This window comes from Bufo gargarizans, chromosome 2, assembly GCF_014858855.1.
Source record: "Bufo gargarizans isolate SCDJY-AF-19 chromosome 2, ASM1485885v1, whole genome shotgun sequence".
Lineage (NCBI taxonomy): Eukaryota > Metazoa > Chordata > Amphibia > Anura > Bufonidae > Bufo > Bufo gargarizans.
Genome location: NC_058081.1, coordinates 152,424,654 through 152,535,330, shown reverse-complemented (window position 1 = coordinate 152,535,330; position 110,677 = coordinate 152,424,654). Strand labels below are relative to the sequence as shown.

The 110,677-nt window shown below is 44.9% G+C and overlaps 1 protein-coding gene across 2 annotated transcripts; it reads left to right on the top strand.

Annotated features, from left to right (window-relative positions):
• The first annotated feature begins 41,149 nt into the window (after nucleotides 1–41,149).
• On the top strand, nucleotides 41,150–90,523 carry SPPL2A (signal peptide peptidase like 2A). Of its 2 annotated transcripts, XM_044279605.1 has the most exons (16): nucleotides 41,150–41,412; nucleotides 52,371–52,487; nucleotides 55,271–55,453; nucleotides 57,808–57,897; nucleotides 59,397–59,530; nucleotides 65,204–65,355; nucleotides 66,915–67,011; nucleotides 67,107–67,208; nucleotides 67,425–67,506; nucleotides 68,131–68,205; nucleotides 68,855–68,911; nucleotides 74,134–74,187; nucleotides 81,738–81,837; nucleotides 83,597–83,674; nucleotides 84,340–84,500; nucleotides 88,291–90,523. In XM_044279605.1, exons 1-16 carry the CDS (start codon nucleotides 41,350–41,352, stop codon nucleotides 88,360–88,362), a joined length of 1,617 nt encoding a protein of 538 aa, XP_044135540.1. In that variant the 5' UTR covers nucleotides 41,150–41,349; the 3' UTR covers nucleotides 88,363–90,523. The 2 variants fall into 2 exon arrangements, with proteins under 2 accessions (XP_044135540.1, XP_044135541.1); XM_044279606.1 differs by lacking the exon at nucleotides 74,134–74,187.
• The last annotated feature ends 20,154 nt before the right edge of the window (nucleotides 90,524–110,677 follow it).

Sequence of the window (110,677 nt, the reverse complement as noted above, 5' to 3'; positions counted from 1 at the left end):
GTAAAAACCATTTCAGGTGACTACCTCTTGAAGCTCAACAAGAGAATGCCAAGAGTGTGCAAAGCAGTAATCAAAGCAAAATGTGGCTACTTTGAAGAACCTAGAATATTACATATTTTCAGTTTTCACTTTTTTTTTTGTTATGTATATAATTCCACATGTGTTAATTCATAGTTTTGATGCCTTCAGTGTGAATCTACAATTTTCATAGTCATGAAAATAAAGAAAACTCTTTGAATGAGAAGGTGTGTCCAAACTTTTGGTCTGTACTGTATATATATATATATATATATAGGCAGCTATTTTAACATGTGCTTTCAGTGTTAATGGAAATGTTATAGTACAGTTTAGTATAGTTTAGGGAAATATCCCTTTTATCCTAGAATTGTTGGAATCCAAATTTTAAAAGGGATACAAGCTCAGGGAAACTGACTCATACATTGGATGCAGTTGTATCTGATTTCTCTTTATTTCAAAGACAAGCTCACAATATATAGGAAAAGACCATCACATGACATTTGTGGTTACAAGATATAAATCATAAGACTGTACTTATGTTTCCATTCCTCTCTCCTCTCCCCCCTCCCCCCCCCCACACTTCCTGAGGTACAGACTGATACCTCTGCTGGAAAGGAAATTGGAGGGAGGGGTGTGTGGGTGCAATCAACACACAAACTGACTTTTAGACCTTGTTTTTAGACATTATCTCCATATAACCTCTTCTATCTAACTCTGTAAGCTCAATTCAATACACTGACCTCCATCTCCCACTAATTCCCCATTTTGAGAGATCTTCAGTTCTGTAGCTGGTGCAGGACAGAAGATTTTCTCAATAGTCTCTATAATCTCTTCTCTCGGTACATACTTTGTTTGTGCACATAAAGTAGCCTAAGCAATACATATGCTATGAGGATAACTATGGCGACTTGGACAATCGTTTGAAGAATTCTAATGAACCACCCTCCCAAAGTTTTGAACCAGTTGGCAGGGTTGAGGAAGGAAAAGGTGCCTCCCCACCATAAGTCTGTCTGCACTATTTTCCTGTAACCATTTGTCTCTCATGGCTTTCACCTTTTCTATTTCAGCTTTTACCTGTAGGTTAACTTGGGGATCTATATAATGGCAACAAGCGGGTCCTACAACCTGACACATACCTCCTTCCTTTGCTGTCAGGTAGTCTAAAACCAAGGTGTTTTGATTGGTGACAATGATTATCTGGTTCTGGACATCGTTAGAGGTGTTCATGAGTCTTAACACCTCCCATATATGATCATCCAAATAATCAGTTGCCACCACTAGCTTGTCCCACATCTGCATTACCATGGGGTACAAGAACAAGGTACTGAAAATCTTATTGAAGATGCTCATCTCTTCTATGTGAGGTTTACCATTTGGTCTGGGTGTATTGTCCTTGGCCCTTCGATACAGAGTATGTTTAGGTACAGCGTTTATATCTATGTTGGATTTTCCTTCAACCTTTACAGCGGTGTGGGTGGTCAACAGTACTTGAAAGGGACCATCGAATTTTGGGTCTAGTCCTTTTCTTACATGCCTCTTTATCACCATGCAGTCTCCGGGCTGCAAGCTGTGAGTTCCTTCTACTGAGTCAGGATCTGGAAGTGAAGTAAACACTTGTTTGCGTATGTTCAAGCCATTTTGTGAGGGCCTGGACATACCCAGCGAGATTGTCATTGTTCACCTGTAACTGCTGAGAGAAGTACAACCCAAGCCTGGGAGTGCACCCAAACAAAATCTCAAAAGGAGACAGTACTGTTTTTCAGTTGTGAGTGGTCCTAACAGAATATAGGGCGAGGGGCAGGTATTCTGGCCAAGGTCTTTGGGTTTCCTGCATGGCTTTCTGGATCTTTAACTTCAATGTGCCGTTGAGGCGTTCAACTCGTCTGGTGCTTTGGGGATGGTAGACCGTATGAAACGCTTGAGTGACCCCTAGCACCTGCATGACCTCTCTCATTACTTCTCCTGTAAAATGGGACCCTCTATCTGACTCAATGGCTTCAGGAACACTGTACCTGCATATCAGTTTATTGACCAATTTCTTGGAGGTATTCTTTGCATTTGCCTTTGCTACTGGGAAGGCTTCCGGCCATCCTGAAGAGATCAACACACACAAGAACAAAGTCATACACACCTATCTTAGGTAGCTGTATATAGTCTATCTGCAATCTCTGAAATGGGTAAAATGGCCTCGGGGTGTGCTTGCTTGGAGTCTTTACCACTTGAACGGGATTAGTCTATGCACAAATCATGCACCCTTGTACAAACCGAGCTGCTACTGTGTAAAACCCTGGTGCAATCCAACCAGCATTTACAACACTTACCATAGCACCTTTAGACAGATGGGTAGGCCCATGGGCTTCCTGTGCCATAGCAGGATACATCGGAAGAGGTAAATAAGTCCGTTTTGTTTCTTCAGCTTCCTTGTTCATCAACCTTGGCCCCATGCTTTGCCCAAAGTTCTTTTTCCTCTGGAGGGGCTTGATCAGTCATTTTCTGGAGCATACTTAGACACTTCTTCAGGCTTCAGGATTTTTACCAAGGTGGGGACAGTCTTTAAGGGCTGTAGTGCGGCTTGTTTGGCCACTTTGTCAGCTCGATCGTTACCTTTTGCCTTCACTGTGGTGTGCCTTGACCTTGATGATGGCATCTTCCTCTGGTAACAGAGTTCATAAGTTCTAGTACAGAGTCCTTATTCTTTATTGGCTGGCCTGCAGATGTTAGGAAGTCCCCGGCCCACCAAATAGGTCCATAGTCATGTGCAATACCAAAAGCATACCTTGAATCTGTGTAGATGTTCACCTTCTTCCCCTTGGCCATTTTACACTCCTCAGTGAGTGCCTTCAACGCCACCTCTTGTGCTGATATGCCGAATGCTGCCATTTTACATCACAGTCTGCGATGCTGCAGCATCACAGACTGTGATGTATCGGAGGGGGAGGGAGGAGGGGCCGGTGTCATGCAAATGCAGCGGGGCCGGTGCGGTCACTGTACTCCGGCCCCACCGCTCACTCACTGCTTTATTGCCTAAAAATTTTATAATAGCTTTCATTGAAGTTCTGATCCCCAGCCCCATCTTTACTACTTACTAAATGTCCTGTAGTAGGCAGAGCAGGGTGGACGGCCGGCCGTAACTAGCTGACGTCACGTGCCTGCGCTGCCTACTTCATTCATAAAGTAGGCGGCGCAGGCACGTGACGTCAGTGAGTTCCGGCTGCCCGCCCTGCTCTGCCTGCTACAGGAAAGTAGTATTGCCTAAAAACGCTAAAAGGACCAGGGAGGAGGCGCCAAAATCCCTAAGGTCTAGGACTTGGATTGTAAAGATCCTAAAATAGTCTATGGAATTTAGAAATATTAGTAGAGTAGAGATTCTTACACACTTTTAGGATGTATACACCCTCAGAATAAAAACATATAAAATCAAATGATAGAAATAATCAAAATATTAGTGACTCACTTCACCCAGGAGGGTAATGTGGGATAAAGCTCAAGACACCCACATCACACCTCCTGCGCCTGGGTCGCCCGTAGAGATGTCTGAATCGACAATCGCCACTCAAGAGTCTTTTTCTTTTCCTTTTATTCCAAAGCCAGGGTAGGGGAGTGAAAGCTCAACGCGTTTCGGGGCCTCTTAATAGGTCCCCTTCATCAGGAGAAGATATAATCGCAATGAAAGGTAATAGTGTTTAAATAGCAGAAAAAAAACACCAAAATGCTTCCAGTGACATCGCTTCCGGTATTCAACATGCGTTCCACGATGGAACGCACCGAAAGCGACGCTCCACAAGCAGTCGGGTTACAAGGTTATAATCGAAATACATATACATTTAGCTTAGCTCTAGAGTCATGCATGATATCCGAGTTACCGTACGCAGCGGTCCTCGGGTGTCTCCACTAGTCTCAACTTGAGTCCGGAGCGCTCCCAGTGGAACGGGTCCAGGACTTCCGTGCGCTCCACCGTGGAAAGCACACCCCAACCGGAAGTGTGCTTGAAAGTGAACAACTCATTTTGTTCATATATAACACACCTAATGAGTGGCGGTCCCCGAAGAATAAGGTACCAAGTGGCCCAAAAAAGGGAGTTATAAGTAAAAGTATAGGGACGAGGCCATGTGATCAAGTATCAAGTCACATGATCAGGAGCCTATATCGCCGGTCAGAACCTATTAGGCACCAACAGGACAATGGCGGACCATAACACTATATATTTGATTAGTTTAAAACTAATTATAAAAACTCAGGGACTAGCCTATAATAAAAGATACATATGGACATATATATATATATCTATATATAATACCACGAATAGTGCAGCAGCACAGTCAGATGTTGTGCACTGGGTGCAAGATTCCTCAGAGAGGTTGGCTTCTCCTCCACGATATATATTCAACGAATGAAGAGGCAGCACTTCCAGTTTTTGGTGACAGGGTGACGACCCCAAACTTTATTCCCAGCAACGTTTCAGCCTTCTCAATGAGGCCTTTGTCAAGCTTGTCAGCTTGACAAAGGCCTCATTGAGAAGGCTGAAACGTTGCTGGGAATAAAGTTTGGGGTCGTCACCCTGTCACCAAAAACTGGAAGTGCTGCCTCTTCATTCGTTGACTATACATTATATATATATATATATATATATATATATATATATATATATATATATATATATATATATATATATATATATATATATACACACACACACACACACACACACACACACACACACACACACACACACACACACACACACACACACACACACACACACATATTAAATGGTTATGCAAATATTAATAAATGGTATTAAAAATAATTTCAGATGGGTATAAGAATCAAAAATAACACTGAAAGATAAAACATGGGTATAGCTAGAACAATACATACAAAAAAACTTATTATATGTGTACCGAAATAAAAATAAGAAATATATACAGTACAGACCAAAAGTTTGGACACACCTCATTCAAAAAGTTTTCTTTATTTTCATGACTATGAAAATTGTAGATTCACACTGAAGGCATCAAAACTATGAATTAACACATGTGGAATTATATACATAACAAAAAAGTGTGAAACAACTGAAAATATGTCATATTCTAGGTTCTTCAAAGTAGCCACCTTTTGCTTTGATTACTGCTTTGCACACTCTTGGCATTCTCTCGATGAGCTTCAAGAGGTAGTCACCTGAAATGGTCTCCCAACAGTCTTGAAGGAGTTCCCAGAGATGCTTAGCACTTGTTGGCCCTTTCGCCTTCACTCTGCGGTCCAGCTCACCCCAAATCATCTCGATTGGGTTCAGGTCGAGTGACTGTGGAGGCCAGGTCATCTGGCGCAGCACCCCATCACTCCCCTTCATGGTCAAATAGCCCTTACACAGCCTGGAGGTGTGTTTGGGGTCATTGTCCTGTTAAAAAATAATTGATGGTCCAACTAAACGCAAACCGGATGGAATAGCATGCTGCTGCAAGATGCTGTGGTAGCCATGCTGGTTCAGTATGCCTTCAATTTTGAATAAATCCCCAACAATGTCACCAGCAAAGCACCTCCCCACCATCACACCACCTCCTCCATGCTTCACAGTGGGAACCAGGCATGTAGAGTCCTCCCGTTCACCTTTTCTGCGTCGCACAAAGACACGGTGGTTGGAACCATAGATGTCAAATTTGGACTCATCAGACCAAAGCACAGATTTCCACTGGTCTAATGTCCATTCCTTGTGTTCTTTAACCCAAACAGGTCTCTTCTGCTTGTTGCCTGTCCTTAGCAGTGCTTTCCTAGCAGATATTCTACCATGAAGGCCTGATTCACACAGTCTCCTCTTAACAGTTGTTCTAGAGATGTGTCTGCTGCTAGAACTCTGTGTGGCATTGACCTGGTCTCTAATCTGAGCTGCTGTTAACCTGCGATTTCTGAGGCTGGTGACTCGGATGAACTTATCCTCTGCAGCAGAGGTGACTCTTGGTCTTCCTTTCCTGGGGCGGTCCGCATGTGAGCCAGTTTCTTTGTAGCGCTTGATGGTTTTTGTGACTGCACTTGGGGACACTTTCAAAGTTTTTCGGACTGACTGATCTTTTCTTAAAGTAATGATGGCCACTCATTTTTCTTTACTTAGCTGCTTTTTTCTTGCCATAATACAAATTCTAACAGTCTATTCAGTAGGACTATCAGCTGTGTATCCACCTGACTTCTCCACAAGGCAACTGATGGTCCCAACCCCATTTATAAGGCAAGAAATCCCACTTATTAAACTTGACAGAGCACACCTGTGAAGTGAAAACCATTTCAGGTGACTACCTCTTGAAGCTCATCAAGAGAATGCCAAGAGTGTGCAAAGCAGTAATCAAAGCAAAAGGTGGCTACTTTGAAGAACCTAGAATATAACATATTTTCAGTTGTTTCACACTTTTTTGTTATGTATATAATTCCACGTGTTAATTCATAGTTTTGATGCCTTCAGTGTGAATCTACAATTTTCATGAAAATAAAGAACTCTTTGAATGAGAAGGTGTGTCCAAACTTTTGGTCTGTACTGTATATAATATATGAAAAATATATATATAAATGATAGTGGAATGGATTAAACTGGGTGTACCATATATGATCGTATGTAGAAAACATCTTGGTAAGGTGACTCAGTGTGTTTTGAAAATATGGGGCTCGATGGAAAGTACCGTGTTCATACAGCTCAAATGTATATATGGGCCAGGGGGGACGTATACCCGATTATATTTGTACCATCCACATAGGTTATACAAACATTCAGGGTGTACCAACAGTTTTAGTAGTTTGAGTACTCCAAACTTTCGTTTAGGTTATACAAATATTTTGGGTGTACCAACAGTTCTCCTTCAGTAGTTTGAGTACTCCAAACTTTCGTTTAGGCCGAAAGGGGATAGAGTGTTCAGTGTAAATATCCAATACATCTCCTTCCGACATAACTGTTGGTAGGATGAAGTGATGGTTTCAAGAGGAGTAACTGTGAGACCAGTTACAGAGCCATCATGTCGTTCAGAAAAATGGTGCGATACGCTATGTGTTAAAACTTTGTCTCCCTTAAGCTTAAAGAGGACCTTTCACCAGAATTAAACTTCTAAAGTAACTATACAGGCATGTAGAGCGGCGCCCAGGGACCCCCCTGCACTTACTGTTATACCTGGGTGCCGCTCCGTTCTCCCGTAATTGCCTCCGGTATCTTTACAGTTAGGCTCCACCCAGGGGAACCTGCCGTCGGCTCATTCTCCCATGCTGTAGCGCTGGCCAATCGCAGCGCTCAGCTCATAGCCTGAGAGGCTTTTTTCTCTCTCAGGCTATGAGCTGAGCGCTGTGATTGGCCAGCGCTACAGCATGGGAGAATGAGCCGACGGCAGGTTCCCCTGGGTGGAGCCTAACTGTAAAGATACCGGAGGCAATTACGGGAGAACGGAGCGGCGCCCAGGTATAACAGTAAGTGCAGGGGGTCCCTGGACGCCGCTCTACATGCCTGTATAGTTACTTTAGAAGTTTAATTCTGGTGAAAGGTCCTCTTTAAACGCAAAGTTCTAACACATAGCGTATCGCACCATTTTTCTGAACGACATGATGGCTCTGTAACTGGTCTCACAGTTACTCCTCTTGAAACCATCACTTCATCCTACCAACAGTTATGTCGGAAGGAGATGTATTGGATATTTACACTGAACACTCTATCCCCTTTCGGCCTAAACGAAAGTTTGGAGTACTCAAACTACTGAAGGAATACTGTTGGTACACCCGGAATATTTGTATAACCTAAACGAAAGTTTTGGAGTACTCAAACTACAAAAACTGTTGGTACACCCTGAATGTTGGCATAACCTATATGGATGGTACACATATAATCAGGTATACGTCCCCCTAGGCCCATATATACATTTCAGCTGTATGAACACAGTACTTTCCATCGAGCCCCATATTTTCAAAACACACTGGGTCACCTTAGGCTAGTTTCACACTAGCGTTCGGCTGTCCGCTCGTGAGCTCCGTTTGAAGGGGCTCACGAGCGGACCCGAACGCTTCCGTCCAGCCCTGATGCAGTCTGAATGGATGCGGATCCGCTCAGACTGCATCAGTCTGGCGGCGTTCAGCCTCCGCTCCGCTCAGCAGGCGGACACCTGAACGCTGCTTGCAGCGTTCGGGTGTCCGCCTGGCCGTGCGGATCCGTCCAGACTTACAATGTAAGTCAATGGGGACGGATCCGTTTGAAGATGCCACAATATGGCTCAATCTTCAAGCGGATCCGTCCCCCATTGACTTTCAATGTAAAAGTCTGGACGGATCCGCTCAGGCTAATTTCACACTTAGCTTTTTTTTGCAAATATAATGCAGACGGATCCGTTCTGAACGGAGCCTCCGTCTGCATTATTATGATCGGATCCGTTCAGAACGGATCCGATCGAACGCTAGTGTGAAAGTAGCCTTACCAAGATGTTTATATATATATAGAATTTTTATTTTCCATATATTCTATAATATATATATATTTATTTTTTATTTCGGTACACATATAAATCAGTTTTTTTTGTGTATTGTTCTAGCTATACCCATGTTTTATCTTTCAGTGTTATTTTTGATTCTTATGCCCATCTGAAATTATTTTTAATACCATTTATTAATATTAATATTTGTATAACCATTTAATATTTGTTTATTTATATTTCATATATGTCCATATGTATCTTTTATGATAGGCTAGTCCCTGAGTTTTTATAATGAGTTTTAAACTAGTCAAATATATAGTGTTATGGTCCGCCATTGTCCTGTTGGTGCCGAATAGGTTCTGACCGGCGATATGGGCTCCTGATCATGTAACTTGATACTTGATCACGTGGCCTCGTCCCTATCATTCTCTGGTGGGGATACTTTTACTTATAACTTCCTTTTTTGGGCCACTTGGTACCTTATAGAGATGTCCCAAACTATTTGCCGGCGAACAGTTCCCGGCGAACATCGCTTTTTCGCGTTCGCCGCGGCGGGCGAACATATGCGATGTTCGGTCCGCCCCCTATACGTCATCATTGAGCAAACTTTGACCCTGTACCTCACAGTCAGCAGACACATTCCAGCCAATCAGCATACCCTCCCACCTCCTATCAAAAAGCAAGGACAGCATCCATCTTAGATTCATTCGGAAGCTGCAGTGTTAGTTAGAGCAGGGAGAGTGCTGCTGCTGCTGTATTAATAGGGAAATCGTTAGTTAGGCCAGTGTTCTGTGTCCACTCCAGTCCTCAAAGACTCATCTGCTGTAAGGACAGCGTTCTGACAGCACCCCAAAAAGTCCTTTTTAGGGCTAGTACATCAGTCTGCTTTATATATATATATATATATATATTGCAGTTGCCTGCCCGTGTGTGTCAGGTGCACAGACTGTACTGTGCCGACTGCCACTACCACCACTCGTATCTGGTGGCACAGTACCTTGCAGATAAAAAAGTAATACATTTTTGTCTCTGTAATATAATTGCAGTTGCCTGCCAGTGTCAGGCCCACAGACTGTACTGTGCCCGCTACTCATATCGGGTGGCACAGTACCTTGCACTAATCTAAAAAAAAATTACAGGCAGAGGCAGGCTACCCCGCAGGGGCCGTCGTGGTCGTGGTGCTGTGATTTCCTTTGGCCCTAGAATAATGCCCAGTGTTCAGAGGCCACGTACCCTGAACTCGAAAAGTTCTGAGGACATAGTTAACTGGCGTACACAGGACCCCCAATCTTCTCCAGCTTCCGCTCGGAACACTGACGCACCATCCTCCTCCAGCTCAGCTTCGGGCGCCCGCCTGCAGCCACCACCACCAACATTAGCACCACAGCAGCTTCACTTGATCTGTCAGAGGAGTTATTTACACATCAGTTGGAAGAAATGAGTGATGCGCAACCATTATTGCCAGAGGATGTAGATAACAGGGATATGTCTCAGTCATGCAGCATTACACTCATGGACGTACAGTGTGATGATGATGATGTTGTACCCGCTGCTGCTTCCTTTGCTGAGTTGTAAGATACAAGTGAAGCGGTTGATGATGACGATGTGTCCGTGGATGTCACATGGGTGCCCGCTCGAAGAGAAGAAGAACAGGGGAAAGTTCAGATGGGGAGACAGAGGAGGAGGAGACGAGTTGGAAGCAGGGGGAGGTCGTCGCAAGGAGCTAGTGGCACAGTCAGACAGCATGTATCGGCACCCGGGGTCAGCCAGACAGCACGCCAATCAACGCATGCTGTTGCCACCACCAGAATGCCATCATTGCAAAGCTTAGCATTGTGGCATTTTTTTTGTGTGTCTGCCTCTGATAACAGCGATGCCATTTGCAACCTGTGCCAAAAGAAACGGAGTCGCGGGAAGTCCAACACCCACCTAGGTACAACTGCTTTGCAAAGGCACATGATCTCACATCACAAATGATGAGTATAAGCAGCACACAAACTCAAAGCCACTATCCTCCTACTGGTCCAGCATCTTCAGCCACGTCAACCACTGCTATCCTCCTTGCCCCCTCTCAACCACCCGCCACTCCGCCTCTCACCTTCAGCAGTTCCTGCTCATCTGCCCACTGTCAGGTGTCTGTCAAGGAAATGTTTGAGCGTAAAAAGCCAAAGTCACAGAGTCACCCTCTTGCCCGGCGTCTGACAGCTGGCTTGTCGGAACTCTTAGCCCGCCAGCTTTTACAATACAAGCTGGTGGAGTCTGAGGCCTTAAAAAAATTTGTAGCTATTGGGACACCGCAGTGGAAGGTACCCGGACGAACCTGTACTCTATTGTGGAAAAGGAAGTCATGGCATGTCTGGCACACAGTGTTGGGGCAAGGGTCCATCTGACCACTGATACCTGGTCTGCAAAGCACGGTCAGGGCAGGTATATCACCTACACTGCGCATTGGGTAACCCTGCTGACGGCTGCCAAGCATGGAATGCATGGCTCTGCAGAGGAGTTGGTGACACCGCCACGACTTGCAGGCAGGCCTGCTGCCTCCTCCTATCCACATTCCGGATACGACAGTGTCACGCCGTCTTGGGGTTGACTTGCCTGAAAGCAGAGAGTCACACCGGACCAGCACTCCTGTCCGCCCTGAACGCACAGGTGGATCAGTGGCTGACCCCGCACTAACTGGAGATCGGCAAAGTGGTGTGTGACAACGGAAGCAATTTGTTGGCGGCATTGAATTTGGGCAAGTTGACACATGTGCCGTGCATGGCACATGTGTTGAATCTGATTGTACAACGCTTTGTGCATAAGTACCTAGGCTTACAGGACGTCCTCAAGCAGGCCAGGAAGGTGTGTGGCCATTTCAGATGTTCCTACACGGCCATAGCGCACTTTTCAGATATTCAGCGGCGAAACAACATGCCAGTGAGGCGCTTGATTTGCGACAGCTCGACACATTGGAATTCAACACTCCTAATGTTCGACCGCCTGCTCCAACAAGAAAAAGCTGTCAACGAGTATTTGTATGACCGGGGTGCTAGGACAGCCTCTGCAAAGCTGGGCATTTTTTTGCCACGTTACTGGACGTTTATGCGCAATGCCTGTAGGCTCATGCGTCCTTTTGAGGAGGTGACAAACCTAGTCAGTCGCACCGAAGGCACCATCAGCGACATCATCCCATTTGTTTTGTTCCTGGAGTGTGCCCTGCAAAGAGTGCTGGATCGGGCCGTAGATGAGCGTGAAGAGGAAGAGTTGTGGTCACCATCACCACCAGAAACAGCCTTATCAGCATCGCTTGCTGGACCTGCGGCAATTCTGGAAGAGATGTCTTAGGAAGAGGAGTCAGAGGAGGAATGTGCCTTTGAGGAGGAGGAAGACCACAGCAGGCATCCCAGGGTGCTCGTTGTCACCTATCTGCAGGGGTGTGGATTTTTTTTTTAAAAACTACTTGTCGAAGGACTAAAGCGGGGTCTCAATCTACTTGTCCCTCATGACAATCTACTTGTCCTGATACAAAAAGTAATTTTAAATCAAAACCATATTTACTGTATATGCTGGCGTATAAGACGACTGGACGTATAAGACGACCCCCAACTTTTACACTGAAAATATAGAGTTTGGGATGTACTCGCCGTATAAGACTACCCCTTTTTCAACACACAGCAGTACATTACTGCATCCCACCACCATCCCTGGGTTACCTCTGCCATCCCTGAATCCCACCACCATCCCTGGGTACCACTGCCATCCCTGCATCCCACCACCATCCCTGCATCCCACCACCATCCCTAGATACCACTGCCATCCCTGTATCCCACCGCCATCCCATGGTATCACCACCATCCCTGCATCCCACCACCTTCCTTGTCCTCCCTCCCTGCCTCCCAGACCCTAAACATGTGCCACCTATACCCTGAACATGTTTTTGTTATGTTATTCTTCATATTCACATTCACACATGCACATCTGCGCCTCAGATCCCGTGTATCCACGCTCGCTGCATGAAATCTCGCACATGCGTAGGAGCGAGATGCGAGCGGCCGGGAGGATGGCGGTACAAGGAGCATACAAGGTACAGAGCAGGGGGGAGGCATACAAGGTACAGAGCAGGGGGCGGTATACAAGGTACAGTGCAGGGGGGGCATATGCCGTGGGTTACATCGCAGCTCTCAGCTGCTGGGGATACAAGGCAATAGCCCGGGCTCTCTCTGTTGATAATTCGGGCGTCCCGGCACTGCAGCGCCCGCCATACCTGGCGTATAAGACGACCCCCCACTCTAGAAAATATTTTCTAGGGCTCAAAAGTAGTCTTATACGCCAGTATATACAGTAAGTGAATCCCTTTAATGTACATGCCATACTGGGCCAGTGAATCCCTTTAATATACATGCCATACTGGGGCAGTGAATCCCTTTAATGTACATGCCATACTGGGGCAGCGAATCCCTTTAATGTACATGCCATACTGGGCCAGTGAATCCCTTTAATATACATGCCATACTGGGCCAGTGAATCCCTTTAATGAACATGCCATACTGGGCCAGTGAATCCCTTTAATATACATGCCATACTGGGCCAGTGAATCCCTTTAACCCCTTAGGGACACAGCCTTTTTACACCTTAGGACCAGGCCATTTTTTGCAAATCTGACCAGTGTCACTTTAAGTGCTGATAACTTTAAAACGCTTTGACTTATCCAGGCCGTTCTGAGATTGTTTTTTCGTCACATATTGTACTTCATGACACTGGTAAAATGAAGTAAAAAAAATTATTTTTTTTGCACAAAATAATACCTAATTTACCCAAAAATCTCAAAAATTTGCAAATTTCAAAGTTTCAGTTTCTCTACTTCTGTAATACATAGTAATACCCCCAAAAATTGTGATGATTTTACATTCCCCATATGTCTACTTCATGTTTGTAGCATTTTGGGAATGATATTTTATTTTTTGGGGATGTTACAAGGCTTAGAAGTTTAGAAGCAAATTTTGAAAATTTTCAGAAATCGTCAAAATCCCACTTTTTATGGACCAGTTCAGGTTTGAAGTCATATTGTGAGGCTTAGATAATAGAAAACTCCCAAAAATGACCCCATCTAAGAAACTACACCCCTCAAGGTATTAAAAACTGATTTTACATACATCGTTAACCCTTTAGGTGTTGCACAAGAGTTATTGGCAAATGGGGATGAAATATGAAAATCTCATTTTTTTGCCTTATTTTCCATTTTAACCCATTTTTTCCACTAACAAAGCAAGGGTTAACAGCCAAACAAGACTGTATCTTTATTGCCCTGACTCTGCCGTTTACATAAACACCCAATATGTGGCCGTAAACTACTGTACGGCCACAAAGCGGGGCGTAGAGTGAAAGGTGCGCCGTATGGTTTTTGGAAGTCAGATTTTGCTGGACTGTTTTTTTGACACCATGTCCCATTTGAAGCCCCCTGATGCACCCCTAGAGTAGAAACTCCATAAAAGTGACCCCATCTAAGAAACTACACCCCTCAAGGTATTCAAAACTGATTTTACATACATTTTTAACCCTTTAGGTGTTGCACAAGATTTAATGGAAAATAGAGATACAATTTCCAAATTTCACTTTTTTGGCAGATTTTCCATTTTAATATTTTTTTTCCAGTTACAAAGAAAGGGTTAACAGCCAAACAAAACTCATTATTCATGGCCCTAATTCTGTAGTTTACAGAAACACCCCATATGTGGTCGTAAACCACTGTACGGGCACACGGCAGGGCGCAGAAGGAAAGGAATGCCATACGGTTTTTGGAAGGCAGATTTTGCTGGACTGGTTTTTTGACACCATGTCCCATTTGAAGCCCCCCTGATGCACCCCTAGAGTAGAAACTCAAAAAAAGTGACCCCATTTTAGAAACTACGGGATAGGGTGGCAGTTTTGTTGGTACTAGTTTAGGGTACATATGATTTTTGGTTGCTCTATATTACACTTTTTGTGCGGCAAGGTAACAAGAAATACCTTTTTGGCACAGTTTTTTTTTTTGTTATTTACAACATTCATCTGACAGGGTAGATCATGTGGTAATTTTATAGAGCAGGTTGTCACGGACGCGGCGATACATAATATGTATACAATTTTTTTTATTTATGTAAGTTTTACACAATGATTTCATTTTTAAAACAAAAAAAGTTTTAGTGTCTACATAGTCTAAGAGCCATAGTTGTTTCAGTTTTTGGGCGATTATGTTGAGTAGGGTCTCATTTTTTGCGGGATGAGATGACGGTTTGATTGGCACTATTTTGGGGGTGCATATGATTTTTTGATCGCTTGCTATTGCACTTTTTGTGATGTAAGATGACAAAAAATTGCTTTTTTTACACCGTTTTTTTTTAAATTTTTTTACGGTGGTCACCTGAGGGGTTAGGTCATGTGATATTTTTATAGAGCCGGTCCATACGGACGCGGCAATACCCAATATGTATACTTTTTTTTATTTATGTAAGTTTTACACAATGATTTCATTTTTGAAACAAAAAAAATGATGTTTTAGTGTTTTCATAGTCTAAGAGCCATAGTTTTTTCAGTTTTTGGGCGATTATCTTAAGTAGGGTCTCATTTTTTGCGGGATGAGATGACGGTTTGATTGTTACAATTTTGGCGTACATGCGACTTTTTTGATCACTTTTATTACCTTTTTTTGGGAAGTAAGGTGGGCAAAATTTCTATTTTATCATAGTTTTTAATTTTTTATTTTTATGGCGTTCACCGTTCGGGTAAAGTAACATTACCGTTTTATAGATCAGGTCGTTACGGACGCGGCGATACCAAACATGTGTAGGGAATTTTTTTTTTTTCATTTTTAATCAGTGATAAATGTGTTTTTTGATTTTTACTTTTTTTTCACTTTTTTTAACTTTTTTTTTTACCCAGACCCACTTGGTTCTTGAAGATCCAGTGGGTCTGATGTCTATATAATACAGTACTGTACTCTATATAGGGTACTGCACTGTATTTTACTTACACTGAACAGATCTATGCTTTCAGCATAGATCTGTTCAGCACCATGGACAGCAGGACGCCTGAGCAGGCGTCCTGTTGCCATGGGAACCTTCCCCGTCTGCCACAACTTCGCAGACGGGGAAGGGTAAGGACTGGGGTGTCGGGGGGCTGTCTGGGGGCTCTCTCCCTCTCCCATCGGGGGGCTGCAAAGGCACAGCAGCCCCCCGATCGGAGAGGGAGGGAGCTCCCTGTGCTGTTAACCTTTTCCATACAGCGGTCCGTACGGACCGCTGTATGGAAAGGGTTAAACGGCTGACATCGCATCAACGATGTCAGCCGTTTATACCAGGGTGCCAGCAATGTGCTGGCACCCTGGTATACCCACTAGAAACCAACGATTACGCAATGGGAGGCGGCGGGGATCCCCGCACCGCCCGCAACCCTCCCCCTGCACCACCCGCCCACATAATATCATTCAGGGGTGCAGGGGGAGGAATAACATATATATTCTGGGCATTGTATAGTTTCTGATCCCCGCGGTCAGGGACCGCGGGGATCAGAAACGGCAAAAAGCGCATCAAACCGCAGGTCTGAATTGACCTGCGGTTTGTTGCGATCGCCGACATGGGGGGGTCACGGGACCCCCCCGCGCATTTAGCCTAGGTGCCTGCTCAATGATTTGTGCAGGCACCTTGTTCCGATCACTGCCAGCTGGGCGGCAGTGATCGAAACAACACATGACGTACCGGTACGTCATGTGTCCTTAAGTACCAGGGCATCATGACGTATGTGTCCTGAAGAGGTTAATGTACATGCCATACTGGGCCAGTAAATCCCTTTAATATACATGCCATACTGGGGCAGTGAATCCCTTTAATGTACATGCCATACTGGGGCAGTGAATCCCTTTAATGTACATGCCATACATGTACATGCCATACTGGGGCAGTGAATCCCCTTGATGTACATGCCAGTATGGGGAAGTCCCTGTCCCCCCCCCCCCCCCCTATTCATGGAGGGTGAGTGGCTGGAAGTTGGAACCTGGCAGCACTCCTATTGACACTTCAATGCCAGGGAGAAGAAGCAGAGCGGCAGCCTGACAGCAGAGCATAGCTGACCCAGAGCAGTCACCACACACACTACCTGCTGGGCTATCTATCACGGCACGGGCTGCCACCATGTCAGGAGCTCCTACTACAGCCGCTGACTAACATGTGCCTCCGCTGGGAGCTGACTTCCAGCCCGTGGCGCCCGACTTCCGGCCTGCACAAGAGCGCTGATAACACTGCGGTAAGCAGCCCGGACTTGCTGCATCGGGCTGTGTATTAGAGGAAAACACGGCGCAACCCTAGCCCTGCTACTTGCCCGCAGGGCTAAGCTGCCTGCACAAACTACCTGCCCGGCGCCCGAAACTGCATGTCCCGGGCGTCGGGCGATAGGAATTCCACAGTCCTGTATCTGGTACCCATGGTGTTGTACGTGGCTGGGGGGAAGAACAGACCTTCAATGAGATCAGTGAGGACGAGGAACGGGACATGAGTAGCATGGCATCCAACCTTGTGCAAATGGGGTCTTTCATGCTGTCATGCCTGTTGAGGGACCCTCGTATAAAAAGGCTGAAGGAGAATTACCTGTACTGGGTGGCCACGCTACTAGACCCCCAGTATAAGCAGAAAGTGGCTGAAATGTTACCGAATTACCGGAAGTCGGAAAGGATGCAGCAGTTCCAAAACAAGTTAAAAAGTATGCTTTACACAGCGTATAAGGGTGATGTCACAGCACAACGGGAATCTAACAGGGGAAGAGGTGAAAGTAATCCTTCTCCTACCACGACCACGCTGGCAAGGACAGGACGCTTTACAGACGTGTTGTTGATGGAGGACATGCAGAGCTTTTTAAGTCCTACGCATCGCCACAGCCCTTCGGGGTCCACCCTCAGAGAACGACTCGACCGACAGGTAGCAGACTACCTCGCCTTAACTGCAGATATCGACACTCTGAGGAGCGATGAACCCCTTGACTACTGGGTGTGCAGGCTTGACCTGTGGCCTGAGCTATCCAAATTTGCGATAGAACTTCTGGCCTGCCCCGCTTCAAGTGTCCTGTCAGAAAGGACCTTCAGCGCAGCAGGAGGCATTGTCACTGAGAAGAGAAGTCGCCTCGGTCAAAAAAGTCTAGATTACCTCACCTTTATTAAGATGAATGAGGCATGGATCCCAAAGGGACTGACAGTGGGGGATGCATTTGACTAAAAAAGGCCTGATGAGATGCCTTGGGCTAAAAATGGTCCACACGCTGCTGTATTTAATCTCTGCATGCCGGATGACTTGCATGACTTCTCCGCCACCAACTAGGGTTAAAGCCGCAATGTTTTAGTGCACTTTCTGCCTGGAAAACATAAATTAACTACAGCAGCGGCTGCAACAATACCTAATTTTTCAGGCATGTGTACATGCCTAATTTTTCTGGCCTCTGGTGCTGCACTGTGGCTGCAAAAACAAAACAAAAAAAAGGCACATACGTGTCAATTCCCCTTCGTGATCGTTACCTTGTTGTGGTGAAGGGGCTTGCCTATCACAATGAAGCGATCACCTCTATGAGTGTGTTGGCACACCCCAGATGATAAGGTCGTTGCTTCATTGTGAACAGACCAAAAGCGATCGGCTGGATAATTTTGCATAGAAAAAACATTAATTTTCTTTGTGATCATCTAAGGTGATCATTAAAGCCTACTAGGCCAACAATGGGCCCACACTGCAGAATCATTGTTTTCTGGGTCACTTAACTGTCACTGAACTACCTCAGCACGACCATAGGCTTTGAAAAAACCCCATCGCCTGCAATCTCCCAAACGTGCGCACGAGCACAGTCATCACTACACCAAGATTGACGCATAGAGGAATAAAATTTATGTCATGAGTGTGTCAACTATTGACAACTCTTTGCGGTTGTCTAAAATCTATTCGATACACATCCCCTGATAGGGGACGTAACAGGGATTAAACTGATAAGAATAGTGCTACTTAACACACCACTCATATAGGGTGGCACAGTACGATGCACGGCACACGTGCTGTGCCCCAAATTGGAAGTAAGAGGACCGACCAACCATCTTTTTTCATCTCCTGGTTCCTAAAATCTATTCCATACACCGACCCCTGATAGGAATAGTACTACTTAACATACCACTCATATAGGGTAGCACAGTACTTTGCACGGCGCACGCGCTGTGCCCCCAAATTGGAAGTAAGAGGGCCGACCAACCATCTTTTTCCATCTCCCGGTTCCTAAAATCTATTCCATACACCAACCCCTGATAGGGGACAAAACAGAGATTAAACTGGTAAGAATGGATTTTTTTAATAAATGCGGAGCTGTGTATTTTATGGCCGCATTACTGAACGCTCATGGCTGTAGGCTCATGCGTCCTTTTGCGGAGGTGACAAACCTGGTCAGTCAAACCCAAGGCAACATCATCGGCCTCATCCCATATGCGTTTTTTCTGGAGCGTGCCCTGCGAAGAGTGCTGGATCAGGCCATAGATGAGCATGAAGAGGAAGAGTTGTGGTCACCATCACCACCAGAAGCAGCCTTGTCGTCGTCAATTGCTGGACCTGCGGCAACGCAGAGAGAGGAGTCTGAAGAAGAGGAGTCAGAGGAGGAAGGTGGCTTTGAGGAGGTGGAAGACCAACCACAGCAGGCGTCCCAGGGGGCTTATAATCACGAAGTAGAGGAAGAAGTAAACAGCGGCACTCACCAGTGTGTTGAAATAATGCGGTTTATTCCATAGATAAGGTATAGCCATGGTAAAGACTATCAGGTGTATGTTCGAAAGAGTGAGGGAGCATTTCAACTCTATCAAAACAGGTAAGGATTGCCCGAGATTGATAGATCACATATAAAAAGCCCATGGAGGTAATGTTGACTGTATCTCTTTCACCGGGCTGGAGACTGTATCCGCCCCTCTGCAGGGAGGGGATAGACACAGCCCCCTCCTGCAGAGAGAAGTCAGGTGGATCCTGTGGACGCCAGCCCTGGGTGAGCTTGGATTGAATGACAGGAACGATCTAAGCCCCTTTTTGTAGGCACATATCTATTGTCACACATAAGTATGTTGCTCAGTGCTTATAATTGTATTGTTACATGTACACATTTTGTATTTTATTCAACCCTTTGATGCAGACGCAATCTTGTTGTCTATCACCATGACAACTGACCGTGCCGACATTTAAAAAGGGTGACGCGAAAGCACGCAGTGACGCACAGCCCGAGGAAGCGCATGTAGCGCGAAACGGACGTCGCTGTTTGATGCGTGCATCAGAATTGTCTGCCCTCTGCTATACCTTATCTATGGAATAAACCGCATTATTTCAACACACTGGTGAGTGCCGCTGTTTACTTCTTCCTCTACTTCGTGATTATATGCACTCTACCTGCTTCATTCAGCTGTGCACCACCAGCAGTGTGTGTCCTCATCAGCCGTGGGAGTCGTGTTGGCTAGCAGTGCGATTTGTTTGTGTGGCTGTGCCGCCCCCTACCTCACTTATGTGTATGTCACAGGGGGCTTGTTGTCACCTTTCGGGGACCCTTGGTGTTGTACGTGGCTGGGTGGAGGAAGAGACCTTCAATGACGTCAGTGAGGACAAGGAACGGGGCATGGCTAGCTTGGTATCCAACCTTATGCAAATGGGGAGTTTGTGGTTGTGCAAATGGACTGTTTGCGGCTGTTTGCGGTGCGTTAAACGGGGAGTTTGGTCTGTCACTGTGAAGCGGGCGTAACCCTTACACTACCTGATCGATACATCATACCTGATCGTATACACACACTGGATGTTTTAAAGCACGTTATTCCAAACTATTTAGGAATGTTAGCTGATTTATGCCCTTATGGATTAAAATCCGATTTTCCATGGGAGTTTTGCCATGGATCCCCCTCCGGCATGCCACAGTCCAGGTGTTAGTCCCCTTGAAACAACTTTTCCATCACTATTGTTGCCAGAAAGAGTCCCTGTGGGTTTTAAAATTCGCCTGCCTATTGAAGTCTATGGCGGTTCACCCGGTTTGCCCGTTCGCAAACATTTGCGGAAATTCGCGTTCACCGACGGAAAATGTTATGTTCGCGACATCTTACCTTATTCTTCGGGGACCGCTTCTCCTTAGGTGTGTTATATATGAACAAAATGAGTTGTTCACTTTCAAGCACACTTCCGGTTCAGGTGTGCGTTCATCGGTGGAGCGCACCGGAAGTCCGGGATGCGTTCCACTGGGAGCACTCCGGACTCAAATTGAGACTAGTGGAGACACCCGAGGACCGCTGCGTACGGTAACTCGGATATCATGCATGCATCTAGATCCATCTAAGCTAAATCTACATATAAATGTATTTCGATTATAACCTTGTAACCTGACGGCTTGTGGAGCGTCGCTTCCGGTGCGTTCCATCGTGGAACGCATGTTGGATACCGGAAGTGACGTCACTGGAAGCATTTTGGTGTTTTTTTCTGCTATTTAAACACTATTACCTTTCATTGTAATTATATCTGCTCCTGATGAAGGGGGCAAACTCGTTGAGCTTTCGCTCCCCTACCCTGGCTTTGGAATAAAAGGAAAAGAAAAAGACTCTTGAGTGGTGATTGTCCGATTCTGACATCTCTACAGGCGACCCAGGCGCAGGAGGTGTGATGTGGGTGTCTTGAGCTTTATCCCACATTACCCTCCTGGGTGAAGTGAGTCACTAATATTTTGATTATTTATATCATCATTTGATTTTATATGGTTTTATTCTGAGGGTGTTTACATCCTAAAAGTGTGTAAGTATCGCTACTCTACTAATATTTATAAATTCTATAGACTCTATTTTAGGGATCTTTAAGATCATAAGTTTTTACGCAATACTACTTTCCTTCCCTATCACCTATCCTGAGGTTATCAAGGTTAGGTTGAGACCATTGGCAGCCTGCCCTCCTATGCTCTACCAATAATAGGCGCCCTGCAAAGTTATTCCCAGACCCTCCTCTTGAAAGTCCAGCGACTAACACTCTTTTTCCTCTTTTCCCGTCTCTGACTGCCTGCTACAGGACATTTAGTAAGTAGTACAGATGGGGCTGGGGATCGGAACTTCAATGAAAGCTATTATTATAAAATGTTTAGGCAATAAAGCAGTGAGTGAGCGGTGGGGCCGGAGTACAGTGACCGCACCGGCCCTGCCGCATTTGCATGACACCGGCCCCTCCCACAGGTTTAGCTCCTGTATATTAGGGCATCTGTGGATGCCACTATTATGGGGTGGGGGATTTGTGGATGGCACTGTTATGGGGGGGGATGTGTGGATGGCACTGTTATGGGGGGGTGATCTGTGGATGCCACTATTATGGGGTGGGGGATATGTGGATGGCAGCGCCGGAGTGGCCTAGGCGCGTCTTTTAAAATATAAATGTGATGGTGGGGGGAATCCAGCCAGCTGATGTAGCACACAGTGTTGTGCTGAAGTGGCTCTTTTTCCTGCAAAAATGTCGGAGCCGGTAGAAGGACGCGCCGAACCCCTGGAACCCTCAAGGCCCGCTAGTCCGGTACCAGTCCTGAGGAGTGGGGACAAAGATCAGTGGTGAGATGGATCTTTTTTCTTTATTAATGGGGTGTTGTTTGCTTGGTTTAGGTGGCAAAGACCCCCCAAAAAAGCGACTTCAAAAATGAAAGATAAGGAGTAAAGTCGCCCTGGCATTCTCCTATTCTAAACCGTTATGTACCCCGTGTATTGATAAGTTGGTGGCGGAGGAATCCCAAAGCCTCTCCAAAAATATGAGGTCCCTAATAAGATCTGAGGTCTAGGCCTCTTTAAAATCTTTAGGTAAAAGCCGCCCTAGGTCTCCGGAAAAGTCCCCGGACGTTAGGGATTCGGATATGGACCACTCTGACGTGGAGGAAAGAGAAGGAGGCCAGTTACTCTCTAATGACGCTACATCATCAACGGAGGAGGAAGCGGGGGGTTCCTTTTTTTCGCCTGAGGACACCCAAAACCTTCTTAAAGCTGTCAGAGCAACCATGCAACTAGAAGATGTGAAACAGGCTAAGTCTACAGCAGATCTAGCTTTTCAGGGGTTAGGCCCCAGGAAGCAGAGGGTTTTCACCATTCACGAGAATGTTCAAGCATTAATTAAGAAGGAATGGAAAAATCCTGATAGGAAGTTTTTTATCCCAAACTCAGTTAAAAGGAAGTATCCTTTTGACGAGAAAGTAGCAGCTAGTTCGGACAAGGCCCCTACTGTAGGTTGCAAAGATCGCCAAGAAGTCTGCTCTACCGTTTGATGACTTGGGTAGCCTGTCTGACCCTCTTGACAAGAAAGCGGATTTATATTTAAAGAAGGCGTGGGAATCGTCCTCTACCTGCTTGAGACCTGCTGTTACGGCGTCATGGGTTTCTAGATCACTACATATCTGGCTGGAACAGTCAGAACAGCATCTCAGTGAGAAAAAGCCAAGAGAAGAAGTTTTGGCCTCCCTTCCTACCTTTTTTAAGGCCGCCGACTTTTTAGCAGATGCCTCTACGGATATAATTAGGTTTTCAGCCAGATCATCTGCCATGTCCAATGCGGCTAGGAGAGCTATCTGGCTGAAATCCTGGATAGTGGATCAGGGCTCAAAGGCTAGATTGTGCTCCATCCCCTGAGAGGGTGACAGGCTTTTTGGGTCGTCTCTTGACGACATACTTGAAAAAGCCTCAGACAAAAAAAAGGTCTTTCCGGTTCCCCAACGCCCCCCCTTTTTTCGTAGATACCAGAATAAAAAACAAAGGGGTAGACAGTATGACAGAAGGGAAAAGGATAAATTTCCTAAAAAGTCAGGCGGTTTCCTTTTTAAGCCCCAAGACCAAAGACCTAAGGATAAGCAATGACACTGAATCCCAGGTAGGGGGAAGATTATCTCTTTATCTCCCAGCCTGGAAGACGGTAACCAAAAATAGTTGGATCCTGGGAGGGATTGGAGAGGGGTTCTGGCTAGAGTTTCTGACCCGTCCCCAGGATTCATTCATACAGACAGATTGCCCCAAGGACCAAACCAAAAGACAGGCCTTAGAGTCAGAGGTGTTGCTTCTCCTACGGAAAGGGGTAGTTGTCCCGGTTCCACAGGCAGAGAGGGGCAGGGGTTTTTACTCCCCCCTTTTTTTAGTGAAAAAACCCAATGGCTCCTTCCGGGTAATCCTGAACTTGAAGAAATTAAACAAATTCCTCAAATACAAGAAGTTTCGCATGGAGACCATAAGATCAGCCATAGATCTCCTATCAAGAGATTGCTGGATGGTGATTTTGGACTTAGAAGACGCATATTACCATGTGCCAATTCATGTGTCCTCCCCAAAAATTTTGAGGACAGCAGTCTGGGTTCAGGGAGAGTGTCTACACCTGCAATACAAAGCCCTAGCCTTTGGGGTTTCAGAAGCCCCCAGAATCTTCACAAAAGTGATTGCGGAGGTGGCTTCCTTTCTAAGATTGTCAGGGGTTCCGTTGCTGCCATATCTAGACGACTTCCTGTTTATTTCCCAGACCAAAGAAAAGTTGATTCAAAACATCGGTGTTTCCTGCGCCCTGTTAAAGAGCCTGGGCTGGAAAATAAATTGGAAAAAGTCTTGCCCATCAGGGAGCATGTTTGGGATCTTTTCAGGTCCTACCTCTGCTCGTTCAGAAGGGCAATGGCAGTACTGGGCCACCTGACAGCAACAATTCCGGCGGTCCTATATGCGCAGGCCCATACAAGGAAGCTACAGTCATGCATCCTGAACCAATGGGACGGCTGCAATCAGTCGTTAGACCGGTCCTTCCATTTATCCGCGGAAGCAAGAATGTCTCTTCTTTGGTGGACAGTGGCAGAGAATCTTTCAGCAGGGGTACCCTGGTCTTTTTTTTTTAGGATCCGATAATAATAACGACGGATGCCAGCCCATGGGGATGGGGGGCTTACTCGGAGAACAAAGGTTGGCAAGGGAGGTGGGATTTGAATACCAGGAAAGCCACATCAAACTTCAAAGAATTAAAAGCAGTAGAGATGGCGTTAAAAGCGATAGTTCCGAACGTATGCCACAAGAAGATAATTCTATACTCGGACAACTTGACAACAGTTGCATACATCAACCATCAAGGTGGAACAAGGGTACCTTCTCTGGCAATACTCTGTCACCAGATTTTTCAGCTAGCAGAACAGAAACATCTATCCCTGAGCCGCACCCAGCTAAAACAGGGAGATTGGTGCCTAAACCCAGAGGTTTTCTCCCAGTTACGGTAACTCAAAGATTCGGCCTCCCCACGGTAGACCTATTTGCCTCCAGGAAGAACAGGAAAGTAGAAAGATTCTTCTCCCTAAATCGTTTGGACGATCCAACAGCCCTAGACGGATTAGCACAGGACTGGTCTCAGGAGGAGGGTTACGACTTCCCTCCTTTTTCCCTAATTCCGCAAGTCCTAAAGAAAGTCTAGAGGGAGAAAGCGACAATTATCCTAGTTGCCCCAGTATGGCCGAAAAGGTCCTGGTACTCCTGCCTCCTAGACCTAGCGACAGCCCCCCCATGGATTCTACCTCCCCAGGAGGATCTATTGTATCAAGGCCCAATCCTGCATCCCAATCCCAAAATCTTGCACCTAGCAGTGTGGAAACTGAGAGGGGGATTTGGTTAGGTCGGGGTCTGTCCCAATCAGTAGTGACCACCATTCTGGGAAGTAGGAAAGCTACTACAGCTAGGAAATATAAGATCTGGGAGGTCTTCTCCTCCTTCTTAGGGATCAATCCTGACCCCTTCTCTCCTCCAAATGTCTCTAGGGTCCTAGACTTTTTACAAGCTGGCCTGGATAAGGGGCTTAGGACTTCCACCCTGAGAGTGCATGTGGCAGCTTTAAGTTACTTTTTTGATATGCAGCTGGCCCTTCATCCTTGGGTTAAAAGGTTTCTGTCAGTGGCTTCCAGGATCCACCCTTTGATAAGACCTTTGTCCCCTCCTTGGGACTTAAACACGGTCTTGACGGCCCTGTCACAGAAACCTTTTGAGCCCGTCAGAGATCCCCATAGATATGCTCTCCTTTAAGATGTCCTTTTTACTGGCCATTACTTCAGCTAGATTTCAGAGATTCAAGCCTTCTCGGCTTTTCCACCTTATACCCATATCTTAGACGACAAAGTTATTATTAGGCCTCTCCCGTCCTTCCAGCCAAAGGTGGTTATGGACTTCCACAGAGGTCAGGATGTTGTCCTTCCATCTTTTTGCACAAATCCTTCCAATGTTTTAGAAAGGGAGTATCACTGCCTGGACGTCAAAAGATGTTTGTTAACTTATTTGGAGTCTACCTCGCCCTGGAGGTTGGAAGAAAACCTCCTTATTCAGTTTTGGGGTAGAAATAAGGGGCGGAAAGTGTCCATGGCAGTCATTGCTAGATGGGTCAAAAGGGCCATTTCCGAAGCCTATTTAGCACAGGGTCTCTCGCCCCCTTCAGGGTTTGGAGCTCACTCCACCCGAGCGGTGGCTACGTCCTGGGCCGAGAAGGCGGATGCCTCTCTGGCTCAAATTTGTAGAGCAGCAACGTGGAGTTCTCAACATACTTTTTTAAAGCATTACAGGCTCCAACTCCACGCAGATTCCGCCTTTGATAGGAAGGTGCTTCAGGCGGTTGTCCCTCCCTAGTTTCCTCATTAATAGTCTATCTCGCATGGGGTGCCGTCATAGGTGAGGGCAAAACAACATTGCTTACCGGTAATTGTTTTTCTCGATACCCATGACGGCACCCCCAAAATTTTTCCCTCCCCCCCCAAAAAAAAGTCTTTATAGGTGTTATAGTTACCTTAATAGGTTATATACGGAGTAGCCTGCTACTCCTTGATAAGTTTCTTAGAAAAACTATCTAGAGTTCAGAAGAGAATACAAACTACAAATTAGCGTGGTATTAAAAAGCAGGAAGTGCTCAACCCCATATGCAGTGGTGCATCTATACTGGGGGGGCAGATCCTGCACTTGTGGCGCGTTGCTAATGGCAATCCCCAGCAAAAATGCATACAATGGAGGATGCCTGCAGCGGACCACAAGTACCACAATGGACATCCTACACAGGATAGCAATTGTGTGGATGTGATAAGCAGTCAAAATAACATAACAAAAACAAAGACAGGTGCACTATGCGGTCTTACTAACCCTCATACTGGTGTAAAATTGAGAATTAGCCAACATATCCTGCTTGGAGGACATGTCTGAGCCCGAGGTGTAGAAACTCCTAGTCTGAATGTGCCTTTATTTCCATCCACAGGCAGCATTCTGGTGCACATGTGAGGCCTGGGCTATATCAGCCAGTCTTGGGTGGGGCTCAGAGCTCTCTGCCTCCTCCCATTGTATGCATGGTCACATGCTGGAGGTTACTGGGAGTTTGCTTTGAGTCGGACCTTGCGCACCTGTAATTCGCCCACTGGCTCCTGGTATTGCCCATACGGCCCAGGAAGGTTTAGCGTTAGGTTCCCGAGCTACTTGAGAAACCTTGGCGTGGTGCTCGGGCTCAGACATGTCCTCAAAGCAGGATATGTTGGCTAATTCTCAATTTTACACCAGTATGAGGGTTAGTAAGACCGCATAGTGCACCTGTCTTTGTTTTTGTTATGTTATTTTGACTGCTTATCACATCCACACAATTGCTATCCTGTGTAGGATGTCCATTGTGGTACTTGTGGTCTGCTGCAGGCATCCTCCATTGTATGCATTTTTGCTGGGGATTGCCATTAGCAACTGGCCAAAAGTGCAGGATCTGCCCCCCCAGTATAGATGCACCACTGCATATGGGGTTGAGCACTTCCTGCTTTTTAACCTCCCTGACGGTATTCCCGAGCGTGACTCGGGGTTAATTTTCGCTGCCAGAAGCGGTAACCCCGAGTCACGCTCGGGGTACATTGCAGAGTACATTGCAGTCCTTACCTAATCCCGGCGATCCAGCGATGTTCCCCGCTGTGATCGCCGGTGAGAGCCCCGGCGGATGTCTCATCTCTCTTCCTGGTTCCGCCTCTGTGAGCCGCAGCGCCTCACAGAGGCGGAACTGGGCGGGAGATTCAAAAAAAATACATTGTATAAAAGTGAAACACACACATAAAGTTAGGTGATACAGTGGAATCCTGTCAGATTACACTATCACCTCAGATTTGACATTCTGATCATTCTACACTGCCCTGGCTGCCCTTTTAGCTGTTTTTTCTAAGCAAAAAAAATATATAAAAAAATATATATTTTTTACCATGGCATCAAAGCGTCACTTTAGCATCACCAAAGCGGGTTTGGATCAGATAAGTGACAGCGACAGCGACACAGAGCCCCTCGCAGAATTGAGCGACAGCGATAGCGATTCGTGGAAAGATTAGTCATCCGACTCTGACACTGACCAGAGAAGTGGCGACAGCGACGAATCTGCACTTGAGCTCAGTGAGGTGCGCTCTTGGTGCCCTATTGATTGCGGTATGGATGCAGTACCACCGCCAAGATTCCCGTTTACAGGATCGCCTGGGATGAAGGTAGACGTTGATCACAATGATCCTTTGGCGTACCTAAAATTATTTCTGACGGATGACGTCATTGAAAAGATTGTCACGGAGACAAACCGCTACAAAGAGCAGCAATCCACTACTCTGCACAGAAAGTTTTCCAGAACCAGAAAATGGGAACCGGTGAGTAAGGAGGACATATGGAAATTTCTGGGGCTAATACTTCTTCAGGGGGTGGTGGGGAAACCCCTGCAGAAATGGTACTGGACTACCAATAAATTGCTGGCAACCCAAATTTTTGGCACCATCATGTCCGAGTACCGATTTTCCCTCATAATGAAGAATTTACACTTCACCAACAATGAGGAATTTGACGAAGCCACACATCCAGCGCCAAAGCTGAAGAAGATCTGGGAAGTATTCCAAATGATCATAACCAATTTCCAGCAGGCCTATGTGCCAGACAGAGACATCAGCATTGATGAAAGTCTGATGGCTTACAAAGGACGCCTCAGCTGGATTCAATACATCGCATCCAAGAGAGCGCGGTTTGGAATAAAATCCTATATGCTCTGCGAGTCTACAACTGGCTATATATGGAATTCCATCATATACACCGGCAAAGGAACACAATTCAACCCCAGGTACAGCGGCTATGGGATGGCAACGTCATCAGTCCTTTCACTGCTTGAACCATTGCTCAATCAGGGGTATTGTGTGACAACAGACAACTTTTACACGTCGCCTGAGCTGTACGAGTTTCTACTAAAAAACAAGACTGACGGCATATGGAACCGTTAGGGCCAACCGACGTGGCCTGCCATGTATGTTTTCCAAGAAAAAACTGAAAACAGGAGAAATGGTGGCCTGGCAGAAAGGAAAGATGATGGCAATGCGTTGGCGTGACAAAAAAGACGTGTGCCTAATGAGTACAGTACATAACACCTCCACTACCACGGTCCACACAAGAGGTGGGAAAGATGTCATAAAGCCACAACTTGTGATCGACTATAATAACACCATGGGAGGAGTCGATAGAGCCGATCAGGCGATGACATTCTATCCAGCTATGCGGAAGCAACAAAAAAAATACTACAAAAAAATATTCAGGCATCTCCTGGAACAATGTCTGTGGAATGCCTATATACTGCACAAAGGAAAGAGTGACAAGCCTCTTGTTCACTCTGACTTCATCTGGAAGGTGGCGGAGCAGATTTTTGTGAACTACCAAACGCCATCAGTGGCCGTGAACAGATCTGGACGTCGCGCTGTTGACGTTGTAAACCCAGAGAGGCTGACTGGTCGTCACTTTATGGATTACATCCCGCCAAGCGCAAAAAAGGCAGCACCTACAAGGATGTGTGTAGTTTGCTGCTCAAAGCGAGATGGAAATGGAAAAAAAATCCGAAAGGAAACCAGGTTCCATTGCCCTGATTGTGACGTTGGTCTATGTGCAGTCCCATGTTTCAAAATTTACCACACCCAGGATGTTTACTGAATTTTCTTTTGTTTGACAAATTTCATTATTTATTACATTACTGAATAAAATTATATTATTTATTAGATTATAACTCATGATTTAATTTTTTCGAACTTTATCACATCTGAGAGGTCTACTAGAGTCTTCTTTGGTCAGGTTTAAGTAAGTAATTACTAAGAATTGCAGGCCTACAATACATAACACCAAATTTCCATGCAAAAAAATGGTACCGCTTTTGGAACAAAATTCCTGACATAATCATACTGCCAGGGAGGTTAATACCACGCTAATTTGTAGTTTGTATTTTGAATTTTTGGAGGTGTAGAAACTCCTAGTCTGAATGTGCCTTTATTTCCATCCACAGGCAGCATTCTGGTGCACATGTGAGGCCTGGGCTATATCAGCCAGTCTTGGGTGGGGCTCAGAGCTCTCTGCCTCCTCCCATGCATGGTCACATGCTGGAGGTTACTGGGAGCAGGGCCGATCCTAGGGTCACAGGCGCCTGGGTGCAGAAATATTTCTGGCGCCCCCACATGGGCGTGGTTATCTTACTAACTCCTCCCCTTTACAATGTTTCTATGGCAACAACTTCAGCCCCACCCCCTTGCAGTCTAGGGGCGGAGCCAAACCCGGAAGCACAATTGAGGGGCAGGGCCAGCCACCAGTAAGATAGGAAGGCTTCAGCCAACACACAAGCTTTGCAACAATATAGGAAGCTACAGAAAAGTCTTATAATATCCTCAGTGGATCTCAACCTCCCAATCCTCCACACCCTGTACAGGTCAGTGCCCCCGAAATTGCACTCACAGTTCTCCAGCAACTCTGGCAAATACCACCTATTCCGTACAGGGTGGGTTTACATCTGCGTTATGCCATTCCGTTATAGGTTCCGTTTCAAACGGAATATAACGGAATGGCCAGATGGAATGCAAAACGGAAACCTTTAAGGGTCCATTCACACGTCCGTTGTTTCTTTCCTGATCTGTTCCGTTTTTTGCGGAACAGATCTGGACCAGTTCTGTACCCATTCATTTTCAATGGGTCCTGAAAAAAAATCTGAAATTGAGCTGTCCGATTTTTTTCAGGACCCATTGAAAATGAATGGGTCCAGATCTGTTCCGCAAAAAACGTAACAGATCAGGAAAGAAACAACGGACGTGTGAATGGACCCTAAGAGGCATTCCGTTTTGCTCTGTCCTAATAGAAGTTTATGAGAAAGCATAACGGATCAGTCTGGGTCCCCTTATGCAAGACGGACTTTGTTTTCAGTCTTGCATAACAGGAACCAGATGGATCCGTTTTGATTCCCATAGACTTTTAAGAGGACGGAGAGCAAACGGAAAGCCTCTTGCAGAGTCCTGCACTGTACGAGAGAGAGATAGCAGTGGCTGTGAAGGGAAAAGTACCAGAGCACAATGACAGCCCCAGAGCCTCTCTGCTGCCTGACCAACCGTATGCTGCCACAGCGCCAGCCCAGCCTGCAGGACATCAGAGAGGCCTGGGGTCCACATTATAGCACCACTACATTTACTTATTATCAAAAAGCATCATACATAACCAAGCAAAAGCCAGAATATAATAAAAGACAAAAACATTAAACTACATTTATAATAAAACAATTTACTTACAAAAGAAGCGATTCAGTCGTCTGCTGTACCGTCCTCTGCTTGCTTCCACTGATTATGTGCCCTCCTTTCTGTCTCTCCTCAGTGCGCAGGCGCACTGTTATGGGGGATCTGTGGATGACAGTATGACACACTGTTATGGGGGATCTGTGGATGACAGTATGACGCACTGTTATGGGGGATCTGTGGATGACGCACTGTTAGGGGGCATCTGTGGATGACGCACTGCTATGGGGGATCTGTGGATGACACACTGTTATGGGCATCAGTGGATTACACACGGTTATGGGGGCATCTGTGGATGACACTGTTATGGAACTTATGGGGACATCTGTGGGTGACACACTGTTATGGGGCATCTGTGGATGACACTGTTATAGGTGGCCGGGGGGATCTGTGGATGACACACATATATGGCAGGCAGCGCAAGCATCTTGTGCTATATAAATGTGTCATCATCCACATATCACTTCTCCTCCCCCCCCCCCCCCCCATAACAGTGTCCCACCCTATTGTAAGACGTCCGTTCCTTTATGTAAGTGAGCTATTGAGCTTGTAAATAAACTTGTGCAAAGTATATGAGTAGTTAGTAACTACTCATATAGTTTGCAGTTTGCACAAGTTTATTTACAAGCTCAATAGCTCACTTAGGGCTCTTTCACACCTGCGTTATAGTCTTCCGGCATAGAGTTCCGTCGTCGGGGCTCTATGCCGGAAGAATACTGATCAGGATTTTCCTAATGCATTCTGAATGGACAGTCCGTCCTTCAGGATGCATCAGGATGTCTTCCGTTCCGGAACGGAACGTTTTTTGGCCGCAGCAAATAGTGCAGCATGCTGCGCTTTTTGCTCCGGCCAAAAATCCGGAACACTTGCCGCAAGGCCGGATCCGGAATGAATGCCCATTGAAAGGCATTGATCCGGATCCGGCCTTAAGCTAAACGTCGTTTCGGCGCATTGCCGGATGCGACGTTTAGCTTTTTCTCAATGGTTACCATGGCTGCCGGGACGCTAAAGTCCTGACAGCCATGGTAAAGTGTAGTGGGGAGCGGGGAGCAGCATACTTACCGTCCGTGCGGCTCCCGGGGCGCTCCAGAGTGACGTCAGGGCGCCCCAAGCGCATGGATCACGTGATCGCATGTACACGTCATCCGTGCGCCTGGGGCGCTCTGACGTCATTCTGGAGCGCCCCGGGAGCCGCACGGATGGTAAGTATGCCGCTCCCCCGCTCCCCACTACTACTATGGCAACCAGGACTTTAATAGCGTCCTGGGTGCCATAGTAACACTGAAAGCATTTTGAAGACGGATCCGTCTTCAAATGCTTTCAGTACACTTGCGTTTTTTCCGGATCCGGCGTGTAATTCCGGCAAGTGGAGTACACGCCGGATCCGGACAACGCAAGTGTGAAAGAGGCCTTACATAAGTTACTATCTTATCTAATATAATCTATCACTAATCATCACTATTCAGTATTCACTAACTTACTGCCTGGGACAGTCAGGAGTCAGGACTCAGTCAGGAGGACTCCAAATGTATTCTCATCACAACTTAGTACAAGCCAGTTGGCACTACTAGGGCGCAGGGGCGGGCACTGGCAGGCAGAAGCTGGTGGCGTGACTGGCGTGGCACTGGCAGCAGTGCTCCAGTCCCGCTCTTCAATATTCAAAATTGGCGGCCGGCGGCAGCGTAACTGTAACGTGACGTGACGTCACTCACTACGTTACGTCGCAGTGAGCGACGTTACGCTGCCGGCCGCCAGAAGATGGGAGGCAGTCAGGCAGAGCACGGAGGCGGAGCACAGGAGGCGGAGCACGGAGGCAGAGCACAGGAGGCAGAGCACAGGAGGCGGACTACAGGAGGCGGTCTCAGTCTCACACGTGAGTCACGTCAGTATATGTGTCGTGTGTCTGTGTCTGTTCTTTGTGTCACAGTGGGCTGGCAGGAGGCGGAGCGGAGCAGTCACAGACAGTGACAGGGGTGTGATGTGAATTGATTAGGCCATACCCCCGGCCCCACTCGAACCCTGAGGCTGAGGCGGCCCGGCCCACCGGGCGGTCCGGAGGTGGTTAAAAAAATAAAAAAGGCAAAAAAAAAAAAGTCAAAAAAAAAAAAAAGTCCCGGCGGCTCGCTCGGCGCCTTTCGGGTGACAGCGCTGGGGTGCGGGGCACCCACTGCACCCCGTGTAGGATCGGCCCTGACTGGGAGTTTGCTTTGAGGAGTTTGCTTTGAGTCGGACCTTGCGCACCTGTAATTCGCCCACTGGCTCCTGGTATTGCCCATACGGCCCAGGTAGGTTTAGCGTTAGGTTCCCGAGCTACTTGAGAAACCTTGGCGTGGTGCTCGGGCTCAGACATGTCCTCCAAGCAGGATATGTTGGCTAATTCTCAATTTTACACCAGTATGAGAGTTCAGAAGAGATATAATGTACCGCATTGGATCTCTCTCTCTCTCTTTTTCTTACATGTATTCACCTCCGGAGTACTGTTTATTACTATCACTGGTGCTTGGTGGGGGTGTGAACCTTTTATCTTCTCAGGTTTCCTGTCCTGGATGGGAGGTCCCTGGTTGCATGGGGTGCCGTCATGGGTATCGAGAAAAACAATTACCGGTAAGCAATGTTGTTTTCCTCCTCAAATACCTAGGTGCGTCTTATGGACCGATGCGTCTTATAGGGCGAAAAATACGGTACTCAGTCAGGATTAGAAAGAGGTTTTTCATGAACATGTTCAAAACCTGACGTTTCCTGCTGCATTAATTGTATGTAATCATGCATCATCAGTTAAAAGTTCTGATACACCTCCCTCCCTCCCTCATTTCTGAATCTGTAATCGGTAATAGAGTAGCAGGATTCAGAGTAGTACAATGTTTGAATGAGATGTTTGCAGGCATAAGGAGTGCACACTGTAGTCTCCGTTGTCTGGCCATGGAGATATGTTTTGGTTGCACTTGAGTGAGAATGCCTTGAATATCATGATGAGTTTTAACAGTTACAGGGTAGTCCAGAACAATTTCAGAAGCTTTTTCAATCATGGCTTGCACTGCCGCTACTGCCCTGACACAAGAGGGGGCGCCTCTGGCAACAGGATCGAGGCAAGCAGAAAAGTCACCTGTATCTGTTGAAGAGTCCTAGAAGTAGGCATAGGTCTCGTCAGAGGGTCGGGCAGTCGGGTCAAAAGTCCGAGTTGGTCTTTCAGACTCCAGGGGTGGTACTCAGTCACACTGGCGTGAAGAAATTCAGGTTCCTGATTCTGGCTGGTCGCTCCAATGACCTGTCCGGGTGGTCCTGAGGTTGTATCAGGTTCTCCTCCCATCGCCGCTTGTTGTCCTGTTGTGGGTCTGGGTAGGAGTCATGTCTTAGTCAGAACAGGGTAGAGTCCTACTTGTCTGTGGGGTCGGGTAGCACCACAGGCTCGGCACACATTGGCCCAGTCTGGATTCTGATTGCCACAGACATTACAAGTCCATCCCACCAGTCCATTCCCTCTTGGAGGTCTAGGGGCAGTTGGATATGGGGGAGGTCGTTCGTCAGCGTCATTGTCTTTTGATTTCTGACTATACAACAGTCTACCTCTGACTACTTCTCCTCGCCACCCCTCAGTTTCAACTTCCCCTGCCACTTTAACCCAGGTATTAACAACTTCTTCACATCCATGATCCTTTATCCAACCACAATGTGTCCTTCAGAATTTTTCCCCAGTATCCACATTCAAATTTCCATCCTTCATTCCTACCTTCTTCAACACCCTGCACTGCTGTGACAGGGACCCGATGGCAGGGAAGGCAGCCTGATGCCTTCCTTAGGCACCGTGGCTCCCTTCCTTAGGCACTGTGGCTGCCTTCCGTGACAGCTTGTGAGATCCAGACCCCCGGATCTCACAGGAAGCAGGCTGTAAGCGTATTACTCTGGTAATACACTTACAGCCAATGCATTACAATACAGAAGTATTGTAATGCATTGTAAAGGGGATCAGACCCCCAAAAGTTCAAGTCCCAGAGTGAGACAAAAAATTGTAAAAAAAGTTAAAAAAATAAAAGTTTTACAAAAAAAATTAAGTTTCAAGTAAAAAAAAAGGGGCCTTTTCACAAAATTTTGTAAAAAGAGAGAAAAAAAGAAAAGTAAACATATTAGGTATCGCCGCGTCCTTATCCATCGGCTTCATAAAAATATCACATGACCTAACCCCTCAGGTGAACACCGTCAAAAAAAAAAAAATACGAACTGTGCTAAAAAAAACACTTTTTTGTCACCTTACATCACTAAAAGTGCAACACCAAGCGATCAAAAAGGTGTATGCCCCCCAAAATAGAACCAATCTTATATTATTGTGTAAAATAAAAAAAGAATACATATTAGGTATTTCCACATCCGTAACAACCTGCTCTATAAAAATATCACATGACCTAACCCCTCAGGTGAACACCATAAAAAAAACGGGGTAAAAAAAAGCAATTTTTTTTAAAACTTTACATCACAAACAGTGTAATAGCAAGCAATCAAAAAGTCAAATGCACCCTAAAATCATACCAATCAAACCGGCATCTCATCCTGCAAAAAATGAGACTCTACCTAAGACAATCGCCCAAAAAATAAAAAAAACTCTCAATATGGAGACACTATTACATGATTTTTTTTTGTTTAAAAAATGCTGTTATTGTGTTAAACTTAAATAAAAAAAAGTATACATATTAGGTATCGCCACGTCTGTAAGTACCTGCTGTATAAAAATATCACATGACCTAACCCCTCAGGTGAACAACGTAAAAAAAAATGTAAATAAAAAGTGTGTTAAAAAAGCAATTTTTTGTCACCTTACATCACAAAAAGTGTAATACCAAGCGATCAAAAAGTCATGCACCCTAAGATAATACCACTAAAACCATCATCTCATACAGAAGAAAATGAGCCCCTACATAAGACAGTCGCCCATAAAAAATTAAATAAAAGCTGTGTCAAAAAAATAGATTTTTGTCACCATACATCCCAAAAAGTGCAATACCAAGTGATCAAAAAGGTGTATGTCCAACAAAATGGTAGCAATAAAACTCTCTCTTCATCCTGCAAAAAATGAGCCCCTACATAATAAAATCGCTAAAAAAAATAAAAACTATGGCTTTCAGAATATGGAGACAAAAAAATATTATTTTTTTTTTAAAAGCTCTATTATGTAAAACTGAAACAAACAACCCAAAAAAGTTGTAATATTTGGCATTGTCATGTCTGTAACAACCTGCTCTATAAAAATACCACATGCTCTAAACTGTCAGATGAAAACAGGTCCTTAAAGGGACACTGACAGGCAAATTCAGCATATTTAGTTATATTTCTGACATTACAGGTCTTATACAGTCTATTAAAAGCATCTAAGTATCCCCCCTGTCCACCTTTTAAATACCGAAAAATAAAGTTTTATAACCTGCCTGTCTCCTCACCAATCTGCCCAAGGGGCGGCGTTTCATCTCAAAATGCGCCCAGCCAGCCGCTCCCAACTGCTGTTCTGAAGCCCCGCCCAGCTCATCAATATTCACTTCGCTGGGCGGCGGCTACAACTCTCCCCAGTCACGATCCTGCGCATGGGCAATAGAATCCTCCTGGCATCGTGTCACCATTATCGCATGCGCATGAGGCAGAGGCTGCAGCGGCCTCGGGGACGCAGGCAGGGTGTGTACGCAGGCACAATCTAACCACGGCGGGGCGCAGGCGCAGAAGATTAGACGATGCTAGGAGGATTCTTTTGCCCATGCGCAGGATCGTGACTGGGGAGAGTTGTAGCCGCCGCCCAGCGAAGTGAATATTAATGAGCTGGGCGGGGCTTCAGAACGGCAGTTGGGAGCGGCTGGCTGGGCGCATTTTGAGATGAAACGCCGCCTTGGGCAGATTGGTGAGGAGACAGGCAGGTTATAAAACTTTATTTTTCGGTATTTAAAAAGGTGGACGGGGGGTACTTAGATGCTTTTAATAGACTGTATAAGACCTGTAATGTCAGATATATAACTAAATATGCTGAATTTGCCTGTCAGTGTCCCTTTAAAAAGTGGGTTTTGGGCATTTTCTGAAAAATTTCAAGATTTGCTTCTAAGCCTTCTAACATCCCCAAAAAATAAAATGGCATTCACAAAATGATCCAAACATGAAGTAGACATATGGGAAATGTAAAGTAATAACTATTATATAAGGTATCACTATCTGTTTTAAAAGCAGAGAAATAGAAATTTTAAAAATTGTGAATTTTTCCTAATTTTTGTTAAATTGTATATATATTTTTTAAATAAAAATGAAATATTTTGACTTAAATTTACCACTGTCATGAAGTACAATATGTGACGAGAAAACAATCTCAGAATGGCTTAAGTAAAAGTGTTTTATAGGTATCGCCAAATAAAGTGACACATGTCAGATTTGCAAAAAATTGCCTGGTCCTTAAAGGGGTTTTCTCATCTCAGACAATGGGGGTGTATCGCTAGGATATTCCCCTATTGTCTTATAGGTGCGGGTCCCACCGCTGGGACCCGCACCTATATCGAGAACAGAGCCCTAAAAAGTGAAGGAGAGCGCACTGTGCATGCACAGCGGCCCTCTATTCATTTCTATGGGGCCATCGAAAATAGCCGGCTGGCTCGGCTATTGCCGTCTGCCCCATAGAAATGAATGGGAGCATGGGCCGCGCATGCGGACCCTAGTACTGTGGACTGCCTGTGCCTGCGCGATGTAGAAGCTCCTGAGGGCAATAGCTTCAAATTTGTCAGTGGGCTCGGCGCATGCACAGTGACACATTTGAAGCTGTTGCCCTCAGGAGCTTCTACATCGCGCAGGCAGTCCATGGTACTGCGCCTGCCTGAGATTTCACATAGCGGAGGGGGGTGGCGGCAAAGAGTTCGGGTGTGGGCAGTTACTTATTCTGGAAGAGGCGTGCTTGGGCTCTAAAGGAAGGCGGGCTGGGCACTGTACGTGAGTTACTGGGCTCCAGATTAGGATAATAACGCCCCCCTGGGCACCTGGGACACTCATTTACATAACATAAAAAGTGGGTTTTATCGCTAATGAAACCATGAAACAAAACATGAAGACTACAGCAAGAAATAAGGTATTTTATTGTACATGGCAGTAGTAACACCTTAATATGCTCAAACCAGGTGACAGATTCCCTTTAAGGGGATAGTCTGCAACCTGGTTTATTTTACTCACTTATATCGCGCTACTGAAGCCTACTCAAAGATAAGGTATCCAAGGACTCCTGCATACGACCGTATCCGTTTTTGTGGTCCGCAAATCACAGATCCTCAAAACACGGATACCAGCCACGGGCGTAGCTAGAAATGCATGGGTCCCATAGCAAAAAAATGTCATGGGCCCCCCCCCCCCCCATCTCCCACCTCCACATATCTATCGGGCCTCCCACCACCCCTTCCAGAGCTCCCACCCGAACACCCATCCTAGATCTCCCACCGCCATGAGCTGCGCCGGAGCTCCGCCCCCATCCCCATTATAGTCAATGGGGACGGAGCAGCGGTCCAGCGAAATAGCGGCAGGACGGATCCAACAGGCTGAACAGCCTGCCGGATCCCTCCTGCCGCAAGTGTAAAAGTACCCTTATTCTGTCATATAAAAACGGGGGGGGGGGGGGGGGAGAAACCCCAGAACTAGAGTGTGCCCCCCAAAAGAAGGAAGGGGTGCCCTCCTTATCACTGCTGGCATCTCTTTTTAACTTCAGATCATCAGACTCTCACTAATTACAGCACACACCCCTGTAGTGTCCACCATCAGACAGGGTAGGGAAGAAAATAAACCTCAGAAATAGTGTCAGTGTGCCCCCAACACTCTAGTTCTGGGGTTTCTTCCCTCCCCTGTCTGATGGTGGACACTACAGGCCAGGGCGCAGGGTGTGTGCTGTAATTAGTAATTAGTGAGAGTCTGATGATCTGAATTATGAAGTTAAAAAGAGCTGCCTACAGACCTGCAAGGATAAGGCTACTTTAACACTTGCGGCAGTGTGATCTGGCGGGCAGTTCCGTCGTCTGATCTTTGCCGCCGGATCCGCCCATCTGCCGCTGACTGAAAGCATTTGTGAGACGGATCCGGATGCGGATCTGTCTCACAAATGCATTGCAAGGACGGATCCGTCTCTCCGCTTGTCATGCGGACCGACGGATCCGTCTTGTACATTTTTTCTCATTTTTACCGATCTGCGCATGCGCATGCCGGAACGACGGATCCGGCATTCTGGTATTCTGAATGCCAGATCCGGCGCTAATACATTCCTATGGGAAAAAATGCCGGATCCGGCGTTCAGGCAAGTCTTCAGTTTTTTTTCTCCGGAGAGAAAACCGTAGCATGCTGCGGTTTTCTCTTTTGCCTGATCAGTCTAAACGACTGAACTGAAGACATCCTGATACAAACTGAACGGATCACTCTCAATGCAGAATGCATGGGGATAAAGCTGATCAGTTATTTTCCGGTATAGAACCCCTGTGACGGAACTCTATGCCGGAAAAGAAAAACACAAGTGTGAAAGTACCCTAAGGAGGGCGCCCCTTGCTTCTCTTGGGCCCCAAGAGAATCCTGACGACTTGGGGGCCCCACTCTGAGTCTGCAGGCAGCTCTTTTTAACTTAAGAATTTAGATTATCTCAGAAATCATAAATTCTCAATAATCTCACTTCCTTAAATTCAAATGAATCACATATTGACATCACTTACTTTTACAGTCACTGTAGTCACACAGACAGCAGGTGCCAGCCAGGCACAGACTGGAGTGGCACGACCGACGGCAGGACTGTCACTGGAGACTGGAGACCAGGCACTGACTCCACTGAGGACTGGAGTCACTGTGAGTTTCCTCTCTCTGAGCTGCGCCTGCTCTGCTCAGCCTCAGACTGGTTTCGGGCAGTCAGAATCAGATAGATAGCGATAGCATAGCGCCGAATCTGACTGGCGCCAGTGCGGCCGACGGGACCACTCCCTCCCTAGTCCCTCCACAACAGGTACCCCCCCAACCCCGCCCCCTCCACCGCCTGAGTCTGCCTCCTGAGTCCTCCCTCTATTTCTAGGAGCCGGAGGAAATCTTTCCTGCACTGTGGCGCTGGTGCCAGTCTGGCTACGCCCCCGTTCCGGCCCCCTCCACCGCCTACCTCATGTTCTCCTTGTGCAGCAGTGCGCCCCGGGCCCGCCTGCTCCAGGCCTACAGTACTCCTCCTTCCTTGGCTTCCCCCCAGCCAGGCCCGAGCCGCGGACTGGGCCTGGCTGCCTGTGTGTATTAATAAAAAAAATATATATAAATTATGCGGTCCGGACGGGCCCCCAGTGGCGTAGGGCCCCATAGCCACTGCTATGGTTGCTATGGCGATCCCGACGCCACTGATACCAGCTGACCGCATGCTGCCATGGGTTTTTTCTCCTGCAGAAATGCCCTATCCGTGTCCACAAAACAGACAAGAATAGGACATGTTCTATTATTTTTTTGGCAGGGCCGCAGATCGGGCATACGCATGTGGACAGTACACAGTGTGCTGTCTGCATCTTTTGCAGCCCCATTTAGATGAGTGGTTACGCATCCGATCTGCAAAAAACGCGGATCGGATGCAGACCGAACCTACAGTCGTTTGTATGCGCCCTAATGGAACGATTTCCTCCTGTTCTGTGTTTTTGACCCGAACCTGGTTAGGGCTCACAATAACGGATGAAAATAACTGAGGCGTTCAGCACTTCCGTTATTTCTGTTCTTCTGCTTCTATAACGGAGCTGAAGAATGGCGTTCGATACTGCAGATGTGAACAAAGATGCACTTTAGAATTCTGTTTACTCAGTTATATAGTCTATGGATGCTACTATAGATCTTTCATTATACAATTGTCCGTGGTTAATGAAATCTGCATGTGTGAACCCTGCCTAACAGCTTATCTACGTGACCATGGCCACGTCAGCGGATAATTGCTCATTAGAACCTGAGGGCCTAGTATAATAATGTCGCAGGACAGAATGAGACTTGGCACCGACGTGGAAATAACACTCATGACCGAAACTGCAATAGTCAAAAACTTCATGTGAGAGATTTGCGCATGCGCCTCGGAAAAAAAAAAAAAGAAAAAGAAATCCGGCTGAGCGTCGACTGTGGAAGCGTCACTTGTTGCTAGGCAGACGTTGGTAGGAGGATCCGGGAATTGATCCGACACCTCCAGTCAGTGCGCTTTCCTTGCCCCGGGCTGAGCGGAGCAGTGAGGGGATCAGGAAGCAGCAGGCCTCTCCTTCTTCTGTTGACAGGAAGTGAAGATCCCAGAAAGCAGCCATTCTGACACATGAGACCCCGCGCCGGCCGCTTGTCTGGCTGACTGTCCTGAATGACAGCTGAAATGGAGCTGTCCGGTCTGCTGGGCCTCCTGTTACTGCTGCACGTACCACAGGTAATGGGACCGACAACCGGGAGCTGCCCTACACTCTCCATATGCTGGGGGAGGGGCTGTGACTACCTGCAGAAGTGGGGCTATAAGGATAGAGAATAGGAGGTCACTGTCTACATGTCTAACCAGTTATGAGAGCTGTGCTGGGACTTGTAGTTCCACAGACAGATCTGTCCATGTGTACAGTGCTTACATCTATCATACCTGTAATTCTGCCCTACTGGGGGCCAGTTGTCAGGTGTACCACCCATTACACTAGTGTCACCTCCGGCCTAACGAGGCTCTGATATCTACTGGATGAGGGATTACGTGAAGATGATGGGAGTTATACATTATCATATCGCTGATGATTTATCCACATCAATTGACACAGTTTTCTTAACCCGCTGACCCCTCAGAATGAAGACGCCCCAATTTCCGCAGGTTTAGTTTCTCTGGCCCCCCGTAGTCAGCTCTCTGGGCTGTAGAAGGACCGATGCCCCCGGCGCTGGCAGCAGGGGTATGAGAGCAGCTGCTGCCTTTTACTCACCTCAGGGGCACCACTGAGATAAATGTCCGACACCAAGGCGTCCGATAAAAATTGAGTTTATGAAAGCATATTTAAAATGGCATCCAGCAAATAATTGTATCTTCTCTGCTGTTTTAAAGGGGTTCTCCAACTTCAGGATCCCCTTATCATATGTGGAGGCAGGGTGCTGGGGTTTCTCCCCTCACTGGTGCTCCCAGCTCCCTTCTCCTCCACTTTTGGTCCCCACTGGACCAGAAGTGTGACGTGCCATCTACATGTATGTCGTGCCAATCAGTGGCCTCAGCAGTGGCACTTTACTACGGATTGGCTGGCAGTGGTGACATGTGTAGATGGCATGTCGCACTTCTGGCCCAGCGAGGACTGAAGCGAAGGACAAGGGATCTCTGTGCCGGAACCAGAGCACCAGATATGGGGGAGCTACACCCAGACTGCAAATATGAAAAGAGACCCCTTTAAATATGCTTCAATAAATTCCGTTTTTCTGGGACGCTGCAGTGCTGGAAGTTTTTGGGATGTGTATCTCGCTGGTAGCCATGGGTTGTCAATAATCATCTGTGGAGCTGTTTACCTACACAAAGAAATGCTGTAATATCTTCTTACTACCATGTTTATTCCCTGTGGACGGCGAAAATGCTGCAGGACTGCCACGGGAATCCTCAGCCAACCACAAGCTGTGTTTTTGTTTTTATTTTTAATAATTTTTTTTTATTGGTGTCTATGTTTTGTGGAGAACTTAAAGGGAACCTGTCACCAGGAAAAGCAATGTAATCTGCAGGCAGGCTGTCGTAAAGCAGGATTGGGGTACTTTCACGCTTGCGGCAGAGGATTCCGGCAGGCAGTGCCGTCGCCGAAACTGCCTGCCGCATCCGTCAAAACTCACGCAAACTGATGGCATTTGTCATACGGATCAGGATCCTGATCTGTAGGACAAATGCATTGAAATGCCGGATCCGTCTCCGGTGTCATCCGGAAAAATGGATCAGGCGTTTATTTTTTTTCACATTTTTTACATGCGCAGACCACAATGCCGGATCCATTTTGCCGGAACACTCTGGGCCGGATCCGGCATTAATGCATGTGAATGGGTAAAAATGCCATAGGAATTTTTGTCCGGAGATAAAACAGTAGCATGCTGCGGTATTATCTCAGTCCAGAAAAGGCAAAAGGACTGAACTGCAGACATCCTGATGCATCCTGAACGGATTACTCTCCATTCAGAATGTATTGGGATAAAACTGATCAGTATCCGGTATTGAGCCCCTAGGACGGAACTCAATACCGGAAAAGAATAACGCTAGTGTGAAAGTACCCTTAGCAGATTGATATACAGTAAAATTTGTAATTTATACATGTAAATCTCGCCAAATGGGAGCTATGCGAACAGCTGCCGGGAGTCACGGAAGCAGCATAGGTTGTTCTGCTACGCCGGTTGCCGGCTCTGCTGCTTCTATAAGGGCTCATGCACACAACCGTATGTATTTTGCGGTCCGCAAAAAATACGGATGATGTCCGCGTGCATTACGTATTTTGTGGAAAGCAACAGCTTGTCCCTAATAGAACAGTCCTATCCTTGTCCGTAATGCGGACAATAATACATATTCTTTGTTTTTTTTCTGCTGAACGCACATACGGAAACGGAATGCACACGGAGTCTCTTCCTTTTTTTTGAACACCGATTGAAATGAATGGTTCTGCATATGGTCCGCCCAAAAACACACAGACACGGAAAGAAAGTACGTTTGTGTGCATGAGCCCTAAGGCAGAAGTGCTTCCGGGTCTGCGCCTCCCCGCCGCAAAAGACGGGACCTGTCCTATCTTTCGCCGCATCTTGCAGATCGTGGACCTATCGAAGTCAATGGGTCTGCACCACGACACGGAGGGCACACTTCTCATGCCCGTGTTTTGCTGCTCCAAGGTTTGTGGTCTGCAACACAGGTACAGCCAACATACGTTCGTAGGCTAATTTCAGGCCAGCGTATCCAGTGCAGGAAAACTGCGTCGGAGCACGATTTCCCTTTATGGACACTGCTCCTTTCACACAACTGCACAGCATTATAATGCTGCGTGTCTCTGCTTGACCTATTTGGGCCAATTCCATTTTTTGGGACAAACCGTGTGCCGACTAATGTTTTCCCCATGCCATTTTTTTCCCCCTGTAGAGAAGGTGTTGTGAAACTGAATGGAAAAAACTGGCAAGTGCTACAGCATGCTGCGTCTTTGAAAAGTAGTCTGAATCGCTACCTAACGAACAAAAGCGATAGCAAAAATATTTACAAAATACTTGTGTGTCTTGCGTTTCATATTTCTCATAGACCTTCAGCTAACATCTGAGGGTGGACTTTTTACAGTAAAAAAAAGCACAAAAAGTGCCTGCAAAAACCTTCCAGAGTAGAAAGCGACTGATAAAGAACATTATGAGAAAATTAGATTGTGGACACGAGGGACTGTGGAATACACTGCTGAACATTACTATATTATGTGCAGTAATGACATAATGTAATGAACCAGTGTAAAAAAATTGTCAGCAAAAAAATACTGATAGTTCATCCGTTTGTGTTTCACGCCCGTTGTCCGTGTTTCCCTTCAGCAAAAAAAAATTGTGCATGTCCTTCTTTTTTCACATTTGCGGACAAGGATAGACATTTATTACAAGGGATCTGTGGAAAAAAAACGGATCCTTCCAAAAAAAAGGATGCCGCATCCTTTTTTTTTTTTTTTTTTTTTTGCGGATGCACAATTTGTGGTCTCAAAAAACAACTGTTGTGGCATGAGGCCTTACATTGATTACTTGCCATGTAGAAGTACCTGGTCCCTGAGGATATGTGATGTTGTTTCATCCTGGTTTGGCCTCATACACACGGCCGTTGTTTTGGTCCGCATCCGAACCGCCGTTTTGGTGGCTCAGATGCGGACCCATTCACTTCAGTGGCGCCGCAAAAGATGCAGACAGCACTCCGTGTGCTGTCCGCATCGGTTGCTCCGTTCCGTGGCCCCGCAATTTTTTTTTTTTAACATGTCCTATTCTTGTCTGTGCTTTGCGGACAAGAATATGCATTTATATTAAAAGCTGTCCGTGCTGTTCCACAAATTGCGTAACGCGCACGGATGCCACCCGTGTTTTGCGGATCGGCAATTTGCGGACCGCAAAACACACCACGGTCGTGTGCATGAGGCCTTTTACATGGCGGCATTGTCAGAAGCCAGTTGTTCTTTGTCCTGGACTGACTTCTAGTACTAGAAAACTAATTGGTGTTTTCTTTTTGGGCCCCAGGGCTGTAGATAAGTACAAGAACCAGGCATGGCTGCCCTAGCTAAGGCTGGTTTCACACGGCGTATTCAGTGTGTGAAATGCGCTCCATTTCGGAACACTGCTTCTGAGACAGGCATTCGCGGCATTATAATGATTTATAAAGCTGTGGGTTCCTGGCCAGCCTTGGCTGTAGTGGATTGTAATTGCATAATGCCATCAGTACAGTTCAGTACAGCCGAGGACACGCAGGAATACACAGCATTATAATTTTTTGTTAGCCAAAACCAGGAGTGGGACCTTCACACATGGCAGATTCTGTTGCCGAAATTTTTGGAACTGAAAATGACTTCCATTCATTTAAACGGGTCTGTTTTGGCGGCATGCACATGGACTTCTGCAGGCCCCTTTTCAGTCGCACAAATCTCTTGACTAAAATCTGCCGTGTGTGAAGACCCCTTTAGAGTAATCAAGGGAAACCAAATTTTCCATCCCTGGATGTTAAAACAGCTTATACTCCACAGATGGATGTCTCTGGTTTGGCCGATGTCCATCCCTGCTCATGTTTCAAGGGACTTAAATAGGTCAGCCATCGTCTTAAAGGGCTTCTCCAGGCTTTTAATATGGATGACCTATCCTCAGGGTGTCGGACCCCCACCGAAACACTGCACGCATCAAAAAAAAAATTTTGAAAGCCCAAGACTCCCAAGTGTGCTACCTGGTAGTGATTAGGGGGGTATCATAGCGGATCCTCTGGATAATCTCCACCGGTTATTTCTAGTACACCAGTCTACCATCTGTATTACACTTAAGAGGCTTAACAGCAAACCAATGGAAGGATGGCAGCATTAATTAACGCAGTGTCAGAATTAACAAGTCAGGCATCAGGAATCGTGTATTCCTGGATTATATACTCACATTACCTCCCTTTACAATCCAGTAGTTATGTTGCCCTCTCAGTGAATTTTCAACCATTTTATTAGTCAAGAAATGTTCTTGTCCTGCTGGGCAACAGCATCAGATTTAGTCCACATGCACACGTGGTGTTGGCTACATCATCATGTGAGTACAGTACAATAGACCTGCAGTCAGAGCAGCATTGTAAATCACTATGCTGCCGTGAGTCAGTCTGGGAAATGCTGCTGACACACAAGCAGTGTTTCCTGGGGGGCACTTTTTTTTTTTTTTTTTTTTTCATTTTAGTTAAAGGGGTTGTCCCAAGAAAAATATTCTACGGTTTTCAAACCAGCACCTGGCTCCGAATACTTTTGTAATCGGAAGGAATTAAAAATTTAGCATAGCCAGTGAGTTACTCAATAAAATATATCTGTATAGCGCCACTGGCTGTTTTTTTTTTTTCTTATTTGTTTGTCCGGCTCGCTGACATGGCCGCACATGCTCAGTTTCATCCTTCAACTGCCTCCTGAGCTGTGATAGGGAGAGCTGAGACACACCCCCTGAGCTGCTAGCTTGATATAAATCTAGCAGAGCAATGAATGTGGAGATCTCTGGATCCATGTGTTTTTTTTTTTTGTTTTGTTTTTACATTAGTCATGGGATAACCCCTTTAATAAAAGGGTTTTTAAGGATTTTTATACTGATGACCTGTCCTCTGGACCAGTAATACAATATATCAATCGGCACTGCGGTTTGAAGGGGAGTAGCGGTGCACGTGTCTCAGGGCCGGCATCCCATGTAGATAAGAAGAAAAGAGAACGGCACTCGCTTGTTTAGAGAATCTTGCTGTGATTTATGGTCACATTCCAGTGACGCGTTTCGGCATACAAACTGCCTTTGTCAAATTGTCAGTTTGACAAAGGCAGATTGAATGCTGAAACGCGTCACTGGAATGTGACCATAAATCACAGCAAGATTCTCTAAACAAGCGAGTGCCGTTCTCTTTTCTTCTTACCTGTCCTCTGGATCAGTCATCAGTATGTGATTGGTGGGGGTCTGACACCTGAGACCTCTGATCAGCTATTTGAGAAGGCATCGGTGCTCCTGTGAGCTCTGCGGCCTTCTTTGTGCTCACCAAGCACGGTGCCATACATTGTATAGCGGCTGTGCTTGGTATCGCCCCATTCAGTCGACTGGGGTTGAGCTGCGCCTAGGCATAAACGTTTTGTCACTCGGCCTTGGAAAAGCAGATAGAAAGCGACGGTGCTCACAGGACCCTGACCAATGAGATACTGATGACCTATAGGGGATAGGTAATCAGTAGGGATCGACCGATTATCGGTTTTACCAATATTAATCGTCCGATATTAAGGATTTTGAACGTTATCGGCATCTATTTTGCCGATATACCGATAACGTATGGGGAACAAGGATCGCGCTGCTGTAAGCGCTCTGTGTTCCCTCAGCAGCACAGGGGAGAAGGAAGCAGTGTCTCCCTCCCCCTGTGCCGCTGCTGCCACCAATGAGAGAAGAGAGGACAAGAGGAGGGGAGGGGCTGTGGTCACTGCGCCACCAATGAAGATAACTCTCTCATTAATTCATATACAGGAGGCGGGAGCTGGCTGCAGAATCACATAGCCGGCTCCCCCCCCCAACCCCAGTATTAGGCTGGGTTCACACGGGGCGTGGTGGATTTGTTCCGCCCCGGGTGTATTGCGGCAAACCCGCGCAAGTAGGTACGCAATTGCAGTCAGTTTTGACTGCGATTGCGTCCCGTTGTTCAATTTTTATCGTTATCAATGTGTTTTGCACGCACGTGATAAAAAAAATGAATGTGCTACCCAGACCCGAACTTCTTCACAGAAGTTCAGGTTTGGGTTAGGTGTTGTGTAGATTGTATTATTTTCCCTTATAACATGGTTATAAGAGAAAATAATAGCATTCTGAATACAGAATGCTAAGTAAAATAGGGCTGGAGGGGTTAAAAAATAAATTAACTCGCCTTAATCCACTTGTTCACGCAGCCGGCATCTCTTCTGTCTTCATCTGTGAGGTAAAGGACCTGTGGTGACATCACTGCGCTCAACACATGGTCCGTCACATGATCCATCTCCATGGTAAAAGATCATGTGATGGACCATGTGATGAGCGCAGTGACGTCATCACAGGTCCTTAACCTCACAGATGAAGACAGAAGAGATGCCGGCTGCGTTAACAAGTGAATTAGAGGGATTCTGTCACCTCCCCTAACCCAAAATCCGATTTTAAAGCAGTCATGCAGCACAGCTTACCTTGATTAGGCTGTGCTCTTCTATCTTGTAATCCGTCCAGTAGTTTCTGTAAAAAACGACTTTTATGGTTATGCAAATTAGCCCTGAAGGTGCCCAGAGGGGCGTTTTGTTCCCCTTAGTGAGCCCAGTAATGCCCCTCTTACAGTGCCCAGCCCGCCTTCTCTGCGACTGTCAGTGCCCCCAGCCTCCCACAGCCTCTCCTCCCCCTCCCTCACGGCCGAACGAACTCTCGCACAGGCGCAGTACCCACCGAGGGCTGCGCCGGTGCGATCTGCAGGAGACTGAGGGCAGGAGCTTCATCCTCGTCACTGGGCATGCGCCGAGCCCAGTGACGTCCGATGCTTGCTCTTCCCTCAGTCAGCAGGGAAGAGCGAGCATCGGACGTCACTGGACTCGGCGCATGCCCAGTGACGAGGATGAAGCTCCTGCCCTCAGTCTCCTGCAGATTGCACCGGCGCAGCCCTCGGTGGGTACTGCGAGAGTTCGTTCGGCCGTGAGCGAGGGGGAGGAGAGGGATGGGAGGCTGTGGGAGGCTGAGGGTGGTTAGACAGTCGCAGAGAAGGCGGGCTGGGCACTGTAAGAGGGGCGTTACTGGGCTCACTAAGGGGAACAAAACGCCCCTCTGGGCACCTTCAGGGCTCATTTGCATAACCATAAAAGTCGTTTTTTACAGAAACTACTGGACGGATTACAAGATAGAAGAGCACAGCCTAATCAAGGTAAGCTGTGCTGCATGACTGTTTTAAAATCGGATTTTGGGTTAGGGGAGGTGACAGAATCCCTTTAAGGTGAGTGAAATTATTTTTAATTTATTTTTTTTTTTAACCCCGCCAGCCCTATTTTACTTAGCATTCTGTATTCAGAATGCTATTATTTTCCCTTATAACAAAAATAATAATGATCGGGTCCCCATCCTGATCGTCTCCTAGCAACCGTGCGTGAAAATCGCACTGCATCTGCACTTGCTTGCTGATGCTTGATGAAGGCTCTCACAAGCGGCCCCGAACGGATCCGTACATCCCCAATGCATTCTGAGTGGATTAGGATCCGCTCGGAATGCATCAGTATTGCTCAGTTTCGCCTCCGTTCGGCTCAGGAGGCGGACACCCGAACGCTGCTTGCAGCGTTTTGGTGTCCGCCTGGCCATGCAGAGCCAAACGGATCCGTCCAGACTTACAATGTAAGTCAATGGGGACGGATCCGTTTGACATTGACACAATATGGTGCAATTTCTAACGGATCCGTCCCCCATTGACTTTCAATGCAAAGTCAGGACGGATCCGTATGACTAACAATTAGACTTGGATATTTTTTCAGAAATATAATGCAGACGGATCCATTCTGAACAGATACCATCGTTTGCATTATAGGTGCGGATCCGTCTGTGCAGATACCAGACGGATCCGCTCCGAACGCAAGTGTGAAAGTAGCCTTAGGCATTACTATCCGTGTTCAGCGTCCTGTTACCTCCAGAACAAAACTGGAGATAGATGGGCGAGAGGCAACTTGACCCCAGGTATTCAGCATTAAAGGGATATTGTGGTTGTAAGAATGGATAGGGGATAATGAGGACCACCACCAATCATATCCTGAAATGAATGCTGGAGTACAGTAATTGGATAGAGGATAACTTGTTATAACCAGAATCGCCATTTAACCCTCCAACCTCTAAACTATGGAATCTTAAAATTAACAATTTCAATTACGTAGACCACCAGGGATTTATACATTAACCCCATCACTGCCCTAAACCACCAGATTTAAGTAAGCAATCTCTTCACTGCTCTAGACCACCCAGAATCCTTACATTAAGGCCCCATGCACACAAACATATTTTCTTTCTGTGTCCGTTAAGTTTCTTTTTTTTTTTTTTCGGACCGTATGCGGAACTATTCATTTCAATGGGTCCGCAAAAAAAGGAAGGTACTCGGTGTGCATTCCGTTTCCATATTTGTTTTGCAAAAACATAGAACATGTCCTATTATTGTCCACACACGGATCAGTTTTTTGCGGACAGCAAAATACATACGGTTGTGTGCTTGAGGCCTAGTAACCTGTCAACATTTTTATGCCACATGAACTATAAGCAGCATGAAATATTGGTTTGTGTGTGGTGACCAATATGCCAGGCATACCAACCCAAGTGGACACTTCCAACCATGCCCAGCGAGTTTTAAAACTGAGGGAGATTTACTATAACACTTCTGTATTGAGATGTTACTCCACTTTCTACAACACCCCTTTTATTGGAATAAAATTTGTTGCTAATCTGCTGATAAATGTGTTTTAGATCCGCTCGACAGGCTAACCACACTTACTTTGCCACCCACTTTTGAAAACTGGCTTGAGTGGAGTAAGAGTCCAAAAAGTCACACAGCCCTATTTTGTGACTCTTTGAAGCCAGAATTCAGGGACCCCTGTGTTTTCTCTGATATACGGCATTATTCCAGAGTAAGGCCTCATGCAAACGGAAGCCGCCCGTGTTGCCTTCCGCAATTTGCGGAACGGGCGCCGGCAATATAAATGCCTATTCTTGTCCGCAAAGCGGGGCCGCAGGAACGGAGCCACGGATGCGGACAGCACACGGAGTGCTGTCTGCATCTATTGCAGGCCCCATTGAAGTGAATGGGTCCGCATCTGAGCCACCAAAACGGCAACTCGGATGCGGACCCAAACAACGGTCGTGTGCATGAGGCCTAAAGCATATTTATTTGTAAAGGGGGAGCCTATCAGTATTTCATACTGCCTGTTGTTCAGAAACTGCTGACAGGTTCTCTTTAACCTCCTTACTGCAAAAGACCACCATAGATACTTCGGATAACACCTGGTTAACCCTCCTCCTGAAGAAACCTGTAACCCTGGGTTCACACCTGAGCGTTTTACAGCGTGTTCCTACGCGCTGTAAAACGCTCAACAAGGAGAAACCAATGCTTCCCTATGGGAATGGTTCTCACCTGGGCGTTTTACAGCGCGTACGATCGTGCTGTAAAACGCCCGACGCTCAAAAAAGTTCTTGAGCTTCTTTGGGGCGTTTTGTCGCGCGTTCCCGTACATAGACTTTCGGGAACGCGCGACAATGGGTGTTCGCTTGTCTCTGTATGCGCGATTGTAAACGCCGGTACAATCGCGCATACAGAGCGCTCCATCGCAAACGCTCAGGTGTGAACCCAGCGTGAAAGGTAGAATACTTACCTGCTCTATGGCATCGACTGCCTTGCGTGGGTCCCCCGCTGCCAATATCTGCTTTGACACCGCTGCAGCCAAATCGCTGTCTGCAGTCAGTGACCTGTCTTGCTGATTGGCCGTGTGATGCAAGGCGGGGGGGGGGGGGGGGGGGGCAGGTCACCCCTGCGGCCAGCGATTGGCTGCAGTGGTGTCAAAGCAGATATTGACAGCAGGGGACCCTAGCGAAGCAGCTGAGGTTGGGGTGCAGGTAAGTTTGTTTCCCTTGCAGATCCCTTAAAAGGTGGCCAACCTCTTTAATGCCTTAGATCGGCAGGCATACAGATATTAACCCCTTCACAATAACTTTCACTGTCCTAGACCTAGATGCTGATGTCTAGGAGTGAACAAACCCATTTCAAAGGTTAGGTCTCTTGTATACAGCCATGTTACAGGCCCATGTTGTATGAATCATATGGTGCATATTGTGCATTTTCACTGCATGTAACATAAGAGAGACGTTCCCTTCCTGGAATCAAAGCTTTTGGTCTAATGGCGGCACCATACGGTTGCACGTTGAGTGTCTTCAGGCGCAGTGCACTCTACTATGTTTATTTCATAGGAAATGTGATGACAGGTTCTCCTTGTGTTAGTTTTTGCATATAGAATGGAAGACATTTTCCTTTGCGTCTTCCTCTATTTGCTTTGTTGAGAAAATACTTCAAGGTAAGTCTCAGAATTTGCCTTTCCTTTGTCAAATAAAGTGAGAACGTGAGGGAAGCCTGCGGCGTATTTGTTTAATACGGTCTCATACAAAGCTGTATTTATTTTACAGATCCGTGCAACTCAAGGTATTTTACATGCAGTTGACGGGGGATCGAATTCTGCGAAAGATTATTGCATCACATACAATTCTTCATGGACGTCACTCCCAACATCCTACACCAATGCTGTGAGTTTACTGCACTAGATGTGCACATGTATGTCTCTCCTGAGAAATTACTGTAGTGACATAATGGGACAGATTTACTATTAAACTTTTTTAGTTATTTATTTTTTATGCATTTATGAAGAGTTTTACATTTTTTAGACTATGTCCAACAAGGAGTGAGACTTGGCGGAAATGGGGATGGCTTTGTGGGAAAGGGGGTGTGGCTTAAAAAGCGCCAGAAGTTTGTTGTAAAACTATGGCAACAAATAGGTGGTGAAAAGTTACATTAGACAATCTAAAGGTGGACCAGATAGATCATCCAGCATCAGTCACTGTGATTAATTTGGCACAGTTTAACAGTCCAGTCACACGTCCGTGGTGTGTTGCGGATCCGCAACACACCCGGCCGGCAGCCGCTATAGAAATGCCTATTCTTGTCCGCAGCTGCGGACAAGAATAGGACATGTTCTATCTTTTGCGGAGCTGCGGACCGGAAGTTCGGGGACGAAACACAGAAGTTTGGGGCCGCGCTCTGTGGCCCATAGAGAATTTATGGGTCCGCACCCGTTCCTGCAAAATTGCGGAACAGGTGCGGACGTGTGAATGGACCCTAAGACTGTCTGTCTTAGTTTATACTGCCTTACCATTAGACGGTATTTGTAAATCTGCCCCAATGTCTCCTATATTTCCATGCGCGCATAGTAACTATTCCTTCTGAGCAGTATCCATTGTTTAGTTGGGAAAAACGGCCACAACTTTTAGGGGCCGTTCACCTAGCATTTTTTAATGGTAGAATTTAGGCGTGGACACCGTGCCAAAATTTAGCCAGCGGCTGCATTGTTTCTGACTCCCATTCTTTTCAATGGGAGACAGTGCTGAAGATCGTGGACTGACCGTGACCTTGCTGAGAAGGGAAATGTCCCTTCTTGGAACGGTCGTGGCTTTAAACCGCCACTCGGTGAACAGCCCCTTAAAGGGGTTATCCAACATTACATCAGAATGGCTGATCCCCTGTGATCATACTTACCTGGTCCCTCCCCTGAGTTTGGTCTGTACTACTCTGCATCTGGGTTTTCCAGCTATGCTGCCCTTGTGTCACATGACCATTTGAAATTAGTTTTGGGTCTGATTCAATGAATTTTACCAAAAATTCCATTTTGACCCAAATGAATTCTACATCGATCAAATATGCACCAGTTGCTCTGAAAATTGGTATATAACTTACTATGATCTTGCAGAATAAATGCAGTATGAGTCCTAGATAGAGATGGAGAGGACTATTAAGAGAATATATGCGATTCGTCTGGTGGGTACTCTTTCTCAGAATGGAGAGTGGCTAGTATGCATGAGGAGTATTGTTGGGCAGGCACTGCTGCTATTGGTTTCCGGGCAAAAATATGTGAAAATTAGCATATCTTACTTCTGCTGGAAAGGTAATTAGCTTATCTTTGGATTTCTGGGAAATACATTTAAAATACCTTTCCTGAGCAAACAGAATTTGAGAAGTTTTGTGTAGCCCATAATACACATATAGTAGGCAGCCTCCTTAATAAAAATAGTACTAGCGCAGAGGCCCCTAAGGCCTCTTGGGTAAAAACAAAAACAAAAAAAAACATTGCTCTGTCTTGGTCTGATAAAGGGAAATCTCTTGGAAAGAGAAATTTGCAGGTGGCTTAGCTATTTTTCTAGTTATGCTTGAAGGCCTGTTTAAAAGGTCAGTCAATGATTTGGTTTGGCCACGCTACATCAGCTGATGTGAGACAATCTGATTTCTTTTCCACTTGGAAAGAAGGCTGCATTGTGTGTGTGTTTTTCATATGTTCGCTAGCTTTGTCTTCTTTTCTTGCAACATGAAAGTGCATCCTCATGCTTTGGTGTCAGTCTGAAAGAAACTGTAGGAAAATGACTTGTTTTTAGGATTCATGCACTCAACTGTATCCATTTTGCTCTCAGGAAACCACAGATCCACAAATACCTTCTGTGTGCAATCCGCAGTCCCAATATGGAAATTGTTATTCTTGTTCGCAAAACAGACAAAAATCAGAAGAATAGCAATTTCTATAATGGGACTGCAGATTGCTCACGGAAGCTATGTGGATTTTTCAGACCACTGTTTCCTAAGCGCAGAGTGGATACAATTGTATGCATGTAGACTATAAACAATTGATTTTCTATGAATTTTTTCAGACAGACCTAGGCCAACCCAGATAGATGTAGTTACACATGTCAGAAAACAAAATTATAACTAGGATAACAGTTAAGTCATCTACAAATATCTCTTTCCAGACAAATGCCCTTGATCAGACTAGACAAGGTTGTTTGTTTTTTTTATTTTTTATTTTAACTGAGAGGTCCTTGGGGGGGCCGTGGGTAATATTTTTTTTTTATGGTGACCGCATGGTATATGTGAGGTGTATTGTAGGCTAGGCAACGCTTCTCTTGGTTTCTGTGAAAAATATGTACAAATTAGCATGTGTAACATCTGGTGGCATTAGAAAACCTCAACTTTTGAATATCTTTCCTGCAAACACAAAGATATGCAAATTACTTTTACAGCAGATGTAAGACATGCCTTATTTAGTTTTCTCTGTCTCTCTCTCGATTCACCCGAAATGAATGGCGCAAGAAATTCAAGTTCATTAGAATCCAAATTTTGGAAAATTAGGGATGATTTGTGAATCAATAGAATCAATTCGCTCATCTCTACCTTGTTCTAATAGCACATCCTTCTTGACTGTAGGATTTGATTCTATTTTTTATTAAAAATAGCAAGGTTTGAAAACAAATTAAATTTTTTCTTTTAGCTTTACTTCAAGCTAGAAAATCTAACATCTGTCTGGCTGTGCAGCGAGTCGGAAGTACCCGTCGTGAGTCTGAAGGATAAAGCCGTGGTGGTGATGTTGGGCAATTGCTCGATTTTGGACAAAGCTGTGATCGCTCAGAGCCGCAATGCAAAAATGTTGCTTGTGGCAAGTAAGGAAGGTCTGGTAGGTGTCTGGATTATAATGCTGAGTTTTATGGCTTTGAAGCTAAATTCCATTGGGTTGTTAAACGCTTATGGATTAGTTCAGATTACACAGATTGAGTATTTTTTTTACTGGACTTTGTTAAAAGTTGTGTCAGTTTTTTACTATTATACATACTTTAAATAATCTGCTCCCATACCTTACTTATATGACCCTGTCTAGAAAAAAAATGGTATAATCCAAAGATTAGTCCAAAACAGTGCATTCCATGCTATAACTGAATGGACTAAACTTGGTGTCAGTCATGTATCCCTGGTATTGCATCCAGATATCTCTTATCGTATTCAGTTAGCCCACGGATACGTAACACAGGACCAATCTGTGGGCTATACCATTATACTGTGCAGACAGGGGCTAAGGCATCAGTCTAAGAAAGGTATCTGAGCAGAACTTTAGAGGACTGTATAATTTCTTGTTCTATAAATAAGTACATGGGAACAGTAAAAACCTGACAACCCTTTTAATGCCTGTAAGAAAGCGGAAAAGGTGACAGCTGTTACTGTACATTACAAAGCAATGCCATAAAACGGTTGGCTCAATGCCACAAATCAGCTGGCGCCATGCTACAAAAAAGCAGGTGCAATGCCACAAAAACAAACGGGGTCTCAAATTTTGACCTTCCATAGCAGTACAGCAAGTCAACACAGAGAGATTCTGAAATAGTAGCTAAGACCATAACATTGGTGCCTTGTGCAGTACCTTAGATGGTGCCCCTGCACCTAATATGGTGTAATGTCTTACAGTGTATAAATAACCATACCGATCAGTGCCTGATTATATGTTCCATACAGTGTTACATAACTTACCTAACTATGTTTTATAGCGCTGCCATGACCATATACCGCAAAAATAATATACAGTTCTTACATTAAAGGGATTCTGTCACCAGTTTTTGACCCCCACATTCAAAAATATGGTTATGTGCATGGTGCCCTTGTGATTCCTAATGTGGTCTTATAAGCTAAATCTGTGTGCTCATTTAGTGTAAAAAACGTTTTATCTAACCTGTCATTCATCAGATTAAGGTGCCCAGGAGGACGCTCATGTCTCCAAGATGCCGCCCGCCGCCGTTCGTGCCCAGCTCCTCCTTTGCTTTCATCAGCGATGTGCCCAGCTCCTCCTTTGCTTTCATCAGCGATGTGCCCAGCTCCTCCTTTGCAGTCCTGCTCCAACGGTCTTCAATCTGCCCAAGGGGCGGCGTTTCACCTCTCTTGCGCCCAGCCAGCCTCCCCCAACTGCCGCTTTGAAGCGCCGCCCAGCTCATGAATATTCAGTTTGCTGGGCGGCTTCTGCGGTCCCCGCTCTGAAGCGCTGCGCTGAACAGTGCCCTGCGCATACGCCAGATCTTGTGAAGTCGGGGACAGTAAGCGCCGCCCAGCGAAGTGAATATTGATGAGCTGGGCGGCGCTTACTGTACCGGACTTCACAAGATCCGGCGCATGCGCCGGGCACTGTTCAGCGCAGCGCTTCAGAGCGGGGACCGCAGAAACCGCCCAGCAAACTGAATATTCATGAGCTGGGCGGCGCTTCAAAGCGGCAGTTGGGGGAGGCTGGCTGGGCGCAAGAGGGGTGAAACGCCGCCCCTTGGGCAGATTGAAGACCGTTGGAGCAGGACTGCAAAGGAGGAGCTGGGCACATCGCTGATGAAAGCAAAGGAGGAGCTGGGCACGAACGGCGGCGGGCGGCATCTTGGAGACATGAGCGTCATCCTGGGCACCTTAATCTGATGAATGACAGGTTAAATAAAACGTTTTTTACACTAAATGAGCACACAGATTTAGCTTATAAGACCACATTGGGAATCACAAGGGCACCATGCACATAACCATATTTTTGAATGTGGGGGTCAAAAACTGGTGACAGAATCCCTTTAATATCACTCAACTCAAAGCAAACACCACCATACAGTGACCAGCTAGAAGCAATGTACACAAAGTAATGTGCTTACAGTGCTATACACTGCCAAATGATATACTATACAACTAATATTAACCATTTCATTACTGGAGTGTTTACCCCCTTTCCTTACCAGGCCAGTTTAGCAGTTCTAGCAATGACCCTATTTAACCACAAATAACTATTTAATTTCTGAGCCAACCTACATGTATTTAATATTATTTTTCACGGTACACCTTTAGATGTTTCTTTTGTGTCATTAGATGATTTTATTTTATTTTTCTTTGTCATCAAATTTATTTTTCTAACTGTTAAAAAAGATTTAAGGACAAAACATTTCTAAAACCATTACCGTATGTTTGTATTGTGAAAATGGATGATATTTGTGTAATTTATTGACTTTTTTTTGTTTATTACAGCCTCGTCCAACAGACAACAGGAGTGGATATGAAAGCCTTACAATACCTATTGCTTATGTGAAATATGGAGATATCGTTGACATGGCGCAGGTATGTGTCACTTGTACATGCTGGCATGGAATGTCCTCCAACTAAATGCTGCTAGAGCATGCATCCCACTTATCTGGAGAACCAATAATCCTCCATTCCTGAGCCTGAGGTTTAGCCTTCAACCTGCACTAAAAAAACGTTGTAGCATATAGGAGCGGACTGGGTACTTAAAAGTGGCCCTGGAAAAAAACTAAAATTGGCCCCATGTTGTATGCGGATCCAAACTTGCCGAAGGCAGGATAACACAAGTAGGCAGGAACAACAGAACTCGTCGAGGCCTGCAATACTGTAGTGCAGCACAAATGACTTCGGAACCAAATACCACACTGCAGCATGAAAGTGCATCAATACCGTTGAATACAGGAGGGCACCTGCAGCCACTGGCCAGGTGCATAAGTACCTTATACTCCTACATTAATTAATGCTTAGAGCATCAGATCTTTACATACCTGTTGGCAGCCATGAGGAGGCCTTGGGTGGCCCCCAGTGCATCGGCCTCCTGGGAAATTTGGCGGTAGGGTCTATGGCCAGTCCGCCCCATAGGCTAAAATTTACTTGATTAGAATCTAGAATGCTCTTGTACCGACACCTCAGCTCCAAATTTCCTTCTATATTGTTGCCTCCACCTATTTCTTCCCTTTACCCCAGTTTTAATCTATTTTTGGCCATTGATCTGGCAGGGATGCTTACTTCACTTTCAGTCATGTTTTTCCTTGTACGTCTTGTCTTCAATCTAGATGGCTTGTAATGTCTTGTCCCAATCCTCTTACTAATAAAGTGAAATGTCAAGTAATCTGTGTGTCCTGTTGTGGTCCACAATATTAAATAGCATAATAGAAATTGATCAGCTTTTAAGAGAAAAGTTTTAAAGGGATTGTCAAGACTAATAAAGACCTCCCAGAGTGGTCGACCCACGGTGGAGATTATACTTGCTTGTTCCCCCGGCTGGGTTTGGTGTTTGTTGCTCCTGGACCAGCTGTTTCTCTCCCTGCAGCGCTGAAATATCGCTTGATGGAAGGACACATCGCCTCTGCAATCAGTCAGAGGTGACCTGCTCTCCTTCCGTCATGCAACCAATTTTCTTGACACAAGGGGAGAAGGTCACTGCTGTGGTCTCTGATTGGCTGCAGCAGTCACATGTATCCCCATTGACGGATGTTGCTTTCAGCGCTGAAGGGAGAGCAAAACCAGCCCGGGAGCAGCAGACACCAAACCCAGTGGAGGGGACCAGGTAAGCATAATCTCCACCTCGGGTTGGTCACTGTGGGAGGTCTGTATTAATCTTGGATAACTCCTTTTATAGGGTATTCCAGCTATACTATTCCATAGGGATCCAGCACCCCCACCGATCAGTTGTTTTCGACAGCTGGACGCCCACTGATCTGATATTGATGACCTATCCAGAGTACCCCTTTCAAATCTTTGTGTAGGCATTTATTGAAATTTTAAACCAGAATGTTATAATCTATAAAGTGGTTTTTTTTTCTCTACCTTCTTAGGATGTTGGAAGGAATATTAATGTGACAATGTATTCCCCAGCACCTCCATTGTTTGATTACAGCATGTTGGTCATATTCCTTATCTCTGTGTTCACCGTGGCACTCGGTGGCTACTGGAGTGGAGTATCAGAGCTGTAAGTGTGCCGAAAAATGTCTTTTACTATGTATTTTGCATATGAAGAAAGGAACCTATACTCTTATCTCAAGTGCTTATGTCTAGAATATATAGTACTGCGCTTCTCATTCTCTGTAATGAAACTTCACTTTCACCTTTGGAAAATGTACGGCTTGTCTACACCCATTTTTTATGGCTCTGCATAAGCAACAGTACCTTTCTACATGTCTGTAATGGCCTTACTGTAGGTCCAGAGTATCACAATACAGCTTAGCATACCACCAAATGTCCAGTATATCTCTATGGCCTTACAAAAGACTATAGACCCATAGTATTTCTATATAGCTTTTCAGGCCAACATATGTTCAGCATGCAGCTAGTATACAGCCAGTACGACTCCATAAAACGTCACACACTGGCATACAGCTTAAATGCCTCCATATAACCCCCCATATAAGCATTATCTACCTATACAACAACTTGTCAACAGTATTTTTCTAGTCAACCATGTATATTACTTTCAGAAACACTAACATAGACATCACTATCTATTCTTTATGGGGGTCATTTATCAACACCACAAAACTGCCATCCTAAATTTGCAATGTTTGGCGTACACTTTGCTTGCACAAAATGTTGTGGCTTTTGGGGGGTTTGCTCCCCACTTGCCATTCTTTCCAAACAGTGAGCGGGGTGGGAATGTGCGAGGCCGGGCATAGCCAGGAAACTCAGTAGATTATACCTGAAATCTACATGAGATCTGTCTCTGGCATAGATTTCTGGAACATGGACCTGCACAGATGCACAATAATTATTAAGAGGGTGTGCTTCTTAATAATTGTGCCACATCTAATGCAATTGGGGATAGATTAAGACCAATTTGTAAATCTTTTCTCTTAATAAATGTCCCTCTTTATCTCTAGACAACTTCATAGACCACAGTAGCAATATACAAATAACTGCTAATAGACCTTTACTATAATGATAGATGCTGTGGGACACCTTACCATGCACCATTGCTATTACATTGTCAGCGGATCATGAAAGCTCTATTAGGTACATCAAATATCCATGTTCTTTGCTTAAAATTTATTGAGCTGCGCTAGTGTTAGCCCCTTCCCGGCATATCTCACAAACGGAAAGCCTAAATGCAAGTGTGAAAGTAGCCTAAGATATTGCTGCGTCCGTAACAACCTGCTCTATAAAAATATCACATGACCTAACACCTCAGGTGAACACCTAAAAAATTAAATAAAAACAGTGCAAAAAAAGCTATTTTTTTTGTCATCTAACATCACATAAAGTGCAATACCAATCGATCAAAAAGGCGTATGCCCAAAATAGTACCAATCAGTCACCTCATCCTGCAAAAAATTAGACCCTACCTAAGTCAATTGGTCAAAAAAATAAAAAAGCTACGGCTCTCAGACTATGGAGACACTAAAACATCATTTTTTGTTTCAGAAATGCTATTATTGTGTAAAACTTAAATAAGAAAAAGTATACATATTAGGTATTGCCACGTCCGTAACGATCTGCTCTATAAAAATGTCACATGACCTAACCCCTCAAGTGAACGCTGTAAAAATAAATAAAAACTGTGCCAAAACAACCAATTTTTTTGGTCACCTTGCCCCATAAAGTGCCATAATGAATGATCAAAAAATCATATGTACTCAAAAATGGTACCAATAAAAACGTCAACTCTTCCTGCAAAAAAAGAGCCCCTGCACAAGATGATCTGTAGAAAAATAAAAAATATGGCGTTACAAAATGTAGACACAGAAACATTTTTTATTATTATTTTTTAAATGCTTTATTAGGTAAAACTGAAACAAACAAAAAAAGTAGACATATTTGATATCATTGCGTCCGTAACAACCTGCTCTATAAAAATAGCACATGATCTACCCTGTCAGATGAATGTTCTAAAAAATTAAAATGGTGCCAAAACTTAACCCCTTCCCGACCGTAATCCGTATATATATGTGATAGCTGCACATACCACGTATATAAACATTCTGGCAGCTCTTTAATCCAAGCGCTGCAAAGCAGTAATGCCGGCAAGGGACCAATCAGAGTGACCCCTTGCTGGCAATCGATCCGATTGGTTAGTCTGTGCAGACTAACCAATCGGATCGAGGCAGTGAAAAAATGCCGGTTTCAGGCTCTGATCTGCGCTCTGCAGATCAGAGCCTGAAATCGCAGTGTCCTCGTGCCCACCGCCCCCCATCTGTGCCCGCTCGGTCTGCGCCCCACCTTGTGTCCACCTGTCTCCACTGTGCCCTGATGTCCGCCCCTCCTTGAGTCCGCCCCCTCCCCGCCCCATACATTCCTCCTGCTGCCCCACCTCCCTCAATGCTGGCCGTGACACCCTCCCCCCCCCCCCCCCTTCCAGCGCTGCCCCCCGCTCAGTCCGCCTGCTGTGTTTGATGGCGGCGGCTCCATTCCTGAGCCGCCGCCATCAGCAGAGAGTGTCAGCTGTAACCCCATAGATGCAGCGGCATCCATGGGGTTAATAGAGGGGGGGGGGGGCTTTGCAAAAGCGTCCGCTGTTGCCACCTACAGGGCATCTGATTGTATTAAACTTTACAATGCAAGAGCATTGCAAAGTATAGTACAGCCATCAGCCCCACTGGATCTTCAAGATCCAAGAGGGACTTGATAAAAAAAAAAAAGTAAACATAAATAAAAATGTAAAATTAAAATAAATTGCCTTTTACTATAAAAAATAATAAAAAACTACACATATTGGGTATCACCGCGTCCGTAACAACCGTCTCTATGAAGATATCACATGTTAGACCCCGTCCGTTAAACACCATAAAAAAAAAAGCTATTTTTGTCACCTTACATCACAAAAAGTGCAACAGCAAGCGATCAAAAAGGCGTATGACCCCCAAAATAGTACAATGATGACATTTAAAACCAGTTTAGCAAAATCTGCCTTCCAAAAACCATATGGCGTTCCTTTGCTTCTGCTCCCTGCCACATGTGGGGTGTTTCTGTAAACCGCAGAATCTGGGTAATAAATGTTGAGTTTTGTTTGGCTGTTAACCCTCAATGTGTTAAAGAAAAAAAATGTTATAAAATGGAAAATCTGCCAAAAAAGTGAAATTTAGAAATTTCATCTCCATTTTCCTTTAATTCTTGTGGCACACCTAAAGGGTTAACAAAGTTTGTAAAATCAGTTTGGAGTAACTTGAGGGGTGTAGTTTCTACAATTGGGTCATTTATGGGCGGTTTCCACTATGTAAGCCTCACAAAGTGACTTCAGAACTGAACTGGTCCTTTTAAAAAGTGGGATTTGGAAATTTTCTTAAAAATTTTAAGAATTGCTTCTAAACTTCTAAGCCTTCTAACATCTAAAAAAATAAAATTTACATTTCCAAAATGATGCCAACATAAAGTAGACATATGGGAAATGTTAAGTAATAAATATTTTATTAGGTATGACTTTCTGTTTTAGAAGCAGAGAAATAGAAGTTTTGAAAATTGTGAATTTTTCTTTTTTTTTATAAATTTGGGATTTTTTCATAAATAAAGGTGAAATATATATTGACTCAAATTTATGACCATCATGAAGTACAATGTGTCACAAGAAAACAATCTCAGAATGGCTTGGACAAATAAAAGTGTTCCAAAGCTATTACCACATAAAGTGACGCATGTCAGATTTGTAAATTTTGACCTGGACACTGGGGCATCGCTGACCCTTGGTCATGAAAGGGTTAAAGGGAATCTGTCCACTGGGATTTTGTGTATAGAGCGGAGGACATGGGTTGCTAGATGACCGCTAGCACATCCGTAATACCCAGTCGCCATAGCTCTGTGTGCTTTTATTGTGTCAAAAAACTATTTAATACATATATATATATATATATATATATTTAATTCATCTCGCATACAGGACTCATCTCAGGTTAATTTGCATATGTATCAAATCGGGTTTTTTACACAATAAAAGCACACATAGCTATGGGGACTGGGTATTGCGGATGTGCTAGCGGCCATCTAGCAACCCATGTCCTCAGCTGTATACACAAAATCCCGATGACAAGTTCCCTTTAATGTAGAGCAATAAAAAAAATCATATGTACCCCAAAATAGTACTAATAAAACTGGCACCTTTTCCCGTAGTTTCCAAAATAGGGTCACTTTTTGGGAGTTTCTACTGTAAGGGTGCATCAGGAAGGGCTTCAAATGGGATATGGCATCTAAAAATGAGTCTAGCAAAATTTGCCTTGCAAAAACCATATGGCGCTTTTCTTCTGCACCCTACCGTGTGCCCTTTCATCAGTTTACAACCACATGTGGGGTGCTTCTGTAAACTTCAGAATCGGGGTAATAAATATTGAGTATTGTTTGGCTGTTAAGCCTCGATGTGTTAAAAAAAAATGGATTAAAATGGAAAAATCTGCCAAAAAAGTGAAATTTAGAAATTTCATCTTGATTTTCCTTTAATTCTTGTGAAACACCTAAAGGGTTAACAAAGTTTGTAAAATCAGTTTTGAGTAACTTGTAACTTGAAGGGTTTAGTTTCCACAATGGGGTCATTTATGGGGGTTTTCCACTATGTTAGCCCCACAAAGTGACTTCAGACCTGAACTGGTCCTTTAAAAAGTGGGTTTTGGAAATTTTCTTAAAAATTTTAAGAATTAATTTTAAAATTCTAAGCCTTCTAACGTCCTAAAATAAAGTATAATGTATCACGAGAAAACAGTCTCAGAATGGCTTGGATAAGTAAGACCCCTTGCAGATGAGGGTTCCTCCCACAGCGAGTCCGCAACGCAGCTCCTAGCTTGACCTTCCAGCGTGTGTGTGTGTGTGTGTGTGTGTGTGTGTGTGTGTGTGTGTGTGTGTGTGTGTGTGTGGGGGGGGGGGGGGGGGGGGGTCACACAGCATTTTCTTGATTTATGATGCTATGTAACCCCTACAGTTCTGGAATGTATTTGATAACACTGGCATAATGCTGTCAGAACATTCCAGAACTGTAAGGGTTACATAGCATGATAATTCAATATAATGCTATGTGACTCCCGGCAGCGATGAGAGGTCAGGCCGGGTGTTGCAATGTGGACTCGCTGTGGGAGGAATGCTCGTCTGCAAGGGGCCTAAAAGTGTTCCAAAGTTATTATTACATAAAGTGACACATGTCAGATTTGCAAAAAAATGGCCTTGACAGGATGGCGAAAACTGGCCCGTCTTGGTTTTATAACTACAACACTAATGTGCATATTGTGTGACTGGAAATCCATGCACAATTTAGGCCTCATTCACACCAGCGTTCAGCCTTTCCGTTCTCCTGCTCAGTTATAGGAGCAGGAGAACGGAAAGGACGAATTGGGCACATAACTGAGACGAGCGGAGCCTACGGACCCCATAGACTATAATGGGGTCCGTTAGGTTTACGCTCAGAAGATGATTTTGGAGCGGAGACGGAAAGGCTGAACGCTGGTGTGAACGAGGCCTTAGATATATGTCGGTTAATCCCACAACAAGTCTTGTGTGTATGTGGGTGTCCAATTGTCACATGATGTCTGCTTTGGGGTAAAAAACATTTATGTAGTCGGCATTAAAGGGAAATGCATAATTTAGGCAGATGACTGAAGCCGCATCCAGGGAAACTTATTACAGATGACTGTACAATGTAGACAGAAATGTAATTAAAAATATTAACTTCTTATTGCAGGGAAGACTTGCGACCCTCCCAGAATACAGGGGAAAATGAAGGCGGAAAGAAGAAAGATGACAATGTGACATTCACTTCTTTTACTGTTATCCTGTTTGTTGTCATATGCTGTGTCATGTTACTTCTTCTCTACTTCTTCTATAAGTGGTTGGGTAAGTAACACTCGGTTAGTTCTCGTGTTCTACCTGTTTGTGCTTGACGTTAGGCCCCATTCACACGACCATGGGACGGCCGTGCCCGTGCTGTGGACCGCAAACAGCGGAGCTTCAAAATGTGCACCTTGCATCGCAGTACGGACCCATTGGTTCACTATCTGAAAAATAGGACATGTCCTGTCTTTTGCGGGGTGAAGGCACGGAGCCAGAAGCACATGTGCTTCCAGTTCTGTGTCTCCACGCCTTTCCTAGCTTTCGCCACATCTTGTAAATTGCGGACCCATTGAAGTCAAGGTGCAGAGTGCACACGCCAATGCCCGTGGTTTGCAGTCTGTAACATGGCCATATTCGTCCCACAGTCTTGTGGTTTCGGCCTTAAAGACTACCTGTCCCCAGGCCTAGCTCAGCTGAATGTAGTGATACATTTCACTTAGTGATCTATCACTTTATTCTGGAGAAAAAGTACTTATAATCCATATGCAAATGAGCCAGTAAGTGCACAAGGGTGGGCACAAGCTACTCTGCAACATTTTTCCGCCTGCTTCCTCTGCCAGCTCCTCCCTCTCCTGATTGATTGACATGGCCAGGTTCCTGCATCGTCATCTTGCCTGCTATTTCAATCAAGAAGTAGAGGAAGGCACTGGCAGAGGAACCAGGAGGAGCAAGCGTGTAGAGTGGCTTGGGTCTGCTCTTTGGTGCACTTACCTACTCATTTTCATATGGATTAAAAGTACTTTTTCTCCAGAAAGAAACAATGGATTACAAGTTAAATATATCATTACATTCTTCTGAGCTACTGTAATCATACAAGGTATTGTGCCTGGTAGACTGATTCCTTTAGATTGATGACAAATTGAAAACCTAGAACTGAAAAGTATATCCATTACTCTACTACATCTGCTAAAACGTCACCTTAGTTGCACACCAATGTCGATGGTTACTCTTTGACAGGAGGAAATCCATTGTACATTAAAGGGGTTGTCTCATCATAGACAATGGGAGAATATTGTTAGGATATGCTCCCATTGTCATATAGCCGCAGGTCCCACCGATGGGACCCGCACCTGTATGAAGAACGGAGCCCCGCAAGGTGGTGGTTGGAGGACTCCGGTCCGGCCACCACCAAGCCGGCCCCCCATAGAAGTGAATGGGAGCGCACCGCGCATGACCGGCCACCGCTCACATTCACTTCTGTGGGCTCGACAGAAATAGTCGAGCTAGCGCTCAGCTGTTTTCACCAGCCCCATAGAAAATGAATAGAGGGTGGCTGCGCTTGCGCAGTGAGCCCTCCTTCACTTTTGGGGCTTCGTTCTCCCCAGCGGTGGGTGCCGCTGCTCCGCCAAAAAATAGAACATGTTCTATTCTTGTGGAAAAGTATAGGCAGTTCTATGGGGGTTGCCGGCTGGGTGTATTGCGTATCCGCAATACACTACAGACGTATGAATGGACCCTAAGAGGTGAAACTTTTTGTCTGGCATGTTCTTTCACATTTTAACAGATGCATAGTGGATTTTATAGTCTATGTACGAATTAACTGACTGTTCTTTTGTTTCCAGTGTATGTTATCATTTGCGTCTTTTGTTTGGCATCTGCCTTGAGTATGTTCAACTGTCTCTCTGCATTGATCCAATACATCCCATATGGAAGATGCAGGTATGTGATGGGGATGATTTCATTTTATTCTTTTTATTTTTATTTTTTTATCCAGGCATCATGTCTAATTTTTTATTATTATTTACCTTCCACAGAGTTTCTTGTTTTAGTAAAAGCGCAGAAGTGCGACTAGTCTTCCTGGCTGCTTTTTGTGTAGCTGTGTCTGTGACTTGGGCAGTATTTCGGAATGAAGACAGGTACTGTGTGTGATGATACAAACTGAACAATATTCTTAGATGCACGTGGCACATTTTTCACTGTCCTATTAATAGCCTGTAAGTGGTGGAGATAAGCATGTGAGTGCAAGCATGTAAGCGGACACGTAGTGGGCATAGATACACTGTGGTCCAGATTTGATATGCTTGTTACATTTATTGCTGTGAGATAAAATCCCCTTTATTTTATTTTTTTAGATGGATTTGGATACTTCAGGATATTCTTGGAATTGCATTCTGCCTTAATTTTATTAAAACTTTAAGAATGCCAAATTTCAAGGTAAGAAAAGTACCTGAAATCTATTTTATTCTTTCCACGGCAGCTCTGCATCATCATTTCTTATAATGCTGATAAATTAAGTGTACAGGTCTGATCTCCTATCTGGTGAAGAAAATGGTCCAAGCTACTTGCAGATAGTAGCAGAGGCGGAGGCTTGTACCATAGAACCATAGAATCTCGAATTATACATCATAAAAATGCAGTGTACAAACAATTTGAAAATGATGCCAGGCTATAATGGCAATATATATAATGAACTGGTCTTAATATAAGAACATAGGAAATCATATAAAAGCCATACCACAAAGGGAATAATTACAAAGCAGTTGCTGGTAACTGGTACTAACTGATAACAGAAAAAAAATGGGCAAATGGGTACAAGCCTCTATCTCAGACCTCTACCTGCATTTCATCCTCTGGCATCTCCCTGGGGTAAGCCATGCCTTTCACCAACAAAACAATATCTAGGCTTACCACAATTAGTGATTATTGCATTAATAAATCTCACCAACTGTGTTTTATATGGATACTAACTGCATTCACCTTTCTTCTTTTAAATACTCTAAATGTTGTTTATATTATATTTTGTTCCATGTCCACTTATGCTGCTTTATCTTATTACAGGCGTGTGTCATACTCCTAGGTCTCTTGCTTTTGTATGATGTATTTTTTGTCTTTATAACGCCATTCATCACAAAGGTATGTAAAAAAAAAAAAAAAAAAATTATATATATATATATATATATATATACCTAGAAAGTGTTAAAGTGTACAACTGATTATAAACAACTTTCCATATATCAATAGTACAAGTGAATATAAGAAACTTTTGTAATATATCTTGAGGAAGAATTCCTCTTACTCCACTTATGGACTTCTTCTCCCCCATTTCTTCGCAAAAAAATGCCATATGGATCATCATCGTATGTGTTTTGCGGTCCCAAAAAAAACGGGTAGTGTGAATGTAGCCTAGGGCACATTCACATTTGTACAAAACCTCTTTAATTCTTTGATATATCGCTGAGAGAAAGACAACTGCGTCCCAAAGATTTCTGTATATCTGAATTACGTTCTGAGATCTCTGATTTAATTAAATGTGACTTTATTACACATGAACGCAAATTGCTAGAAAAAAAACCAAAACATTGAAGTGACTTCAAGGGTACAAACAGGAAAACCGATTTTACTTTGTAACTTGTTTTATGTGGAAAGATGTCAGTAAGAAATGTTGGAAACCTGGAGCTTTCTATGAGAATTGGACATGTGGAGGCTAAGCATTACAGTCATTGGTCAGTATTCTTGTATTCATCTGACTAATATTTCATTCTGTTTTAATGGATATTTTCAGAATGGCCAGAGCATCATGATTGAAGTGGCAGCTGGACCGTCAGGAAGTACAGAAAAGGTATGTACTCTAATCACAGAAATGAATTATACATGTTTAAACGGAGTCTGTCACCTAATCTGAGCCTTTTAGACCGCCCAGATCAGGTTATAGACTCTTGTGCCCACATTACAATGGTACCTTTATTTGTGCTGTCCCTCGACGAGATCTTCCTAAAAAGACTTTTAAAACGTATGCTAATGAGGTTCGGCAAGTGCCCAGGGGCAGCGTTACTGCAGCAAGTGCCCAGGCCCCTTGGCAATGTGCCCAGAAAACCACACCGATTTCACCTCTCTGGCCCGCCCTCCTTTCCTATTATTACCTCCTCCTCTCCCTCACAAATCTCGCGCCTGCTAGAGGAAAGACTCTGCTGCGCCAACCCGCCCCTTCTTTGGCTTCATTGCAGTCCTCTGCAGCGGCTGGTTACTTCCGCCTGTTGATTTTCGAGCTACAGACTGGCGCATGCGCTGTCCAACTCCCTGTTCCTCTGCCCATAATGGGCACAGCGGTGTGCAGGACAAGTGTGGAGCGGCGCAGGAGTGAGATTTGTGAGGGAGAGGAGGAGGTAATAATAGGAAAGGAGGGCGGGCCAGAGGGGTGAAATAGGTGTGGTTTTCTGGGCACTTGCTGCAGTAACGCCGCCCCTGGGCACTTGCCGAAGCTCATTAGCATAAGTTGTAAAAGTCTCTTTTTTTTTGGACGATTTTGGCAAGGGACAGCACAAATTAAGGTACCGTTGTAATGTGGGCAAGGGAGTCTATAACCTGATCTGAGCGGTCTAAAAGGCTCAGATTAGGTGACAGATTCCCTTTAAAATACATTGTATTCATAACAGTTATTTCATTAGTTTGATACAGTGATTAAAGTAGCATTCCCACAAAAAAAATATTCTCTAACCTGTTAGAAAGGTACATGATGTAAACTAGTCAAGGTAATTTTCTTTCCAGAGAGTGCATTTGTAAGTTATTCCCTCCCTTCTGATCCTCAGCTGTGTCATGTGACCAACGCTTTGACTCTCCAAATAACACAGCATCTTGTGTGTGGATAGGAAGCCAGTTTCTCTATGTATTTCCATGAAAGCCTTAATGTCAGTCTCATAGAATAGAGAAGTAACTGACTTCCTGTCATGTGTCAGTTGGAAATCGGTGTTTGTCACATGACACAGCTGAGGATCAGAAGGGAAGATGGAACTCATAAATACAGTCACTGGTGAAAATTTTTGTGGGAGTGCTTCTTTAAAATTCAGAGCTGGGGCTTACTTCTGTTTTGAGCAACACTGCTAGTTTAGCATTGGTTCCCCTCAGTCTTTTAGAAAATGCTTCCCTTTTAAAAGGGGGTCCAGGCATACTCTGCTGCTGAGTCTGACATTGGGTATCGAGAGACGCAACTGCATGCTGTGCAGTACAGGGGCAGATGCAGCAAGCATCACGCAGATTCATATACTAATTAATGGGACCTGTGCATTATACAGTCATATCAGATGGTTGCCTTTGTATCTGTGCGCCCCTTCTGAAGTTGCATCTCTACATGCTCACTGTTAAGTTGGACAGGAGAGTTTGCCTCCACAAACCTTGGGACTACAGGACTGGGTGCTACAGACTACTAAAAGTCAAATATCTTTGCTTGCTATCTCCCTGCCCATTCTTATCTGCTGCCACACTTGACCTATATATGGCAGCTTAAAGGGGTTTTCCAAGATTCTGATATTGATGGCCTATCCTCAGGAAAGGTCTTCAGTGACTGGGGGGGGGTCTGACTCCCGACACCCCCACTGATTAGCATTGAGCACCACTGCCTCTTCCTAGACCACGGTCATCAATCACATTCAAGTGGACGGAACTGATTTGCAATACTGGAGCGCTGCTGTCTTCTCAAACAGATGATTGACCAGGGTGCCAGGATTCGTACCCCGCCGATCGGATATTGATGACCTATCCTGAGGGTAGGTCATCAATATCAGAATCTCAGAAAGCCCCTTTTAAGTACAGCTAGGCTACAGACAGTAAGAGACTGACAATAGACTGCTTGGACAGGAAGGGTATATCAGTAGGGATTGCAAGTGAAAGACTAGAGCTGTTCGACAGTCAGAATGTCCCCATGCATTGTCTGCTTTAGAGGTCACACAGAGTACATATGTTGGAAAATCATACCAAATCGTATTAACCTTTAACAGCCGTTCTCAGAATATTTATTCAGAAGATGTGTGTTATGTAGCAAATAGTATTCGGCAAAGAGTGCTGAGGATCAACTACCATTAGGCCTCTTTCACACGGGCGTCATTTTTTTTGCCCGGATAAGAGCCGGGTGCGTTGCGGGAAAATGCGCGATTTTTTTCTGCGCAAGTGCAAAACATTGTCATGCGTTGCACTCGCGTGAGAAAAATCGCGCATGTTTGGTACCCAAACCCGAACTTCTTCATAGAAGTTCGGGCTTGGGATTGATGTTCTGAAGACTGTATTATTTTCCCTTATAACATGGTTATAAGGGAAAATAATAGCATTCTGAATACAGAATGCATAGTAAACCAGCGCTAGAGGGGTTAAAAAAAATAAAAAAAAATTTAACTCACCTTAGTCCACTTGCTCGCGAAGCCCGGCATCTCCTTGTGTCTCCGCTGCTGATGAACAGGACCTGGGGTGAGCTGCTCCATTAAATACAGGTTAAGGACCTTCGATGACGTCACTCCGGTCATCACATGGTACGTCACATGATCTTTTACCATGGTGATTCACCATGGTAAAAGATCATGTGATGACCGGAGTGACGTCATCGAAGGTCCTTAAGCTCTATTTAATGGAGTAGCTCACCCCAGGTCCTGTTCATCAGCAGCGGAGACACAAGGAGATGCCAGCTTCGCGAGCAAGTGGACTAAGGTGAGTTAAATTATTTTTTATTTTTTTTAACCCCTCTAGCGCTGGTTTACTATGCATTCTGTATTCAGAATGCTATTATTTTCCCTTATAACCATGTTATAAGGGAAAATAATAATGATCGGGTCTCCATCCCGATGGTCTCCTAGCAACCATGCGTGCAAATCGCACGGCATCCGTACTTGCTTGCGGATGCCATCCGATTTTCACACACCCCATTCACTTCTATGGGGCCTGCGTCACGTCAAAATCGGAAAATATAGAGCATGCTGCGATTTCAACTGAACGCACAAGTGATGCGTTAAAAACATCGCTCATGTGCACAGCCCCATAGAAATGAATGGGTCAGGATTTAGTGCGGGTGCCATACGTTCGCCACACGGATCGCACCCGCACGGAAAACTCGCCCGTGTGAAAGGGGCCTTAGAATCAACGTGGGACCAGCTTGCTCGTTCTGCAAAACACAGGCATTGGCCGTGTGAACCATGCATCAAGATGCAGACCCATTAACTTCAGTGGGTCCACGATCCGCAAGATGTGACGAAAGATAGGACATGTCCTATCTTTTGCTGTGGGGAGGCATGGACCTAGAAGCTCATGGAAGCCTTTCGTGTCTCTGCGCTACAAAAGACAGAACATGTCATGCCTTTCACCGCACCGTGCGGATTGCGGACCCACTGTGGTCCCACAGTTGTGTGAATCGGGCCCAAGAGAGATAGAGATAGATATATAGATTATATATATATATATATATATATATATATATATATATATATATATATATATATAGATTATATATATATATATATATATATATATATATATATATATATATCTTATCTATCTATCTATCTAAAAAAAAAAAAAAAAACGAAGAAATCCAGCGGGAGCATCAACCTGAATGTGGGTGCACTATCCAGCACGAGGTAGCGGCAATACCTCAAGTATTATAGAAGCAAAAAAGAATCCGGAATGCACTCCAAAGTAGACGTGAAATAAGTGATTTATTCACCCATAAAAAGGCACAACTTGCGACGTTTCGGCTCACAGAGCCTTCCTCAAGCATGGAAACAGTGAAAGTGCAGGTTTATAAAAGACATTTCATTAATGTGGAACCAATCAAATGGATGTTAATTGCAACCTCTATTTGATTGGTTCCACATTAATGAAATGTCTTTTATAAACCTGCACTTTCACTGTTTCCATGCTTGAGGAAGGCTCTGTGAGCCGAAACGTCGCAAGTTGTGCCTTTTTATGGGTGAATAAATCACTTATTTCACGTCTACTTTGGAGTGCATTCCGGATTCTTTTTTGCTTATATATATATATATATATATATATATATATATATATATATATATATATATATATATATATATATATATATATATATATATATATATATATAATATTTTTTTTTTTTTACTGCTGCTACAAACAGTCATAGATCTTACAAGCTTTGTCCTGACTGCATTCCCAGACTCCTGAATGGCAGATTGAGCAGTAATATATCCCCTGTTTGTTGTAATGGCAGCCACCATGGCTATCACCATGCTTTTCTGGAAACAGATGGATCAGACATTGTTGGATAGAATTATACTAGAATGAGAGCAGAGCTGCAGTAACCTGGCATAACTCTGCTTCCTGATGCATTTAAAGTCCTAGTTCCAGCACCGGGGGCCACAGTAGACAGCTGATCAGTGGGGGCTGAGTGTCGAACCCCCAACAAGCGGGTGCTGATGACCTCTCCTGAGGATAGGTCAACTATGTCAGGAGCCCAGAAAACCTATTTAAACTGTGTGATTGGAAAGCCTGAGTCATGAGCATCCAAGGCAAATGGGTATAAATGAGTCCTTATTTCATTACATCGCTTACAAGTATAAAGGGATTATTCACAAGGTGTTTCTCTTCCTTAATACTTAACATGACTGCATAGTATGATTACACGATAGCCATGCTGAAATAAAAGGTTTATACACATCAACATACAAAAATCCTCATCTCTGCAAAATTCATGGTTAATCTATGTGCAAGCAGAGTGAAATTGATACCACGCGGATGTAAACCTCCATGTGAATGAACTTCTTGCAGCGGCACATACTGCCAGATATAATTTTAGCATGGGATTATTTTACGTTCAGATTTTTAACCCTTTGATGGCTAGCCAAAAATCTTCACCTTTTTCTAATTCCTATACCAGTCTATACTATTTAGTTGGAACCCATAAAAACCCAAAGGCATGACATGTGAAGTGGCCTGCGGGCAGTCCTGTGATTGCTTAAGAGATACAGATATACTTAGTGTATCAAATCTGGCCTGTGTTTGGCTGATCCATTTGGATATTAAATGTCTTTGACTTGGATTTGATCCTAGAATGGTGAGAACTATGTGGAGGTCCCTGCTGACTCTCAAGCCACCTACGAGAAAGTAAGGATTGTCTTTAAGATAACTTGAATGGAATTATTTTTATCACATTCTCGCGGAGATCTGTACCGTGTCTATCCCATGTTTGTATGTCATGTTTTTTTTTCCATATGATCTGTTGCTTTCATGATACATATGTCTTGGTTGCCATTTCTATGAAATGTAAATGAGGATCTTAATTGTACATTTATAATTATATGTTCCATGTCTGTATTCATAGCCTCCTAATCCGGTACACAGGAGGATGCAACATTCAGACTATAAATAAGTTCAAACGATTTTACAAAAGTTTACCAAATATTGCTTGCTCCAGTTTGAACGTTACATGTGCATTAAAGGGGTTGTCCCATGGAAAATATTCAACAGTTTTCAAACCAGCACCTGTATCTGAATACTTTTGACATTGCATGTCCTTAAAAATGTAGCATAGCCACTGAGTTATTCAATAAAATGTATCTGTATAGCTCTGCTTCTCATTTTTCAAATTTCTCTGTCCGGCTTACTGAGAAGGCCGCACATGCTCAGTTTCTTCCTTCAACTGCCTCCTGAGCTGTGATAGGGAGAGCTGAGACACGCCCCCTTAGCTGCAGCAGAAAAGACACTCCCCTGAGCTGCCAGCTTGATATTATAAATCTAGCAGAGCAGTGAATGAGGAGATCTCTGGATCCATGTGAGGTATAGGACTGGTTTTAGCTTTGTTAGAAAGAGGTTCTCATGTACTATGTATAATTTTTATTTGTCATAGGATAACCCCTTTAATTATCTTGTCCCTGAGGAGCAGTCATGGTTTTGAACATGGTTAAGCTGCCCGTACACATGAGACAAAAGTTGTGGAATGGCCGACATCAGTCTCTTGTCTGACTAAAATGTAATCGGCCATGCTGAAATTGAGTGTTTATGGCATGATCGGTTGAATATGGCAGATGATTTGCCATTATGTTCAAGGACCAGGCAGTTAGTGTAGTCTGGTGGAATCATTCATACGAATGGTCCCATAGATGACTGATCAGACCTAATGCAGCTGATCATTGTCTCAAGTGTATGGCCAGTTGATAGCCACCTCGTGTCTCCATCGTATGGTTGTGCATTGATATATGAAAATGACTTCATTCCATGGTAACAGTCCACAAGACCTCTGCTTGAAAACCAAATTTTTACATTTTTGCTAATAATTCGGAGCTGGAGGTTTACCTCTGCTACAGTCTCCTTGTGGCTGATCCCATACAGTATAACATCTCCTTGTGGCTGCCCCATACACTATAATTTCTCCTTGTGGCTGCCCCCACACAGTATAAAGTCACCTTGTGATTGCCCCCATACAGTATAACGTCGTCTTGTGGCTGCCCCATACAGTATAAAATCTCCTTGTGGCTGCCCCATACAGTATAAAATCTCCTTGTGGCTGCCCCCATACAGTATAAAATCTCCCTGTGGCTGCCCCCATACAGTATAAAATCTCCCTGTGGCTGCCCCCATACAGTATAAAATCTCCCTGTGGCTGCCCCCATACAGTATAAAATCTCCCTGTGGCTGCCCCCATACAGTATAAAATCTCCCTGTGGCTGCCCCCATACAGTATAAAATCTCCTTGTGGCTGCCCCCATACAGTATAAAATCTCCTTGTGGCTGCCCCCATACAGTATAAAATCTCCTTGTGGCTGCCCCCATACAGTATTACATCTCCTTGTGGCTGCCCCCATACAGTATTACGTCTCCTTGTGGCTGCCCCCATACAGTATTACGTCTCCTTGTGGCTGCCCCCATACAGTATTACGTCTCCTTGTGGCTGCCCCCATACAGTATTACGTCTCCTTGTGGCTGCCCCCATACAGTATTACGTCTCCTTGTGGCTGCCCCCATACAGTATTACGTCTCCTTGTGGCTGCCCCCATACAGTATTACGTCTCCTTGTGGCTGCCCCCATACAGTATAATGTCACCTTGTGTTTTTTTTTCTTTTAAATTGGTATTTATCGCAATAAATTTCTTAATATCGTTATTGTCTGAATATTTTTGATATCGCCCAACCCTAGGTCAGGGGAGCTTTATAACTCTGCAGTTAATCATTATATTGCTGGACATATTGCTCAGCTAAGCATGCACACTATTGCTGGTCAGCTCATCACGCATGTGTATGGAGGAGTCGGGAGAAAGAGCTCTTTGACCGAAAGCTGTCTAATGTGTTTGTCCACCTGTAGATATAGCTTTTACTTTGTGACCCTACACTGGTATATGAGGAATTACATGAATAGGTATTCCCTAATATATAACTATTACCAGAATATCTTCCTTTAAGAGCTGGACCATCTCCTTAATAGAGCAGGGATGCTGTAGGGAATTAACATTCCCATGCACATTATTTTACAACAGCTGAAATGTCATCATTGTTAAAAGGGACCTAAACCTTTTCTGAAACCACAAAGGTGCAGCGGTGCTTTTCAGAGTGCTCTGCACCTTTGGGTTTCCTTGGCTGTTCCAACGTGCGGAGTACAGATCCCTTATACTTTCTATAGATCCCTACTCCACATGATGGAACAGTCAAACAGCCAATGAAAACCGATGATGTGGAGTGCTCTAAGAAGTGCTGCTGCACTTTTGTGGTTTCACCTAAGGTTTTAGGTCCTGTCATGGTCTTACCTTGTCCTCATGGTGGCGCTATTTTGGACATGTGCAGACTGCATTCTCTTATAACCTCTGAGTGCATCATCACTTGCCTGCTGCCTGGGCGTTGTACAGTGATGATGTGGCAACACCTGACTAGATCAGTCTGCTCAGGCTTTAGGTTCATTGCCCTTGCGTTTGTTCTCCAAGGTGCATATCTGGCAGTCTGAGCTCCTTGTGTGTTCCTGTGTATGATCTGGCCTGGCGGACATTTCCTCTGGCCCCGCATCGGCAGACGTACCCGCTTTGGACCTGACCCCGGCTTGGACAACTACCCGCTTTTGGACCTGATTCCGGCTTGGACGACTACCTGCATTGGACTTGACCGGCTTCTTCCTAACCTCGCTTTCCCTGATGAATGTTTATTTATGTTCCTTTAAATAAACGACCTTATTTTACCTGCGTTTGCATGTGGTCTGGTTTCCTGGCTCCCGTGACATTGTGACATTGCGCAAGGGCCATGAATCCTGCTGATACTCCCACGCTCCCTATGCTAGTCTCCAGGCTCGATCAACAAGATCACCTTTTGGGTCAGTTCGCACAGGCGTTGCAGACGTTGCTTGCACGCACTGCACACCTTCCTCCTAGTGCTACTGGGACGGTGGTTCCTCCTGCTGTTGCTCCCATTGCCACTCTTGCTCCTGCAGTTACAGCTGAGGTCCCTGTTTCCAGAGGGATGACTGGTTCAGCCCCCCTGCCGCAGCGATAAAACCAAGTAGGCATATATTTTGAGATGGTCCCTCAGGTGTTTCCTTCTAATCGGTCCAACGTTGGCTTCCTGATTTCATTGCTCTCGGACAAGGCCTTGGCCTGGGCGAATCCCTTATGGGAGAACGCTAAACGTATGATACGCGATTTCCCGAGTTTTGTTGCCTACTTTCGTAGTGTATTCGATGTACCTGCTCGTTCTGCCTCTGCCGTAGCTAAATATGCCTCTGAATTTCGTACCCTGGCTGCAGAGGTGGGTTGGAATAATGAGGTACTGGTGGCTGCCTTCACGCATGGTCTCTCTGATGCATTGAAGGACGAGGTTGCGGCTAAGGATTTCCCTGTTGAGCTCGAGGCTCTCGTTTCCTTCCTGATTTTGATCAATACCAGGCTCAGGGAGAGGCCTTCGTTTAAGGAGCACCTGCGGAGACCTCCTACAAGATTGGCTCCTACATTTTCTTTCCCACCCATTCCTCCCACACCTCCCTCACCTCCCACACCTCCTGGGGATGGTGCGTCTGGCAGTGAATCTATGCAGCTGGAATTCATTTGCCTTTCTGAGGCTGAGCGGGCCTTTAGGAAGAGGGAGGGCCGGTGCCTGTATTACGGTCTGTGTGCATTTCCTGAAGTCATGCCCGACCCGTCCGGGAAACGCTCGCACCCAAGGTCCTGTCGGGGGCAGATTTTGGGTGGAATCTCCTTGTCCCCGGCAACCACTGATCAGTTGTCCTCTCCTGGACAAGGGGCACAGCAGTTACTCAAGCATTGGTGGACTCCGGTGCTGGCTGTTATTTTAATGACTGTACATTTGTTGCTTCAAACTCCATACCCCTGCAGCCTCGTGTCACTTCACTGGCCATCGAGGCCATTGATGGGAGACCTCTGCGACCGGCGCATGTTACCCACGAGACTGTTTTGTCTATATGGCGATTGGGGTTGTTCACAGGGAATCTGCCTGTTTTCAGGTTATTTCGTTCCCGTACTACTCCGTGGTTTTGGGGTTCCCTTGGCTTCAGTGGCACAATCTTTGATTGGCAGTCGGCCAAGATCCTCTCTTGGTCTCCACAGTGTGACGCTGTTTGCATAAATGGGCCTGTTGAGGTACTTTGTACCTCCTTAGATTCTGTGTTGCCTCCTGAATATCTTGAGTAAATGGATGTATTTGACAAGATGCACGCTGTTGCCCTTCCTCTCATCGTCCCTATGATTGTGTTGTAGATCCGCAACCCGATGCCATTTCCCCTCGTGGCAGGGTTTATCGTCTTTCCGTTGTGGAGAATAAGGCGATAAGAGAGTACTTTTTCCAGGGACACATTCGCTAGTCCACTTCTCCAGCGGGTGCTGGCTTTTTCTTCATAAAGAAGACTATAGGGTTGACTGTAGGGTTCTCAATCATATCACTGTCAAGAATGCATACTCTATTCCGTTGATTACTGAATTGTTCAACCGCCTCAAGGGAGCAACGGTCTTTACCAAGCTTGACCTAAGGGCAGCATATAACCTTGTTGGTATCAAGGAGGGTGACTAGTGGAAGACCAAGTTTAACACCAGAACTGGTCATTATGAATATCTGGTCATGCCTTTTGGCTTGTGCAATGTGCCTGCTGTCTTCCAGGAGTTCATTAATGATGTATTTCGTGATATGTTGCAACAATGTGTGGTGGTCTATTTGGATGACATCTTGGTTTATTCGGACTCCATTGAATCACACTACCTGTATGTCAGACAGGTGCTTCAACGGTTACATAGGAATGGGCTTTTCTGTAAGCTTGAGAAATGTGAATTTCACCTGTCTCTGGTTGCTTTCTTCGGCTATATCATTTCTGCTGAAGAGTTCTCCATAGACCTTCAGAAGGTTTCGTCAGTTCTGCAATGGCCTCGCCCCAGTGGTCTCCGTTCCATTCAGCGTTTCGTTGGCCAAACCCATCTTAGATCTGACTAAGAAGGGCAGCGATCCCCACAATTGGACGCCTGCTGCTTCCCAGGCTTTTGAGGGCCTCAAGTCTGCTTTTGTTTCGGCTCCGATTCTGTCTCATCCCAATCCTGGTTTGCCCTTTGTCCTAGAGGAGGATGCGTCTGAGACAGGAGTAGGGGCCCTCCTGTCGCAGCGTCGGACATCTAATGGACCCCAGCTTCCTTGTGGGTTCTACTCTAAAAAGATGTCTCCAGCAGAATGCAATTACGAGATTGGAGACAAACAGCTCTTGGTTATCATCCTGGCTCTCAAAGAGTGGAGATACTTGCTCGAAGGTTATGCGGTTCCACTTCTCATTCTTACCAACCATAAGAATCTGATGTATCTCTCGGAGGCCAAGAGGCTTACACCCATTCTTGTCTCGTTTTAACTATGTGGTCTCCTATTTGCCCGGCTCCAAGGCACGTACCACAATTAAAGGACTGCCGGTCATCCTGGTAAGAACCAGATGTCCTGGGCTGTTTCCCGTCTGTACTGGTGGCCGTCGCTCCGCACTGATGTTTCTGCGTATGTGGCTGCATGTTCTGTCTGTGCACAGAACAAATCTTCCCGCTGCCTACCCTTGGGTCTACTGCATACCATTTACAATGGGGAGAGTCCCTGGTCTCACCTGGCCATGGATTTTATTGTGGAACTTCCTGCATCCCGAGGTTACACGGTTATCCTCATGGTTGTCGATCGGTTCTCCAAGATGTGCCACTGTGTTCCGTTTAAGAAGCTGCCTACCACTCAGGAGCTGGCCTCGGTGTTTGCCAGGGAGGTCTTCCATTTTACACGTGCTGCCTAAAGAAGATGGTCTCAGACCGCGGGAGCCAGTTTGTCTCTAGGTTCTGGCATGCCTTTTGTTCTCAGTTGGGTGTTCACCTCTCCTTCTCCTCAGCCTACCATCCGCAGTCTAATGGTGCCACTGAGCATTCCAACCAAGCCCTGAAGCAATTTATCCGCTGCTATATCTCTCACCATCATGACAATTGGGTGGATCTGCTGCCCTGGGCGGAGTTTGCCAGGAACCCTGCCATTAACTCCTCCTCCGGAATGTCTGTTTATGGCGAATTTTTGTTTCCAACCCTCTGTGTTGCCTGAGTCATTCTTGCCACAGGACATTCCGGCTGTGGAGGATCATCTTCGTGCCCTCCGTTCCTCTTCCTCGTTACGGGTTTCTCCTCAGGGTCAGAAGCTCCAGGCTGACGGTAGGCGTTTGCCTGCTCCTTCGTACCGAGTTGGGGAGAGGGTGTGGTCATCGACGCGTAATCTCAACCTCAAGGTGCCTGCTCCGAAACTGGTCCCACGTTTTGTTGGACCTTTTCGCATCCTCCGTAAGGTGAACCCGGTTGCCTATGCCCTTGACCTTCTTCCTGGCATGTGTATCTGCAACGTCTTCCACGTGTCTCTTTTGAAGCCACTGGTTTGCAATCGCTATGCCGCTTCACTTCCTCGTCCCATTCCTGTGGGCAATCTTATGTTTGGGCGCCCTCCCCTTCTCCGTGCTTTCCATACTCTTTCCGCAGAAACCGTTTTTTGCTCCGCTGAGGAGGGGCCATTGAGGGGAGGGTACTGTCAAGGTCTTACCTTGTCCTCAAGGTGGCGCCATTTTGGACATGTGCAGACTGCAGTCTCTTATAACCTCTGAGTGCATTATCACTTGCCTGCTGCCTGGGCGTCGTGCAGTCATGATGTGGCAACACCTGACTAGATCAGTCTGCTCAGGCTTCAGGTTCATTGTGTTCCTGTGTATGATCCGGTCTTGCTGACGTTTCCTCTGGCTCTCGACCCCGCATCGGCAGGCGTACCTGCTTTGGATCTGACCCCGGCTTGGACGACAGCCCACTTTGGCCCTAACCTCGGCTTGGACGACTACCCGCTTTGGACCTTGTTCTGACTTGGACGACTACCTGCATTGGACTTGACTGACTTCTTCCTAACCTCTCTGTCCCTGATGAATGTTTATTTATGTTCCTTTAAATAAACGACCTTATTTTACCTGCGTTTGCATGTGGTCTGTTTTCCTGGCTCCCGTGACAGGTCCCCTTTTAAACACCTCAGATTTTCAATAACTATAGCCGTTCCATCTGATGATATTCCCCACACTACACATGATTTTCTGTTAATGCCCCTTCACGAGAAGGAATGCTTGTTTTTAGGAGGAAATCTTTGTCTATGGCCAGCTTTGATGTTCCACTTTAAAATATGTTTATTTTTTTGTCTTTCAGTTACCAGTAGTTATTAGGGTACCTAGGCTGGAGTATTCTGCTGTTAAATTATGTGTGATGCCTTTTTCATTATTGGGCTTTGGAGATATAATCGTACCTGGTAAGTAAAAAATGAATAAAAATAATTACATTTTTATTTTCATTATGTAATACCGGTATTCTGCTTAATGTGTTACAAGAAACCTGCTGCATTCTTGCTGCAATTCTTATTTTGGCAACCAGATGGCAGGCCAACATAAAAAATTAGCAATATACAGTAATAAACTCATTTTAAAAATCCCTGATTGTTCAAAATGAAAAATAAATAAACAAATTTTATAGGCTGATATGAGCTTCAAAGTCATTACAATTTTTTTTAAAATATATAAAAAATAAATAAAAAAAGTTTCTGTATAATAAAAAAACAAATACCTAAATAACAAAAAATATAAACATCATGGGTATCACTGCAACCAAAAATGCCCTTTTTTCCAATATGGCAAATGGTGTAATGGGAGAAAGGGGTCAAAATGTCCAAAACTACAAATTGTCTCACAAAAAATGAGCCCCCACAAAGCTCAGTAGATATAACTATAAAAAAGTTATGGGGGTCAGAATATGGTGACAGTTTTTAAATTTCTTTTTACACTATTTAGACATAAAAAATATATAGGTAAGATTATGAGATGGCTCACCCCTTGGACAACAATTGGGAAGGGTGCACCTACAAGGAAGGTTACACCCAATCTTCAAGGAATAGTATATAAATAGGAAAATAGTAGGGCACACCTACACTTGGATACACATAGGAGATTTGTTAATTTTTTTTTATTCAAGCACACATATAAAATATGCATAAAACTGGATTAAACATATATTCGCATGCTATACATTTAGTAATATTGGTAAAATAAATAAAATGGTGGAATCCACACTATGATACAACTCATACGTATAGTCCTGGAGTAGGAGGGATAAAGAAGGATAACATCTTCCTAAGGCTCTATTTGTCCGTAATGCAGTGCTCACAGAAACAAGTCTAAATATTCAGCTCTTTTTGTATAGTTCGTATATCCCTCCTACTCCAGGACTATACGTATGAGTTGTATCATAGTGTGCATTCCACCATTTTATTTATTTTACCAATATTACTAAATGTATAGCATGCAAATATTTGTTTAATCCAGTTTTATGCATATTTTATATGTTTGCTTGAATAAAAAATTTAACAAATCTCCTATGTGTATCCAAGTGTAGGTGTGCCCTACTATTTTCCTATTTATAAAAAATATATACATCTGGTGTATCGTTGTAATTATAGTGACCCAGAGAATGAAGGGCATGGGTCAGTTTAGCCGCAAACGAAACGCCGTTGGAACAAAACCTGTAAAACGGTGGAGGAATTGCGTTTTGTTTTTCCAATTCCACCCCATTTGGAATTTTTTACAGCTTCCCACTACATTTTATGCCATAATTAATGGCAGAATTAGAATGTACAAGTTGTCCTGCAAAAATAAGCCCCATACAGCTATATAAAAAGGTTATGGCTCAAGGAAGATAGGGAAGAAAAATGAAAACGCAAAATCGAAAAAAACCTCTGGTATCCTAAGGGTTAAAAGTAGATTTTTAGTCAATGCCATTTGCTTTTTTTTTTTTTTTTTTTTTTTTTAACTTTAGATGCATTGCAGCAATAAATGGTTGTCAGGGTGTTCATGGTCTTTTTGGGTTTCTAGACATGGGCCTGTTGCTAAAGTATATTAGTTGTTCCTTTCACTTGTACTTGATCCCATAAATGAGTGTTTGTAGAAGGTTTAATGTAGAGTTATGTGGATAAATCTTGCGTGCTGTAATTAAGCCCCAGCTTTGTGTTTGCATTGTAGGCCTGTTGGTAGCATATTGCAGAAGATTTGACGTACGATTTACCTCTACTAGTACATATTACATATCCTGCACTATAGGTATGTAAGATATTGGTATAGTGTGAACTTCTGATTTGTGAGCAAGGATAAGGCTACTTTCACACTCGCGTTTTGGCTTTCCATTTGTGAGATCCGTTCAGGGCTCTCACATGTGGTCCAAAACGGATCAGTTTACATTCTAATGCATTCTGAATGGACAAGGATCCGCTCAGAATGCATCAGTTCAGTCTCCATTCATTCCGCTTTGGAGAGGGACACCAAAACGCTGCTTGCAGCGTTTTGGTGTCTGTCTGGTGAAACTGAGCCAATCGGTTCTGACACACAATGTAAGTCAATGGGGACGGATCCGTTTTCACTGACACAATCTGGCACAATAGAAAACTGATCCGTCTCCCATTGACTTTCAATGGTGTTCAAGACAGATCTGTCTTGGCTATGTTAAAGATAATACAAACGGATCCGTTCTGAATGGATGCAGTCGGTTGTATTATCTGAACGGATCCGTCCCTGATGGATCCGCACAAAACGCTAGTGTGAAAGTAGCCTTATTTGCATGGTGGATTCATTTGCAGTCCACATATTTGGGGATGGTTTATTAGATCAATAGGCATTAGATGCGGTTTTCTACAATACTGTATAGTGTGATCATGTAGAGCTCCTCCCGTTGCCATCTGTCGGCTGATAATGTTAATATTCTCTTGTAGGTTATGCTGTGGGGATGATTTTGACTTTAGTAATTCTGATTGTAATGAACATGGGGCAGCCAGCCCTGCTGTATCTCGTGCCTTGCACCCTTCTCGCCAGTTCTCTCGTTGCCTGGAGAAGAAAGGAAATGAAAAAGTTCTGGAATGGCGGCTGCTATGAGGTATTAACCACTAAAGTCCTGTGCTGTCAGTGCACAATTCATGAAGCGTACCTACAAACCGCAGGGGATCCAGAAACCATTTCCAGATTTAATTTATTACATAAGGAGGATAAATATTTTGTTGGTCCTTGAGATATCCCTAGGAGAAAAGACACTAACACGTTGCAAATCCGTCCATCTTCCGGATTTCCTGATGTCACTATACTAGCGGCTGATAGTGATCTCCAGCCTGTGGTTCTCCAGCCGCTGTGAAACTGTAACTCCCACCATGCTATGCTAGGGGTTGTAAGTTCATAAGAGCTGGAGACCCACTGGCCCAGACAGATCAATTTGATTTTGCATTTGTTCTTTAAAAATACAACTACCGTACTTATTGTGTCCTGTGCTCGTCTGTGCGCTGCTCAGTCTCTGAGAGCAGTCACTGCAGGGAGAGAAGATAATACGTCGGACCACATTCTGCTGTAGGTGTATTGGTTGATATATTGGAGAATTGAACAGACGTCTGCCGTTGTGACAGTTTCTCAGATTAAAAGGGTATTCCCATCTAGACATTTATAGTATAATAATATTAATCTGAAGTGTTTATTTCCCCAACACAGGGGACATTTTGGTCAATTGGAGCAGCAGTTCAGTCATGCACCCTGCCTATCTGATTGGGGGAACAGGACCCCTGTCTCAGCAGTCTGACCCCCTGTGATCAGTTAGTTATCTTCTACACTGTGGATAGAGGATAACATCAAGTTAGATGTTAGAGCAGCGTAAACTGGTGACTGCTGTATTTTTCATGAATTCACTGGTGATCATCTCCAGTGGGATTGAAAATCACTGTTGTGTATCACCTACCCCATTGGGAATTCTTGTATATCCCTCACCATGACTAATTGGCGTCTTTCTTCCTATACACAGTATATAGTAAGGAATGACACTCGGATATTTACTTATTCTACTTATCTTATTTGCCCCTTACCGACAACCGTATTCACAGCAATGCAGATTCCCATTGGAATACACTGGGACGCAGATGTGCTTTTGTTTTTTTTTTCTCATGGATTGCAGCATGGAATATAAGTCAACATTTCATGACATCTAAAGGGGTTGTCTCACTTCAGCAAATGGCATTTATTATGTAGATAAAGTTAATACAAGGCACTTACTAATGTATTGTGATTGTCCATATTGCCCCAATGCATTCTGAGTGGATGCGGATCCGCTCAGAATGCCTCAGTCTGGCACCGTTTGGCCTCCGCTCAGCAGGCGGACACCCGAACGCTGCTTGCAGTGTTCGGGTGTCCGCCTGGCCGTGCGGAGCCAAACGGATCCGTCCAGACTTACAATATAAGTCAATGGGGACGGATCCGTTTGAAGTTGACACAATATGGTTCAATTTCAAACAGATCCGTCCCCGATTGACTTTCAATGTAAAGTCTGGACGGATCTGTCTGACTAACTTTCAGACTTAGAATTTTTTCTGAAATATAATGCAGACGTATCCGTTCTGAACGGATCGCATCGTCTGCATTATAGGAGCGGATCCGTCTGTTCAGACACCAGACGGATCCGCTCCGAACGCAAGTGTGAAAGTAGCCTAAGCTTTGTGAACTTACGGAAAGAGAAGCACAGAGGAAGGACTTATTTTTGTGCTCTGTTTTGGAATCTTATCTCTGCTGTTACACATGTCCATTCAGATTGATCCAAGTCCTATGGTTTGAAGTCACCAGGTGGCAGCATACATTCTGCCAGCACTGGCCTACATTTACTGATACTGTCTAGATCAGGGGTGTGCAACCTTTTTTGTCTGGGGGCCGCATTGTCATATCGCTCTATTTCAAAGGGCCGCAAAAAAGTTAATTAGCACTTGTTTGCATTAGCCTATTACACAGGCTAATGCAAAGTGACTAGGGAGGAATGATCACTACCACAGTCATTCCTCCCTCATTCACTTCTATTGATTATCGGTGACACATTCCTGATTACACAGTGAGATGTGCTGACGATAATTGTATATCTTTCATCCAGAAAAAAAAATGCTAATCAGCCGACAAACAAGTGATTCCTTGTTTATGGGCTGATCAGCAGCACGATTATACCGGCCAGATATCAGGAATGAGCGCTCCTACGAACTCTTGTTCCCAGTAGTTGTCCTGAATATCGTGCCGTGTAACAGGAGCTTAGAGATTTCATGGTAAAAAATTATTTTTAACATATTTCTGCAGCCTGGGCCTGAAACAGAAGATTCATACGTTCCTGCTCCATGCCGCTCCCGCTATCTACATCTTCTGGTTCCGACCCTGTTTACATCCGGTTGGATATGGGCATAGTCACTTGTATCTCTCCAGCCCATGACTGGCCTCAGTGGTGATGTGGCCACAAGCAGCGTTTCACTGCTGAAGCCAGTCATTTGCTAGAGAGGTGCTCTGGGACCGGAGGATGGAGACAGCGAGAGCAGCACGGAGCAGGAAAGTAGGAATCTTCTGTGTCAGGGGCTATGCTGCAAGAACTTGTTAAAAATCATTTTAACTAGGAAACTCCTTTTTAGTGGCGATGTTTCCTTCCTGCCTCCTATTTACAAATGAGCGCTTTACTTCACTGCAGAGGACAGCGCTCACTGGTTTTTACCGCCTCCTGTGCCACCAGGTGCCCTGCAATAATCAGTAAGCATTTTCCCTGAAGGCTCACGCACACGGCCATTGTTTTAGTCCGCATCTGAGACGCATTTTTTTTATTATTCACTTCAACGGGGCCGCAAAAGATGTGGACAGCACTCCATGTGTCCGTCTGACGAAACTGAGCCAAATGGATCTGTCCTGACTTACAATGTAAGTCAATCGGGACGGATCCGTTTTTACTGACACAATATGGTGCAATTGAAAACTGATCCGCCTCCCATTGACTTTCAATGTAAGTCAAAACTGATCCGTTTGCATTTTTTTGTTCATGGTAATGCAAACGGATCCGTTCTGAACGGATACAAGCGTTGGCATTATAGGTGCGGATCAGTCTGCAGATACCAGACGGATCCGCACCTAAACGCAGGTGTGACAGTAGCCTAACCTTAGTCTTAAACTGTGCCCTTGTCAGGGTAACAAAAAAACTTCTTAATACCGATGTAGTAGCGTTACCCCTCATGCTTTCTGAGATGTGTTATCTAAACTAAGCAAACGCCTTCAAATTGCTTTTCAATGGCTTTTGTTTCAAGATAACGCGATGATTTAAGAAATTTGAGTTAAGCGTTTGAGTGCTAACCCTGCTACATCATGTAAATGTGTTGCAAAGCATGTACAACAGATTTATTTGTGCAAATTTCTCCAGAATTCTGTGGCGCCTCAACATAACTACAGCAGATCCACCTCCAGCTATAGGGCTTATTAAGACCAGTGTCTAAAACGCTGGTGTTAATAAATGTGCCCCATAGTCTGAATGTTTTGCACAGCATGAATGTGCCTAGATGTACTTAATTTTCTTAGTGCAAAGCCCATTGGAGCAAAAATTGTTGAAAATGGGCATGAAAAACTGAAAGTGTGAATGTAGCCTAAACCGTCTCTAATAAATTACTTGCTAATTAGCCATTGTAAAAGACATATAATGGGTTTGTGGTTGTACTTGACATCTTGATGTTAAATGGCTAAGAAATTTGCCCGTTGAAAATTAAGAAACTTATGCTAACACTGGTCAATCTTCTTATGTGGGGCTGCTTGCAAATTTTGGTTTTTGTTACTTTTATAACCTGTTATTTTTCTGTTCTCCACATTCAGTGTACAATAATAATTTTTTTCTCTCCTGTGTGATATAGATAATGGATCAAACAGATAACACTGTCAGTGAAGAAAATATTATACGAGACGAAGAACAAGAAGAACCATGATGTAACCGTTATGCTGTGCAGTTATTTTATACTGAAATCCAATATTTCTGCTTGGTTTTAGAATGTTTTCCTGATTTTATCCCATTACAAAATGTAATCTAAAGCATTTTCTAGAATTTTTTTGTATCCTATATAAATCTGAGGGAGGATTGTAATACTGTGAGAGATTTTTTTCCATTTAATTGTGCCTTATTTGACTTGGGAAAGGTCTTAAGATCTATGCACGCTGAAAGAAAATGGTATTGTATTTCTTGCCTCTTCATCTCTAGCATTGGACCTGGAGTTCTTAAAGTGTACCGCCTGATCAGTATACAAATAGCGTAAACTGACTCAGTGATGTAATGCATACAGATCTTTAAAGGGGTTATCTGGCAAATAAATGTTGCTAACCTGTTCTCAGGATACGTCATCAATGTCTGATCGGTGGATGTCCAAATCCTAGCACCCCTGCTGTAAGCTTTTTAAAGGGGCTGCAAGGCTCTAAGCAGCGCTGCAGCCTCTTCATAGTTTACATTGTACAGCGGTTGTGCTTGGTATTGCAGCTCAAAAGCATTCATTTGAATGGGACTGAGATACACAAAAGCCAGGTGAACGACGGAAGGTTGGACTCCAAACAATCAGATATTAATAGCATACACTGAGTATAGGTGATCATGTATTTTAAATCCTGGAAACCCCCTTTTATTCTGTTGACTTTTAGTAAATATTGTGTTGTGTGTGTGAACTGCAAAAATCTAGACGTAGCGTGCCCACTGTCTTCGTTATTCAGTAAATGGGGCTTGCCAGAAAGCAATTATTGACTCCTACTGAAAAAATGATTATGATGCCTTGATAGCGCACACTGTTTCTAGATTTCTGCCGCAGCACTGAGCACAGGAGATCAGTGATACAGGAGCATTTAACAGCAGAATGAAAAAGTTATGGAGAATTAAACTTTTTAGTTGTCTTATTTTTTTGCACACTTTAAAGGGGTTGTCCAGGATTAGTAAAACATAGATGTCTTCTTCAAAAAGCAGCACCACACCTGTCCATAGCTTATGTGTGGTATTGCAAATAAGCCCCATTTGCTTCAATGGAGCGAAGATGCAGTGCCAGACACAACCGGTTTCTGGAAGAAAGCAGCCATGTTTTTGTAATCCTGGACAAATTGTCTAAGCCTGCACTATAATGTACTTGTATGTGTGTACCTTCTGCTTAAATAGTTGTGCCATGATGAACTTCTTTCCATCAAGCAGACGGTTTTTACATTATCCTTGCTGTGATTCTGTTTATCTGATTTGTATTTTGGATGCTGTATGTTGTGCGCTGCAATACTTCACGACTATCGCTGTTCATGGAAAGTTAAAGGCAACGTGTTGGCATATTTATGCTGCCCTCTGAGTAATATGAAGTAGTGTCAGGCATGCTGATTTCAGCAGTGTGCCCCTTAGTGTTGTCTGTGCTGGAAACATGCAGATTATTAGTTGGAGCACAATGCCAGCGTGAGCTATGGGCTTCCCTCTCGCCCATCTGCCACCGATTGGCATCTTTTTCAGGCTTCATACACACAACCGTGTACATTTTGCGGTCATGTGCATGAGGCGTCACTATTCACAATAATTGGAAGAAAGCGGTCAATTCATGTCAGGGGAGTTCACAGCTCATGAAGTTTTCATGTTGGCGTTTGTACCCCTGCAGTTGACTGCTGTTCCCTAAGATAAGCTAGGCTCTCTTCCTTGTCACCTCAGTACAGTCTCCGTAGACCTACCTACTACTTCCTGGGCTGTCTTCTTGAGTCTTGCCTATAGATGGTGTCCTTGGTTGACAAGATGTTGTTTGGGACTATTGTACTAGTTATACAGGAATGTGGGCATGTTTCCATTGCAGCAAATGGACCATGGCTCTAAAGCCTGGAAGAACTGCCGGCAGATGTCAAGAGGCAAATGATCAGCAATGTAGTAATGAGTCCTCCTACTGTTAAAAGGCTTCTGTGCATTCTCTGCTTGAAGATGTTTAGATCAAAATTTTGAACTTCAGTTTAAAGGTGATTTATGCTTAGGATAAGTCATAAATATCAGGTAGGTGGGGATCTAAAGCCTCATTCACAGGTCAGTATTTTGGTCAGTGATTGTGAGCCAAAACCAGGATTGGAGGCTACACAGAGATAAGGTATAACCCTGGGTTCACACCTGAGCGTTTTACAGCGCGTTCAAACGCGCTGTAAAACGCTCAACACATGAAAACCAATGCTTCCCTATGGCCCTGGTTCACACTTGAGCGTTTTACAGCGCGTTTGAACGCGCTGTAAAACGCCCTACGCTCAAACAAGTTCTTGAACTTTTTTTGGGGCGTTTGTCGCGCGTTTTGGCCCATAGACTCATTGGACAACACTGCAGTCAAGCACACAAACGCGCGTCAAAAACGCGCATAAAAAAGCGCGACAAATACGCGCGTAAAACGCGCGTCTCAGAAACGCTCAGGTGTGAACCCAGGGTAAGAGAAAGATGTGCTCCTGTTCTGTGTTTAGAGCCGCACCTGGTTTTGGCTCAAAATCCCTGATGGAAATCACTGACCAAACACTGACGTGTGAGTGAGGCATAATTCCCAGCACCCTCACTATCAACTAATACAGGGATCCACAGTGTGCAGGAAACAACACTTCTCTGTTCAGCCTGTAGTTGCTGGGACAGCTCTGTACACTGTGTACTGAGAAGGAATATATGGCAAGTTCAGTCCCATTCATTTGAAAAGAAATGAGCTTGCAGTACATCCTGGTTACTCCTCAGTCTATGATGCTGTGCCAGGTTTGGCATACTTTGGCTCCTTTTATTAGCCAATCAGTGGTTGCGCAGGCACACTACCACCAATCTGATATTGATGACCTATCCTAAGGATAGGTCATCAATATTTGAGTCCTACAATTACCCCTTAAACATTGCTTACATAGAGGAGCACTTTAATATGTCAGGTTGGTTACAGGCCTATGGCTTTGCATTGATGATTGACAAAGTAACTGTGAACTTGATAAGTAAGGGTGTCATCCTTTATCCTGACACGTAGAGCATTGGCAGTATCACGTCTTCATCAGGATAATTTCAATATTCACCTGCAGGAATAGTTGCGTTTCACCTGGTCTTCTATGTAAACTATATTTTTCCTTGTCCTTACTGGGATTACTGTATTTCACATGACCAGCTAAACAAGGCTCGGGAGCCAGGTACCCTATGAGCATAAAATGTGTCTGAATGCACACAACTTAGGCTACTTTCACACTGCGTTTGGTGCGAATCTGTCATGGATCTGCACAGACGGATCCGTTCAGATAATACAAACGTCTGCCTCCATTCAGAACGGCTCCGTTTGTATTATCTTTAACATAGCCAAGACGGATCCGTCTTAAACACCATTGAAAGTCAATGGAGGACTGATCCGTTTTCTATTGTTCCAGATTGTGTCATAGAAAACTGATCCGTCCCCATTGACTTACATTGTGTGTCAGAACGGATCCGTTTGGCTCAGTTTCATCAGACTGACACCAAAACACAGCGTTTTGGTGTCCACCTCCAAAGCAGAATAGAGATGGAACTGAGGCAAACTGAGTGGATCCTTTTCCATTGAGAATGCACTAGGGCAAAACTGATCCGTTTTGGACCGCTTGTGAGAGCCCTGAACGGCTGTCTCAAACGGAAAACCAAAATGCGAGTGTGAAAGTAACCTTAAAGAGATTGGCCACCTTTTTTGTTTGTTTTTTTGCATCCCCCCCCCCCCGAGCTGAAAAGGGAAGCACACTTAACTTAACCAAGGGGAGAAGATCACCACTGCGGCCAGCACCAGGTATTGGCTCCATTGGTGTCAAAGCGGATGTTGACGGCAGGGAACCTGAGCAAAGCAGCCGAGTTTGGGGAGCAAAGGAACAGGGAGCAAGTAAGTGTGCTTCCCTTTGCAGGTCTTTCTAGGAAGGGCCCCACCCCCCGAAAGATGGACAATATACAGAACTCTTTAAAACCTCTTAATCTGTTGAAAACACATTTTGTTAATTGAATGGAATGTTGTCATTAACTATTAAAGCCAATCCTTTTTTTAGTTATATATTTCTATAAAAGTCATATTTTTATAACGTTTGAACAAAAATGAGCAAAAAAAATGTAGGTTTAATTAGTTTTTCCATCAGCGTCTTGATTTTCTTTTATATTTTATTTTTGCTTTCGTGCTGCTAACAGCTATATCTGTAAATGTTAGAGAGTCAGTCTCTAGTTGACTGAATCCCGTTCCATACACTATCCTTGAAAAACTATTTTTCACTGTGACCAGTTCAGTCACCTGTAGAACAGACAATACACAATTTAGGTTTAAGGTGGCCTGCGGTCAAGTTGCAGTTAACACGTGAAGACTATAGGGGAACCCTCTGTATGGCAGTTGCCCAATATCGACATTGTCTGAAGTTGTCATTTGTAAAGCAATCGTGTCAAGTTGCTAAAAGGGATATTGATATTCCTGTCTGTACATTTATGGCGTATTCCTGAGTTTCAGTTCCAAAAATAGCCAAGATTCCTAATGGCAGGTGTTAGAACCTGTGCCTCCACCTCCTGTGGATATGCCGTAAATATCAGATGGGAGCAGTCCCTTGAAACTGGAGAATATAGTTTATATATTTGTGAAGAATAATTATGAGAATATTGCCATACAAATAGTATAGCATTTAGTTTTAGCTTGAAATAGGTGTCAAACCTCCCCACTGCCCTATATATTGAGTCATTACTTGAGTGCATTGACGTTTTTCCTATCCACTGTAGCTACTGAAAGAACATTGTCCCAGTTTTACATTTTGGCATAAGCAGTTGCATATTTGCATATATTAGTCAGCAAGCTTTCATCCTCCCATGTTCTACAGTGCTAAAGTACATCAGATGTTGTGAATTCTAAATAGGATACATCGTGTAGCACTAACAAAACATTTGGGGGGGGGGGTATACAAAATATCACCAGGAGATGACCATCGCAATCTGTCCATGAACGCTTCAACCTGTTTGGTTCCTATGTATATGTACACGTCAGTACAGTATGGTGTAAATACAAGACTTTAACATGCTCCGAAAAGGCTTTTTTCAGAACATTTTTATACCTTTTGGTACAAACATATGACTTGTGAAAGTACTTTTGATAATCTATGGTAATCAGTTGTCTTGCATTTTATAACTGTTTCTGGTTTCTGTACTAACTAGTCAAATAAAACTGGTATTTGGAATATTTTTAAACTAAAGTTGTGATTTAATAAATGCATAATTTAAATAATCAATTGTGTGAATCATAAGTGTTTATAAATGGATCATCTGTGTGATGAGAACTTTGCAGCTTAATGCTGTAATTGCAGATGGAGAATGTTATATTTTTTTTTTTTAAATGACTAAATCCGAAGTTTCTTAAAGTGAATGTGTCATCAGAAACAAACTCATTGTTTTTATCTTGCCCTGTTCCAGACACAACCAGTTTGACACAGGCTAATTTTGCAAATCTGATGTGTGTCCCTTTTAAGTGGTAATGTCACGGATGTAGTAGGGGAGAACACCAAAAGACAACAAGAAGGAAGGGGAAGGGGAAGGAAAAGGGTCACCACCTATAAAACCCTGCTCCCGGCCCTAACTCCTATCCGTATGGGCACCTCTCGATGGTAGAGATGCCCATACACAGGAACCTAGAAAACACTGGTGACCCTTGGATGCCCTAAAGATATTGACAGGGCAGAGACCACTCGTTCCTTCCCTGGTGAAGGAACTAGTGTCTCACTGAGGCCTAGTAAACAACCAGGGGGGTGGGAATACAAAACACAAGCGGAACACTTAACTTCTGAGGATGATGGATGAACAGGACTCCAACAAGAACCACACTCCAGCTCTTCCAAAACCAAATGAAGCTATCCCAAGCAAGGAGTGATGGGTAAAGTCAGACTAAATAGGGCAAGGTAAAGGTCACATGATCCACACCTGAACAGGAGGTGTGGACATACCAGCAACACAGAGACAAAGTGAAACCAAATGGCACATTGCTATTCATGTTAGTAGTAAATTTGGGTTGATATGGTTTAGCCTTACTGCATTTATAAAAAAAAAAAATCCTAAATTTACAGAAAATTGTGAAAAATTCAGAATTTTCTAAATTTAAATTTCTTTCCCTTTTTAAGACGGATAGTGACACCTCACAAAATAGTTATTAGTTAACAGTCACCATAAGTCTACTTTATGTTGGCACCATTTCGTAAATGTCATTTTATTTTTTAGTACGCTAGAAGGCTTAGGATTTTAGAAGCAATATTTTTTTTTAAAATTTTCAACAAAATGTCTATGACGTATTCAGTTCTGGAATGACATAATAGAAACTACCCATAAATTACCATTTTAGAAACTACACCCCTCATATTATTCAAAACTGATTTTAGAAACTTTGCAATCCTTTAGAGGTTCCACAGGAATTAATGTCCGCCAACACCCCCCAGCTACGTCATAGTCATGCTATAACCCAGCCTGTCCTTTCCCTGTCGCAAAGCGTCTAAATCTCACAGGCCGAACACGTCACTGGGCTCGGCACATGCCCAGTTGCAGTTTTGAGGCTGATGCCCTCTGGGACACACAGTGCGCAGACAGCATTAGGCACTGCACATGCACAAGATTTTGAAAAACAACCATGTGGTTGTAAACTGCAGTATTAATATTATTTTTTTGTTCTACTTGAACGTTTATTTTTTATTCTTGTAAAATACTTTTTTTTTTTTACTCTTTAGTTTTGTCCTACAATGGAACTTCAACTTTTGAGGGTCTGATACTGTACTGTAAAACCAAACGTTTTTATTTCATTCCATTAAAATATACAGTATTGCCCTATGCGTTGCAGATGAATCCAATCATCCTACAAAACACCGTTGAGCCTTTCAGTGAGCACATAATGGTGAGCTGTATGATATTTTTGCTTTTGTGTACTGTACTTCACCTATTAGACCCTGACTTTGTCTGGGCCTTATAGGCTTCAGTAGCTGGCAGACCCAGAGACCTTTGTAAGACCTCCAGCTGCAATAGGAACCATTGGCACCCTGCAATCACATTGCGATCACAGATTAAGGGAGGAAGCCCTTCCCGCTGTAAACTACTTAGATGCAGAGCTCAGCATTGACTGCTTCATTTAAGGGGTTACATTTCCAGTATCTGAGTTAATTCCAATGCCAGCAGTTACAGCAGGAGGCTGTCTGTCAGTAAAAATTATCAAAAGGTTGCATATATCCCAAAATGGTTTCAATAAAAACTACAGATTGCTCTGCAAAAAGTCAATCACCCAGCTGTGTCAGTAGAAAATATAAAAAAGTTATGGGTGTCAGAATATGGTGACACAAAGGAATCTTCTATTTTTCTAAAAGGAAGCTTTTTAATAAGTAGTAAAGCATAACAAAAAACAATTAAATGTGGTATCTCTAACTGTATTGATGGAATAAAGTTACCATTTGATTTTTTTACCGTGCAGTTAGTGCTGTAAAAATGAAACCCTAAAAAAATGATAAAATTGCTTTCTTTCACAATTGTACCCCCAAAAAATGTGTAAAGTGATACAACACTAGAGGTACCCCAAAATGATGGTTTTAAAAACACAACCTGTTGTGGCATAACCCCTTAAATACCAAACTAGAATGCATTCTTAAGGGGGTTAAAGGAAATGTCCATCTCTTCTATAAAGTAGATCATCCTCTGGATGCTTTGTTTCCTCTGAACTTATATTAGAAACTAAAGACAACTACTGTAGGTATCAAAATAAGTAAATTGGCACATTGCGTCCTTTTACAGAGGCATATATGCCCATAATGGGCTCCAATCAACAATATAACAAGTCACTCAGTACTAGTTTACTTTTATATCATGCAATTATCGTGAGGAGTTTGTACAAATGATTGTTTGTGCAATCCTTTGCCCCCCCCCCCCCCATACAGTTTATATTATTGTCAGCAGCACACCCCCTCTTTACACAAGGAGAAGTGTGCATCAATGATAATTCTTATGTCTACATCAAAGATGTGATCAATGACAAACAAGCTTTTTATTGTTTGTCGTTTGCCCAGTGATCAATGACCAGGAACGAACATTTGTATGAACGATCATCACCCCATGTTAAAAGGTCAGTCCTTATCAGTTCACTTCCCACAGGTAAGCTTCTATGGACATATGCACACATACATTTTTGTTGTGTATTAGAACCCATTGTCTATGATGCCATGAAGGCTAAAATAATCTTGTTTCTATAAGAGCTGCTGAACCAGATTCAGTTGTCCACAGACAAGTGCTTAAAGGGGCTCTCCGTGAGTAGGTAGTTTGTACCTAATGCCAGCAGTCTTCCTCAGTAAGCAAAGATTCATTCATACTTACACCACTGAGGTCCTCTGCGATGGCTCTGGTGTGTCCATCTTCCGTTCCCTCGGCTTGTTTTTTTTTCTGGTGCAGCATGGGCAAGGTCACAATGAGCTGTTGTATATGTGCAGGCTCAATCTCTGTTTTCCCTGAGCCATTGGTTAGAGATTAGCTGCTATGATGTCTCCAGTATACAGCACACAGAGAAGAGGAGATCTTGGATATTGTACAGCAATACTAAGCAGTATAGCTGTGAATCCAGCACTGGGTAAGATAGAAAACTAACTAGAATCTATTTGTGTAGCTCTGCCTTTTTCTCTCATGCTGTAGCTGCTTCCTCCTCCTCCTCCCCTCTCCTCTTTGCACAAATAAAGGCAATAGAGAGAGAGGCGCCCCTAGGGTAAGACTAGTTTTACACGAGTATTTAGCATCTGGCAGGGAACAGCCTGCCGGATCTCTCTGCATTCCAATATTGCTTACATCGCCGTCCGGCCCCAATAACTATAATGGGTACTGGTGGAGATCCGGGCACAACCCCGCCAAATATGCTGAGAATCAGCAGGAAGAAAACCGCAGCTCGATTATCTGCATATTTGACGGGTTGCGGCCAGGTCTCCACTGGTCCCCATTATAGTTAATTCAGCCATATGGCAATGATTAAGCTTCCGGCAGTGCCAGAATGCAGAGATATCCGGCAGGGAAAAGCTTGCCGGATACTATGCGCTAGTGTGAAACTAGCCTAAGTATGTTTGACTCGACAGTCCCGGGGGGGGGGATATATAACACACTCACCAATTAGATGTTGATTAGTACAGTACAGTGTGGCAGGCGGCTGTGAGGATACTAAGTGCAGCATATCTCTCTCTCTCTACGCTGGCCAAACTCTGGAGGCCCAGGGTCTGTGGCTCATTGGTTTCAGGGCTTGGGACCCAGGGTCTGTGGCTCAGCATCCTCATCTCAGCGTCTTTTTCTAGTCACTCGAGTAGTCTGTCAGAGTTTCTTCTTCTAAGCACTGATCCCTAACTACAGAACACTAGGGGATCTGACTACTCTCCTTGCATACAGTTTCTAGCTGAACTAGAACCTTGTAATGGGTGGGGTGGAGAAACTCAGCCCAAACAGATTCAAAGTAACAATTTCTGTCTGTGATAGACTTGCATTAGAACGTCAATAATACCTAATGGGAATGACACAGCAGTTTTTCCAGACAAAAAGAAGTCTTCAGAAGTAACCAGACATTGAAAAGGTCAGGCTGTCTGGTTTTGGTGGTAAACAAGTCTAGCTTTTTCCCTCCAAAACATTCTGTTCTTTAACACTTATGGTAACTGTGGAAAATGATTAGCTTCTCATTATTAGATAGAAAGTCCTAAAAGTCTCTCAGTATTCATTAACCTTTTCCACTGTGCTGTGCAAATGAGCTGGATATAGATCACAACAAACATATAAAATGCAGTTGCACAGTATTAAATAGTATCAGTGCAAGTTAACCCCTTAAAGTGAAATAAAGTAGGGAGTTGATGGCTTTACATAGAGGGAATAGAAGCAAATGTCCACAATCGTCCAGACTTCAAAGTACCCCTGCTCCAGGGCACTACACAACCTCACCTACTGATGTGCAGGGTTGCACACCTGACCGACAAAGTAATCTGTTATGGCTACTGCCAGGGAGGTAAATAGTCGGGTCTGTTTGTGATGTCATCATCCTTAGATGCTGAGGGGCCCCACTATGACATGTGCCGTGTTACAGATTTTCTACATGCTGCTACTTTTATTTTCACTTAGACAATCGTGTTAATCTACTGAATTAGGGCAGTGGTAAATGGGTTAGATTGCAGGAGCCAGCAAGGAGGTACCCTAGTCTTCACGCACTATTGCTTTCAGCTACACAGAAGCACTGGACTGGATCCGGATTTCAGAAATCTGGACCAGGTAGGGCAGGTGCAGCAGTCCTGGGGATGTGCTTTACCAGCACATCAAGTGGATCGTTTAGACCTGCTTGTTCTCTAATCTTTATTATTTATTGTATTATTTTAAAACATCTTGCTGGGGTAGGGAAATTACTTCAATTAGTGTGATTGCAGCAAAGGTAAACAGCTAGGCGCTATTTTGTGCGCTCCCACAAGGGCTAGGTCAGTGATAGGCAAACTGCAGCTCTCCAGCTGTTGCAGAACTAGAACTCCCAGCATGCAAAGACTGCCTACAGCTTTCAGCCTACAGCAGGGCATGGTGGGAGTTGTAGTTTTGCAACAGCTGGAGAGCCGCAGTTTGCCTAACTAGAACTCCCAGCATGCAAAGACTGCCTACTGCTTTCAGCCTACAGCAGGGCATGGTGGGAGTTGTAGTTTTGCAACAGCTGGAGAGCCGCAGTTTGCCTATCACTGGGCTAGGTGATTCAGTTTGTCACCTGTTATGTACTTTCCCCCCCACACACTAGTATCCAATTCACAAGGGCTAAAACTGCCCAATATCACAGGTGTGAACTAGAACTTCTCTGAGATGCTAACCTAAGTATATTCATGCTGGGGTAACCAAATTACTATCTAGAAATGCCTGAAAGAGGTAGCTGGTTGCATACTGAATGCCCTATGCTGCAACATATAGCCTGCGCTTTAGATAGATCCACCCTAAAAGCTATTAACAATCATTGTTCCTTTTAAAAACTGATGTTCAATGTGTTTCTCTTGTTGCCAAGGTCATCAGGAGCTATTGAGGAGCTGAACTTCTAATGATTGCGATGCTGAGCCCGCCACACTGTTTATGGTAGAGCCTCCGGCGCTTGTGTTGCCGTTAGAGATGGCCTTGCGGTTCGCCTGGCAGTCGTTTCGCGATGAGCTTTGCTAGTTCGCGATTCGCAGAACATATGGCGATATTCGCACACGCCATTTTTTTTTTTGCATAGCGCCGAACTTTGACCCATGACACATCCATCAGGTGGGACAAGACAGCCTATTGAGACGTTTCAGAACATGAACACACACCCCAACCCTATAACAGAACCCGATCTGGCAGCCATTTTATATGATGTGTTTTGCCAGTGTAGGGAGAGGTTGCATTTTGGAGCAGGGACAGTTAGGGACACCAAACGCTAGCTAATAGGGCCACAAAAGTCCTTTTAAGGACTGGAATAGGTGTGCTAACGATATGTGTGATATACTTATAATATACTTTCTAACATAGAAATTATATTATAGTGTATTTGTATTGTGCAGCAGTTCTGTGTGGTTCTGCTGCGATACTGCAGCTAGATAGAGGGACAAACGCTATTGGAGTAACTAATTGCAACGGGTGTGATATAGAAACATAGAATGTGTTGGCAGATAAGAACCATTTGGCCCATCTAGTCTGCCCAATATACTGAATACTATGAATAGCCCTGGCCCTATCTTATATGAAGGATGGCCTTATGCCTATCCCATGCATGCTTAAACTCCTCCACTGTATTTGCAGCTACCACTTCTGCAGAAAGGCTATTCCATGCATCCACTACTCTCTCAGTAAAGTAATACTTCCTGATATTACTTTTAAACCTTTGCCCCTCTAATTTAAAACAATGTCCTCTTGTAGCAGTTTTTCTTCTTTTAAATGTTGATTCCCTTTATGTATTTAAAAGTTTCTATCATAGCCCCTCTGTCTCGTCTTTCTTCCAAGCTATACATGTTAAAGGGACACTGACAGGCCCAATAACCATAATTAGCTGTACATATCCATGCACAGGTCTTCTAATGTGCATTAAAAACATATAAGTATCCCCCCTGTCCACATTATGAATACAGTTAACTCACGTTTTATAACCTGAACTAATCGCTGTTCTTTCTGCCCAAGGGGCGGGGTTTCAGCTTCTCTTGTGCTCAGCCAGCATCAGCCCAACCACCGTTTTTGAAGCGCCGCCCAGCTCATCAATATTCACTTAGCTGGGCGGCTTCTGCAGTCCACGACCTTCCGAGATCCGGCGCATGCCCAATAGAAAGCTATAGGTGCCGGGCGCATGCGCAGAAGCTGAAAGCGAGTCCGATGCCCATAGCTTTCTATTGGGCATGCGCCGGATCTCGGAAGGTCGGGGACTGCAGAAGCCGCCCAGCTAAGTGAATATTGATAAGCTGGGCGGCGCTTCAAAAACGGTGGTTGGGCTGATGCTGGCTGGGCGCAAGAGAAGCTGAAACCCCGCCCCTTGGGCAGAAAGAACAGCGATTAGTTCAGGTTATAAAACGTGAGTTAACTGTATTCATAATGTGGACAGGGGGGATACTTATATGTTTTTAATTCACATTAGAAGACCTGTGCATGCATATGTACAGCTAATTATTGTTATTGGGCCTGTCAGTGTCCCTTTAAGGTCCTTTACATTAAATGTTAGTTGCTAGATTTTTGACCATTCCTCTAGTTTTCCTAAATCCTTTTCGATTTGGTGTATCCCCCCAGGAGGGCTTGAGGGCTTCTTCCACAAAATCCAGATTGAGGGGTGCTATATACCTGTTTCGGCCAAATACTGATTGAGTTGGTGCTATATACCAGTTTCCGCCAAATACTGATTGAGGGGTGCCATATACCTTCTTCCACAAAATACTGATTGAGGGGTGCTATTGCTATACACCTTTTTCCACCAAATTCTGATTGAGAGATGCGATACACCTGCTTTCACAAAATACTGATTGAGGGGTGCTATATACCTGTTTCCGCCAAATACTGATTGAGGGGTGCTATATACCAGTTTCCGCCAAATACCGATTGAGGGGTGCCATATACCTTCTTCCACAAAATACTGATTGAGGGGTGCTATTGCTATACACCTTCTTCCACCAAATTCTGATTGAGGGATACGATACACCTTTTTCCACAAAATACAGACTTAAGGGTGCCATATACCTGTTTTTGCCAAATACTGATTGAGGGGTGCTATATACCTGTTTCTGCCAAATACTGATTGAGGGGTGCCATATACCTTCTTCCACAAAATACTGATTGAGGGGTGCTATTGCTATATACCTTCTTCCACCAAATCCTAAATTGAGGCATGCAATACACCTGCTTCCACCAAATACTGATTGAGGAGTGCCATATACCTCTTTTCACCAAATAGTGATTGAGGGGTGCTATATACCTTCTACCACAAAATCCTGATTGAGGGGTGCTATATACCAGTTTCCGCCAAATACTGATTGAGGGGTGCCATATACCTTCTTCCACTAAATACTGATTGAGGGGTGCTATTGGTATATACCTTCTTCCACCAAATACCGATTGAGGGCTGCGATACACCTGCTTCCACAAAATACTGATTGAGGGGTGCCATATACCTGCTTCCGCCAAATACTGATTGAGGGGGGCTATATACCTGTTTCCGGCAAATACTAATTGAGGGGTGCTATATACCAGTTTCCGCTAAATATTGATTGAGGGATGCTATATACCTTCTTCCACAAAATACTGATTGAGGGCTGCGATATACCTTCTTCCACAAATACTGCTCTTCTCTACAGACTTAGGCAGAGGGTCATTTAGAAAATGACAGGCTGAGGAAGAGGCAGACGGTTCCGCAGTGATGGTAGGGGTCGGGCAGGTGCATCAGGCCGGAGCCTAAGTGAGAAGTTGGATTAGGCGCGTGCGATGACTTCAAAGGGCACACCAGAGTTGGTTGAGTGGATCATTCAGCCTTCCACTTCTGCACCCTCCTCATCCTTTGTAGCTGCACCCTGCTCACTCTCTGCTGTGTGCACACCCAAAGACACCACCACCACCACCAAGCCACTTCACTCAAGTCAGAGGAATTATTTTCCCATCCATTCCTAGACCTTACCGATGCGCAGCCATGGCATTGGATAAGGAAGAGGAGGTAGCAATGGCCGCCACCCAGTGGTCTGACAACAGTACCCAGATCAGCCCAAGGAGGGTGGTCCCCGGTGTTGCTGCCTACTCTGAGATCTCTAATGTCAGTGGTGGTCAAGGTGACGATGATGACGTGTCGATGGACGTCACGTGGGTGCCCACAAGATAGGAAGAGGAGGGGAGTTCAGATTGAGAGACGGAGCAGCAGATAGGGAGGAGAAGCAGGCAGAACTCGCAGTGCACAGGAGGCAAAAAGCAGACTGCAAATGTATCTGGAGCGAGCCATCCACCATGCACAGTCACATCTTGCGCTCCCAGTACGCCGGCACATGGCTCCACAGTGTGGGCTTTTTTTTAACATGTCAACTGCTGATAATAGTGTTGCCATCTGCAGCCTGTGCTGTCAACGCATAAGTCACGGTAAGCCCTATACTCACCTAGGGACGACTGCCTTAAGAAGGCACCTGGCGTCCCATCACCGAGCCCAGTGGGAGCCACGCCGTCAGAACCCACAAAGCAACACTCCCAGCGCTTCACGTCCTGCCTCTTCTCCTCCCATTTGTCTTCCACTCCACCGTGCCATTGTCGCATTCATCTGGCACAAGGTAGGCTTCCGTGGCCCAAATGTTTGAGCGTAAAAAAATGATGATGCTGGATAATCCTCTTGCCCAACGCTGGCCGCTGGCTTAACTTATCGCACGTACATAACTTTTACTGCCCACTGGGTGAACCTTCTGACGGCCGTCAAGCATGTAACCTGTGACACCCGTGTGGATTTGGTGTTCCTGCCACGGATTGCATGCAGGCCCGACTCTTCTTCTCCTCCTCCTCCTACTCCATCCTTCATCTCCTCCTCGGCTGACTCCTCTTTTTCCACTGCTACCGCCTCTTCCGCTGCACCCCCCAAGCTCCCCAGAACCTATTCGACGTGCCAGGTGAGATGTTGCCATGCTATGCTGCGGCTGTTGTGCCTGGAAGCCAAGAGCCACACCGGTCCTGCACTCCTTTCAACTCTGCGGTCACAGGCCGATCAGTGGCGAACCCCACTTAATTTGACAGTTGGTAAAGTGGTGTACGACAACGGGGACAATCTGCTGAGTGCGCTGAAACAGAGTAAAATGACACATGTGCCCACGTCCTGAACTTAATCATGCAGTGATTCATTGTCAAATACCCTGGGGTCCAGGACGCCTTGCGGCAGGCCAGGAAAATCTCTGGCCATTTTAGAAGATCTTACATGGCCATGGTTCGCCTTGCTGACGTTCAACGGCGACACCACTTGCCCGTCAGACGTCTGAATTGTGACTGCCCGATGCGCTGGAACTCCACCTTGTATATGCTTGATAGGCTGCTCCAGCAGAAACGTGCCAATAACGACTCCCTGTACGAACTCTGCGGCAGGGCAGGTTCTGAGGAGCTTGGTTTTTTTTCACTGCGCCAGTGGCTGCTCATGCGCGACGTATGCAGACTTCTGCGGCCATTTGATGAGATCACCAGGGGATCCCTGGTGTTGTCCGTGGCTGGGGGGAGGAGACCGAGGACCACATTCTCCTGGGTGATGAGCAGGAGCCAGGGTGCTCCACTGCTTCCAATTTAGTGCGAAAGTGGGCCTTCATGCTCCAGTGTTTGAAGAGGGACCCCCTTATAAAAAGCATAAAGGTCAAGGACCTGTACTGGGTGGCAACATACTTAGACACCCGGTACAAACACAAAATGGCGGACATGTTATCAGCATCACAGAGGGCTGTCAGAATGCAGCATTTCCAGGCCTTGCTGCGAGAGTTGCTGGAGGAATTTCCACCCACAGCGAAACAGGTGCGGGTACCAATCCTACCGCGCCTGCAAAGAAATGGGCGGTTTGAAGATGTGTTGGTCACTTTGGATATGAGATCCTTCTTGCAGCCAACCCATCGACAGCCGTCCTCCGGATACAGCCTCAGGGAACGCCTAGACCGACAGGTGTCCAACTACATCGGGTTAACGGCCAATGTGAACGCTCTGAGAAGCGAGGAATCCCTTGACTACTGGGTGTGCAGGCTTGACCTGTGGCCAGAGCTGGCACAATTTGCCATGGAACTCTTGGCTTGACCCTCGTCGAGTGTCCTGTCTGAAAGGACGTTCAGCGCAGCAGGGGGGATCTTGACCGATAAGCGCACTCGCCTAACTCACGACAGTGTGGACTACCTCACATTTTTAAAAATTAATGAGGCATGGATCTCGGAGGAATTGAACACCTGTGATGACCAAGTGCAATTGAATTTCCTCAGGCCTTTTATGTCAGGTGAATGCCTAATTTTTGGGGCCTGTACTGGCCGACAATTACATATTTATCCTGTGACTGCCTAATGCACCTCCAGCCACAGAATCCAAAGTTCTGTGCTGTCAGGTGAATGTCTATTGGCTAATTTTTGGGGCCTTTACTGGCCGACAGTTACATATTTATCCTGTGACTGCCTAATGTACCTCCAGCCACAGAATCAAAAGTTCTTTGCTGTCAGGTGAATGCCTAATTTTTGGGGCCTGTACTGGCCAACAGTAAAAAAATGTATCTTTAGCCACATAATCACACCCCTGTCTCACTCCTCTGCCTCTCATTATGGTGGTGTAAGAACCGCATTCATAACAAGGACCTTCTAATATACCCTGCATTGTGCCCTCTTACTACACCCTGTGCAGTGCCCCTAGTCATTCCCTGTACTGTGCACTCTTATACCCTTTTATCCGGTCACGGTATGGCGGTGTTATCCGGTCACTGTACAGAGGTATTATCTGGTCAATGTATGGTGGTGGTATCCAATAACTGGATGGCCATAACTGTATCCCTTTCTCTGCCCACACCATCCTTTTTTAGACCTGGCATGAGCAGGAAAAATATGCAGATTGCGGTGCTAAGGACCTTTGTGCCACAATCTGTGTCAGAAATACTACTAACATAGACGTATTTCTATATAATAAATGACCACCTAATTGTATTATTATTCCGGGATAGAGTTAATATCTTTATTATATACAGTAGATTCTAGTGTATTATACTGTGTCCTGTATTTCCCAGTAGAAAATGATCCTTGGGAAACACAGTTCTCATCCCTGACCACCAGGATCAGGTAGCGCTCTGTCAGTACATGGCGGCCTCCCCTCTCCGCCACGCTGCTCCGCTGTGTCCTGGTGCTTATTCTGACACTAGGGCTGGGTTCACATCCCATTTGTGCCAGCCATTTAATGTATACCAAAAATGTATGCATTAACAGATGCCTCAGATTGATGCCATACAGTGGCATCCGTTCACCATACAGTTCCATGGTAGAAAAATAATTTACGTTAATGTATGCATTTTTTAAAATGGACTCTGCAGGATACAAAAAACGTGGAGTGCTGCACATTTGTATACATCAAACCGATAGGAAATAACATTTTTCTAGGCTCCAGCAGGGCACATTTTTGAGAGTTTCCCTTTAAGACGCATAAAAATGGCCCCTGATTATAATACATATTTTTTGTGGGAATTTTTGTCATTGATCCCCCTCTAGTATGTCACTGTCCATGTTGTGGGACAATTTGTGTACTTCTAGTAAGTGTTTGCTGGCTGCAAATATGACCTGAAGGTTTTTCAGGTTCGCCTGCCATTAAAGTAAATGGGGCCCGCCGCAAAACTCGAGGTTCGCAAACATTTAATTGCGAACGCGTGTTCGCATTCGCGAATCGTCCCGGCCAATGTTCGTCCATCAGTTAAAGTAGAACTCCCGCAAAAATTGGTATTCTCTAACCTGTTAGAAAGGTGTAATCTGTAGTGAATATAATCTTTCCATCAGTGACTGTATTTGTGAGCTATAACCTCTCTTTTAGTTGTAGCTGTGTCATGTGACCAACTCTCTGATCTCCAACTGACACAGGAAAGGAAGTCAGTTACTTCTCTATTTATACCTATGAGACTGACATTGAGGTTCCCATAGGAATACATAGAGAAACTTTGATAGGTAAACTTTGAGAAGATTTGATAGGTTCAATGTCCTGAAAAACAATAGCTTTTATATCAGCGGCATGACATTCCTCCACATGTCTCACTATTGGCGTGTCCGTTTTATTGCAAATGTCATTGAGATGCTCCCCAATCCTAACACCCCCTTTTGAATTAATGAGGGGGACTGAGGTGCCTGGGGCCCACCAGAGGAAATTACTCTTTTTTGTACGGAATGCAAGAAAAAGCTGAAGCTCTTACTGTGCTGTGCCTTACAAAGTCATACAACACAAACATGTGACATAAACCAGGTATTTACTAGCCACATTCCAAAATTCTCAACAACACTGCCTGAATTGCACGGTTTAAAAAGCTTGTCCGGGTTCAGCGCTGAACCCGGACATGTCCCCATTTTCACCCAGGCAGCACCTTGATATAAGCATCTCTCCTTTGCCCTGATTTAAGCATGCTCTCCTTTTGGAGGCTTTTTTTTTAGATCCGGTGACTTACTGGGCTCTCCATTGGTAAAGCTAAGCAGAGGCTTCCTCCTATCAGTGAGTACTAATGGGTGGTCTTTAGCGCTGCCCTGGCCTCTAAAAGCCTCCGCTTAGCAGTGTGAAAAATATAAACAAACAGCCCTTGCCCTGCGTGATACAGTGCAGGGCAAGGCAAAGCATCGGAGCATGCTCATAACTCCTTCTGGTAAATATATGGATAATAAAGCATGTCACAGCTCATCTGAATCTGCCTAAAATCCCAATATATGGGGGACCAGTTAATAGGGACTCCCCCACCAAGCACTTACTGACAGTAGGGGCAGCCCACCACTGTCCCCAATATACTGATGCCCCATATACTGGTAACCACCACAATAATAACAATGAGCCCTCACCCCATGCACCAATCACATCCTGATATCACCCCCCCCCACACACACACACACACAATGATCGCATTCATGCTCACCCTCCCCACCACGCCCCCCCAAAGTAGTCAGCTTATTCCCCATCCCCCAGCAATCATTTTCAGGCTAACCCCCCCCCCCCCCCCCCAAAACCCCCCCCCCAAAAAAAAATATATATATACGCCAAAGTAGTCAGAAAGCTGGTTTCCCATTCCATCCCATAACCAGCCCCTAATCCACCCAGCAATCACATTCAGGCTCACCATCCCCTGCCCCCCCCCCCAAAGTAGTCAGAAAGTTTGCTTCTCGTTATCCCCCCAGCAATTATATGCAGGTTCACCGTCCTCCCCCAACCCTCAAACTAGTCACTGTACTCATTCCCCCAATATCCCTGAGTTCACAGTGTTAGTTTTATCATTTCACCATCCTCCCCCACCCCCAAACTAGTGACAGTGCTTGTTCCCCCATTTCACCAACCTCCCCCACCCCCAAACTGGTCACAGTGCTTGTTCCCCTATTTCACCATCATTCTCCCACCCTCAAACTAGTCACACTGCTTGTTCCCCCATTTTACCATCCTCCCCTCACCTCCAAACTGATCACAGTGCTCATTCCCCCATTTCACTATCCTCCCTCCCACCCCAGACTGATAACAGTGCTTGTTCCCCCATTTCACCATTGTCCCTCCCACCCCCAAACTGAATACAGTGCTCGTTCTCCTATTTCCCCATTGCACCATCCTCCCCCCACCCCAAACTTGACACTATTCTCATTCCCCATCCTCCCTACCACCCCAAACTAAACACAGTGCTTGTTTCCCCAAGTACACCCCCCCCCCCCTCCCAAACTGGTCACAGTGCTCATTTCGTATTTCACAAAATACTGGTCAAAGTGCTAGTTCCCCTATTCCCCCAAGTACACCATCCTCCCTTCTACCTCCAAACTAGTCACAGTGCTCATTCCCCCAGTTCACCATCCTCCCGCCACCCCAAAACTGGTCACAGTGCTCATTCCCCCATTTCACCATCCTTCTGCCACCCCCAAACTGGTCACAGTGTTAGTTCCCCCATTTCCCCAAATTTCACATCCTCCCTCCCACCCCCAAACTGGTCACAGTGCTCGTTCCCCCATTCCCCTAAGTTCCCCATTTTCCCACCCACCCCCAAACTGGTCACAGTGCTAGTTCTCCCAAATATGTGGTCTACCTGGTTCTATGCACCTGTGGGTCCTTTTACATAGGGAAGACTATTTGCTCTATGTATGAGAGATTCAGGGAGCACATCCACTCAATTAAGTCAGGAAAAGGTTGCCCTAGATTGATAGAACATGTCCGGAGTAGGCAAGTATCTAAAATTTGCAGCTCTCGAACACATTCCAATTCCAGCCCTAGGTGGAGATAGACACCGCCTTCTCCTTCAGAAGGAGGCGGAGTGGATCATCCGTACTGTCGCTATTGGTCCTCTAGGACTTAATGATCGAAACGATCTAAGTGTCTTTCTATAATAGCTATAGGCCTATGCCATAGATAAGGTGCATTGCTAATGTCAGGGAATAGTTTGTTCTTACCTCTCTCGTCCTGGTCGGGATAAGGATCTTTAGCGTCCTGAATTGCCTAGGCAACATGGACGCATTAAAAGGAGCGTAGAGCAAGCGCGATGAGGTCAGAGGCCAGAAGATGCGCAAGTGCGCAAAACGGCCATCGCCAGCTGATCACTCAGTGACTCAACGCTGTTTGTCCGCCCCAGCCTGTGTAACTTACTTCGTTTGTGCGAATAAAGAAGTGTATCATTACTGCAATTGGTGAGTGCCGCTGTTGTTTCTTATCTTTGAACTACATCCTAGTTCTCCCTTTCCCCAAGTTTATCATCCTCCCACCCCCAAACTGGTCACAGTGCTTATTCCCCCATTTTACCATCTCCCAACCCCCAAACTAGTCACAGAGTTCACTGCCCCATTGCACCATCCTCCCCCCACCCCAAACTTGACACTATTCTCATTCCCCATCCTCCCTACCACCCCAAACTAAACACAGTGCTTGTTTCCCCAAGTACACCCCCCCCCCCCCACCTCCCAAACTGGTCACAGTGCTCATTTCCCAATTCACAAAAAACTGGTCAAAGTGCTAGTTCCCCTACTCCCCCAAGTACACCATCCTCCCTCTTACCTCCAAACTAGTCACAGTGCTCATTCCCCCATTTCACCATCTTTCCCCCACCCCCAAACTGGTCACAGTGCTTGTTCCCTCAAGTTGACCGTCCTCCCTCCCACCTCTAAACTGGTCACAGTGCTTGTTCCCCCAGTTCACCATCCTCCCACCACCGCAAAACTGATCACAGTGCTCATTCCCCCATTCGACCATCCTCCCTCCCACCCCCAAACTCGTCACAGTTGTAGTTCCCCCATTCCCCCAAGTTCACCATTCTCCCTACCACCCCCAAACTGGTCACAGTGCTTGTTACCCTATTTCATCATATTCCCCCCACCTCCAAACTGGTCACAGCTCTCATTCCCCCATTTCACTATCCTCCCTCCCATCTCCAAACTGGTCACAGTGTTAGTTCCCCCATTCCCCCAAGTTTACCATACTCCCTCCCACCCCCAAACTTGTCACAGTGCTTGTTCCCCCAAGTGCTCCAATCTCCCCCACCCCCAAAGAGGTTACAGAGCTCATTTCCCTATCTTCCTAAGCTTACCTTGCCCTCCCAATCCCCAGTCCATTCAGATACCTTTCTGAGGCAGTCCTGAGGAGGAGCATCACAGACGCAGTGAAGTAGCAGGCAAGCTGCTGCATAGCACAGCTCCATACTCTGCTATTGCTACTCTGTGGGACCTGGGGTGGGAAGGGCGACGGGTGGGCCTAGCAGACGTGTGTGATGCGTCAGCGAGGCAAGTAACAAATAGCGACAAGACTGAAAAGCCTTGGGACATCTGCCGTACCAGAAAAATGTGGTCTGCGAGCCAATTTTGGCACGCGTGCCTCCGGTTGCTGACCCCGTGGAGGATCCTATGGTACTCTGGTAGACCAGTCTAATCCTGGTTGAGCTGCAAAATTTTTAGCTGATTGCTGGGGGTCGGACCATTACGATCAGCTAACTGTACCCTCTCAACCAAAAAAGGCTTAGTACCAAAGAATACTCCAAGTTATAATTTTTTTAAATATTTATTTATTTTATGCACATATAGCGCTACTATATTCTGCAGAGCTTTACAGACATTAGCATCACATTCTCCCCAATGGGGCTCACAACCTAAGTTCCCTATCAGTAAATGTAT

Bases quoted from the DNA above. Each gene is read 5' to 3' on its own strand.
- SPPL2A (XM_044279605.1), top strand. From the start codon at position 41,350: ATGACAGCTGAAATGGAGCTGTCCGGTCTGCTGGGCCTCCTGTTACTG. The intron at 68,206-68,854 runs GTATGTAAAAAA...GGATATTTTCAG, and splicing joins TAACGCCATTCATCACAAAG to AATGGCCAGAGCATCATGAT. The intron at 74,188-81,737 runs GTAAGGATTGTC...TTTGTCTTTCAG, and splicing joins CTCAAGCCACCTACGAGAAA to TTACCAGTAGTTATTAGGGT.